Source organism: Mustela erminea, chromosome 13 (genome assembly GCF_009829155.1).
Source record: "Mustela erminea isolate mMusErm1 chromosome 13, mMusErm1.Pri, whole genome shotgun sequence".
In the NCBI taxonomy this organism is placed as follows: Eukaryota; Metazoa; Chordata; class Mammalia; order Carnivora; family Mustelidae; genus Mustela; species Mustela erminea.
The window spans coordinates 82,591,086-82,735,264 of NC_045626.1; the positions used below are offsets into that span (position 1 = coordinate 82,591,086).

General features: G+C 48.3%; 2 protein-coding genes across 6 annotated transcripts in view; both read right to left on the reverse strand.

Moving 5' to 3' along the window:
• Nucleotides 1-1,890, reverse strand: part of OAS1 (2'-5'-oligoadenylate synthetase 1) — a 10,173-nt gene extending 8,283 nt beyond the window's left edge. For 2 of the 3 annotated variants that reach the window (XM_032310403.1, XM_032310404.1), the window contains exon 1: nt 1,612-1,889. In XM_032310403.1, the coding sequence (XP_032166294.1) occupies nt 1,612-1,791 (180 nt within the window). In that variant the 5' untranslated portion in view covers nt 1,792-1,889. Of the gene's footprint in view, nt 1-1,611 lie in introns of all 3 variants that reach the window. The other variant, XM_032310405.1, reaches the window with a different exon arrangement.
• Nucleotides 1,891-7,485: 5,595 nt separating this feature from the next.
• On the reverse strand, nt 7,486-107,693 carry RPH3A (rabphilin 3A). 3 transcript variants are annotated; one of them, XM_032310746.1, is made up of 22 exons: nt 107,571-107,693; nt 106,910-107,031; nt 74,916-75,004; nt 70,584-70,595; nt 61,671-61,817; nt 47,749-47,878; nt 46,398-46,484; nt 45,507-45,672; nt 42,238-42,276; nt 41,978-42,130; nt 36,524-36,610; nt 34,829-34,891; nt 33,509-33,748; nt 32,257-32,336; nt 29,481-29,555; nt 27,910-28,019; nt 21,963-22,089; nt 18,667-18,723; nt 17,827-17,981; nt 13,663-13,744; nt 10,529-10,625; nt 7,486-9,733 (listed from the first exon to the last, which is right to left on the reverse strand). In XM_032310746.1, exons 3-22 carry the CDS (start codon nt 74,984-74,986, stop codon nt 9,603-9,605), a joined length of 2,109 nt encoding a protein of 702 aa, XP_032166637.1. In that variant the 5' UTR covers nt 74,987-75,004; nt 106,910-107,031; nt 107,571-107,693; the 3' UTR covers nt 7,486-9,602. The 3 variants fall into 3 exon arrangements, with proteins under 3 accessions (XP_032166637.1, XP_032166636.1, XP_032166638.1); XM_032310745.1 differs by lacking the exon at nt 107,571-107,693 and adding an exon at nt 107,186-107,551; XM_032310747.1 differs by lacking the exons at nt 70,584-70,595; nt 107,571-107,693 and adding an exon at nt 107,186-107,551.
• Nucleotides 107,694-144,179: the final 36,486 nt, after the last annotated feature.

Here is a 144,179-nt window from a genome sequence, read left to right on the forward strand (position 1 = left end):
AGGGGAGGAGGGTGAAGCACAGAGGGGTGAAATGACTTGCTCAAAGTCTCACAGCCAGCAGGTGCTATCTGCTTTCAAAATTTATACTTTTTTTTTAAAGTTTTCATTTATTTATTTGACAGAGATCACAAGTAGGCAGAGAGGCAAGCAGAGAGTGGGTGGGGAAGCAGGCTCCCCGCTGAGCAAGGAGCCCGAAACGGGGCTTGATCCCAGGACTCTGAGATCATGACCTGAGCTGAAGGCAGAGGTTTAACCCACTGAGCCACCCAGGAACCCTTCAAAATTTATTCTCTTAACCAGACCACGATACCATAGAAAGGTTGGGTCCCTACTGCGGATGGGGGAAAAAAGGGACCCCGCGTACACTGTGGGAGGGAATGGAGATTGGAACAGCCACTGTGGAAGACAGTATGGAGGTTCCTCAAAAAATTAAAAATAGAGCTGCCTTACGATCTAGTAATCCCACTATTGGGTATTTACCCAAAGAAAATGAAAACACTAATTTGAGAAGATACATGCAAAAATGCTTATGGTAAGACTATAATAGCCAAGATATGGAAGCAGCCCAAGTGTCCATCCATAGATGAATGGATAAAGAAGATGTGGTAAGTACACACACACACACACACACACACACACACACACACAGAGGAATATTCTTCAGCCATAAAAAGAATGACACCTTGCCATTCGCCACAACGTGGATGGATCTAGAAGGTATCATGCTAAGTGAAATAAGCCAGACAAATGCTATATGTGGAATCTAAAAAATGAAACAAAACAAGAGACTCATATACAGGGAACAAACAGGTGGTTGCCAGAGGGGAGGTGGGTGGGCGGAGAATGAGCGACATAAATAAAAGGGATTAAGAAGTTCAAACTTCCGGTTATGCAGTAAGTCCCAGACATGAAAAGTACAGCACAGGGAATACAGTCAGTGATACTGTAATAACACTGTGTGGGGACAGGTGGTGACTACATCTATCTTGAAGAGTACTGAGTAACATACAGAATGGTCGAATCGATACATTGTGTATCTGAAGCTAATATCACATGGTATATTAATTACACGTCAGTAAGAAAAGAGAACCCTGGGTCATCAGGGAAGTTGAGAAGCTGAGCTGGTGCCGGACCCCCTTTCAGCAATCCCCAGCTCTGGTTTTGTGGAATAAATACTTTACGGGAGGCAACTCTTACAACTTTCATAGCCACACAAAATCATCGGAATAACAGTTGTTGTTGGCTGAAGCCCCCCGAATATAGTCTTAAACATCTCATGATTCTGCAGAAATTGTGAGTGCCCAGCCTGGCCGTTCATTAACAAATTATTTCTTAGAGCTGGGTCTCAGTTTTCCTGTCTCTGAAATGGGCGTTGCTAAGGATAGCAGTTCATAACCTTCAGGCAGAGTATTTATTTAAAAGTTCCAGATGTAGGTCCTCATCCCAGAATCTATTCTAACAAGTTATGGTTAGATTTTTTTTTTTTTTTTAAAATATGGATATGTCAGAAACGGCCAGCCCCGAAGAACTGCCCTGTTTCTGTCTGTCTGTCTGTACGGGACCTGTTGTCCAACCAGCCACCCCTTCCCCGGGAGGGAGGTTTGGGCTCACCTTGATGACTTTGGTCACCCGCACAGGGTGGGGGGCTCCTTGGAAACACTTCTCCTTCAGGAAGGTGGAGATAATGTGGACGGCGTCCTTGATCTGCCTGCGGAAATTCGTGTCTGGCAGGAGACGGTTTTCAATGAACTTGTCCAGATACTTGGCTGGGGTCTCTTCCAGCTCCCACATGATTTCCAGGTTGGGGACAGGAGTGCCTGTGGCCACAGCTGAAGCCTCCCCCGAACCCTCCTGCTGCCTGAGTCAGTTAGTTTCATTTCCTCGGAAGGGAGGAGCTTAGCTGGGCAAAGGCTGGGGCGGATCCCTGAAGGGCTTCTCCCCTGCCAGCTCCCTTACACTTTATGCAGCAGCCTAGACTATCAGGCTGAACCCTGAAACTGATGCGTTTGGTTTTTTTTTTAAAGATTTTATTTATTTATTTGAGAGAGACAGAGAGAGCGGGAGCGAGCAGGAGCTGGGGGGAGGGGCGGTGGACAAGGGAGGCTCCCCGCTAAGCAGGGAGCCAGGCAGGCTCAGGGATCATGACCTGAGCTGAAGGCAGACACTTGACCGCAGGAGCCACCAGGCAACGCTGAAACTGTTGCTTTTTAACCGCTATGGGCACCTCATCCAGGAGAAATTGTCATTAGAAACTGATTTATGGTCTCCTGCTTCCTCTTTTTCTTCATTGCTGACAAAACTGTTTTATAGTTTCCTATGATCTTTACAGCAATATATGCACATTGTAAAGTGGAAGAGAAGTCAGAAAAGCAAGACCATGCATGATCCTAAAACTTAAAAACCACTATAAACACTTCGGCATAGGTCTTTTCAGATATTTTTCTTTTCTTTTCTTTATTTTTTTTTTTTAAAGATTTTATTTATTTATTTATTTGACAGAGATCACAAGCAGGCAGAGGCAGGCGGGGGGCGGGGGAAGCAGGCTCCCCACTGAGCAGAGAGCCCCATGTGGGGCTCGATCCCATGACCCTGGGATCATGACCTGAGCCGAAGGCAGAAGCTTTAACCCACTGAGCCACCCAGGCGCCCCTCAGATATTTTTCTAGGTTAACACACACATACACTCACACACAGAGTTCTGTCCTTTTTTTTTTTTTTTAATCATCCTGCTATGTATATATTTTCCTTTCGACTAATAGACTTTATTTCCTTTCTTTTCTTTTTTAAAAAGATTTTATTTATTTATTTATTTGACAGAAAGAGAGAGAGAGAGATCACAAGTAGGCAGAGAGACAGTCAGAGGGAGGGGGGAGCAGGCTCCAGGCTCGATCCCAGGACCCTGAGATCATGACCTGAGGTGAAGGCAGAGGCTTAACTTAACCCACTGAGCCACCCAGGTGCCCACAGGCTTTATTTCTTACAGCAGTTTTAGGTTTAGAGAAAAACTGAAGAGAAAGAACAGAGCTCCTGTAACAGCACTCCGACCGGTCTGAAGGGATAACTTTGTCTCAAGCTTCTGCACTCCTTGCTTGCTGACCTAAGTCCCTTGGTCTGTAGCAGGACAGACTGGCCCTGATATTTGCAGACCCCTGGACTCTGGGACAGAAGGACCAAACTTTCCCAGAGCTTAAGGCTTGACCACATCCAAGTACAGCTGCCGTGAGGCCAGCCAGCCTGTCCCGGGTCCTGTCGATGGGAGACTATCCACCTGCTTCTCCTGCCTGCAGCCCCCCCTCCCTTTCCCCATGCCTTCCCCTTCAATGCCCCCCAGCTCCTCCTGGACAGGGAAGATGGTCTTTGAGACATCACTCTGCCATCTTCCTAGATTCCCGGCTCCCCAAATAAAGCAACCCTTCCTTTCCCACCGTCTGTGTCTCTCGAGTACTGATTTTCGAGTGATGAACGGCGGAACCTGAATTGGAACAGGTTCTCTGTCACCTGATACTCTTGCCCATACTTTCCACCCCGACTTCCACACCCACTCACGAATATGGGGCGGAACCTTTGTGACATCTGGTGAATTGGTATTGATTTGTTATGAACTTGGGTCCAAAGGGTTTGCTCTTTGTTTGTGCAGTCCGTGTAATGTCACGTGTCCACCCTCACGAAATGTGCAGAATCATTTCTGAAAAACACCCTTGGCTCATGTATTCTGTGTGGCTCTTCCTTCTTTCGAACTTCTGCATTTGATGCTATAAATTCCCAATGAGCACGTCTTTCATGGCACCCCACACATTTCAACTGCTTGTTTTTTTCATTTTCCTTTTTCCTGTTTTTCATTTCCTGTGCTAAAATAGCACAGATTTATATTTTTTAAAGGATTTTCCTTCTTCCTTCCTTTCTTCCTTCCTTCCTTCCTTCCTTATTTATTTGAGCGGGGAGGGATAGGGGGAGAGGGAGAGAATCTCAAGAAGACTCCTTGCTCACTGTGGAGCCTCACAAGGGGCTCGATCCCAGGACCCTGAGATCCTGACCTGAGCCAAAAGCAGGAGTTGGACGCCCAACCAACTGAGCCACCCAGGCGCCCCCAGCACAGAATATTTTAAAGTTTCTTTTGAGACTTCTTTGACCCATGTGTCAGAAGTGCTGTTGAATCTCTAAAAACTTGGGAATTTTCCAGACATGTTTCTTGTATTGATTTCTCACTTAACTCCACTGTGGTGGAGAGCATACTGTGTATGACATCTATGCTCCGGAATTTGCTAGGGGTGTGTTTTATGGCCTCAGAATGTGGTGTCGCTTTGTGGATGTTCCATGGGATCTTGGGAAGAGTTTGTCTTCTGTTTTGGCTGGACGGTGTAGTCTAGAAATGCCCATTGGCTACCCTTCTTTTATTTATTTATTTATTTGGCAGAGAGAGAGAGAGAGAGAGATCACAAGTAGGCAGAGAGGCAGGCAGGGAGAAAGGGGGAAGCAGGCTTCCTGCTGAGCAGAGAGCCTGACTCAAGGCTCAATCCCAGGACCCTGAGATCGTGACCTGAGTCGAAAGCAGAGGTTTAACCCACTGAGCCACCCAGGCACCCCTTAACCACCCTTCTTTTAACCAGATCAGCAAATCATCTCCACTCCCCACTCCTTCTGTATAACATGTTCACCTATGCAGAGGGGAAACGGTGACCATAGAGGGGGGTCTTCTTTCTAGGGGACATGCACTTTGCTTCCCAGTTGGATTGTGTGAATTTCAAAGATTCTCTCTGCTCTCAAATGCTTTCTGGCAATTGCATTTGTCAATGAAATGTATACTGTGAACCTGTGTAAAACCTCGGAACATGAGAGACTCCCATTTCGGGGACCAACACCTCATCCTGGTTTTTGAAACAGGAGCTGCTGAGCACAGGGCAGCTGCCTTTGCATTCTGGATAAAAACTGGCCATTCTGTGAAGTATCTGTGAAAGATATTTTCCTAGTAACTGACCTAATGTACTCAGAAGACTGATGGATGGTATCATGTAATTGCATCTTCTAATCACGATTTCTGGAAAACTATGTCTGTACATTTCCTAATACTTGCACAGTTTGCTAGTGGAGACTCCTGGCTCTCACTCCCCAAAGGGACACATCCAGACAGTTACCTGGGTCTGTGCTCCCTGCAGTGCAATTCAAAGACCCCAAATAAATTATCGTGTTCTCTTTTACTGCTTCCCCTTCTCTTGGTGGATGATACTAATGATACTGTTGACTGAATACATATAAACAGATCCGACATGAGGACAAAAGAGAATTGTCCTTAGAAAACCAACACTGAAATCTTTGGAAAGATGAAGTCAAGTTTCACAGCACACTGTATCAAACCGGGTAAGAGTACCACAACTATAAAAGATTGAGGAAACAATTGGAAAAATCCAGGATTATGACAGAGCATGTTTTGCAGGTGGCTTTAACTTATTGTTCCTCTTGAAGACACAGCAACAAGAAATTTTTGTGTTTTATGCAATAGAGACAATGCAGGACTCTAGGCAGGGGGCCTGCCCTCAGCAAAAAGGTCTAGGTCTTTACTGAACAATTGGGAGATTAAGGCACATTTGAGGGTCTTGGCAACCAAGCTAATTCTGACACTCTGATGTCCTACCTAAAGAGTTGCAGACCAAGTGATGTGTTCAAGGTCACCCAGCAAGTTTGGGCCAGGGCCAAGTTAGCTATAATTGTCCCACACATGCACGGTGACTTGTGTTTCCAAGGTGCTCAAATGTGTTAGGCCAACACCCCTGGCAAATCTGATTCAGCAGAGGAGGGGCCAGCCCAGTGGATTCCACAGCACAGAGCATTTTAATCCACTTGTACTGATTTCACCAGGCACCCCCAACCCCTCGACCTTCCCCTTTCCCGGGGCCCACCTTCATCAGCCCTGGTGGGAGACCAGACCCCAGCAACTTCATCTCACCTCTTGGAAATATTTCTAGTTGTTCCCATTTTCCAGATGATGAAACTGAGTCTGAGAAGTGAGTTTGCACATCTAGAGTGTGCCAGTCAGGATTTGAATGCTGGACGGAACTGATTACAAAACTGGCATGCCTTTTTTATTGTCAGGTGCTTTGGGCACTGTATTGCCACATGCATTGTGCTTTATTTCAATGAGGGAGAAAAAGATCGTTAGTCAAGTCAGGCGTACTGATAGTTTTGAAAACTTTCCTCATGGAGATTCATCTTAGCTTCTTTGGCAGGTCTACATACCTGGGGAAGGAGCTCAATCATTTTAGAGATGGATATTAGCTTTCTTTTCATCTGTTCATGACTGACTGGTGGTGGTTGCCTAGAATGCTGTGTTGAGAAGGATTCAGAGGCTGCTGGCAGGCTCTGTGGGGAAGATGCCAATTTGATTAGCAATGTCTGCTATGAGCACGGGGAGAGATTAGTAATGTCTGCCCTGAGCACAGGGGAACCAGTGCCTCCTGCTACTCCTTGGGGGCGGGGGGTACTCCACGGCCCTAATTGGTATCTCTCTCCACCTGCTGGCAGCTGGCTAAATCGTAGGAAAAACAGATGGATTAGGACAGTGGTTGGCAAAGTCATGAGGGAGGTGGGAGGCACAAGGCATCAACCAGGAAATATATTCAGATATACATCTCGTCCCCAGTGTACAGTTAGAGTCTGGGTGTTAGGCGGCAGGGAGAGCATGGGTAGTTTGAAAAGAAAATCTCTACAGGCGACTCTAATAGGCCTATTTCTTCCCTAAGATTGAGAACCACCCTTTTGGGGATAAGAAAAAGATCTTGTCTCTAAATTGGCAATCTGGTGGATGAAACTGATGATTCCTTCTGGGAAGTAACCAACATTCCTGATAAATTGCTTAAACACTTTTGGAATAGGTCTTGGCGAGATTAAGAAACCCCCTGGGAAGTTGGTTAGCTCCTTAGCCCACAGGACTAAGCCCTCAGGACTGGTGAGGGCCATCTGTGAAGGCTCCTTGCAGGATAGAAGAACATAAAGGAGACATGGATGATCTGTGATATTATTAACCAGGATGTTAAGGACAGTGCATCAGGAGTCCAGTGAAACAGCTCCTTTCTGGCATTGCTGCCGTGAGCCATTGGCCATGTCGTTCCCTGCCCTGGGCTTTGGGTTATTCCTCTGTCAGGTAAGTGAGTCAATAGAACTTGGCCTTTGTTCAGCTCTTTTTTCTCTTTGCATCTTGACATTGTCTCATTTCATGCCATGCAGGATTTTCCCCAAGGTTGAGGAAGAAGGGAGAAGAGATGCTGGCCCCCTGTTGGGTGGGCATCAGCAAAGAGCATTCTTCTACCTGGGTATGGAGTCAGCCAACAAGGACAGGGACCACATCTGCCTTGTCCATGGCCGAAACCCCAAGGGCTGGTACATAGCAGATGCTCATTAAACACTGACTCTCCAAATAGCATCAAGTATCCTGATGAGGAGGAAGCACTTCCAGAAACCAGAAAGGAAAAACCCAGACCACCAGCTTTTCCTGGATATTCCTACTTTATTTTTGGCTACATCATCACAAAGAAAGGCAGTGGGCGGTTCGGCATGCACTGGAGGGCATGTGTGTATTCTAGGCAGGGAGGGGTTACACTTGTCATGGACAGCAGGCGCCCGGTCCGGGGACACCGTGAGCTTGCTGCATGCTGATTCCAGCGCCAACACCAGCGTCAGGCTTGAGCAGTGCAGCTAGCATGCTTTCTTCTCGGGGTGGACCGTGGGAAGGAGGTGGGCCGAGAGTGGGCGCCACGGGGACTGACAGAGGGACAGGACTGGGGGGCAAGATGGCAGCCTGGAAGCCATTGGCCATCTTGGGGAAGGCGAAGAGCTTGGTGTTTGGAAGATGGTTATTCAAGGCAAGAAATCAGAGTCTTCCGATGAGTTGCGCAGGGAGCTGAGGGCGGGGGCCTTGACTGAGAAAGGTTAAATGGTGCGTTTGGAGAAAGTGAGAGTTTGCGTGTCCATCTGATGATGTCTCTAGACAACGGGCTGTCAGACAGAGGGATGTGATTTTCATGGGGAAGACCAAGGAAACCGGCGAAAAAACAAGCCTTTCTCACGGGGCAGGGAAGACGCCCTGACCCCAGCCTCACATTTCTAACATTCATTCTCATCGCCTTTTCTTCTTTTTTACTATTATTTTTTTTTAATTTGGGGGGAAGAGAGCCCAAATGATTCATGATGGAACTATGGCCGCTGGCATCAGGATCTGTCACTCTCCGAAGCTGCACATTCACGATGGTATCTTATGCTCCCGACAAACTTGGTGAAAGGGTGCAGCAGACAGACAAACTGAGACAGCATCATGGACAGAGACATTCAAGGCGATTCTGCGTGAGAGGCAGGGCTTGGGGATTCAGAGAAGCAGAGAGCGCCAGGGACGGACAGAGCAGAGTGTTTACTTAACTAAGAGCAGAGGGAGGGGGAAGGCTGGGGGCTTTGGAGAGCCCCCGCCCCCACCCAGACCCAGAGCTCTGGTTTCTAACTGCCTTTTGCACCTACTTGGGGAGCCCAGGGGCAGAGGAAAGCCCACTAAGGGGCGTCTACAGAGCTGGCGGGAGGCCACCACGCACCTGGGACAGCACCAGCAGCAGGCCCAGCGGGGGGCGGGGGGCCCCTGGTTCTGCCACCAGGAGACATGGGCAGGGGTTGAGAAGCACACGGGCCTAACTGGAACTCCAAGGGGGGGGCAGTTTGAGTTTGCTGGCCAAGCTGGGGAGGGGGCGAGGCTGGCTTAAGGTATTTTTTGCTGTTGCTATTGAACCCTCTTAGAAAGAGGACAAGGAGACGGAGAGAGACGGACAGGGAGAGAGGAGGGTGAGGAGGAGAGAGTTTGACGCGATGTAGGGTTAGGGAGGAAGGAGGGCAGGATGGGGAGGGGGAGGGCGGGGGGGACACTAAAGGGTGTTGGGTTCTGCTCGGAAGCAAACAGAGGGGGCATCCTGAAAGACGGGGCTACCAAGCCCCTTTGTGTGTTCTGCGTGTCCACGTCTGGATGCATTTGGGGCCAGGAGAGTCTGTTCCTAGTCACCGGGGAGTTTAAGCTCGGTGGTCTGTCTTCCTGGCAATCAGGGCGTGTGGCGTGGAGGGGCAGCAGAGGCCTGGAGGTTCTATCTCTGCCACAGTGCTGGCCCTCGCAGCCTGGTTCCAGTCTGCTGACCAGCTGAGCGTATACGCAGACACGACCCAGGAAACGCAGGGGTGTGTGTGTGTGTGTGTGTGTGTGTGTGTGTGTGTGTGTGTGTGTGTTTTCAAGGCCAGGAGGTTCTAAAAACAGTCCTAAATGATGAAGAACCTTTGCAGTTTCCCCAGACAGAAAGGTGTTAAATTCCAGCCTCCTTGTACAAATCTCCGCCTTCCTCTCCCTCCTGGAGGGACCAGAGAGGGGCTGCAGTCAGGCCCCGCAGCACAGCATCGCAGACGGAGGAGAAAGGTCTTTGGCAGCAGTGCCCAAGGTCAGGGGGCACCTCAAAGGCAGGCTTGGGGAGGGAGGGGGTTGGAGGAGGCAGAGAGGAGAGAGGCCAGAGTGCGAAGGGCGGCAGGGTCAGGCTGGCGAGTGACCTGGCACGGGGTGGGGCACGGAGCTGGGGACCTGGGGGCCCATCCTAATCGCTCGACACGTGGTTCTCGTTCTGTAGCTGGTGCCAGCGCTCAATCTTCTTGTCCTTGTTTTTCAGACACTCGTACCAGTGTTTCAAGCGTTCTCCCTTGGCCGAGATCCCCAGCTGGCAGCCTCCTGGAGGGCCGGATGAGGAGACAGAGGCAGGCGGTCAGCGTGGAGGGGCGCATGGGACTCTCGTTCTGGATCCTAATGTCTAGCTAGGGGAAAGCGGCCGGCAAGCGGTGACCCCTCCGGCAACCTGGGGTCTTTCTCTACGGAGGGCTGTTGTGATGACGTTACCACGGGCCTTCTCTGCCCGCACACCAGCTACTCAGGAGCCCGCCATGGTTCCCTATGGGAGCACCATGTGGTAGCTTCACTATCGCATTTTTTTAAGACCTTCTGTAAGTCACCACCCCACTCACTGAAACTGTCTCCCGCTACTTCTGGGTACCCCTCGTCTATTTCCAAAGGGTCAGCTCGGCCACCCTGCCCAGTCCTGCCCCCACTCCCTGGCTTACGCTGTGTCCCTTGCCTGGAGTACATTCCTGCTCCACCTTTCATGAATGATCTTCCTCATCGTTGGAAGGGGGGCTGGGAAAACTAGAACCTTCTTCCAGGCCTCACAAATTAAGGGGACTTCCTTCGTACCCTATTTTTGGGGGCCACAGACCCCACTCTCCTCTGTGATTTGGTTACCTGTTCAGCAAATAACCCATCATGACCCAGTCACCCAGCTTCGTAAGCCCTTTCCTATAAAAGCATCCCCAAATTGGACCCAGATCGGTACCCTGGGTCCCGAGGTGGTGTTTGGATGAAACGGCCGCCAGAAGATAGGGAGAGCCCAGCACCCTCTAAGAGAAGCCTGGATCCTCAAGGCTCTTCTCTCCAGGGAGGAGGAGCTTGTCTCTGGGAGTCGGGAGCACTCACCGATGTAATCGTTGGACTTGCCGATGTCATAGTCCCAGACCGAGATGTCCAAGGACTTCTTCGCCAGGTCACTATGTTTGATGTCATAGAAAAACTCCTGGATGCAGCAGAGAAAGACAGGTGAGGGGGAGGGTCCTGATCCTTGGGCAAGAGAAGCTAAGGGGATGAGCCCTAGGGATTCAGGGACCAAACACCTGGGAGCAAGGGGGCCCTCCTGCTGGATCCTTTACCCCCAGGACAATCCCCTTTCAACAAACACTCTGTATAACAAAGACTCTCAAAACCCGTGATTCCCATTTCAATAACTCTCTAAAATCAGGACGTGGGGTTTTTCTAAGAGAGCTGCTCCTGGTCAGATTTCCTTGAAGGCAAATAGCCGTGAATTCAGTTCTTCCCTTCTGGTCGCTTCAGAAGTAGGTTTTCCTCTCTCCATCATTTAGAGATTGAGGGTAGTCGAGGGCCCTGAGACTGACATAAAGAACAGAGGCTTGGGTTTCCAGATTTTCTACACCACTTTTCTGCCTAACTGTAAAATGCCTTCATGTTCATTGTTTTTTTTTCTTTTAAGATTTTTAAAAATTTATTTATTTGACAGACAGAGATCACAAGTAGGCAGAGAGGCAGGCAGAGAGAGAGGAGGAAGCAGACTCCCTGCAGAGCAGAGAGCCCGATGTGGGGCTCGATCCCAGGACCCTGAGATCATGACCTGAGCCAAAGGCAGAGGCTTTAGCCCACTGAACCACCCAGGCACCTCCATTCATGTTCATTGTTAAAACAAATGAGGAAGCTAAAATAAAATCAAATAAAACCCAACCCCCAAAGCCTGTTATCTAACTACCCCAGAATAGCCACTGTCAACATTTCCCATGTGCGACCACATTAATGTATGTTTTCAAGTCAACATGAATATTAATTTGAATATTACATGAAACATTTGAATATCATGTAAAGTATAATATGAACATGCTGCATTATGAGAGCCTTATTTTCCCGTTTTATAACACGTCGTAAAAAACCAGTTTAGCGCGTTAGCAAATATCTTTCTGGTTTCCTTTAATGCTTAGGTCACTGTCCCTAACCTCAATATAATGCTCAACAGCGGAGTACTGACGTTGTTTCCAACTTTCCACTACCATTAATAATCAGATGAAAGGCATACTTGCAACTCCGTCATAACTTATTCAGGATAGATTCTGAGTATCGTATCTCTGAGTTCGTAAGGTTCTAAGATAGAGAGCCGCGATGTCCACCACAATGCCATTTGTGGCCAGTAAGAAAGCCGGCCCTATGCGTGTTTGTCCAGTATGTTTATACACCCTGGAAGTGGTTGGTAGAGCTCCTTCAGAAGAAGAGAAGTAGACGAAAGAGGCTGGGAAAGGAGGACTGTTGACTGGACATCCGTTGGTACTTTTGGAATTTTCAGATATGTGACTATATTACCTGTTCCTCAAATAAATGGTATTTAAATTACAAAATGTTAAGGATTTTGGACATTTTGACAACATGACAAACATCCTTTAGGAAGTTGGACCAGTTTGGTCTCTTACGCATGATGCATACATTTCCCCACAGGCTCACCAACACCGGGTACTAACATTTTATAAGATTTTTGTGCCTGTTTGTGATGAGATCTGGTGTCTGGCCTTGTTTCCTATCTTCTCTATTGCTAATGAGGCTTACTGGCTCTTTAGATTTCTTCTTCAATGACTTGTTCAGACTCCAGGAGCAGGTAGACAGGACCGCAGTCATTGGCTCCTTACTCAAAATTCAGGAGTCAGAGTTGGGACATGAGGGGTCCAGCTGAAAGAGGGACCTGGGGATAGGATGCACTGAGCTACTGGCCAGTGATGCTCTGAGCTCTGTTTACAAAGAATATTCTCCATGCACATGGATATGGGCACATGCATTTCAAAAGCAAAATGAGCACAAAGCACACTGTATTGTAGTTTTCTTGGCCCACTTTCCAACATTTGGGTAAAAAACAATGTTGACTCTGATCTGACGTCAGATCGTTACATTCAACAGATAGTTCTGGACCCCTAGGATCTGACCGCTTGCCAACAAATAACAGAAATCCAGGGGGACAGCATGACATGCAGGAACACGTGAACCCTGCAGGGGTTTTAACACACTGACCCTTAAGGGATGACTAAGAGTCTTCCGGAGAGGGAAAGAGAGAGAGATGGAAGCCCAGGAAAAGGGAGCAGCAGGCGCAAAGGCTAAGAGATGTACCAAGGACCCGCGCGAAGTAAGGTTGACTTGAGGCGGGGAGGGTGAGCTGGGGAAGGGGTGGGACGTGACTTTGAAAGGGCTTGACTGTCACACTAAGAAGTTAAGGAGCCACTGCTGGGTTAAGCAATGGGGAAGAAAAATTCAGATTCATTCTTCAGAAAGCTCATGCTTATATGAGGATGGGCCAAACACAAGGAAGTGAGTCAGGAGTCTACTGCAATAGTCCAGATGTGAAATGCCTGACAAGGGACAGTGAGACAACCGGAAGGGGCACAGTACGTAGATAGGGGTCTTAGTAGGGCCTGCTACCCAGGATGGACATGGGGAGTGAGGGACAGAGAGGGGACAGTGCCAACTGGGTGACTGGTAAAAGGCATCACTATCCCTACTTATTTCCTCAAATTTCAGGACCACAGACTACTAGACCCTGGACATGATTTCATTCCGTCTGTCTCCAAATGCAGCTTCTTCCTATGACATGCCTAATCTATAGGCTTTTGTCTTAGGCTTGATTCCCTCTGGTGACAAGGAACTCATTACCTATCCTTTAAATAATTCAAGTGGGTGTATAAGAGAAAGCTTTTTTAAAAAATATTTTATTTTTATTTATTCATTTTTGAGAGAGAGAACATGAATGGGGAGGGGTGGTGGGGCAACAGAGAGGGAGAAAGAATCTGAGGCAGACTCCGCACTGAGCAGGGAGCTGACGCAGGGCTCGATCCCAAAACCATGAGATCGTGACCTGAGCTGAAACCAAGAGTCAGATGCTCAACCGACTACGCGACCCCGGCGCCGCAACAGAAAACTGTTTTGATGTGAATCATGACATTCTAGTACAGAGCTTGTTCCTGCCTCGCACATGGGAAATATCCCAGAGCATGACAGAAGTGGGGTACCCTTACCTCATTAAACTCAGGGTTCAAGGTCTTCTTCTTTATTTGAGTCTTGTGTTTGGCCTTCTTTCCCATGTCCGGTTTCAGCCAGCTGAGGGAGACAGAGATGCTATTGCGAAGGAAGCTTAATGAATAAGATCAGCCTCTTGACCCCAAAGGCTCCCTCCCGTGCCCGGAGAATCACTGCACAAATCAGGACATGAGTTGACATTAACAACATCGATGTGCGTTAGAGCAGAGCTGCCAGGCACGGCACTTAGGACCTGCGGGATAGTTCATTCTCAACAAACCCTTGTGGGTAAGGCTACAACCCCCCATTTCATGTGCAAGTAAATTGAGCATCCAGACAAGTTGAGACATGTGCCCCAGGTCACACAGCTCGTAACCAACCCAGCGCTCGCCTCTTAGCTAGTACTCAGTCCCAAAGGGTCAGATTGAAAGCCTGGATGGTGGTTCCTAGAGTGGCACAATTACCCCTTAGGCTGCCCCTAAGTCCTGGGGAGGCGGTGACTGTATACACAGAAAGGAGAAGATACAAATCTGATTACAATCAGTCCTCCTCAAAACTATTCAGTGGCTTTCCTTGGACCTTAGGGTAAAGTTCAGATTCCTTGATGGGGCTTTTAAAGCTCTAGCCCAGCCTGCTCTTATGCTACGCTCTTCACCTCACCTCACTCCCCATTCACTCTCCTTTCCACCTCAGGGCCTTTGCATATACCATTTCCTCTGCCTAGACAGCTCTTCCCCAGTGTAAGCACAATGCCTGGCACATAGTAGGTGCTCAACCAGTATTTTCTGGGCAAATAAGTAAGATGGGCCAAAAGCTCCTAATTGTTGGGACACTTGGACTCTCATTAAAGCTGTCACTATGGGGTGTCTGGGTGGCTCAGTGGGTAAAGCCTCTGCCTTCCGCTCAGGTCATGATCCCAGGGTCCTGGGATTAAGCCCCGCATGGGGCTCTCTGCTCAGCAGGGAGCCTGCTTCCTCTTCTTTCTCTGCCTGTCTCTCTGCCTATTTGTGATCTCTATGAAATAAATAAATAAAATCTTCAAAAAAAAAAAAAAAAGCTGTCACTAGCTGTGCAACTTTGAACCTAAGTGTAGCTTCAGCATGCCTCAGGTTCCCAATCTGCAAAGAGGGCAAACATTTTTTTCCTTCACTGACAAAACTGCTTTTGAGGATAATTTATTTTATTTATTTATTTTTATTGAAGCATAGTGGACAGTGTTACATTCGTTTCAGGCATACACAACAGTGACTTGACAAGTCTACACGTTTACACTTCTGCTGTGCCCACCACAAGGGTAGTCACCATCTGTCACCAACACTACTGGAAAGCCACTGATGATATTCTCTCTGCTGTGCCTTCACCCCTGTGACTCATTCATTCCACAACTGAAAGCCTATACCTCCTACTGCCCTTGAGGACAATTTTATTATTTTGTTTTATTTTTAATTATTTACTTATTTGAGAGAGAGAGAGAGAGAGAGCACGTGAGCACACAGGCAGGGGAAGCAGCAGAGGGAGAGGGAGAAACAGGCTCCCTGCTGAGCAGGCTGCCCCCCACCCCCATTCCCTCTGTGAGGCTCTGTCCCAGGATCCTGGGATCATGACCTGAGCCAAAGGCAGAGATGCTTAAGGGACTGAGCTACCCAGGCACCCCTTGAGGACAATTTTAAAGAAGGGACACAAAGCGGGGACTGAACAGTATAAAGTGCTGAGCAAAGATAAAGGGCAATTCTGATTTTAAAAATCTTAATTCAGGGGCGCCTGGGTGGCTCAGTGGGTTAAGCCTCTGCCTTTGGCTCAGGTCATGATCTCGGGGTCCTGGGATCGAACCCTGCAGCGGGCTCTCTGCTCAGCAGAGAGCTTCCCTTTCTCTCTCTTCCTGTCTCTCTGCCTATTTGTGACCTCTCTCTCTCTCTCTCTGTCAAATAAGTAAATAAAATCTTTTAAAAAATCTTAATTCAATCTTAGACTGATTAATGGCCTCCTGTTAGCTTTCCCATGATGGTCACCAGGGCAACCGTTTTCTGGGTGACCACAGCAATGTTCCTTCCTCCACAGTGATTGGGCGGATGGAAGAAAGGGGTAGGTAGGGAGAATTATTTAAGAAAAGCAGCTTGCCGGAGGCTGGGATGTAACAGAGTGCAGGACAGCGGCCCATGAGCTAATTTTCTTTATTGGCCCATATGAGAAACAAAACCCAGTTACTCCCAGAAATCAAATTCATCCCCGACTCATGGGTTCTTCTGTTCACTAAACCCTCATTCGAAGAAAATCCAAAGCAGAGTCCACCCTGGCCTAATTCTTTAGCCGTGACCTTAAAGGGAGCACTGCATTCTATTATGAGAGGGAGGCCAGGAGAGGGAACGTCTCCCAGGCTGGAGGGAACATAAACAAATGCTCTCTGCCACGAGGGGGAACAGGAAGGGTAGTGATTTAGAACCAGAATGGCAGATGTTTAATGAGCACCTACTGTGTACCAGACCCCATGACAATGCTCCTCTCAGACCTCCAGCCACAGGGGGGCAAAATGGACTGACAAGGTGGCTGGGCTCTGAATTTACCCCAATGTTCTCGCCGTGGCAGTGCTCGTCCTGGGCTCCCAGCCAGCACCTGGGTCAGCAGGGCCAGCAAGGGCCACCAGGCAGGCCCACTGCCGGGAGATGCAGGGCTCCTGCAATGAGCCATTTTGTGCTCAAGCCTTCCCCATCACCTGGGCTGTAACTTCATCAGAACTGTACTGCGATCTAAGATTCTTCCTGCCTAACCATCCTTCCGGCCCTCTCCTCCACCCCACCTGCTTTCCCTAAGGTCCTCCGCTGGCTCCCTCTCAATTTTTCTTCACGGGCATTTCCCCCCAATAAATCTCCTGCACATCTCATTTAGCCCTGGAGTGTGCTTCTTGGAGGGCAGAACCTAATGACCAATGTTACTATTCCCATTTTACAGGTGAGGACATTGAGGCCCAGAGATGTGAAGGCACTAGCCAAAGGTCATACAGCTAGAGCATATTGAGGACTATGGGCTCTAAGGTTCAAACCCAGGCAGTCTGGATCCAGAGCCCAAGCTTTCAATCATATCCATAGAAACACACCTTTAGCTGCCACAAGGCAATGCAGAAGTCTACTGAGAGTAGGGCAAATATTACTATACCAGGAACATTTAGAATTGCTTTCTACATGAGATCTTATTTGAACCTTTTGCCTTGTGCCCATTCCTGGACACTACTGTCTCCACTGTGCCCAGGAAGAATCCAAGGTTAGGATAACTTGCTTACAGTTATACAGCGGGCAGCTGGCAGAGACAGGAGTGGAACCCACGTCTGATTCAGTGGTGGTTGTGAGGATGTGCTGTGCGGACCTCCAGCTACAGCACTGCTGACCGAGGTCTCAGCTGCTGCCCTTGGAAACCTAGCCATGTTTGTGCCGTGGCCCCACTCTGGGCTGATGGCTAAAGTTGGCAGGAATATTATGGGATTCCTGTTTCTAGGAGACATGGGCCTTGTCTGATGGCTGCTTTGGACCTTGAGGACTCTGATGGCCTTGCTGAACTTGCATCCACGATGCTTCCCCTGGCCCATCTCTCCCCACTGCTCACATGAGTCAGACTCGCATGGTGGTCTAGCAGCTCTCCCGTCTCCCTGCCTCAGGCATTGCCGCTAGCAAAGCCCTGGTCTGTTGAACCCCATCTTGGCATCATTCCAGAGGCTCTGCACTAACAGATAACACGACTCTCTGACTCCCCATGGTGGAGTTTCTGGGAATAACTCAAAGTCTAAGGTCCTTTCTTGAAACATTTCCAGATTTGCACTGGAAAAAGCTGGATTGCTTCTTTGGCGGTGGGGCTCTGGACTACTGGAGGGACATGTTGCTGATTCAAGGGGGCTCCCAATGGGGTCACTGCAACGCTGCCAACTGCCTTTGTCCCAATGGAGGGCAAAGAGCCACAAAACTCCTCATATGGGCATGTGACACACCAATCTGACTGTCTGAGATGCCAGACTCACACTCTAGCCAGTTCTGGGCACCATCTCATGGTGTGACCTTGGACAGGCTTATTTCCTTCTCTGGGCCCAGTGTTCAGTCATCTTGGGGAAGCTCTCTAGTTTTCCCTTTGCAAGGATCTAGGACCCCCTCTGGGGTCGACTCACAGTCCCAGTGACTCACAGCTTGACGAATGGATCTGAGTAGCCGTTGGCGTCCATGGCGGCCAGGTGCACGCAGCGTATGATGCCCACGATGAGGCCTCCCTGCTGAGTGCTGTACATGAGGGACACCAGGATCTTGCCACGTTCCTCTATGTCACCAATACGTTCCACCTGCTGCAGTAGAGGGTATATGAGTCTAGGAAGGGGAGGAGGCTGGGCGACTGGATGGATGGCTAGTGTTAGGGAGGAGTCTGTAGAGAGGAGGAAGAGCTGGCCCTCCCCAGTATGCTCAGCACCACGGACAGCAGACACCCTCTGGTCTCGAGGGCTCACCAACATGGGTGCAAGTCCAAGGCACACTAAAGTCGAAACTTTACTCTGACTTAGACATGGACAGAGCCCTGAGTGACCATAAGTGGGGCTAGACGCTGCTTCCAGTCTGACTCCAAGCTCAGATTTGCCACAGTCAACCAGCTTTCTCACAGTTAGAGTCCCTGGGGTTGCATGAGGGACCTGGGCAAAGAGTACAGAGGTGTGGTCCAACCCCAGCCTCCATGTCCCCATGGACAGAGGGAGAGTGACATCGCTCTGGTCCTGCAGAACTGCCAGCAGAGCTTAACCAACAAACAGGGGAGCTCGAGGGTGTGTCCTGGGGGTGAGAATGTGGGGTGGGGCGCCCACGCAAGGTGGGGGCTCCAGGTCTCATGGGTCTCGTGTTCTAATGCCTCGGGCACAAGGGTACCCCTCTTGTGGTAAACTGACAGGCAAGTGGTTTTAGGAGAAAGAAAGAAGGCGCTAGGCAAGAGAGGAAAGAGATGGTGGACCCCGACTGTGGCTTCGATACCCCCTTAGTGCTCACCTCCTCCTCATAAAGGGCCATGCCTCGGGCTGACCCAGTGGTTCCAGCACGCTTCATCTTAGAGGAAGGAAACAGAAAGGAAAGATAACATGAGTCTGTGAGGCTCATCTCCCCGCACAAGAAGGACCAGAAAACCTTCACCCTTCTGTCAGCATCCAGACCCATGAGGGCAGGACCTCCAAGCTTCTGTGGCCCTCCAGCTCTTCCCCTTTTAGACAAAACTTACATAACATTAACCATTTGACAGACTATGTGAATGCACACCAGTCTATGATATAGGGTATATTACTAACCCATTTTACAGAGGAGGGCACTGAAGATTAGAGTGGTTAAGCCACTTGCCTAAGATCACACTAAGTGGCAGGAACCCCCCCCCCCCCAATACACAAAACAGGTAAGCTTTTATCTGCTCCGGTAGAAGTGGCACAGGGGTCTTGGGGTCTGAGCCACCAGGTACTTCTTCCCCTGTGGCTCCTAAGGTCCTTTTGTGGGATTCTAGCGCTCTGAGGAACACTATGTGAAAACCCCCGGCTGAGTCCAACCTCCTCACTTTAGGGATAAGGAGAACTGGGATCCAGAGGAGACGGGGGGCACTGATGAGGCCCCTGCCCTTGGTGGGGCACATGGGGGTAACTGGAAGAGGGATGGTTAAGGGCAAAGAACAAAAGATCAGGAGGGTCCTGTGGCTACTCCGGGCCTCTGCCTGTCCTGCCACCTTCGTGCCTCTGGGGCTGGTTGATTCCCTCACAGCAAAAAAGGCAAACTCCGGAGCTAAATACCCAGATGGGGGCCTGGCCACAGTCCTGACCAACTGTACTCACTGGGTGAGGGATGGAAGAAGGGGCTGGAAGCAGCAGCTGTCCCAGGAAAAGACCCAGAGGAAACACCTCACTCTTTGGATTGCGCGTAATGATTTATTTGGAGCCTGGCGCTTGGTGTAAATTGCTCCTTGCAATTTTCCTTGTCGTGTCTTGTTCCTTCGCTGGTGCTACACAAAGACGGTGTGGCACACAGATCCTCCATCCTCCGGCCGGCCATCTGGTAGGAGGATGCTGCAGGATTTCCTCTCCTGCCCGCAATAGCGTCCCCACGGGGAAGCTGGCCCGCTGCCCAGGGGAGCAGGCACCCTGGTGACTGCAGGAGGGCTAGGCTCTGGCCGGTGCCTGAGAGCACAGCCACTGATTTGCGGTGGGATCTTGGCTGCCCACTCCCCCTTTAACCTATGGGCCCCTCCCCAAGGGGCCCATAGGTAAAAGGGCCGATTCGATTATCTCTGAAAATAGATGGCTGGGTCCCACTGTACCTCACTAAGTCAGGATCTCCAGGGAGACCCCCACAGATCTGAGTCTGTAAAGCTCTGGTTTAAAAACCTCGAGTTGGGAACTGAGTTTGCCGCCGCCACTGGGCCACCATCTCTCGTTCGCTAACTCCAGTGCCCAGCGCTATGGGCTCTGGCAGCAGCAGCCACGGGGAAAGAGGGGAAATGAGTAGGTCTCCAGGGCCAGGGCTCACACAGCCCACCGGACTGCACCCTCTACCGAAGGGCTGAAAAACCTCATTGTTATAGACCTGGTGCTATGAAATCAGACGTTTTCAGAAATGCACTGAGCATCCAAAGATGCACAAACTTCCTTTGCAGCGTCTGGGGCGAGCAGGTACTCAGGACTGCAAAACTGATCTGTGTGTCCAGAGTGCAGCTCTGGGGGCTTTGCAGGAGGCTAGGGAGGCCTCCCTATGGGGTCTTTATAAAGACGCCAGTATGGGTGGTCTCCATGCCAAACGTGTAACGACTGTGCCAGAGACATCCTGGGAGGATATGGCACACGTGGAAATGTCCTTGAGATTCCACTAGGAGGGAAAATGTTCCATTCTTTAAAAAAAAAAAAAAAAAGTCTTTCTGTTATTGGTAGTTCTGAAAGTTAAGTATTTTTTCTTCCCTGGAGTCAAAAGATACCTAAGTAATGACTGCCAGCAGAAAAAAGGGACAGAAGTCAGGTATTGGCAAGGTTTCTGTCTTCATCTGCATGTGAGTTTTTAACAAATGTGGGGACCTAAGGCATGAATGCAAGTTAGTATGTGTGGACAGTTCTCAGCAGGTTCAACGTTATAACCATGATCAATAAACCGGCTACATTTTTTCTGGACAATGCCAGCATTTGTTTTTTTGTTTGTTTGGTTTTGTTTTTCAAACAAGGAAATTTCCTATCGATGGCAGCTAATTGGAATTTGTGGCATTTTTGTCATACAAAATGTCATACATTCCCAGTGACGGAATGCATCGTCACTACACTCTTCTAATTGAGTTGTCCTGCCTGCAAATACATGTTTTTAATGTTGTCTGTCTCTTGTACTGTTCCTGTAAGTTTGTTATTAAAATACATTAAACTTTAAAAAAGAAAAATAAAAATCTCCAGTTGATTCTGAGGTATGGCCCTACTGGAGAGCCTCAGTGTGGTTCCTGTTCTGTCCGAAAAGGCGAGTGCCACACCGAGGGGTCATAGCTCCTATTGCACACTAACCCTTAAAGGACCTTATGAAGCTGGTACTTACTACAGGATTCCATTTTGCAGATGAGAAAACTAAGGCCTAGAGAGGTTAAGTAATTTGGTTAAAATAAAGTAAAATATAAATAAAATAAATAAAAATAAATAAATAAAATAATAAAATAAGTAATTTGGTTAAAAAAAGAGGTTAAATAAATAATACATGGCAGAGCCTGAGATCCAGACCCAGGGAGTCTGGCTCCAGAGTTCGTGCTCTTAAGCAGTACGTGACCTTGTCTCCTGTCGCTCTGTGCAGTGCTTTATGCACTCATGACCGGCAAGTGGGTCAGCCAGCATTATTTTCCACGATAATACACAGTTAATTTATGAGTGCTTATTAGACACTAGGTTCTTCCCTGATTCTATCTTTCATGCAATCCTCCTCTGGCGCAGGTCCTGTTAGAAAGCCCATTTTGTAGACAAGAAAAACTGAGGCTCAGGAGAGTTCAGACTCTTGACCAAGGCCAGGGAACAGGGAAGTGGCAGAGCTGGGCTTTGAACCCAGGCAGGCCACACTGCTATAGCACACTGCCCTTCCCAGTTTCACCACGGAGGATTCCGAGGTCAGAACTGATGCCAACACAGAGTTGGTAAAAGGCAGAGCTGGGGTGCCAACGCCCACACTCTGATCCGAAATCTCCCTCCTACCTCTACTGTCAGGCACCCCGCAGATCACCCCCTTTGCAGGCCCAGAGGAAGGTCCCCAGCCCCCAAATCCTTCTCTCCCATCGCGCCTCGGGCAAAGGTGCTCACCGGGATCACCCGCTCCAGACAGATATTAAAGTTCTTCTTCTGGTTGGGCTTCAGTTTCTTGAGTGAAAATCTGGTCTCACCGATAAACTCGTTATGGCCAAATTTGTCCTCATCACAGACAGAGATCCTGCGATCGACGTCAGGGGTGGGGAGAGAACACAGAGCCCCAATTGAGCAAATACTATGTATCAAGATTTATGATTGATAACTGGCAGGGAATGGGTAATGAGCATAGGAATACTTCAATTTCCTACTTCTTCTTCTTCTTCTTCTTTTTTTTGACAGAGAGATCACAAGTAGGCAGAAAGGTAGGTAGTGGGGGGTGGGTGTAGCAAGCCTCCTGCTGAGCAGAGAGCCCGATGTGGGGCTCGATCCCAGGACCCTGGGATCATGCCCTGAGCCAAAGGCAGAGGCTTTAACCCACTGAGCCACCCAGGTGCCCCTCCTACTTCTTGAGCACTAGGTCAGCTACTTTACGTTTCTTCTTCATTGCAGTGTAACTTCCAGGCAGTAATGTGCCCACATCTTAAATTTATAGCCCACTGAACTTTTGTATATGCACACACTGACGGAACCACCACCCAGATCAAGATCTAGAACATTCTGGCTCCTGGAAGATCTCCATGCTCCCTCCTAGTCTTGACCTCCCTTAATGAAAACCACCCTCTTGGCTTCTGCAAGATTCCTATCCTCTTGTTTGGGGCCCTCATATACATAAAACCAGATGGCATGTCTTCCTTTATGCTTGGCTTCTTTTGCCCATCACCTGTGTCTACAGTAATGTGTCCTTTTCACGGCTGTATAGTATTCCATTGTATAGCCATCCCAGAATACTTCTGCTACTGAAGGACATTTGGTTTGGGCCAATTTCTAGCTTTAAGCTATGATGAATAAAGCTTCCAGAGAACACTCCTGTCTGAGTCTTTTGTATGCACATGGATGTATTTCTACTGTGTATCTTCCTAGGGGTGGACATGCTGAGTCCCAGCCTACACATACGTTTAGCTTCAGTAGAAACTTCCAGTTTTCCAGAGTGTTTCCACCCATTTTACCCCCACGCAGGCCATGCTGGTTCTGGCTGCTCTTCTTTCTTGCTAACTTTGATTTTTGTCGGTCTTTCAGCAATAGTATCTCACTGCGGTTTTGATTTATAGTTCCCCGGCAGCTAAGGAATGCTTTATGGCCATCTACACATAATCTTCTGCAAAGTTGGGCCAGGAATGTTGTCAGCCTCTCTTGCTTTAATGTGTTCTCTATGCAAACCTGTGAGTTTCTCACTTTAGAGTGGAGACTGGGGGCCAGAGATGTAGAATAATTTTTCCCAGGTAAGAGGCAGAACCAGGATTTGAATCCAGATCTCTGTGAATCCTCAAACACTATATTGTCCCTGGTTATCTGCTCCGAATAGCAGTGAGTAGGAAGAAGTACACACAGAAAGGGCAGGTCACGGAAAGGTCCCTCGGGAGGTGAAAAGGACCGGTCACGGCATGATGATTCATCCTGACAGACACCAAAGGGGAGGAAGGATGCATCCCCCTGAGGCACGGGAGGTAGGGACCAAGGGTATCTTCCCCCTTGGCCATTGACTTGCTTCATCAATTTGCTGAATAATGTTCAAAGCGCTGGAGAGCCAGGGCACCCTCATGGCTGGGCCCCCCACTGGTTAGGACTGGGAAAACAAGCTGTCTCTGCTTGGCTGGTGAGACTGTGACCAACCTCGTCCCTCCGCAGGGCCACGTGTCTCCAAAGACTTAAGGATCATCTTTTTTTTTTTTTAAGATTTTATTCATTTATTTGACAGAGAGAGATCATAAGTAGGCAGAGAGGCAGGCAGAGAGAGAGGAGGAAGCAGGCTCCCCGTTGAGCAGAGAGCCCGATGTGGGACTTGATCCCAGGACCCTGAGATCATGACCTGAGCCGAAAGTAGAGGCTTAACCCACTGAGCCACCCAGGCATCCAAGGATCATCATTTCTGAACCAATAATGCCAGTTCTAGGAATTTATCTCAAAGACATAAGAAGTGCAAAAATCCTTAACTACAAAGGCGTTTATCACTGTTGTTTCAAATAACGTATGTATTCCATAATGGGGGATACTTAAGAGAGATCATGAAACAACCATAAGAATATAACATGGAAAACAGTGTTGTAATTGGTCATCAGGGAAAGGCAAGACCATAACACAACACCACTACACACCCACCAGAACGGCTGGAAGGACAATGTGTTGATGAGGCTGTGAACGAATGGGGACTTTCGTACATTCCCTACGGAAAATTGTCAGTTTCTAAAAAGCCGAGCATACACCTACACTAGGAGTCTCCCATTACACTCCTGAGAAGAAAAGCACGCGTAATACAATGTCAGTAGACTGTTCCTAGCAGTACTACTATAATAGCCCCCAAAGGGAAACCAACCAAATGTCCATTAATAGTAGAACAGGTAAAGGAAACTAGTACAGTCACACAAAGGGATACTAAAGAGTGGAAAATTGGGCACACTGGGTGGCTCAGTGGGCTGAGCCTCCGACTCTTGACTTTGGCTCAGGTCATGATCTTGGGGATGTGGGATTGAGCCCTGCATCAGGCTCTGTGCTCAGCCAGGCATCTGCTTGGGATTCTCTCTCTTCCTCACTCTCTGCCCCTCACCCCCTCACCCCACCGTGTGCTCTCTCTCTCTCTCTCTCTAAAATAAATGAATAAATCTAAAAAAAAAATAGTGACAAGAATCAACAATCTACAACTACACACACAACTTGGGCAAGTATCACAAATACAATATTAAGTGAAAAGACAGGAAAGAGTCACGCTGTATCATTCCCTTCATGTAAAGTACAAAGCCAGACTGAGTTCATTGTCCTTTACGTGTCAGGGTCGTGATTACCCTTGGGGGGGGGGGGGTCCTCACTAGAGGGACAGTACCAGGGACAGGGTGTCTGCGGTCTGGGAATGTTCTGTTCCCAGACCTCAGAGTGCTGACTGCGTAAAAACTCATCAATCTGTACAGTTGTCATGTGTGCATTTTCCTAAGTGGCTGTTACCCTTCAATAAATATGCTTTCTTTTAAAGATTTTATTTATTTGACACAGAGAGAGAGAGATCACAAGTAGGTAGAAAGGCAGGCAGAGAGAGAGAGAGGGAGAAGCAGGCTTCCTGCTGAGCAGAGAGCCCGATGCGGGGCTCGATCCCAGAACCCTGAGATCATGACCCAAGCCAAAGGCAGAGGTTTAACCCACTGAGCCACCCAGGTGCCCCAAAAATGCTTTCTTAAAATAATAGTGTAGCTGCTGGGAATGGACGTGGAACAGCCAATTTGAAAAGCAGTTTGTATGACTTGTAAAAGAACAACAAACAAAAAAACATCCACTATGATCCAACAAACACTCCCTTTTGGCTTCTATCCTAAGGAGACACTGGTATGTACACAAGGAAGCGTAAAGAATGCTCGTTGCAACTTTGTAAAAGAGAGAAGCTGGGAACAACCTAGACGTCCTTCCACAGGATCGTGGCTGAAGAAACTGATACCATTTATGTAAAATTTAAAACAGGCCTGGGGCACCTGGGTGGCTCAGTCAGGTTAAGTGTCTGACTTTTTTTTTTTTTTTTAAGATTTTATTTATTTACTTAACAGAGAGAGATCACAAATAGGCAGAGAGGCAGACAGAGACAGAGAGGAAGCAGGTTTCCCACGGAGCAGAGAGCCTGATGCGGGGCTCGATCCCAGGACCCTGAGATCATGACCTGAGGCGAAGGCAGAGGCTTAACCCACTGAGCCACGCAGGCACCCCAAGAGTCTGATTCTTGATCCTGGGACAGATCGAGCCCCATGTGGGGCTCTGCAGCTCAGTGGGGTGTCCGCTTGAGATTCTCCCTCTCTCTGTGCCCCTCCTGGCTGCTCACTCTCTCTCTCTCTCTCTAATAAATAAATCTTTTAAAAAATTTAAAAACATTCCAGACAATGCCATCATTGTTTCTAGATACATAATCATGTAGTTGACGTTGAAAGCATGCTTGGGAATGATAGCCGTACCATTCAGTGTGCATTTTGCCCTGAGTAGGGGACGAAGAAAAGGAAGGGATGGGCAGGGGGGATATGACGGGAGCTTTGGTCCGCATCTGCAATGCTTTCTTTCTTGAAAATAATATCAGCTTTAAAAGCTGAAGAACATACAGCAAAATATTAAGATTTTCTTAAAGACTAAGAGCTGCTACTGGGTATTTACGCCAAAGACACAGATGTAGTGAAAAGAAGGATCATCTGTACCCCAATGTTCATAGAAGCCATGGCCATAATCACCAAACTGGAAAGAGCCAAGATGCCCTTCAGCAGACGAATGGATAAAGAAAATGCGGTCCGTATATACAATGGAATATTATGCAGCCATCAGAAAGGATGAATACTCAACTTTTGTAGCAACATGGGCGGGACTGGAGGAGATTATGCTGAGTGAAATAAGTCAAGCAGAGAGAGTCAATTAGCATGTGGTTTCACTTACTTGTGGAGCATAAGGAGTAACATGGAAGACGTAAGGAGAAGGAAAGGAAAAGTGAGTTGGGGGAAATCGGAGGGGGAGTCGAACCATGAGAGACTGTGGACTCCAAGAAACAAACGGAGAGTTTTGGAAGGGAGGGGGTGGGGGGATGGGTGAGCCTGGTGGTGGGTATTGAGGAGGGCACGGACTGCATGGAGCACTGGGTGTGGTGCATAAACAGTGAATCTTGGAACACTGAAAAAATTAAATTAAATTAAATTTTAAAAAAAGACTGAGTGCTGAGTTTATGGATGTTTGTTTTATTATGTTTACACTTTTCTGTACGGTTGTAATATTTAATGATAAAACATTTTTAAAAATTTGTGATAAATCGTTCTGTGTAACACACCGAAGCAGTCAAATATTTGGCAGATCTAAATGTCTTCCCACAACTATAACTCTAAGATACAATGTTAAGGGAAAAGGCAAGTTCCAGATCTATACAGCATGGTACTTTCTAGGTTGTAAGCAGTAGTAGGAATAGGCACATATTCACGGAGGGAGGGAGTGGACCCAGGCTGGTGGAGGGGACTGACATTTTTTTTTTTTTTTAAATTTTAAAAAAGGCTGCTTTTATTTATTTGAGAGAGGCAGCGAGCAGGCAGGGGAAAGAGAGAGAGCAGGAGAGAGAGTGAGCAGGGGGGAGGGGAAAAGGGAGAGGGAGAAGCAGACTCCCCATTGAGCAGGGATCAGTCCCACTGATCGGGGGCTCGGGGCTCGATCCGAGGACCCTGGGATTGTGACTTGAGCCAAAGGCAGACGCTTAACTGACTGAATCACCCACACACCCTGGGGTCTAACATTTAAAAGGAGCTTTGCCTTCTCTGTAAGTTTTTATTCACGAGAAACATGTATTTGCTTATTACCTGCATAATTAAAAATGCAATTTAACAGAACACTGGAGAAGAATATAAAGAATATTAAATGGCGGGACGCCTGGGTGGCTCAGTTGGTTAAGCAGCTGCCTTCGGCTTGGCAGGGAGCCTGCTTCTCCCTCTGCCTCTGCCTGCCATTCTGTCTGCCTGTGCTCGCTCTCTTTCCCTCTCTCTGACAAATAAATAAAATCTTTAAAAAAAAAAAAAAGAATATTAAATGGCATCAATATAGTGTTAAAAGAGGCTGATTAATTATTAGAACCATCTGTGTTTAGAACACTTAATTTTATAAGAAACGTTTGCACACATTGTAAATACACACACACACACACACATAAATACACATATGACCTGAACATCCAGACACCATGATGTTAAGAGTTTTATCTGTATTTTCAAAAGTCTCTACCAGAAACATATGTTGTTTTTGTAGAGGTAAAAAAGAAAGAAAGAAACTTTGCAGATATATTTTCAAGAGTGGCCTCTGGCCCCTCTTCTCCATTTCCCCAGCCTCAGTCCCCTCCCCCACCACGCGCAGGTACCTGAGCGTCTTCCTCTGCATGTCATCGTCTGTGATGCCGTGATAGACAAGGGTCTCATTCCAGACAGGGTTCCGGGTGTTCCGCAGAGTTTTCGTACGAAGCTTGTTGGACTAGAGCCCAGAGAGATAGACAGACACCTGCCTTGGTGGGAAGCCAGCCCTGCAGCCCCATCCTTTGGGTTGACTTGGGGTGGGAAGGTGGGTGATGTAGGCGTCTGCTCCCCTTACAAGTGTCTGGGGGCCCAGTTGCTCCCATGTATGCTCTCAGTGAGTGGAGGGCATACCCTATGCTGCTACAGCCTTCATCAGTAATGGGCACTGGGCCACCCCTCTCTCCATGTGCAGGGCCCTCTCTTTGAACTTTCCACTAAGATTAGAAAGCATGAGGGGGAAAAAAAGTGATTTATAGGCCAGAAAGGCAGAAATAAAGAGTCATCCACTTATAGGCAGTGAAAAAACAATTTCTGGGAGGTATTGAAATAGTTTCTTCTGTCTTGCCAAATAACATCCTCCATGCCTAAAAGTCCTTAGGGGACAAGGTTTTCATTTTACTCTAAGAAAGACAACTAACAAGGCACTATATCCAGAAGAGGTGGCCTGGGAGCAAATCTAATTCATACTAACATGTAAATGACTCACTGGACACTTTGGTAAAGCCAGTTTGGATTTGGGTGTGAGCAAAGAAGAGAGTGTTGAGGAGAAGCAAATGTAACTGGCGGGTCAGAAAGAATAGCGGCCAAACACTTCACAGTTTGGTCATGTCCATGAGAGGGCCTCTCCTTTCTTGATCCAAAGAAAGAAAAAGGGAGAGACAGTGTGTATGTGAATGCATACATGCGTGTCCTCTTTGTGTCATGGGGCATTTCCTACTTGCATAGATTTTTAATGGCCATTCTCCCAAGATCATGCAACCAAGTGTACAGTCACCCTTGTTTGGGGGACATGCACGTCAAATTAACACAACAAAGCAGAAAATAAAATTCAAGAAAGCACCCTTTCATTTCTAGCCATGTGCTCTGAGTGGGTCCGTCCAAAAAGAGGAGAATTAACTCCACTGTCCTTCCCCAGAGCAAGGTAGAGATACGGAGGTGAGCGAGCTGGCTGGGGAGAGAGAGGCGGGCGGGGCAGCAGAGCGCCTTTGCTCAGTAACAAACATTTTCTCAGGTGCTTAGCACTAGAGCCTGGAGAGAGTTATTCATTTCTCTTTGGAGAGGAGAAGCATTTGGATGGGACATAAAGTGGGTGGGGGAGGTGAGCCACGGTCAGCACTGGGGAGCCACTGAAGGTATCTGAGCAGGCGGATGGCCTAACTGGGGCTTCTGCTTCTCTCCTGGACTTCGGCAGCTCCCTGCAGCCCCCCATTTCTTGGCTGGAGACATGGGCAGAGCACCTGCCCCTCGAAGGGGAATAATTCATGGTCTACCCCATACCCCTTGCAAGGACTTTGCCACTCAGGAAGGAGGGGCGTTTGGGGCCAGTTAGGGGGGCTATTTTAGGCTCTGATCTGGGAACCTTGGGTGCCTGCCAGGGCCCATGTGCCCAGTCTGCTGAGAGGTCCAGGACATATGGTACCTTGCTGGCTCCCGGCAGGAGATGCAGCTTCACGTAGGGATCTGCCAAGCCATTGGAATCCATGGGCTTCAGTCCCTGCGACAGAAAAGGCAACAGCATGAAGGGCCTTGGGAGGGCCTGACGCTCAGCTGTCACAGGCACAGCCCCTGGCATCTGTCCTGCCCATCAGTCCTCCTGTGTGCTTCCTCTTCCAAAGACAGAGGAGGGAAATGAAGTATGCTGGGAAGAATGGTGGAATCAGGCAAACGGGGTTTGGAGCCTGGCCATGTTACTTCCCAGCTGTGTGACTTTAGGCAAGTTCCTTAACCTCTCTGAGCCTCATTTTCCTCATCTGTCAAAGGCGATAACTACCTGCTTCACAGAGTGGTAAGACTTAAACATGGTTCTACCTGTGAAATGCTGAGCCGAGAGCCTGGTGCACAGTGATTTCTGCATCAAGGCTGGACTGTTGTTCTTAGCATGGAAGGAAATGTTCCAGAACAAGGATGGGAGAGAAAGAGAAGCTGGGGAAAGGGGGCCTGAGTTCTGGCCCTGGCCCCACACTCATTTCAGAGACCTCAGTTTTTCCATCCATAAAATGGGGAACACAGGATCTGTCTGGACCCCCGCCTCCTGGGCTTGAATGAGGCTTGAGTGAGACACCATGCGGGAAGGGAGTTTTCCTGGGGTAGTAATTAAACTGGGCTTGTTAATATGAGCAAGACCCCAAATTCCTGGGGCCCAGACGTACTCTGTCCAATGTCCTATGCTAGGGCTGGGCAGGTGTTCCCACCTCTAGGCTCCTAGTATCCTCTCTCATAGTACTAATCCCAAAGCCATGTATCTTTGTGGCCTCAGTTTCCCCATCTGTTCAGTGGGACTGTTTGCAGTCCCTATTCATGGGGTTTTGGGGGGGATTAACTGAGACCTCACCTGTGAAGGGTGAGTTCTGGGTATAGCACTAGTGGGTGTGGACAATGGGGAGAGGGTGCCACAAAGTAGGAGATAAGGGAGAAAGCTGGCAGAATAGCCTCATGGGTAAGAGCACAGGCTCTTGAGCAGGACTTCCTGGGTTCAAATCCCAGCTCTGCCACTTCCTGGTATGTGATCTGGGCAAGTCACTTAAGCTCTGTGCCTCAGTTTTGTTGTCTGTAAAATGGGAAAGATGATAGAAACTTCCTCCTAAGTTGCTGTGAAGATTAAGCAGAATGAAATCATCGTGGAAAGCCTATGATACTCAGGAAATGCCACAGCCACAGTTTCTTGGCCATTTCCCTGACATGAAGTCGGTGAAGGCAGGGCCCAGTTCTAGCTCATGCTAGGATCCCCAGCTTTTAGGAAGTGCCTGGTACAGAGTAGGCATGTAATGAACATTTCTGGAATGACTGCTGGGGATTGCCAAGGCTGCAAACTGGCAGACACCACGCTTTTAAAATCTGACCTTGAACATCTCTGTTCGAGGCGGCTCATGCCAGTTTACCAAAGCTAATCCCACAGCCGAACACCTCACACACTGCTCGTATCTGTCACCCGCACAGCCCGAGAGCAGGTGGGTTCTCTGTACCCCGTCTTGAGGGGTGGTGATGGTGTGGCTTTCCCCCATGGCTGGAGCTGAAGGAGAGGACGGAATGAATGGGCCGAAAGCAAAACCATTACATCTGGGTGCAAATCAGCTCTACCCCTACCAGCTGTGTGACCTCAGGCTTTACTTTGCTGAGACTCAGTTTCCCCATTTGTACAACGGGGCTAATAATGGTCCCTACCTTCCAAGGTTTCCAGGAGGATGGCCAGAGCCAATGAATGTGCTGATCTCACTGTGCTCTTGGGGTATGTAAGCGCTCGCTACAGGCACTGATACAGAACAGGTGCTCAGCAAAACCTGCTGAAGATGTGCCCTGGGCATGTTGATCCAGGAGTTGTGCTAAGCTTTAGCCTCATTTATCATCCAAACCGGGACATATTATGAGCAAAAAGGGGAGCTTTTCATTATTCCGGCAGGGTCACAGGGATTGGCTAAGGACTGTCTTAGGCAAACAGGAATGTGTGACCGCCTTACACTTAATACTCTTATGGGAGAGGCACATTATTGTACCGGATTTACAAACGGCACACTGGGGCTCAGAGAGATTGAGTAACTTTCCCCAAATCACACAGCTGAGAGCAATGGAGCTAGTGTTTGAACCCAGGAAGTCTGCTTCCTGAGCCCTGCTTCTGCTTCTGCATGTGCCAGGCTTGCAGCAGGGGGGTAGTGGGGTGAAGTGGGGGGGGGGGACTCCAGTCAGTACTGGGTGCTGGCATCATCCAGCTCTCCTCGGGGTCCGGAGTTGAGTCGGATCGCTCCCCCCTGGAGCCCACAGCATGGAGATGGCCCAGTATCGGCAACAATGGGTGCCCCCTCCCCCACCCCGCCTCTGGCTGCTGCTCCAGCCCGACAGTCATAGGAGCACAAGGAGCCACTGGGTAGGCCTGTTAGCTACCAAGTCCGGCTGGCATCACTGCCAGGCAGCCCCTCTGCTTCAGTCCCTCCAGAGGCTGCGGACATAGCCTGGCCCATTTCAGCTCTGCCCTTGACTGGCGGCTGCCTCCACTCCCAGGAGGCAGTGACAGCCCGGTGAAACCCCCCCTGCACCCACCCCCCAAAGGAAGTCCTCCAAAGGAAGCATCCGTGGCTAATTCCTGCCCCTTTCTCATCACTGTCACTGTCACACATAGACAGGCCCGGTCACCCATGCCATCCCCAAGTCCCCAAGACATGCCTGAGCATTCCGAGAGGTCCCCAGCTTGGCCTCTCACTTACTTTGGCTTTTATGATGGTGCAGTGCAGGGAGCTATTGTCCTGGTCGTAGAGAAGGCTGAACTCCAGGGCACCCAGGGTGGCTGAAGGAGGCAGAGGCAGGAACCAAGAGAATATTCGTTCAGTCACTCGGCAAACATTTCCTAAGCACTTACTATGTGCCCAGTCTGGTGGAGGCACTGAGCCTACAGAGGGGAAGACTCGGTCCCTGCTCTGGATACCCCATCCTGGTAGACCCTCCTTTCCTTCGGAGCCCTCAGCACACCTGTGATCACTGACTCTCACTTAATCGTGTGTGCAACTGCCCAATTACTGATTTCCCATCCTGCTAGACCGAGAGCCCCCTGACGGCAAGGGCTGTGACTGTCTCGTTCATTGCTGTGTCCCCACTGGGCACAGTACAGAGGACACAGTCGGTGCTCACATAGTCACAACAGGAAGAAATGAGTCTGAGCATTTGCTTTTGCCTCTGCCTGGAATATTCTGCCATTTTCCATCAAGGAGAGGCGACAAGACGGGTCAAAGCCAGGCCACTGAAAATGACCATGGGTCACTTCTTCCATCTGTGTCCTGTCTGTCCCCCTGACTAGGAGCTCTTGCAATGCTCCCAACCCCACAATACATATTAGATCCAGACACTCGTCCATCTATGTCTCCCTCCAGCACACAAAGGCCATCGCAGCTCTCCCTTGTTGCTCCGACACACCCAGGATGACTGTCACTGGGGTGTGTGTGTGCATGTGTGTCCCTAGGACTCTGGGTCCGAATGGGCAAGGCCCAGAACAGGCACTTTACAAGTCATTGAAGGGATGGATGTAGGAGGAAATGTCTAGGAATTTTTAAATTATGGTTAAGATATTACTTCTAGAAGATATACGTTAAAGAGTTTTAGAGGCTATCAAAGTACATACATCTAGCTAGAAAGAAAGACATGAAATGCTGGGCCATGTGATATTTCCGTCTGACTCGCTGAGGAACCACCAAACTGAGCATCGCAAATACAGTCAAACCATATTCTTTAAAATGATGCAGACGGTAACTCTGATATTCCGTGTTTATCACAATAAAAATACACATAGCATCTATTCTTTAGAAAGCTGATGTTGCTTTGTGAAGTTAGTAACACCAACCTGTATCTTTATAACTTGGTTGGTATGTTTATTAGGCTTGGCATACAGGGGCCTGTTCCTCTGCCCCCGGGGACGACACCCCAAAGTGACTCTCCCCAGACACTCCTCCCGGAAGTGCCACCTACTTGCTTCATCCGAATCGTAGCTGTTGGCTTCTTCCTCCTCCTCCTCCGGGGGTGGGGGCTGGCGGGCAGGGGCCACGGCAGGCTGGGGGGCAGCAGCAGAGGCTTGGGAATAGGGGCCCGGTGGGGGGCCCGCTCGGTCGTCCCTGGCGCCAACTGCTGAGTAGCCCCCAACTCCCCCTGTTCTCTCCTCCCGGGGTGGGGCAGTGGCCCCGGCATAGCCAGAGTCACCGGGAGCCACCTCTGCAGGGGAGATGGGGAGAGGGCGGGAAAGAGTCAGCTGAGTCTCTGTGCGGTGACATCAGCAACTGCTGCAGTGTTACCGCTAGTGATAAGCACCTACTGTATACCATGTGTTTGGCAAGGTACCAGAACCATGCAGCCCAGCCGTGGAGGATTGCCAGATCCAGCTGACAGGAAGCCAGGGGACCAGAACCACCCAGACCAACCATGGAGGATCGCCACAACCAGCTGACGGGGGACGGGAGTACTGCATCATGTTATTCACGGGTCCTCTGAATGTTGCCTTTATCAAAACCACCTAGGGAAGCTTGCAAAAATGGGTTCCCGGGCCCCACCCAGACTCAGTAGGCAGTGCCATGGGCCTTGGAGTCTGGGTCTTAGAACAAGTCCCAGGAGCTGATTCAGATGCAGGCAAAACAGATCTTATGGGGGTACTGATCAGTAGTATAGGCTCTGCAGCCAGACGGCTTGGGTTTGAATCTCTGCTGTGTGACCCAGGGCAAGTTACTTAATGTCTCTGAGCCTCAGTTTCCTCACATGTAAAATGGGAATTGTAATACCTAGAGGTGCTCAAAACTAGTAGCTATTCTTTTAAAAAATTACTACATGGACGGCACTTAAAACAGTACCTGGTGAGCTAGAAAGCAATGAGTAAGCCGTAGCTCTAGTAACTGATGATGAGTCATACTGCTCATATGAAAAATCACCATCATTTAGCATGATCCTAATCCGCTCCAGGCCATGGGCTAAGGTTTTATATGTCTTGGTTTGCTTAATCCTCCCATCGACTCTGTGAGGTTATGCCCATTTTAGAGATAAGGAAACAGAGGCTCAGGGAAGTTAAGTGACTTGACAGCTGGAGAGGAAAGGAGCCTGGATTTGAATCCAGGCAGTCTGTGTTCTTAACCACTGTATGTGCTGTCCTTTTCTAGCTATGTCATCTTAGTGAGGACCATCTAGAGTTTTGGAATTAGGGAGACCCCTCAGAGCTCATCAGATGGGTCTCTGGGCGCAGAGGGAGTGAAGGTCTGGCAGCCCCTGCTCTCCCACTGGGCAGATATGGGAAGAAAGAACACTTGCCTGGTCTCTGATCTGGAAAGCGTCCTGCAGGTCCAGGGCCGGGTTTGCTGCCTCCTGGAGGCCCTGAATGGGGAAAGAGAGAGGGACAGGGCAGACAAGGTGGTATCATTTAGGTGTTCTTCCCTATAGCCCTTCATTTAAGGACTGTGGACAGAGGCCTGGAGGCAGCAGGTGATGGCCACAGGCACCCAGGGATGCAAAAATGGTCCCACTGGGGGTCTCTGAGGTCAGAAAGATCTGGGTTCAAGCCCCAGTGCTTCCTTCCCGGGCCTCAGCTTCCTCCTCTGTGAAATGGCTCTTTGTGTCTCACCGACTGCTACAAAGTTGATAAATGAAATGGAATTGGAATTGTTGTGAGGTGATATGCAGGTTTATGCTTTGACTCCACCGTCCACTACTATGTATCATTCCTGGTCCAGTGGATTCTTTACAACTACATTTCCCATAGCATAGGATGCAAGGGAGAGCCACAGAAGGGGGCTTGGAGTAATGTTGAAACAAGAAACAGCAAGAAAGTCATTTCAGTTCCCACTGCCTGTCAATACCAACTCCATCATGGAAACGTCTCATTTAGGTGCTACTTCGTCTCTAACACCTCTCTAACTTTTGTGAATTTCCCTTTTGAGCAAAAAAGAACAGGCCTTGGGTTCAGACCCTTCAGCAGGCCGGCATACAGACAGTCTCACTGCGTGGTTCTATTTTCATCGCATTAATTTTTGTAATTACCCCCTGCAATGGGTTCAACTGAACTCCCCAAAGGATGCTGAAGTTCTAACCCTCAGTCCTTCTGAATGCAGCCTTATTTGGAAAGAGGGTCTCTGCAGACGATCAAGTTGACATGAGGTCATCAGGGTGGGCCCTAACACCAGACGACTATGTCCCTTAAAAAAGGAGAGATTTGGACACAGAGATGTACGTAGAAGGAAGACGGTGTGAAGACACAGAGAGAAGGCCACCAACCAGCCAAGGAAGCTGTGGGCCAACGGGAGCTAGGAGAGAGGGTTCTCCCTGAAGCCTCCAGGAGGAGCCACCTCTGCCAGCATCTTGATTTCAGACTTCTGGCCTTCAGTACTGTGAGACTATGAATATCAGTACTTTTAGGCCACTCTGTGCATGATACTTTGTTAGGATAACCCTAGCAAACTGCTCCATGTCTTTAGGACATGGGATACTGGGTTCTCACATTATTACAGGTTCCTCTTAAAATAACACAATGTTAACTGCACCAGTCAGGCATTATTGCTACTGCTTTATGCAATCCATATTCGTATGGATTTTTCCATATTACTCATCTCTTTGGTCACCATGTCCTCCTGACTCTCACACTTCTGGGAGCATCGGTCCCCAGCACTTCCTTGAGAGAGTCTGCGATACCAAGTTCTCTCCATTGCGTTTTTCAAGTGAATCGATTTCAAGAAAGATGTGAAGTAAGAGGGCAGGTGGCAGGTGCATGAGTTAAGGACTGTGAAAGGGAGTGATGGAGCCTGAAGAAGCCCGTCAACGCGGGTCCACTGGTGCCCTCTCACTGTGCCCATCTTCCCCACCTGGAGGATTACTCATGGTCAGGATCTTTGCAGAGCTGAGGGTTTGGTGGTGGCTGTGGCTTTGCAGAAAGCCGGGCGGGCTCTGGAAGCAAGGACAGGAGATACCGGGGTCCCAGCTGAGTGAAAGTCTGGGTGGGCAGGCGGCAGGTACCTGGCTGTGCGGCCTGGGGCGGCACGGGGCTCTGCATGGTGGCGGGGGCGGGTCTGGAGGCCTGCACGGAGTTGGCCCGTCGCAAACCTGCAGGGGAAAAGAAAGAACCTGTCTTGTTCTGCGCGTGCGCGCGCACATACCTGCACATGCGGACACAGAGTGGAAGCAGGAGGAAGCCTGGAACTGGCCTGCTGGCACGAGGCAATGCCTTCTGGGTTTGAACTGAGTGCAGACCCCCTCCTCCTCTCCGTGCCTTCTCTCTGTGCAACACTCAGACCCCCTGTGCAAGTCACAGCAGTGACACGGGGGGCAAAAAGCCAAGGTTTCATGATGCTGTCTCCACCTGTGTGACCTTCTTCAAGTGTCTTGCCCTCTCTGGGCCTCTGGCTCCTGATCTGCAAAATGGGGATAATAGTACCTCCCTACTAGGGTTGCACAGAGATGCTATGGTACAGTACAAGCAAAGGGCCCAGAATAGCACCTAGCATGGAGTAAACTCTAAATATTATTATTGGGTTTTTTTTTTTTTAAAGATTTTGTTTATTTGACACAGAGAGAAAGAGAGAGAGACCATAAATAGGCAGAGAGGCAGGCAGAAAGAGAGAGAGAAGCAGACTCCCTGCTGAGCAGAGAGCCTGATTCGGGGCTCAATTCCAGGACCCTGAGATCATGGCCTGAGTTGAAGACAGCGGCTTAACCCACTGAGCCACACAGATGCCCTAAATATTATTATTGTTGACTCTGGTCTCCCTTTTCACACAGACCTAGCTCTGCCTCCAGCTTCTCATATAAACTGTGTGACTTGGGCTGGTCATCACCTTTTCTGAACCTCAAATGTCTCATGGAGGCAACAGCTCTGTCTATAGGATAATAATGACTTAACATTTATTTAATGCTTACCATGTTCCATGTTTCAGGGACTTTAAATATTACCTATTTAATCTCTATACCTCATGAAGTGGGTGCTTTATTATCTCCATTTTACAAATGGGGAAGCTGGACACAGAGGACTAAGGAGCTCACTAATGTCTCCTTATTGGTGTGGCAGAGCCAGGGTTTGAATTCAAGCATTTGGTCTCCAGATTCTGCCTGAGACCATCAGATGCTACTGTCTCCTGTGCAGCTACTGGGGGATCAAAGGGGATAATGTACATAGCAGTGCCTGTGTACATACATCCAGAAGGTATGACATTTCTGGAAGAAAGCTCTGTCCTCGTGCATTTCACTGGTCTGGATCCCACCTTTCCTGAATTCAGCTCTTTGTTGCTGGAGGGGTGCTTGAATGCTAATGACAGCAGGTGATTTGCCACCTCTGGCTGGGGTCCTGCAGTAGCACCGTGGTTTGTTCATTTGGGTCCTTGTTCATTCATTTGTTCATTCATTCATTCACTCACTCACTTGCTCATTCAATGTCTACAAAGAGTCAATCCCTAGAAAAGATGGACAAAACCCATCTTAATTCCTCTAAGAGTGCATGGTCCGGAGGAAGGAGACAGACCCTGAGATAATGAGCTTATAAAACAGCAGTAATAGCCCACATTCACTGAGTGGTTCAGATGTGCCAGGCCATAAGCATCACTTTCTGGAACCCTCAGAACTCAAAGTCATGTGTGGTCCCCATTTTGCAGTAGAGAAAATGGCAGTTCAAGTGTGCCCAAGGTCACTTAGCTTGGAAGCAACTAGGACCTTCAACCACGTTTGTCTGACTCCAAAAATAACCTGGGGCAGGTTATGTTATACCTGCCCCAGGAGGTAGAAAGTGAATAATCATGCACCCTGGGGTCCCACAGCATGCCGGGCTGTGTTCCGAGAAATTTACAAGGCCCACTGTGAGGTTTCAGTTCACTTAACCCTTTACAACCCCAGAAGATAAGACTGATTACTGCCATTCTTTTCATTTTATAATAATTGAAAGCTTGCTGTCTTGATCTGTAAAATGGGAACATGCAGCTGGCAGGTGGTAGAGCTGAGTGTTTGTGCTCTGTTCTGGTGTTTGTGCCCTTGACACCGAACTGACATGGCCATAGAGGTAAATAAGGAGCATTTCAGAGGATGGAGGCAAGAGGCAACCTTTGGCTAGGGGGACGGGAAGAGCTTCCTGGTGTAGGTGGAGTTTGGACTTGGAGTTTGGGCATACCAACATGAAAGGGCTATTGATGCCCAGACAAAACTCTGCAGCCTAAAGAAAAGTCGGGATGATTTTGGTTTATTCCAGGGCACTAACTCCATGGCCCAGATCTGCAAAGAAGGGGACACTGGGAGGTGTCAGGATTACTGAATGGGACATGCAGGGCTGACTTGATTCTTGTTGAGGATCTGGGACCTGAGTTGCAAGTCACCCTCAGAACTCCTGACGGAATTCCCTCTGGGGCTTAGTCTGGCTCATCACCGAGGGCTGCCGGCATGACTGCGCCTTTTACTACACAGCAAGGGCATCCGGGCCGCAGGAGATCGGGAAGGGTTGCAATCCTCCCTTCTGCAGATGGTACAAAGAGGTTAGGTAGCACGAGGTGGCTAGAGCAACAGGCCCCTCTGAGTAACCCCAGTGCCCCCAGCTAGGACTTGAGTCGCCATACTGTGGGATGTGTGAATGATATAAAAATACAAGATGCTGGCCCTTTGCTCAATATCCTTCTGTGGCTCCCTAGCTCCTTCAAGAAAACATCCAAACTCATATATCTAACTTTTCAGGCTCTTGAGCAATGGTTCTCAAACTTCGGCCTTCACGGAAATCACTGGAAGAGTTTCCTTAAGAAGTGCAGAGTCTGGTTCCTGACCCCAAAAGTTCTGATTTAGTAGGTCTGGAGTGGGGCAGAGGAACGAGTGCTTTTAACACACACCTAAGGTACATGGATACACTGATCCCGTCTTCTACTGCTCTCTGGGAGAGAGATTCTGGCTTTACTATGTTTTAGATGGTGACAAGCACTAATTAGAGCTGAGTGTCTGTCCTCTGGGAACTCAAAGGCGGGAGCAATGAACTCAGCACAAGATGGGGCAGGTGGATGCTAAAGCTTCCTAGATGGCGGTAGCATTTACTCTGACTCTTGAGGGACAGGGGTTCAAATCTGGCTCAGGAGTGTTGTGTGACTGTCTTTTCCCTCAAGAGGCAAAATAATACAGAGGCTAAAAGCACAGGCTTCATATACAAAAGTTCACTAAAAATGGATCAAAGAGGGGGCGCCTGGGTGGCTCAGTTGGTGGAGCATCTGACTCTTGGCTCAGGTCATGATCTCAGGGTCATGAGACTGAGATTCTCTCTCTCCCTCTGCCTCTCCCCACTGCACGCTCTTTCTCTCTCAAATAAATAAATAAATATTTGGAGTAACTGAATATGACTCCCAAAACACAGAAAACAAAAGAAAAATGGGACTCATCAAAATTTAAAACTTTGGTGCATTAAAGGACACTATCAATGGGGTGATAGGGCAACCCACAGAATAGGAGAAAATATTGACAAATCATAGATCTGCAAAGGGATTAATATCCACAATATATGAAGAACTCCCAAAACTCAACAATAATAACAAACGTCCCAATGAAAAAATGGGCGAAGGGCTTGAACAGACATTTCTCCAAAGGAAATATACAAATGGCCAATGAACACACGAAAAGATGCTCAACATCACTAATCATCAAGGAAATGGAAATAAAAAATATGAGATACCCATTCACATGCATTAGGATGGGTACACACATACACACACTACACAAATGTTGGTGAAAATGTGCAGAAACTGGAAGCCTGTGTATTTCTGGTGAGAATGTAAACTGGTAAAGCTGCTCTAGAACCAGAATGGATGGTTCCTAAAAAATTAAGCATACAATTACCATATGGTACAGGTATCTCACTTCTAGGCATAGACCTACCCCCCCAATTAAGAGCAGAGACTCAAATGGATATTTGCACATCAATGTTCATTATTCACAACAGCCAAAATGTGAAAACAACCCAAAGATCAATCAACAGATGAATGGATAAACAAAATGTCTCTCCATGCACGGGGATCTTATTTAGCCTTAAAAAGGAATTCCGGGTTGTGATACATACCACAACATGAATGAACCCTGGACACAGGATGCTCAATGAAAGAAGCCAGTCACAAAAGGTCACATACTATGTGATTCTATTTATATGAGATGCCAAGAATAAGCTAATCCATAGTGGTTAGTGGTTACCAGGGGCTGGGGGAAAACGGAATGTAGAATTATTGTTTAATGGGTAAAAGATTCAGTTGGGGATGAAATGGCTCTGCAGCTGGTTAGTGGTGATGGCTGCAGGACAGTGTGCACGCACTTAATGCTACTATTAAAAGTAATTAAAATGGTAAATTTAATATTAAGTGTATTTTACCACCATTTAAAAAGATGCTTTCTTTAAAAAGCACTGTTAATAAAAACTTCACCTCCAGAAGAGAAAAACAAGCACAAGCTTTGATGTTGGACAGACATGGGTTTAATTTCCATTGGAACCAATGATCGGCTGTTTGACCTTGGCCCAGTAGCAGCACTTCTCTGAGCTCAGTGTCTCCACTGAGACACTGAAGTCTTCATAACAGGGTTTGGGGCTGTGACAAGGATTAAAGGAGATGTATGAGAAGAGCTTGGGCCAACATCTGGCCCATAGTAAGTAGACAACAAATATTCCGTGATATTGCAGAGCTGAGAAATCCTCCTTTCTCTATGAATCTGAATCACAGGTTCATTAGGGGGTGTGCACAGTGGATTAAACAGAGGGTACGTGCCCAGCTCTCTTGCCAAGAAGAAGAAGAGGGACTATGGGTCTATGCTGCAGACCCACTATTGAGGAAGAGAAGCCAGAGGTCAATATGGGACCTGAATATTCAGCCCACCCAAGTTTGGACACAGTCTCATGTCCTCGCTTAAAAAGGAAATGAAGTGGCTCTAAGGGATCCCACAGGAGGCAGGGAGCTTTGATCTCTCTCATCCAGCAGACATTTTTCCTAAAGTCCATGAATCAAGGACTCCCACCAGTGGGCACTCTTGGCAAATAAATCTCCCGCGAGTACAGCCAGAGGTACTGGGCACCAGTGAGCCGAGAGCAGTATGAGCGACATCCTGGCCATGCTGACCGACCCTGTCTCATGGACAGCAGAGGCCACTGGCCAAGAAAAATAAAGAACTTGAGTGGGTCTGTGAGAGGGAAGTGTCTCAACTCTGCTCAGAGACACATTGCATTTTCCTCAGGGCTTCCAGGGAGGAGGGCAAATCCCCCTACCTTTTCCTGAAAGTTGGCATTAGAGCAGGAAACAGATATTACTAAACATATCTGTTTAGAGTCAGAATTGTTTCTCAGTTGTCTTTCCAGCATCTAATGTGGTACGTAGCAGATGCTCAATAAATACAGAATACATGGACTAAAACACTGTAACCGCCATTCCTTTGGATTCTCCTCATCCAGGAAGCCTGTCTGGATTTGCCCATGTCTCCTACCTGCTGGGTTCCGGCTGGAGTCGCCGGCAGCCCCACCGTGGCCGTGGTCCCAGCTCTCTGAGTCCCGGCTGGTTGAGCTCATGCGTGCCTCGGAGGCCCTGCGCACAGGAGGCCCATAGCTTCCTCGCCCGGGTGCGGAGGCTGGTTCAGGACCTGGAGGGGAAATCACACGTTAAATGGAGAAAGGGCAACAGAGGGATGGGATAGAAGGATAGAAGGGCTCCTGTCCCAAAATACAAGACAGAGTCAGCAGGACCCACCTGTTTTCTGACCTGGGCCCCTCCTGTCTTCAGTGTCACCTGGAGAGAGAGAGAGAGAGAGAGAGAGAGATGATGGGGGAGCCCTTGTTTTACGGGTTTGGGTGAGCCCTCGTTTAAGGAGCGCACAAAGTTCCTGCCACTCTCAGGAACTTTTATAAAATGAGCTGGAAGTCCCCTCGCCCAACTTCCCCTGGGATGTAGCTCCCATTCACTATTTCACATGATTTCCTTTGCATGCATGAGCCCGTGTGAGCACACACAAGTTTTAAAAAGAACAAACTGGGATCATTAGCCAATGATCATACAAACTGTTCTAGAATGTTCTCTGTTCGCTTGAGTTTCCCCAGGACTCACCAGGCATGCTCCAACCTCAGGTCCTCTTGCACGTGACATTCCCAAATGTTCCATAAGCCCTCTCTACCAGCTCCTCAGACAGCCCTTCTGTGACCTTTCCATCCAACACAGAGCCTCCTGCCACACCTGTCCCCTGCACCTGCTTCATCTGTCCTCCGGACCCCATCACTATCTGGTATTACGTGGTATTTGGCCATGATGTTTGTCGAGTATCTGTTTTCCCCAGGACAATTTTAGCCACTTGAGGGCAAGGATCTTGTCTGTTCCACTTAACACTGTAGTCCTGGGGCACAGAACAGAGTCTGGAACTCCCTGGGTGTTCAATAAGGGTTTGTTAAAAGAGTATCGAAAGCTTCTATCGTGGGCATCATTCCAAATCTATAATACACATTTCCATCATTCAATTTTAAAAGAGGCCTAATATGGCATGGTGTGGTTGTACCATCATCCATTAAACAATCCCATTAATGGACAGTTAGGGTTTTCCAGGGGTTTTGCTACCATAAATAATGATACAGTGAATACACTTACACAAATATCTGTTTATATTGGCCCTTTGATTGTTGCTAGATATATTCCCAGAGAGGGACTGCCTGATCATATGGGATGTACACTTTGAATTTTAATAAATTCTGCCATAACACTTTCCAAAAGCCTGGAGATGATTTATAGTCTTACCAACAGTTTGTAAAGTACCAATGTCCCCCACCTCCACCAGCACTGGATGTTACCACCAATAATTTTTCATGTGTCACTGTGCAATGCTGGTGATGTTTTCTTTCTAGTGATATGAATGGTTTGGGAGTTATTTGCTTTGTCCAGAGTTTATCTGATAAGCTAATTCATACTATCGATGTGTGTGTTTGTGTCTTTAACATTATACGATATTGGTTAATATTTACTAAGCACTACATTCTGCAAAGCACCTACCATCTAGTATCTCATTTAATCTTCACAGTAACCCAGTGAGTTATTAACCCCATTTCACAGACGAGGAGAGTCTCAGAAGGCTAGGTGACTCGTAGAGCTAGAACTGAGATTCGGGTCATCCTGGTCTCAGATGTCCCAGATCTTGATGGTGAGGCTGTGCAGTCTTCCCAGTCTACAGAGGGGAAAGCTTAACCAGGAAGAAGGCTGTTCCGGAGGTTAGACTGGGGGCTCCTTGGGGACGTGGTGTATGTTGAGAATTCGGTAATTCTCTGCAAGGAATAGACCTGGCTTGGGCCACATCGGGAAGAAAGCGTCTGGAGGATGTGTTTTGAGTGCCAAGCACTGTACAGGACCCCTTGAGAAGTCATCTTATGGGAGACCCAGTAGGACATTTCAACTCGGAGACCTTCGACTACAACCTACCTTTCAGAAGCATTGCCGGCACTGACCTCCAGAACTGACATTCAGACCAGATTTTATCACTTAGTGTTCACTGAGCTCATTACAAGGGCCTCGTCTGGTCAAGCCTACTGGTCTCAGGCAATTAAAACATGTTCGTATTAGAGTTGCTTTTTTCCTTCTTTTTTATTTTTTTGCCTCTCCCTTTTATCATTCATTTTACTAATTAATAATATTACTTGGATAAGGATGATAATATCTATAGCCATGGTCATTTCCTTTTAGCAATTTCCCTTTTACTCATCTTTCACTTTTAATTAGTACAATTTCAGATACTCTACTGATGGTTGATAGGAGTCGCAGGGACAAGGAGGTCCTTCCCAGCAAGTCCCACTCAGGCTCCAGTGTGTACCACGATGATGGGAGTCTCTCAGTTTCTAATTTTAATTTCCACCTCTGTGATACCTCTAAATACTCCATCAGAGATGACAACAAAAGGTGTTGGCTGCCTGGCGTTGCTGGAGAGTTCTAGGGGCACCTGGGTGGCTCAGTGGGTTAAAGCCTCTGCCTTCAGCTCAGGTCATGATCCCGGGGTCCTGGGATCGAGCCCCACATGGGGACCTCTGCTCAGCAGGAAGACTGAGTCCTTTCCTCTCTCTGCCTGCCTCTCTGCCTATCTCTATCTGTCAAATAAATAAATAAAAGATTATTTTTAAATAATCTTTAAAAAAAAGTTATTTTAATTTCACCATTGGACAAGAGTGTTACCATATTGCACTATACGATACGATAGTGCCACTGTATCACACTTCACTATGCAGTGTTACATTCATCCCAGATGTACAATATAGTGACTCAACACTTAGACACAAGACCCTGTGCTCATCATCACAAGTGCCCTTTTCCATCCCCGTCACTTCCTTCACCCATCCCCCACCGCTCCCCTCCGGTAGCCATCAGTGTGTTCTCTACAGTTAAGGGACTATATCTTGGTTTCTCTCCCTCCCTTTGCTCACTTGTGGCCTCTGGAATTCCACATATGGGTGAAATCATATGGTGCTCATCTTTCTCTGCCTGACTTAGCATTATACTCTCTAGCTCCATCCATGTTGTTGTAAACGGCATGATGTCATTCTTTTTCATGGCTGAGTAATATTCCATTGTGTATATCTCTATATTTATGGCTACCATGTCTTCTTTATTCATTCATCAGTTGGTGGACACAGGCTGCTTCCCTATCTTGGCTACTGTAAACAATGCCACTATAAACATTGGGATGCTTGTACCCCTCTGAATTCGTGTTTTGTATTCTTTGGGTAAATACCCAGTAGTGCGACTGCTAGATTGTAGCGTAGCCCTATCTTTGACTTTTTGAGGAAGCTCCAACTGGTTTCCTGGGCTGCTTTCTTGAAAAGGGTTCTTCCTCTGAGCTGCGCAGAGGAAAAAGGGGTCCTAAACCCAAGCCCTGAGGCTGGCTGTCCACCAGCTAGGTGGAAACACAAGACATGATGTCAGGACATGCTCCAGGTAAACCAGTTAGCCAAGATGTGTCCTTGGTCTTAAAAGGAGAAGTTGTTTTGTCTTACCTCGGCTCGGAGCCCGGGCCGCATGTTTGGGCTCAGGTGTGACCTGCTCAGGAACAGCAGGTTCAGTGACAGGTTGCTGGGGCTTGTTCTTCTTTATGGGCATAGGCTGTGGGAGGACCTGTTTGGGGAAGCCCTTGAAGAACCATGCTCCGGATCGCTTCCACACCTAGGGGAAGACAGGATGAAGACATGGCGGCCAAGCACTAAGAGTCCTGTTTCCACAAGCACCAATTTTTAACATTGCTCCCTGCAGGGGGCACCTGGGTGGCTCAGTGGGTTAAAGCCTCTGCCTTCGGCTCAGGTCATGATCTCAGGGTCCTTGTATGGAGCCCCACGTTGGGCTCTCTGCTCGGCAGGGAGCCTGCTTCCCCCTCTCTCTCTGCCTGCCTCTCTGCCTACTCGTGATCTCTGTTTGTCAAATAAATAAATGCAATCGTTTTTAAAAAATACATTGTTCCCTGCCCACAGTACAGAGCCTGTCACAATTCCTATGTGACTCACACACTATCCCCCAAACACTCAGTAGCCAGGTCTAAGTATACCCATTTTCTTGATGGAGAAAGCTGAATGTCAGAAAGGTGAGGAACTGCCATAAGGTTACCCCACAAGAGAGTGGAAGGACCGTAAGCGGACTCCAAGCCTTCCACCTCTTAAATGTGTACATTCCCTACTTCTAGGAAGAGAAAAGTCAACGGAAGGGGGAGTAGAGAAATTCACTCAAACATCACTCTTCCGCCAGCGTTCACCGCTGAGCTGGCACCTCTGTACCAATCCCTTACCCGGTTCCCCAGCCCGCGGCTGCCACCCTGTTCCCCTGGTTACAGTGAGGAAGGGGGAGCTGGACTAACACGGAAGGGTGTCCCCAAAGCCAGACGGGACTAACGCACTCACCTCTCTCTGCTCCAAGCAGATTTTGCATAACCACACGGGATGTGGGCGGTTATTGGAGGTCTCCACTCCGCACTTGGTGCAGACATTCTGGGGACAAAATATAGGCCAGAGCACACTCAGACATGCCAGGCTCTGTCTGAGCTGCCAGCGATCGGGGCGAAGGGACTGGGAAGGGTGGCCGTTAAGCCCCATTCTCTCTTGATGGATGTCAAGAGCTTGAGCTCTCTCTTTCTCACCTCCCTCCCATGGCCAAGGCCAATTAGGATTCAAGTTCCAGTCTGAGTCTTGCTTTCCAACAACAAGAACTAGAGTCACTCTCCAGCCCTGGATGAGTAAATTCTCTTGAGTTCTCTAAGAGTCCCTGTGGGGTCCGAGTTTTCAGTGTCCACACAGGGGAGATCATGGACCTGGTTTTCCCAGTGGAGAGGCCCATATATTTGTTTGTTTATTAAACTGGTTCTTCTTTCTTTCCCCATGAATTGGACCTAACCTGGCCTGTGGTTGCAGGTTCAGCTCTCTGAGGAGAACAAAGTTATCCTTATAAAAGCTATGACTGTGTGATGGTTTGAACGTTATATTTTGGCTGAGTTGCCTGGCAGTCAAGACAAAAAGGAAAACCCAATAGGTCATGAAGCTTTTGCTATCTCATGGACTACAGCCGGTAAGTGTTTTAGCTTAGATAAACTTTCCCCAGTATTGCATTCTAAATGCTAAGGGGAACCCCAAGCAGGAGATGCCAAGTGACATTATGGATGTCCCCAGCTCAGGTGCTCCCCCGCATCCCTCTCCTGGGAATCGGACAGAACCAAGGGTAGTTGTATCGTGTCCTGGAACTCACGGGCCGACTCAAGGGCTGACAGCTTGAGGGGAAGGTGCAGGAGGAGGGAGCACAGAAGACTCCCCTTCAAGAAAAAATGCTCAAGAAGCCCAATCAATGGCTCTAACTTGGCCGGAGAGGGGCTTTCTAAGCCAGGGTAAGAGGAGGCTGGGCCAACCTTCCATGTACACATAGTGTAGACACCTGCCCGACACGCTTTTGAGCCTGATACATAACTCGCTCGGCCACAACCAGGACACTTGGAGGCTTAACCATAGCTCAAGTCCTAGTTCACCCTGGATGGAGCTGAGGTCCAAGGGGACAGAAGAGTCAGAGCATCTTCTCGGACAGGAACCAGAATCAGGGCTGCCTAGAAGATAGTCAGGCATGGGAGCACCTCCAAAGGAGTATATATGTTGGCAACTACCCTTCAGGATCCAAGTTCCATCCCCAAGACCCAGGGCTTGGCTGGAGCCCAGGTCTGGCCCCGTGCACGAGATGGGCGGGGAAGCAGGGAGAGGAGGGTGGCGGTACCTTCTTACAGTCCTCACACACCACACAGGCGGAGCCCAGCATCCCCAGCTGTTCTCCACACAGGATGCAGCGGTTCACCCCATCCCCGGCCACATTCTTCCTCATGTTCTCCAGACGGTCCACCAGGCGCCTGGAAGCAGATGCAGAGTCAGGAGGGCTCTACAGGACCAGGGACCACTGGCATCTCCCACGGTATCAAGCTGAGGTCTCCCTTCTCTGAGTCCTGGGTTCCTGAGTATCTGATGGTGACTGCTGGACCCTTCCCCAAAATAAGGCACACGTAGGTGAAATTCTGATACGTGTTCAGACCACGGCAGACCCAGGTCCCAAATCGCCCATCTCTTCTATTGACCTCAGGCTAAGCACCTGATCTAGACTTTCTCTGTCTCCTGTCACCTCCTCCAGGGAAGCTGCCTTCTGAGCTCCAGCTCTGTTTATCTAATTGTCTCCCTGACGTCTTCACTTGGATGTCTTCATTGGCACCTCCAAGTTTACTTGCAGCTGCTCGTCATCGTGGGACACCTGCTCCCCTTCCCGGGATGCAGCTGGACCCTGCCCCCACTCCCCCCATGGGCCGAATCCCACCCGTGGGCACCATGGGCATGAGAACTGCTGGGAGACAATTTGGGAATCACAGGCTCTAGAAGATCTCCAGCCGCCCTGCCTGGCAGCCACCTGCTGCAGACTCTCCCCACAGGCCCTCTTTGTTCCTGCCTTCCCCTCCGAGTGCTCTGACTCCCAGTGTTATAAATAGCAGCTTCTCCCTTTGTGCTTCATTCATCAGAGAGCCGCTCCGCCCCGGGAGGGGCCAAGAGCAGCCTGTAGGCCCCCAGAGCCTCCACTGTGACCCACATCGGACAGAGCTGCTTCGGGAGGCTGGATGCGCAGAGCCAGAGCGACCCTCTCCTTCTCCTTCTCCTCTTCCCTCTCTCGCCCTCCCTGTGCTCTCCCTAGAAACTGTTTCTATAGGATGACAGGCGGGGCAGTCACCAGGCGCCAGCCCCAGCCTGAGGTCGCAGCACCTCCATCTAGAATGCCATTTGCTGGTGTTTACTGAGCACTTACTATGTGCCAGGTGCAGAGCTAAGCCCTTCCCCTGGATCTTCTTAACGAGTCCCTCCAGCAGCACACTACGCTGAGCACTATTCTTGTCCCTATTTTCCAAGTGGGAAACCTGAGGGGTTAAGGGATTTACACCAGTCTCACAGTGGGAGGTGGAGAAAGCTGGGATCCAGACCCAGGCACAGTCTGTCTGGAGTCCCTGTTCTTAACTGCAATTCCACCCAGCCACTCTGTTCCAGGCAGAGCCACAGGCATCTTCTTCAGCGGTCTGACCTCCACTCTGCTCAACACCCCTTGTAGCCCCCGCACTAAGGGAGACCCTCAGTCATTGGTAAGCACCAAGTTACACACACGCAGTTACCCCGGCTGGTTCCGTCCCTCTGCCTCTCACTTGCCCGAGCTTGGGACGAGACACCCCACAGCTGCCCCCAACATTTTGTTTCCCTGAAAAGCCCTCAATGTAGGGTTGAGAAATCTGAAGTTTGGCCCTGGATTTTGCCTCTCTGGACTTGTTTCCTCATCTGTAAAAGAGAAGGTGTCGGGCTGAATCAGCGGTGGTCAAACTGTGCTTTATGGCACCCCAGGGTTCCTTGGTGAATTCATAATGACACTTTCCTCATACACATTTTCCTCTTTTACTATTTCTTCCTTTATCCACTGCCCTAGCCAGGAAATGGTGAGATTTTGTTTGTTCTTCTTACTCTGGCAGGGCAGGGCCCCCAGCACAGAGAGGGTGAGAGACTGGCCTGGGGCTGCTCAGCGAGGGTGAACATCTAGTTCTCTGGGTCAGGAAATCATTGCCGCTTTCCATGAAATCCTTCTGGCTTCCCGCCTCAGGTCAAGCCTCAGGAAGACAGCCCAGACCAGATGACCCAATTCTAAACCACAGTGCGTTCTACTCAGGAGTCTCAGAGGCTTTCCTGCCTCTCTTGGAAAATCAAGGCCACAGACTCACTCACCATTTAAACCCACATTCTTAAGACTCTACCCAGATGCTTGTTTCTTGCACCGTTCACTCCTAAATGCCAAAAGGCCCCATGAACAGGCCTTATATGGGGAGAGTCTCATTAGCTCCTATCAGTACAGCAAATGGCATGGAAAAACAACAGATTTAAGATCATTATTCAGAGGTCTCAGCTCAGGAACCCTTGTTACTCATGAATTCGGCAGAGACCAATAAGGACAGAAACGCACGTGGGCTGGGACGAGCACACCTTCCTTCTCTGCTCCAAGATCTTTCCTGCAGCCCACTCGTGTGGATACCCTCCCTGCAGCCCCCGGTGCTAGGACCTCAGCATGGACAGTTGCCACTGCCAAAGGTCATAAACTTAGCACGGAAACGTTGCAGGAACCTAAATCGAAATTACATCACGGAAGACCGCGGGTCACCGATGGGTCTTTATCCTGGTGATGAAACATTTTGGCTTCTTTATCCCAGAAGGAATGTGTGTTCTTACCAGTCTTGGCAGGAGCACCCTGTGTGCACCCCAAGGGATGCCGGCAACCCTCCGTGCGTTCAAAAAGGATACGGAGGCATCGAGCCCCGCCTCCGACCTTGTCAGCTATGGGTCTGCAGATGCCCCCTGAGCAGCCCTTCGGGGAGCCATGCATGGGGGTGTGGAGGGGTGGGGGGGTGCTCTCAAAATTGGATCTGCCTGGGGATCACATGGGGAGAGCGCGCAGCTTGGAGACAGTGATGCGTGGGGTGGAGGCGGGGTCTGGGAATCTGAGTCTCAAGGCAGCTCTGTCTGTGATTCCTAGGCACACCGGGGAAGCACTGAAGGAAGAAAGGAAGCAGGAGGGCAAACCGCATGGGAGAATGTCCTCCTTATTATGCCAAAGGAGGAAAAAGACCCCCACCCCAAAACCCAGGATGTAGAACTGTAGTCAGGGTGCAAACTGGGGTTTGGAACACGTACAACGAATTTCATGACAAAAAATAAAATAAATAAATAAAGGGAAATCAGAAAGGAAACACACCCAAATATTCACAGTGAGAATCACTGGGTGGTGGGATTATAAGTAACGTTTATTTCCTTTTTTTTTTTTTTTTTTAATTTGCTTCTTTAATGCCTCTGTCTCCCTCCGTCCTCCAGCGCCTGATTAGCTGGCCTCCCCATATGCTTCCTTAACCTCCCACCACGAACATGTGTTGCCTTTATTTTAGAAGAGAAAATGCATTTTTGAAGCTAGAGAGCCGGGAAGGCAGGGTTAAAAGACGTGGTTTGAATCCTACCTTCTCTCTCTCTCTCTCTCTCTCCAGTCAAAGACCTTAAAAAGCCTCTGTTCTCTGGGAGCCCTTTTCCCAGACTTTACTGTGAGGGGGTTAGACGAGGTGAAGCTCAAGTTTCCTCCCACGGGCACCAGTCAGGGAGTCTCAGATCCTGGAGGCTGAAACGCCACGACTTCCCATGGCGTCTTGAAACAGAAGGTCCCTCCATGTCGAAGACAAGGCCCTCTCTGCATCGGCGGCCTGTTCTGTTTGCCTGTCTAATGCCTCCACATTAAGAGCCCAATTAGCTGGACACCGTACGTGCCTGTCACTCTCTAGTTACGTCTTTACATGCCCGATTAACTTTACGACTACCACTCATGCCCTGCGTCCAGGAAACCCATCCATCACCAGGCTGGGTGCTTAAGGGGAGCTGCTGCTTACTCTGTGATGTTTCCCATTTCCCAGGACGCTTCCAGAAGCACTTCCAGAAAGTCTACGTCTCCTCTTCTGGGTCCCGGCAGACCAGCCCTGGAGGTGGCGGGAAGTGGATTCCCAACTTGGTCTGAACTTGCTATCCAAATGGAAGCAGATGGGCTACTCATTCATTCCGATATTTATGGAGTGCTTGCCATGTGCCAAGCAGACAATGAGGACCCATGAGGGAGCAAAACAGGTGAGTCCCTGCTTGAGTGGAGCTGGCATTATAGAGAGGGCTTGGGCCTTACTGAATTCATCACAGAGATCATCATAATCACACTCATAGTAAGCTCTCTGTAGGACAAGTATCAGTGGTCAGGAGAAGGCAGAAGAGAGGGACAGGAACCATCAAGAAGGGACCTCGGAGGAAGCGACCATTGAGTTGAGATCTGAGCATAAAGAGGAGCTGACCCAGTAAAGAGGGCAAGAAAAAGCACTTGGAAGAAGAGGAAACAGCATGTGCAAAGGCCCTGTGACACACTCAGCATGGCTCATGGGCTGGATGGAAGAAGATGAGGCTGGAGGGGTGGGCAGTGCCTGCTCCATGCTGGGTCTTGATGGGATAGCATCAAGAAGCTTTAGGTAGAGGAGACTCAACATCCCCATTTTGAGACAACAAATGGACATAAGAATGGAGCCCTTGAGACACTCAGAGCCATGAGAGTTTCAGATGCTGCAGTGGGTCCAGGCAGAAAGAGGCAGGTAAGTCCCCACTTTGTCTACAGGTGGAGCTGGACCGGGTCTCTGGAAACCACAGGATTATCCTCTGTGGGTCTAACTCAGTACTGCTAAGATTACAGTAGCAGGAGGGCCGTGAAATCCCGTTGCCCAATAGCAGGCTCTGGGAAGCTGCCCAGTGTGTTAATTTCCTATTGCTGATGTAACAAGTCAATGCAATCTTAATGGCTTAAAAGAACACGTATTTATCACCATCACGGTTCTGGAGACCAGATGTCTGACAGGGGTTTCACTGGGCTCAAGTCAAGGTGCTGGGAGGGCTGTATTCTTTCTCGAGGCTCGGAGCAAATCCATTCCTTTGCCTTTCCCAGTTTCTAGCAGCTTCCTGTAGTCCTTGGGTCATGACCCTTCCTCTATCTTCAAAGCCAGCAAGTGTAGCATTTTCCAATCTTGCTATGACTCTGACTCTCCTGCCTCCCTTTTATAGGGACCCATGTGATTACACTGGGTCCACCGGATAATCATCCCATCCGAAGAGTCTTAATCCCATCGGCAAAGTCTCTTTTGCCATGGAAGGTAACAGATCTGTAGGTTTCCAGGGATTAAGGTGTGGACATCTAGGGTGTGGGGCAGAGGGCCGTTATTCTGCCTACCACACCCACATTCCTGCCCCATCTGCCACCCAGGTCCCATGTCCACCTGACTCACGTCTGAATCAAGACTTCTGCCCTCCTCTCCAGAGCAAGGTTTGGGCAAAATATCCCTATGCCTCACTGTGGATGTCAGACAAGCCAAACTTTGGGCTCTCAGGATCCTGAACACTTTCTCCAGGCACTCAGAGTCCCTACACACAGGTACACACACACACAGGCATGCACACACTTCCAGAATTTAGAAATAGGCAGTGATGCAAGGCTTGGGGTGCCAATTCCAGGGTGAGCTTGCCTGGGTCCCTATTTGGCTTTGCTATTTCCCCGCTCTGGGATCCCCCAAGAAAGTTACTTAACCTTTCTGAGCCTCTCTTTTTCATCTGTAAACCAGGGAAAACAAAGGTCTGACCTCCTAGGGTTGTAGCCAAAATAAAGTAAGAGTGTTTTTGTAAAATGACTGGAACATGATAACTACTCAGTAATGGTTGCTACTAATTATTTCTTCTGGAAATCTGTGGCTTTTACAACTCTCTATACCCCAGGAAATCTGTCTTTTGAAAAAGCCTTTGAAGGAGCAGCGATGACTAGAAACAGACATGGATGGTCCGTATCCACACAGGTGAACACATTCATCCACGGGCACACCCCTAGAGGCACAGGTCCGCGTGCATCTGTGAGTACACCCATGCACACTCACAGACCTGTGAGCGATCATACCTACACACAGAATGCGCCTTCTCATGCACAGGTCGCAGAAAGCCTAGCCCCGTTTGGCTGCCTTGTGTAGACAAGGACAGAAACCACATCGTGGGCTGACCCTTCCTGTTCCTAAAGCCCGGGTTCCCTCAACAGGTGCAAACTGGCCTCAGAAACATTCAGGCAGTTGCTTCTGCACTGGAGTGTCTCGATGAATGTTGAGAGAAGGCTAGTGGAGCTACGATTACGTGGGGAAATAGGCTTAATGTGGTGTGCTATGGAGACAAGGTACCCTGCCCATGAGGCATGATGGCTTTGCAGGCAAGTCCTCAGTCGGGGAAATGGCTGGGGCTGTGCCACTGCTGGGATGTGGCTGGAGCGGCTGCCTTTAGAGCAGCGGTGGGCTGTGATCACATGCGATTTGTAAAAATTGCACAAAGTGGGAGAGTGGATGTCATGTTGTCTCTCTCTCTCTCTCTGGCTCTCCCTCTGTTTTTTCTCTCTCTCTCTCACACACCATCAATTCCAGATCGTGCAGCTTTTCCCCTCCCCCTAATTGCCCAGCGGGGGAGGATATTACCATTAAGTTTATTAAACTTGGCGTTTTCTCAAGTCAGTATCAGATCCTCTGCTGTGAACGAGGATATGGCTGCTCCGAGGAGGGCTGGCCTGAGTCTCCATGGCCAAAGTCTCTCAGGAGCCTGTCCTTAAATGACTGAGCTGCTCTATCATGAAACCGTTTGGCCGGCATGCGGGACGTGAGCATTTCAGACTCATTAATCCTCACTGTTGTTTATTGCTGTTGACACCTGGGGAGCTGTAGATCCTCATTTCTCTCCTTGATGGATTGGGGAATGGGATTCCTGCTCAGGCCTCAGCTCTTTGGGAAGAGGGTCACCTCAGCTCAGAGCTGGAGACAAGGAAGCCAAGACAGAAAGACTTCTGGAGGATTCAGCAGAGCTAAGGTAAGTCTGTCAATGCCAAGCAAGGAGCTGAGTCATTATAAACCCAGCGATAGTCACGGTTACCAGGTGCTGTGCTAAGTATTCTGTATGCACTGTTTCTTTCTTTCTTTGAAGATTTTTTTGTTTATTTGAGGGGGTGGAAGGGTAGAGGGAGAGAAAGTCCCAAGCAGACTCCTCACCAGGTGCAGAGCCCGACGCCGGGCTCCATCCCATGACCCCCAAATCACGACTCAAGCCGAAACCAAGAGTCAGAAACCCAACCGACCGCGCCACCCAGGAGCCCTCCATGTGTTGTTTTCCTTAGGCCATCTACAACCTGTGAAAACAGCTCCATAATTCATCCCCATTTTACAGATGGGAAACCGAGGCACATAGGGTGTGCGAGGGGCAGAGATGGCGCTGGAGGCTAGGTCTGGCTGCCCAGATGTTGTTGCCCCCTGTAGAAGAATGAAGTCTTTGTTTCTCTGTAGTGTTTAGGGGTAGAGCTCCTTCTAATCCCTCCCCAAGCCTGGCCTGGAGCCGGGGGTAGGAGGAAGAGGACCAGGGTCACTGCCATGGAGAGACAGGAACTGTCCCGCTGAAGGAAGAAGTGTGTGAGACAGAACCGGTTAGCCTGGGTGAAGATCCAAGACACCCTGTAAATTCTTGATGTCCCTAAATCCCTTAACCCACTTGTCAATTTGCCTTCCCTCCATGCACTCCAGAAGGCAACAGGATAAAGTAGAGAGACAGATTCAAGTTCAAAACCCTGGTTTGGTCCTGTAAAAGCTGTGTGCCCCTGGGCAAGTGTCTGAACCTCACTGAGCTTCAGGTTTTTTCAGCCATATGGCAAGGACAACAATCTGTCTCTCAATGAGGACATTAAGGAGGTAAAAGGACGTGTAACATATTTGGAAGGCCCTAGCACAGCGCTTGGCAAATAAATACTTGCTTTTCCACAGAACAGCAGAGTTAAGACTCTAGCCCTAGAGCCAGCCTGCCTGGGGTTATAATTCTCAGTTCTATTGCTTTTTAACTGTGTGACCCTGGGCAAGTTGCTTAACCTCTCTGTGCCTCAATTTCCTCATCTGTAAAATGGGAATGATGATAACATGGCCCCATGCATAGGATTGTTACAGAAATTACATAAAGGAATCTATATAAAGCTTCGAGCACAGGGCTGGCACGTGGAGCTTTGTAAGAGTGAGCTACTGTTTTATTTCCCTAGACGTGGAGCATGGTACCAGGAAAATTCTCAAGTCTGTTTTCTTCTCCCTTTAGTGAACCACTGACAAGAGGGCTAGAGCAGCAGTTCTCAGCAGGGAGTGTGTGGTGATGGATGGAGACACCTGGGGTTGTCCTAGCTGGGTGGAAGGTTACTAGAGGCATCTAGTGGGCGGAGGCCAGGAACTCTGCTAAAAAAAAAAAAATCACCTACAATGTCCAGAACAGTATACACCACAAAGAATGATCTGTCCTCAAATGCACATAGTATGATGGCTGAAAAACCCCAGGTTGGAAGGACTCGGAGACCCCATGGTCCAACTCCCCATTTTACAGATAAGGTCCAGAAAGCGATGAGGTCGAAGTGATTCAGTGAGAGGCTTAGGGTTTAAGATTCATTCAGCACGAACTATCCCTCCAACACATATTCATTTGTTCTCCGTTTTATGCCAGACACTGGGCTACTTAAGGAATTGGGAAGACTTGCGTGTTCATCTCATAAAAACAGGCTGCATAAAGTATTGATGTGAGAGGACCCTTGAAACCATTGATCCAATGCCTGGGGACACTGAGGTTCTATCCCTCAGTGATTCTTAACATAGGAGGGTTCAGAGCCCCCACAACCCCCGCCAAGTCTGGTGAAATCTATTATATTTCTTCTCAAAAAATATATACAGACACATGCACAAATGCTTACGAACCCCTGAATCCTATTTACACTGAGGACTCCAGGTCAAAAAAAAAAAAAGGCCAGAGTGTGTGTGTGTGGGGGTCTTCCTTTTGAAAGAGGAGAGCATGGTCTGGCTTACTGTCAGCATATCAACCTAAATCAATGTACCAAGGTTACACATCTTATTACTCACTTCTCCCTCTGTCCACATTTTGGAAAAATTCTGTGCCAAAAACATAGGAGATGATGGAACGGAGATGGGGAAGTGACAGAATCCCACAGAGTCCGTCAACCACAGGTCTCCCCGTGTCTCTCTGCCTTCCTCCTCCATCACAGCGTCTGGACACCAAGGTTAATGACAAATCCTAATTACTTTGGGGGGTCCATCTGTTGAGGGAAAATGACCTCAGATGGAAGCCACCCGGCTACCCGTCCCTTGGCACAGGCAGGTTATGTGAGCCAATGCCTTTGAGAGGCTCTGGACAGAAAGAAATGTAAGGACGCAGAGGGGCCTGCCAGTTGGTAAAAACAAAACAAAAACCACGAACAGATTTTCCTAGGCAAATGTTTAACTGCAGAGTCAATACACTGAAAAGTCCGGTGGACACCCTATGGGTGTCTGTCCAACTCACAAACATCTTTCTCACCCTTGGCAGCCACGCCGATGTGACCTGGCACCCCTGGTATGAGAGATGGGTGACCCGATTGGACTTCCTTCCCTAGGTATGGGGAGTGAGGCTATAAAAACCAAGCGGGGAGAAAAGAAACTTTCCTGAGGCTAGGCTGTGCTCCTGCCCCTTGGTCCCCTGAGATAGCTCCCAATCCTTATATGAAACTCGCCTTTTTGCTTAAGGTGGTAGAGTCTCCAAAGATGGCCACCATTAACGCCATCCTTCCCTGGGGGCCTAAGTCATTCTTCCAGAAGGAGGAAGGACCTATTTCCCCTCTCAAGGAGAACGTGGAGGGGTGACGCCCCACCGGTTCCAGACCCAGCTGCTAAGAATCCTAGCAACTTCCATCTTTGCTCTCTTGGGGTCCTGCTCTCATGTAAAGCTCAGGCCAGATTACGGAAAGGGCAGAGATCCCACGGAAAGGCTGGGCCACAAAGAGAGCACCAAAGCACAGACATAGGAGCTGAGCTTTTGTGGCCTTCCTAGTGCAGCCCGGCCACCAGCTGAATGCAGCTGAGTGACCCCAGCCCACGCCACATGGAGCAGAAAACCCACCCAGCAGAGCCCTGTCCAAGTGCTTAACCCACAGGATCATGAGACATCACAACTGCTGTTGCTTCGAGACCCTAAGTTCCAGGTGACTGTTATAGAACAGTTATAGAACAAGAGATGACTCAAGCAATCTCCCTGGAATTCATTTCCTTTCCTGCAAAGAGCATTCAGGGTGTGAAAAATAAACTCTGCTATCCCACTCAGCACCTCAATAAGGAATGTGGGGGCAAAAGGAGGCTGTTTAATGAGTTTCCCTGCTGGCCATCATCTCTCCCTGCAGGGATGCTGAAGAGAGCAGAGCTGGGTTGTAGGCTGAGCGGTGAAGCAAGGTTTGGACACCCCTCCCCTGCTTCCCACCATCCCCCTCCCCCACCCCACCCCCCAATCCCCACAGGACAGAAGCAAAGAGGCTTCCAGGAGAGATGTAGCTCTTGCCTGATGCTTGCCTGGGATTCCCTGGGGTGGCCAGCTCTAGCCAAAGCGCCCCAGGGAGGGAGGGCCTCCTGGGAGGCCTGATGGCAATTCTTCCCCAGGTCTCTGAGAGCCACGGGAATATGCAGTACCGGCAGATCTAGAGGTTCAAACCAGTGAACAAGAACTCGAAGAAACCACTAGGCCAGCCCACAAAGGGCTCCCACTTCTAGTTGCACAGTGTCCCCCTCACACCTGAGCTTATAAAATTTCCATGTTCCTCAGAGTCTAAGAACTTGGGGCCAGGATTTTAGGAAAGACACCTAAGAATTAAAAGCAAAATGCTGGAGGTCATCCAGACAGGACTGTATACCTTGGCTCTATGTGACCTCGGGCAAGCGACCTTGGGCCAATCACCTCTCTGACCCTGTTTCCTCACCTGAAAAAGGAGGACAGTAGTAGCACCTACTCAACAAGGTTGAGAGGAGCAGTTAAAGAGTTAATCCATAGGGAGTTTTAGATTCAGTGTTCGGCACATAGTAAATGCTCAGTAAATGGAACCTAGTATGATGATGATCATTTACGTGTTGGCTTTCCCTCAGTTAATAGGAAAGAAACTTCCACATCACAGAGCTGGTGTGAACCCAAAAAGATTCTCAGATACATCTGCAATTTTAACAGTTAGAAGGAGCTCATTAGCTTTGAGAAGGCCAGCCAATGCATGGTCCTCCATCAGACACACCCAGCTATTCTCAGGATCCTCAGAATCAGCCTGACTTGCCTTATTAGATGGAGGGGAGCAGGTCTGAGGTCCCAAAGGGTCATTGACTGATAGCCCCAGGTTCGGAAGTGGGAGCCCCGATTGCACCCCGTTTGAGCCTTGTTCTGTGTCTGATGTGTCATCTTGCTTTTATCTGACTCTGCTCTGATCTCTTCCCAGGGAAGCATGGAGGGAACAGGAATGAGGGCAGGTTTGAGATCGCAAGACTCAAATCACATTGGGCTTGCCTCTGGCAATGCTACCAGCAGGCACCGGCTGCTGGAACAGAACAGGAGGAGAGCCACAGCCAGAATCCCGCAGCACTGTCCTCCCCCACTCTGGCAGAAAGCATACCATCTCAGCAAAGGAACACTCTGTCATCAAAGGGCTTGGCCCCGGCCTCCCTGGAAGCCTCTCAAATTCCCCTTAGGGAAGCCAGGGCTGCTGGAATTCCAGGGCTTGCCAAACAGGAGTCTCGGGGCATAATTCTAGAACGGAGGCCTTGGTCAGGGTCAAAAACTGAGCTTCCTTAACAAATTCGTCTTTAAAGGACCACCTCCCTTTATGGAATGTGGGGTTATGCCAGGCACTACGATAACCCTTTGCACCCTAATTAAACACTCACTAAGAGTTAGGTGCTAATGCTGTCCCCATTTTACAGATGAGGAAACTGAGGCACAGAGAGGTTAAAGTGGCTTACCTAAGGTCACATAGAGGGGATGTGGGGAGAGCTGGAATTTGAACCTAGGTATCTCTGACTCAGGGGCCCCAGGAATCAACCACTGTGCTAGAATATTCTACCACAACCTCAAGCTAATTGGGAGGTATGATAAGACACAGAGGACAAGGTAGGGAACCCATCTATCCTGTTCTAGAAGGCTCAAGCTCTGCCCAGAGGGACTGCCATAACTTTTCCCCCAGAGGAAGCACACGTGCCTTGTTTGTACAACACGGCTGTACCCCCAGCCACAGTTGATTGGATGAGAGACAGCCCCTGACACAAGCCAGCCAATCAGAGCACCTTCTCTGGAAACTGGCACCCGCTAGGTCACAGGGCACATTATGCCTAAAGTAATTGGGGGCAGCACAGTCTGCCATGTTCACTCTCACTCGTTGAACAAATTATTTTTCAGCACCCCTACTATGTTGTAGGCTCTGAGAATTCACTAGTGAACCAAACAGGCAAAAATAAATAAATAAATAATAAATAAACCCTCTACCCTCCGTCATCTTACAATCTGACAGGGAGATATACAATAGTCAAACTAATTATGCAAAATAGGGATGATGTATTCTGGTGGTAATTGCTATGGCAGAAAAGCGCTAAGAGGAGTTCTGCTTTTAAGCTTTTACCCTTATTACCCATATCCCTCACTTCAAAGGTTGAGGTCCATTATTGGGTGAAGTGAACACACACACACACACACACACACACACACTCACACACTCACTCACTCACACTCACAGACCTCCTGCCTGCAGAACTCCCCACTCTTGGCCTATCTTTTAAAAAGCAAAATAAGAATGCAAGCCCACAAGCACGCCCTTCAGCAGCCTCGGGCGTAAGCAGACGGAGGGTGGAGGGTGATGCTGACACCGGCCGGAGCAGGCGTCTGTCATCTGTCAGCAGCAGTCCTCATCCCACCCTGGGTAAAATGATCTGCAGAGGCTCAGACCAAAGGCACCAACTTCCACTTTCTGCCCAAGATCCTCATTCACCCCAGCTGAGAGTGTGTGTGGAGAGCTAAAGGGGCACCTCAGTGCCCACACCAGTTGTAAGGCACTGGCAAAGGCCACCCCAGGAAGATGGGGCCTGGGGAGGGGGCTGCGGAGGAGGGGGTCCATTTGAGATCCTGGTCGGGGAGGACCCTCCAGGGGCCTGGCATCCACTATGCCAAGAGCCCCCCATATACACATATCCTCCTTTCATCCCCTCTCCCCACCCCCATGGTCACCCCCATCCCCCCATTCCTCCCTTTGTAAGAGCACCCACATACTGCTCCCTCCCTAACCCTGGCCTTCCTCGATGATGCTGTCACTCTCTGACACACACGTCACATGGCCCCCTTATACCCCTTGCTTCTCTCTCATATGCATTTTGAAAAGCTCTGTCCTCCAAACTCTACTTCTTCCCTTCTTCTTTCCATTTATGAAAATGAAGTGTCCCTGGGGTCTGGGACGTGTACGTGCATCATCGCACCTACTGTTTACAACAGCCCTGTGAGATTGACTGGCGTGTCCCCCACTGGCCCAGCACGTGAACAGGGGCTCAGAGAGGTGAGGCATCGTGCTGGGGAACCACAGCGGGCAAGCAGGGAGCTGGGATGAACCCCGCCTCCCCACCCCGGGCCGCCATTCTTGGAGTCCAGACCCACCAGGTTAACCTCTGCCGCCTCCCTCTCATGCTGTCTCCCCGTTTCAGGATCCGTTTCTGTTGTTCTCTTATATAAATTCATTGCGCATGCGCTGTTTGACATACCATCCCTAGACAGACACTCCGCTCCGTACCTCTCCCTTGGCTGTACATTCTGGGCTACCATGCTTCTAGAACATATTTCTATGTAGCTGGGATCGGTCCAGACGCCGTGTGCTCACAACCACAGACCCCCAAGCTCCAATGACAAGCTCCCAACACCCTTTCAGAGCTCCCCCTCTGTAAGGCACCCCCAGCCACGAAGCCCCCTCCCTAGCCAGTCCCCAGCTCATCCTCTCTCCTCCTTCCTGAGCTCTCCCACCTCGTGCCACAAGGATTCCAGTCCTGCCAGACGCCGGGCAGGGGGCAATGGTGGGGGGGGAGGGGCAACATCCCGGGGCAGTCCGCCCCACCCCAGCGCACCCCTCAGCCGCACACTCTGCTGGCCCTCAGGCCTCTGGGGCGGCTCTCCACGTGGATGGGACGTGTCGGGCCTCACCCAATTCGCTCCTGCTCCATCTCTTCCATTTTCTCAGCTCGAGCGATGACTCTGTTGATGATTTCCTTCTCCTCATCTGTCAGCTCTTCCTGCTTCCTCTGTCTGTCGGGCTGACCGCTGGGATGGACGGACCAGCCTGCCTGGAGCCTGAAAGGTTAAATACAGGGAGGCGTGAGACCGCAGAGGTGCCCAGCAGGAAGCAGGCAGCGGTGGTTAGGCTCTGCTCCCGGGGGTCTGGAAAACCTCAATTCAAATCCCCACAGGGAAACTCACTGGCTGGGAGACGAGCCTCAGTTTGCTCATCTATACAATGGGACACACTTTCCTCCCTCACAGGGTTCTTAGGAGTTTATTTCTACTAAGCACTTAGCACGTGGTAGACACTCTGTGAGCAGCGTCTGCAGGATGCTCCTAAGAACCAAGAGAGTAAGGGTGTTCTCAGGCGAAGAATCCAGAATAGGATACTCTACAGCTGGAGCAGAAACAATTCTGGGAGGGTGTCAGAGGCCCGGGGTCCCAGGTTGAGCCAGCTCCTGCCTGGCACAGATGTTCTGCTTTGGCTACAATTTATTTCTTCTATAAATTGGAACTAATTGCCAACTGGATTTACAAAAAGCTCTTCATTTCACATCAACATCCAGATTTCCAGCCTCAAAATCTCCTGTAGCATTTTGCGTTCCAAAATGTACTTTTCTTGGCCCTTTTAAAATTTTTTTTAAAGCCAACACCGACACAGCATCCATTGGGTGCCCACATGACCTCATGTCATCTTCACATGATCTCTACAGGGCAGGGGTTGTTCCTGTCTGCTTACTGGTGAGGAGACCCGAATATGGAGAAAAGAGACCACTTGCCCACAGTCACATGGCTGGAAAGTGGCAGAGTGGAATTCTGAGCTAGGCAGGCTGCTCACTTAACCTCCACAGTATGGAGGGAACCCAAAGTCCTCCTCACACAGCCCCGGTGGGGGCACAGTGGATCAAAGGCTGCCAGGTGGCGGGCTGATGCTGTGGTCTATGGCAAATTATAATCATCTCTGCTAATAAGATGGTCCCTGCCCCATGGCACTGAGGCACACCCCCTGAGTGGAGTGCAAGGTTAAATACCACTAGAAATGCTTGTCCCTGCAAGGGAAAAAAAAACCAGTAAGCAGGAATCCTCTGAAGCCAGCACCCCATTAGCTGTCAGCCTCTATTATTTCCACTGCTCTAATCACATCAGCAGGCATGAAATTGCCTTTTGACACTCAAAGTTGGAAATTAAAAGCCCCATCTTCCTCCCTCTCTTTGGCTTCTCTTCCACTCTCCCACCCTCAGCTGATTGGTTCTGAAGAGCGGAGGAACCCCAAAGCAAAGAGAGACAGATGTCTAGGGGCAGACCTTACTCTGAGAAAGGGAAGGAAGGTGTGGCCTGTGGAAATCCCTCATGGAAATACACCTTGTGTTGCAGCAAGGGCCTCTGGGGATGAGCAATCGTGAAATTGCTCAGACCACGCCGCTCAAACCCTCCCAGGGCTTCTCACTGATTTAGAACAACACCCAGAACTTCATGGCTATAGTGGGAACATGACATCGTGTATATGATAAACGTCACTGAATGGTGTAATTTAAATGGTTAATGTTATGTTACTGTGTGAATTCTACCTTAATGTTCTAAAAGATTTTGCCCATCTGCTAAATCCTACCCGATCTGTCCTTAACCTGCCTCTCTGTCCTTATGGCCACTTGCTTTCCCTTATCCCTACAGTCAGCTGCACTGGCCTCTCTGCTCACTTCTGAACACTGAACCCTTGTTCTCGCCTCAGGGCCTTTGCACTTGCTCTTCGCCCTGCCGGGAAAACTTATTCCCATGGACCTTTCCAGGGCCGGCTCCTTCTCATTACTGAGGCCTCAGCTCAAACAGCACCTTCTCAGAGAGGCCTTCCTTGGTCTCCCTCCGCCCAGATTTACTTTCCTCATGGCACCCATCATTAACTGAAATTACTTTTGGAAAAATTTTTGTTGTTTACCTGTTTAGTAGATCTCTCCACACACCACCACCCTCCCCCACCCCGCCCAGCCCAACAATGTTGCTTCCAGGAGGGCAGGGGCCTTGTCTGGCTCTGGACCAGTTGTATTTAGAATTGTGTCTGAAAGCCCAGAAGAATTTTGAATAAGACATGGTCCCTTGTGGCCCAAAGAGGTGTTAAATGTCTAATCAAAAGTGTGACCCACTGGGAGACCCAAGCAGTGGAACCTGGTCTGTCTAGGGGACCAAGGACAGCTCCCTAGGGAGTGACAGCCACGTGAGGACCTCGCGATGGGTCTACTGTGATGTCGGCGAAGCTTATATTTGAGACCATTTGGTTGCACAGCCAGCTTCTCAGACCCCAAGAAGGGCATTAGCGATGGCTGAGTGGTTGAAAAATTTGCAAAAGCAAGGTATTTTTGTCTTTGTTATCTTAAAGAGGGCCCCTTCACTGATATAAACTTCAGACCCCGCAGCAGAGCTAGGGCTCCTGCGGAGACCCCAGAGCTCAGCTGAAATCCACAAGGGCATGGCAGAGGAAGAGACCAGGCCTGGCAGAGGGAACAAATGGTCTTTGCAAAGACCTGGAGTTGAGAAGGCAGGAGGAATGCCGGAGGAGGTGAAGAGCCATGTGGTAGTCTGCCTGCAAGATGGTCCCCTAGGACCACTGCCTCCTGGTATTTACACTGACTCCCGGCTGGTCCTGTGTGGCCAGCAAAATACAGTGGACGTGGCAGTGTGTGATTTCCAAGGCTGGGTCATAAGAGACACTGCGGCCTCTGCCTTGCTGTCTTGGGTCATTTGCTCAGAGAGAAGCCAGGTGTCATGTCACGAGGATGTGTAAACATCCTGGTGGAGAAGCCCACATGCAAGGGATCGGAGGCCCCCCAGTCACAGCCAGTGCCAACTCGACGGCTACATAATGCTCCAGCCCCTGGTGAGCCCTGGGATGCCTGCAGCCCAGCGGGCATGTGACTACAGCTGCACGAAGAGCCCTGTGCCAGAAGCACTCTGAGGCCACCCTCAAAGGCCCACCAACAGAAACTGTGAGATGTGACAAGTGGTTTCTGTTGTCTTGAGCCACTACGTTGGAGGTGATTTGGTGTGTAGCATTAAATAACTGGAAAAACCCAGCTGGAGGACAGAGACAGAGGGGTATAAAGACCCATCTACAGTGTCAGTATACAATTTCCATTGCTGCATTGCTGAGTTGTTACAAACTCAGGGGCTTAAAAAACACACATGTACTATCTCATGATTTCCGTGTCTGTCCAGGCATGGCTCAGCTGGGTCCTCTGCTTGGCGTCTCATGAGGCTGCAGTGTGGTGTTGGCTGCGCTGTGTTCTCATCTGGAGGCTTGACTGGGGAAGAATCTGCTTCCAGGCACATTCAGGTTGTTGGCAGCTTCCTTCCAGCTCCCTAGACTGAGGGCCTAGCTTTTTGTTAGCTACAGTCAAGAGGCCACCCCTGGGTCCTGGAGGCAATCTGCAATTCCTAACCTGGTTGGATTCTCCAGCTTCATCCTGTGGGCTGCTTGCTTCAAAAATGCCCAGTGAATCTAGCTTCTATCAACTGAGAGTCTTATATAACGTAACATAATCATGAGAGGGACATTGGGTCTCTTTGCTGTATTCTGTAGGTTAGAAACAGGTCCCAGGTCCCCAGACTCAAGGTGAGGGATTACACAAAGTCATGAATACCAGAGGTGGGGACCATTGGCTGTCTGCCTTACTTGAATGCTCCCCACAACAGAGACCTCACTCTCTTATAAGGAGTCTCTGATGTTGTGTTAGAAAGATCTCCTTACGGCGTGCTAACATCCCTTCATCTGCTGCTTCTTCCCATTATTTTTAAAGGACACACTGGACTGCCACATAAGAAAGACCAGTCATCCTTCCCAAAGAGCCTTAGTCACAACCTGATTCAGCCACCTCCCCATATCCCTCTGGCCTCCCACGGAAATGGGTGTCTCAATTGTCCCTATTCTTCCCTCCTTTGTCCCCATTTTTTTCCTTCCTCCTCTTCTGATCCCTTTCTGTTTACTTCCTGCCTTTACAAAGCATCTCAGTGACCAAAACAGAGCATAGGTGAGATGCTGGGCTGTGTACCCAGTGAAAACCCCTGTGAAGACATGTTGCTGCAGCTCACGGTCTGGTCATAGACAGGGACTTGATGTGAGACCGATTCCTCTCACCCCAGCCCACAGCTTGCTGGGGTCCATGGGCACAGGAAACGGGTGCTGCTGGACATACATGGCTCCAGAAACATAAGCAGGGATGGGGGTCCCTGACAGGGCCCACCTGAGACTTTTTTGCCTCCATCTGCAGACAAGCAGAAGGTCTGCTGGAGGCTGCCAGCATCTCTCCAAACCCTTCTCCCATTCTCGGCTCCAAAACACGCAGTTGACAAACAGCTCATTCAGTGTTTGAAAATGTCACCAACTGGTCTCCGTGGGGGACTCACAAGCCTCCTGTGGATTTTCATGTTTTAATTCCAAAAGCAAAAGAGGGAAACGAGATGGTGTTTCAAACCAAAGCCTTTGCTCTCAAGGGAGACACTGGGTCTGTCTGGGTCTCCCCATGATATGCTGGGGAGCACTGTGAACATGGGACCTTTGAGAATGCTCCCATGACAGGACAGTGGCTCCCTTGCCAAGGGCCTCTGGGCAGGGGATTGTAGCTCCACATCCTGAAGGCCAGAGTCTAGTGTTAGGAACTTATCCAAGGCCAAAGCTAGAGACCCAAGTGCTGCTTCTTTGAACAAGTTACTCACAGCCTTGTATCCAAGCCAGAAAATATCCAAAGGGCCACTGCCAGCCAACATGAACCCTTGCTGACTGGGTGGAGTTCAAGGTCGCAATCCTGGGTCAGCTGCATATAAGCAGGCTATACATGGGGGCTCTGCACTGCTCTGAATATCAGTTTCTGGATCTATTAAAATGGGAATGATATAATTTCTGTTTCCTGTAGGGACCCTAAGAGGTTCCTCTGGACCCTTAAAGGCCATATGAGGGGAGACCTGGCTCACTGGCTGAGACAGGGAAGAGAAGAGCCCAGCCTGTCTCCGCTCTGATCCACATATTTAAGACCATCTTTCCTGGAGAAATGAATGATTGCTGCCTCCTGGTGCTCCCCAACTGTCCTCAGCAGTTCCCTGGAGAGATCTCAAGGGCTACAGAGGAGTGGGGGAGAGAGGGCCAGAGTAGGCAGTTAACCTGGCCCTCCCTCCTTACTCAGCTGGGCTCTCGAAGCAGAATCCCATGGAAGAAAAAGAAGAAGGAGGAGGAGGAGGAGGAGGAAGAGAAGGGGGGAGGGGGAGAGGGAGGGGGAGGAGGAGGGGGGAGGGGGAGAGAGAGGGGGAGGAGGAGGGGGGAGGGGGAGAGGGAGGGGGAGGAGGAGGGAAAGGAAGAAGAGAGGAGAAGAAGAAAGAAGAAAAAGAAAAAAAATTTTTTAAAGAACTTAATATTTAATAAAGCATGAAATAGGGTTTGTTGCATTGATGACCTCAATACTTCACCCTCCCAAACATCCATGCTCTTTGCCATGTGAATTTCAACTCACTCTCATCAAACAGTTCGTCTATTTCCCTGCCAGTGAATCCTTCCCAGACTTACAACTTGTTGCAGCCAATTAAATGCAGGGGAGTGATGTTGTGCCCCTCTGCTGAAGCTGAGCCTGTGCGAGACTCCTGCGTTTCTGCTTCCTCCCTTACACCTCTGCCGTGAGCACGGCAAGCCCGGGACAGAGTGCTGGAGGATGAGAAGCATGTGGCACAGAGCTGAGCCATGGCAGCCAGGGCTGTCCTAGATCAGCCAACCCTCTGATGCATAAGCAGGCCGAGACAAGACCAGCAGGGCCACCAGCCAAGCCCAGAACCCTGGGAATAAATAACTATGGTTCTATGCTTCTCAGTTTGAAGATGGCTTGTCACAACAGCAAAAGCTAACGGATACACTCTCCACTATGGCGACCGCACACTAAAGCAAAGCCTGTTAGAGCCACTCTATTTATTTTATGGTCTGGTTTTATTTGAAATGACCAGTTGCATGAATGTCACTCTCCGGTGTTGAGTGCTTTCAGCCACTAAAGGCGCTCCTCTCATCTGTCTTATATATTTAGCTTCTGAATGACGTTTATTCAAAGAAAGAGTTTCACGGCTAACAGAAAGTTTGAAGATCACTGCAGCTGACCGGCTCATTTTCCCGCTGACTGATGCTCCAAGGAGACCAGGGACTTGCTGAGTAGCACGTGCGACACAGAAACTCAAGAAACTGGCATCCTGGCATGCCTCATTGGCCACCTGAATGCACCTGCCCAGGTGAGTCTGGAGAAGGTCCGAAGGAGCTCTCGCCCCACAGTCAATACCCACGGCCCCCAAGGCAAGGAAGGAAACCTGTCCTGACTCTTGGTGGCAGCCCCTGAGTGACACCTGTCACTCCCTAAAATCCTGCCAAGACCAAACTCCCTCCTCCCTTCGGCCTCCCCTCCATTCTTCATTTCACACACACAATAGTCACATAATAAATACCCACCAGATGTCTCTATTAATAAATTATAATTCCCCAAAAGAGTGGGATGATGGAAGGGCTGTCGGGGCACAAAGGCTCTGAAGCATTAAATAGCAGCGGTGTGTAGAAAATTAATCCTTTTTCTTTCCTTTCTTCTTCTCCACCCCGCTTCCCCCCAGGATGCCAATAGAGGCAGGTGTCAGCAGGAAGTCACTTTCCAGCTCAGTGAATGAGGTTTTAATGAATCCGGGAGGAAAGGATGGGGAAGGAGAGGATGCTTCACCACAGAACAGTTTACATACGCCCTGCTGGCATAAAGGCCCTATTGGATGAAATTTACCCCTAGCAGACTAAAGGGGGTGCGGAAGGGATGCTGTGGCTCCCCCACCCCCTTTAGAATGCTAAAGGGGATCTCAGGGCTCCTGCTAATCTTTTAAGTCAGACTGAGATCTATTCACTGCCTCTAAATTTCCACACTACCTCTCTTATTTGGACTTTGCACGTGCTGTTCCCCTACCTGGAACTCTTCTATCTCTTCTTCATCTTGCTCCCCTGCCGCCTGGTCTCAGTTTACATGTCACTTCTTCTAGGAACTCTCCCATCATGACTGCCAAGTCTGGGCTGGGTGCCTCTCCTTGTGTTCCCATGGCCCACGGTGATTCTGCTATTGTATCTCCTTGCACGCTTGTGTATTTGTTGCCGACTGGCCATTTATTTGTTGGTAGAACCCACAAGATGCATACTCTGGCTATCGCTGTATCCCTGGGGCTTAGCACAGTGTCTGGTACTTGGTAGGCACTTGGTGAGTATTTGTTAATGAAGGGAGGGAGGGAAAGAGGATGAACATACACCCCTACCTTTCGACTTTCAGCCCTCAGGGAGCCTCCAAGAGCCTTGGCACCCTCTGGAGTCCAGAATTTCTCTCTCTGGGGATGTCCGTATTTATGAACTGACAATAATATCTCAGCATCTCTCCCTGGATGTCTGAATAATATACTCACGACATTCATAAAAAGCTGATCTCATCTGGCCAGGGTCTTACCAGCCAACGACAGAAACTGCAGAACATTCAAATGGTCTTTAGTGATCAGCTTGTCCAAAGCCCGCAATGGACAGATAGGGAGGAGGGTCGGAGTTCGGGAAAGAATTTCCCTGGTTCACCTAGTTAAATGTTTATCAGCATTAAGAAAACCTTTAAGGATTCTGGGCCTGATGATGTGGTCACTTGGGTCCAAAAAAGCTGAAATTATGCCAGTGCTAGATATATACATGTATATGTGTATATATATACTATCCAGATGTATGGTATCTACAGGTATAAATATAATATATATATTACAATGCAAGGTATATATACAACATGTGTGTGTGTGTGTGTGTGCATGGGTTTGCATATGTGTAAACACACCATGTATATATAGACAAAGGTCAGGAAAGGTTGTAGTTCATACATCTCTCTGACTTTGCTTGGTGGTTTCCAGTTTACAAAGCTTTCCTGTACAGCTCATTTGATCCGACCCGCAGAGGGAAGAGGAGCAGGGTAATCAGACCCACTTTACAAAGGAGGGAGCCGGGAAGCAAGGAGCTGAAGGGCATGGCTCAAGGCCACGCTGAAACTGAGTACCAGAGCAGGACTCAGGCCTGGGTTTTCTGATGCCAGGCCGGGTCCTCTGCCGCTGGCTCTGTGACAACTTCCCCATCTTAGGGAGGGTAAAAACAGCTTTCCAGAGCTTCTCAATGTGCACACACAGCCAAAGCCTGGTCTGCTTTGCAGCCCGACTGTTCATTTATTGGGCCCAGCATTCAATCTGTCATGCATATTGAGGAAATTAATCCAATTTAAAACGCAAACGTTGCAAGCAAAGACAGGACCTCTGCGTCAAAAGCACTTCGCTGGGAAACAGGCTGACCTCCCTTGAGGTGACAGGGGCCATATGTGTGGCATGTAACTGCCCACAGGCTCTGTTCTGTTCCTCATCACCTTTTATTAATGATAGCAGTTATGTGAGCCAACACTGTCTTTATCTGAGAACACTGTTCCCAGGCAAATGCCGCAGAGGGGGCACAGAGTGGTCAATAAATTTGCTGGAATCCTACAGATGACTAACAAGGAGAAAACCGAGAGCTCCTAAGGAACAAACTCCCAAGGAATTTGTTCTATCCTTTTACCAAGATCATTTTTTTTTTGAAACTTCACAATTTTTTTTCCCCTCAAGAAACTTGGTTTTTGTTTTTTGTTTGTTTGTTTTTGTTTTTTTTTTTTTTTTTTTTTTTTAGTTATGTAAAATTTGCTAGTTCTTCTTTTTTTTTAATCAGCTCTCTTTAGGGGCAAAGTTAATTTGATCAGAAAAAAAGATAAAACTCAATTTGTAGAAAAATTAAAGTATCAAAATACTCACTGTTCTTTATCACTGAAGGAAGGCAAAGAAAGGAGAGAGAGAGAGAAAATAAATAAAGTTAGGAAATCTCCTAACCATGCCAACACGGTCTGGATGCAACAACCACAGAGTGTAAATTGCAGTGACCTACTTCTGGTTTGGTCCGCCCCCACCCCAGTCATTATCTTCTCATTTTGGCGCATCCAAAAACGGCTGCTGCAATGTTGGGCTGTAAAATGCTCAGCTTCGATTAAAATGACCAATCAGTTCAGCTTATTAATTAGCTGAGCTCCTCACTGATGTTCCGAATAATGGATTTTGGTACCAAAAAGAACTCACCTAACGGCAGCATGGCCAGCATCACCCTGGGGGACAAGGAGTACATTGAGGGAGGCCCATGAGCCCTGAACAGTCAGCGGATCATTCCTTTGCAGTACCCCGCTTTGGGAAAGCAAGTGCTTCCATAAAGGAGACCGGCATCTCCACGTACCAGGTGAGCCATTACAGACACGTCCTGGACTCCCTTTGTGCTTGTTTCCACCCCGGACCTCTGGTACTCTCTGACTCACAGCCTCGAAAGCCATAGAGAAATGCCAACCTCCAGTAGCCCATGCATTCCCAACACAGAGGGCTGGGCCACCGCCCGCCCAAGCATGAAGCAGGTGTGTTCCCGGATTTCAAACACAATGACAACGACGGTGTTTCAAACACCCTCATTAGATTCGAGGGGGCTGAGAGAGGAAGGTATTTGAAAATCACAAAGGCAACTAAAAAGTCACAAAAATAGTAAAGGTCTCTGGCTAGCCAGCAGTTAATTAAGAGGCGATTTCTTAATTTACTGGAGAAAGGCATCGGAAGGGGCTACATTGGGCTACAGCAGACGAGCTTGCCTGTGTGATGACTGTAATTCACCCATTAGCATTTATTTGAAAAATAATGTTAATATCTGGAGGAGACGCAGGCCCAAGGCAGCCCGATGCACGCAGAATGCAAGATGTCTCACAGGAGCCCAGGAGCACTTTAATGAAACTGTGTCCAGACTGCTGGAATAATTCTAATTTAATTGTAGAGCAGATTGTTGGCTTCCTATTGACTAAAGTAAACTCTGATGGATGGTATTTTAATTAACTGACATTTCTTAAATAAAATAAATATTTAACCCCCCTCCACCCTTCGGGTAACTGTTTATCTTACAGAGACACAATTTTTGGCTGATGGAATATTCTCTGCAAAGTAAGTTTGGCTCCAAGAGGACACCATAGGAGGGGCTTGGCGGACTAGAAGTTTCCTATTGACGAGGAAGCCAACAGAATTCCCTGGTGTCTTCAAAATTATAAAGCTTGTAGAACTGGAGGTTTTAGATAGAAGGAAGTGGACAGGGGCTTTTGCTTCAAAGAATATGGGCTGACTAAAATATTCAGAAAGGCCCTTTGCCAATATATAATTAGGTCCTAGATAAATTAGAGCAGAACCTCTTTTTAAAAAGATTTATGTGTGTATTTGAGAGAGAGAAAGCTCATAAGCAGAAGGGGAAGAGGAAGAGGGACAGAGATTTCCCAGCAGACCGCGGGCTGAGCACGGAGCCAGATGCAGGGCTCGATCTCACGACCCGAAGATAGTGACATGAGCTGAAACCAAGAGTTGGACACCCAACTGACTGAGCGACCCCAGCACCCCAGAGCAGACACTTTTTTTTTTAAAAGATTTTATTTATTTATATGACAGATAGAGAGATCTCAAGTAGGCAGAGAGGCAGGCAGAGAGAAAGGGGCAAGCAGGCTCCCAGCTCTATCCCAGGACCCTGAGATCAGAAGCTCAACCCATTGAGCCACCCCAGCACCCCAGAGCAGACCCTTTTTAAATGCATTTCTGGGATTGCTAGAAAGCAAGGGAATGTTCCAACACTGCCTCCTCTGGCAAAACAAATAAACAAAATAGACTTTGTCAAAATAAAAACATTTCCTCTTCAAAAGATTCTGTTATGAGAAAGAAAATGCACATTGCAGACTGAGAGAAAATATGTGCAAAATGTGGTTCCAAAAAGAAGGATGTTTATCCGTAACATATGAAAAAAAGAACCTATAAAATTCAACAGGAAGGTAAATGACCTGATCTTAAAAATGGGCAAAAGATTTAAACAGACATTTCAACAGAGGTTCGAGGGATGGGGAACATTACCTAAGACGTTCAGCATCATTAGTCAATAGGGAAATGCAAGTGAAAACCACAGAGAAAGGCCAGTATACACACACACTTGAAGGGTTAACACTGGAAAGACTGGTCATCTCCAGAGCTGGGGAGGCGGCAGAGAAGCCTAGAACTCTCTCCCACGCCTGATGGTGGGAACATAAAATGGTACAACCAACTTGGAATACGGTCTGGCTGCTTAGTGACAAATCCAGTAAGTAGGGACAGTCTGCTCCCAAGTAATTACCCAAGAGAGAGGACAGCATCTCTATAGGAGTTTTTTTTAAAGATTTAATTTATTTATTTGAGAGAGAAAAGGAGAGAGCATGAGAGTAGGGAAGGGCAGAGGGAGAAGCAGGCTCCCTGTTGAGCAGGGAGCCGGATGTGGGACTCCACCCCAGGACCCTGGGATCATGACCTGAGCTGAAGGCAGACACCTAACCAACTGAGCCATCCAGGCATCCCTCTATAAGACATTTTATTTGCACCTGACGCAGACTAGAAACAGCCCAGCTTTCCTCAGTAGACGGACAGATAAACAAATTGTGGTATACCTACAGAACAAAATGCAATTCAGTTGTACAAAGGAACAGACTATGGCTACGCAGAACAGTCTGGATGTTCTGGAACAATAGGATGGCTCATGAAATAAACTGTGCTGAGAGAAAGAAGAGAGACATCTCTTCCCAGACAAAGAGCTCACGCTCTACGATGCCATTTGCAGGACATTCTGGAAAAGGCAAACTAACGTGCAGTTATTATAATGTATATAGTTATAGATGAGCAATTACCTAGAGATGGGTTGGGAGGAGATGGAGGAAGAGGCACAAGGAGGCTTCTGGGATGGATGGATTTGTTCATTAGCTTGACTACTGTGACTGCTTCATGAGTATATGTTTTTACAATGACCAAATTGTACTTTCACTGTGTACTGTCAAAGGTATGCATGTATACCTTTATAAAGGCAATTTTTTGAAAAAGAAAAAGAAGACCAAGCAAACGGAATCCAGGACAGGGAGCTGTGAGCAGGAAGCCGAGGCAAACACCAGCAGTGCTGTTCCAAAGTCTGACCTCATCCCCTCATGGGCAGAGACGCTCAATCTGAGACCCTGACATGGAGCCAGGACCCTCTGGGGGTTCCTGGGCGGGGCGGGGGAGGGTAACATCATTGTTCATCAGCGTTGGGGACCAGTACCCTTGACTCCCGGCAGGAGCAAGAGCGCCAATCCCTCTGAAGAAAAACATCCCCAAAGGAGATTCCCCAGGATTCTCGCAGATTGAGCGCACAATAAAAAATTAACCAGCATTCAAAGAAACAAGCCATTTTGAGAGAAACTCTGCAGGAACGATCAACCACAGCTTTAGATTGTCCAACAGTCAGTGGCGTGCTGGTGAACTTTTTGCCACGGACGATTTAACAGGGGGGACCAAACCCCACTGGATGCAAAACTGGGAAGAAAGGCACAGCAGCATATCATTATATACACGGTATATAACATAACACAGAGAATAACACAATGTCGTAACATAATTAAGGGATTAATTTTGAGTCTTTGCATCCTTTGTGTTGAACATTGTTTAACTGCAGAATTACAAACTCAGTTTTTCAGAATGGCTGTGTTTAATAATCACCTTGCAAAATGCCTGCAAATTGACCAGCCCTCATGAGCCAGGGTGGTACAGATCGGAGGCATCACTGATTTGGGTATAATAATCCTTGGATACAGAATGTGACATCACCTTTGTGTCACATTTCCCGACTTTTAAATCATTAGGCCAAAAACAAATAGCACAAAAACACTTCTGCGAGTCAGAGTCAGCCGGCGGCCTGCCAGTCTGCACCCTGTGACCTGATCCAACTTTCTTATGTGACTCATAAGAAAACTGATCACACAGGAAAAAAGCTCGGGTCTAAACGCATAACAGAGCCTGGTTCTAAGCCCCGGGTCCATGCTCTTCTCGCCGCCTCTACTCTGGGGCATGCAGCTCGGAATTTGTTTATTATTCCAAACTTGCAAAGCAGTAAATGTGAAGTTTCTGTAACAATACCCTCACTGGATTCATTTCTTCCCACCGCAGGGAAGGAAATTCTATTTATTTCTTTGGGACTCTTTTCTCCCTCGCTGACCCCACACAAGCCATGCCCCGGAAGACGTGGCGACTTACTTTGACTGCAGAGGTCGGTCGCTGGGACACATCCAACGGCTAGAGCTGTTGCTGAATACGGTGTCAGTCATGGCGGGAGTTTGGTGCTCCTGGAAAATAGGAACAGAGAGAGGACATCACCCAGTTATGCAGCTGCTCTACATTTCTCAAGTCCTTACACTATGCCAAGTACTCTGCAGGATGCAGAAAAGAAAGGGAACTTTGCCCAGCTTCTCCATTTCCCAGATGGGGAAAACTGAGGCCCCAAGGGGGAGACTTCCTGCTGGATGCCAGGGGCATCCTTCCCTAGTGGCAGAAACGATGAGGGAGAGCCTTCTTCCTTAAATGCACATTCTTCTTCTTGACTAACTCAGCGAAAAAGGGGGGGTCATTGGAGTTTTTAATTCCAATCCACATGCCCATGCATGTGGCTTGGTCAGCTTTGTGATCCGAAATCCTGGAGTCAATCCTGGCTTTTTTTTTTTTTTAATATTTTATTTTTAATTTTTTAATTTTTTATTTAAATATTTTAACACCAAGCCATGAGAAAATCATGTCAGCTCGGACTTCATAATAACACCCAGAATCTGCCCACTGCTCTCTGCCTGGCCGGTTACCGTGCTGGTCCGCACCACGGCTATCTGCACCTGGCTTACTGCAGTAGCCACTTCATTGGTCCCCTGCTTCTACCCTTGGCCTGCTTCAGTCCACGCTCCATGCAGAAGCTTGTCGGATGTCCACACACATAAGTCACAGCTTGTAAAAACGGCATAGCCATGCTGAAACGCAGAGCTACCATACGACCCAGCAACTCCACGCCTAAATATCTTACCCACTCAAGAGAAATGAAAAGACACGCCCACGCGAAACCCTGGAGGCAAATGCTCATCATAGCATTATTCACAATAGCCAAAAGGTAGGAACTCAGTATTCACCAGCTGCTGAATGGACAAACAAGAGGCGGCCTGTCCATGCTACAGAATGTCGTCCAGCCCTAGAGAGGAAGGAAGCGTTCACACCTGCCGCGTGGAGGAAACTCCAAACCATGATGCCGAGAGAAAGAAGCCAGTCACAAGAGGCCACATGGTGTATGGTTTCCTCTATAAGAAATGTCCAGAACAGGTGAATCCGTAGAGACAGAAAATAGCTTCTGATTGCCAGAGGTTGGGGGAGGGCAGAAGGGCTGAAGATGAAGGCTATGTGGTACAGAGATTCTTTGGAAAACCAGAATGGTCTAAAATTCACTATTATCATGGTTGTACAACGCTGTGTATATACTAAAACCCACTAAATTGTCTATTTTTTTCCAAGCTTTTATTTATTTATTTGTTAGAGAGGGAGAGAGAGAGCACAAGCCCGGGGAGTGGCAGGCAGAGGGAGAAGCAGGCTCCCCGCAGAGCATGGAGCCAGATGCGGGACTTGGTCCCAGGACCCTGGGGTCATGACCTGAGCTGAAGGCAGACGCTTAACCGAGTGAGCCACCCCAGGCGTCTCCTAAATTGTCTACTTTAAATGGGTGAATCGTACTGTATGTGAATGTTAAGTGAAGTCAGGATAGGGCGATGACACTCTGGAAAACTGGCAGGCTCGTTAGAGCTATAAACATTCACCGACTCTACAGCTCACGAATTCTACTCTCAGGCATAAACCCAAGGGGAAAATGCTCATGTTCTAAAACACGCACAAGAATGTTCATAACCTCTTTATCCGTAACAGCTAACTAGAAATGCCCATCAGCAGGAGAGCAGGTAGATAAAGGTGGTCTGCTCACACAGTAAAATACTGGCCCACAAGAAAAGACAAACTCCTAATGTACGTGACGATGGGGGACAAATCTCACAGACACGATGTCTTATGGAAGAAGCCAGCAGCAAACAAGGACACGCTATTTGATCATGTCTACATGAAGGTTAAGGACAGACAAAGCTATTCGATGTTGTAGAAATCAGCAAATCCATGGCTAACTCTGGGGGACCGAGGGTACTGGCTGGGAAGGGGCAGAAGGGGAACTCTGCAGGGTAGAAATGTTCTGTATCTTCAACGGGGTGTTGTGTACATCGGCAAAAGCCAGGTGTGTACTTCATGGCCCCTTCTTCACCCCAAATAAAGTAAATCAGCCCATGTCACTCTTCTGCTCAAATGTCTTCAATGGCTCCCTATTGCTCCCAGAACAAGGTCTCAACTCCTTAGCATGATTTTGGGTCCTCATGACCTCCTTCTCTAACCCTATCTGCCACTCTCCTCTTGTTCCCTACTCAGCCCCACAGGCCTCCCTGTGCTTCCTCCAATACCCCACCTCCCTGCTCTCCCATCTGCCTGGAAATCACCTGCAGATGTTTGCTTGGTTCATTCTCCTCCTTCGTTTAGGTCTATTCTCAAACATCACTTCCTCAAAGGGCCCTCCCTGATTGCTCCAATTAAAACATCTCCTCCTCCAGCTCCTCTGCTCTGGCTTCTTTCTCTCTGATTTCCTTTTCTTCAGAGCTCATATCCCTTCCCAAATGTGTCATAGGTCTTGTTGATTTGCTTAGAGTTTGTATCTCTTATCTCTAAAATATAAGCCCCTCGCAGGACCTACTCTGTCCTATTCCTTCTTAATCTCTAACACCTCACATAATGCCTGGCACACAGAAGGTGTTTATTAAATATTTGTTGAATGCATGCATGAGTCTCCTTGAACACGAAGGCAGTCCGGCTGAACTCAGCCAGGCTTCTGTCCTCTGCGGAGCTCCCCACCTTGCCCCGGCCACAGGGTCTAGCCGAAGAGCAAAGGGGGAGAGACCACAGAGATTACATTCAATTTAAAAAAACAAAAAACGAAAAACAACTTTAGAAAGCGGATCACTGTGTCCGGTGGGTCCTGATGTCCCTGAAGGTCTTGGTACAACATGGCCTTGTTTCCTGGGACTGATTAGTTGAGAAGCCGGCGGGGTGAACTCTCTCTCCTCTCCTGTAGCTGGTGGGATAATTAAATCTGCCAGTGGGTTGAAGGCTGGACACGGAGGAGGGAGGCCTCTTACAGAAAAGCCATTTCATCGGCTCCCCTGTGGTTGACATAATCTCCCCAGACTCATAGGACCATTTCACTGCTTCCACTTGGGAAACAGAAAGAAAGGAGGGATGGCTCCTGGTGCAGAGGAAATGTGCTGAGAAGAAACTTAACGTCTCATTTTTGCCTGTGCCGGGAGCTGAGAGAGGCCACCCTGGGCCCCGGGGACCCCTGGGCCCTGCTGGCTGCTCAGAACCTTGGATCCAGGTAATGGGTCCAGTTTGCTGCCTCTGGACTGGACTTGGAATGCTTACTTGAATACCCTGCTTTCTGCTTTGCAGCAGAGATGAAGCACTGCCCTGGGGGTGGGGGGGGGGGGGTGGGGGGTCCCAGGAAGCAGGTAGGGCTGGGGCAAGGCTTATACAGTCCCCGCCTCCCCATGAACTCTGATCTCCAAATTCTGTTGCCCTAAAGGTGGAACCTGGCTTCACCCCCACCCCAGCATTCAGTCATGCGCACCAGGAGTTCATTTCCTATTAAAATTCTGCCCGCAAAGTGCGAGAGCCCTGGCTGACAGCCCCGTGGAAACTACCCAGCTCCATCCTCCAGGCCAGAAGCCAGCCCGGACAGAACCATGGTTTCAACTTTGCCATCCAGGGCTCTCAAAGCACTTCACGTCTCAGGACTGGACTCCTTGTCCAGTGCGTGCCCTGGGCAGCTGGGCCTGGGCCAGGAGAGGGGATGCCTGAGGCATCGAGGCATTGAACAGCCAAGGGTCGAGCCTGGAGAAAAGAGGTCATGTGTCTGCAGGCAGGCCCTCACTGGGGGGGCCGGGAGGGGAGGGGGATGGCAGGCACTGCCGATGTCCTTTACAGGACGGGTGTCCACCCCCACCCCCGCCATACACACACACACACACACACACACACACCACACACACACCTCTAGGAGTGTTAGCAGCCAAGAGCTCAGGGCAGCACCATTTTCCAGAGAACTGTCCTCAGCCAACAAAAGCAACTGCCTTGCCCAGAGATACAGGAGGCTACGCTTGCCTGACGTGCAGCCCAAAGCCAGTGAATAACGGACAAGGTGGAGATATAAACATACAGCCTCCTTACGGACAAGGTGGGGATATAAACGCACAGCCTCCTTGGGTCCAGGTGGGACAGCTCTGTGTGCCCACAGCTCCAGACCTCCCCGTGGGATCGGGCAGAGGCCAGACTCCCGATGAAGCCACCTCCCCCACTGCCCTCCACTGTGTCCCTGAGTCATCACTAGTCCTAGAAATCCCATCGCTGGTTCTGCTTTCAGAGAACTCAACCTCATGTGGGAGTAGAAGGGACAATTTTAGGACAGCAGGGCTCGGATCCCTGAATTCATCACCCCGGGCGAGCCGCTCCACCACCTTCCAACCTGAGAGGAAGCGACCCTAGACATTCCCAGCTGCCTGCAGACGATGCTCCGTGAAGTGCGGCCGTAATGTCAGGTTTGACGGGGAGTTAATGGACATGGTGAGCCTCTGACATTTTCCAATGCGCCCCTGCCGCTCCTACTGTGTGCTACAGAGAAGCCGTCAACACAGTGGGCAGGAACCCGGCAGCCCTGGGGCAGGAGCAGCAGAGGGAAACCAACCACTGGAAACCAGGAGCAAAAGGAGAGATGCACGTGTCCGATAAATTATATAGGATTCTGCCCTAGGACCCGCCAAACCTTGGTGTCACTGATCTGGTGAGTTTAAGCACCAGGGACAGTCCCTGCCGCCCTGTAGGCTCTTGCAGAATGGTAACCCCCCCTTCCTGCTTCCCCTAGACTATATAGTTTCTCCAGCAATGATGACTAACATTTCTTGAGCATCTACTATGTGCAAAATCCCATGCCTTCACCATTTGCTTGAATCTTTACAATCCTACTCCCAGGTGAGTGAGAGCATCCTCATTTTACAGGTAAAAAAGTGAGGCTCAGAGTAGTTAAGCCACTGGCTTAAAATCACAGAGCTACCAAGAAGCAGAGCCAGGATTTGAACCTCTGCCAAGCCCATGTGCCAATCACTACTCTGCTCACACCTACAGATCGCTCCTCCTTGGTTTTAGATTGTTCGATCCTGGTGAGTGTTTGGTGACCATCCGTCCCTGACTGTATTCCCACCCCTCAGCCTCAGAAACAAGCAGAGACACGCCCAGCCAGCCCCCTCCCTGGAGGTGCTGAAAGAGAACACGTTTCCGCTTGGTCAGGGCCAAAGCCATGGCTTAGATCCAGTCGTGCAGCTGCAAGTTCAGAAAGCATAAAATCACTGCCTCCCCGGAAGGCAGAGGCTCTAGCTCTTTCTCCTGGACACAGGTTGCCCCCAGGCCTAGAGCAAGCTCCAAGACCCAGTCTGCTTTGGATCATAAAAGCAACAATACCAACAACTGACAGTTCCCGCATCGAGGGCTTACTACCTGCTAGGTAATTGCCTTTCACGTTTTATCTCGCTCAGTCCTCACGATAGTCTCCAACAGGGATGTTCCTCTATCCATTTTACAGATGAGTCACTGAGTCATGGAGCGTTTAAATGGGCTTCCCAAGTTCCTGCTTAAAGGGTGTCTAGGAAGCAGTCTAAATGCTTAATACTAAGCCCGGGCTAGCTGGTGGTTGGTGGCCCATCTGGGCGGTGGCATGCGACACAGCTAGGAGAAATAGAGAGAGGATTTATGGCGGATACGGCTGCCTCACTACGATGCACTGCCTGCCGCGCAGACCAAGATGGAAGACGATGTTCCAGAACAACACCGCTCGTGCACGCAAGGGAAGGCAGGATACACGCGTGTGGCTTTTGGTTTTACATGCATAAAGGATCACTAAAGAGCAAGCATGAAGCAGGTAACGCCGCTCGCTCACCTCCGGGGAGAGGGACTGAGGAGCTGAAGCTGAGCTGGAAGGGAGAATTTTCACGTTTCCCTTTTGGATTTGCAACCTTCGAGCTATGTGAGTTATCTCGAAATAAATGAACACTTGGGGTTTTTTTTAATGTAATCTAAAATAATAAAGTGCTGCGGTGGCTGCCCATTGTAAGACTTAAGGCCTCCTCCTTGACCTCAAAGAACGGCCTGGCTCTTCTGCCAGCTACCCTCCCTGTCTGTCTGACCGTTACTGGCTTTTCCGGCTACCAGGCCTTTGCCTCTCCTGTTCTCTCTGACTTGACAGCTGCTTCCAAGCACTCTCATGAAGCTGATTCCCTCTCATCCTCTGCTGGTCTCTGCTCAAGTGTCCCCTCCTCCAGGAAGCCTTCCCTGACTACACTCTCTAAGTCACCTCCTCGAACCCCATGGCTTATTCTCCCTGTTTGCTTCCTTTACAATACCGTGATTTGCAATCATTATTATTTTTTCTTAATTTCCTGTTTGTCTCTCCGCCTGTTCTGTGAGATCCACAACAGCAGGGCTGGGCCCAGGTTTGTTCAACAATTGTAGGTCTGGTGCATGCTGGGCCAGCTTCATGGGCCCACAACCTAGGCAGCCACCCAGGGCTCCATGAGCAGAAGGGCCCCGAGTTTGCCTTAATGCTCTGCTGTTACCGGCTTGAGATTCTTAATAATATCGAGCAGGGAGGCCCCGCATTTTCACTCTGCAGCCCGTCCTGAGTACGGTATACAGTAGATGCTCAGTAAATCCTCACCCAAACTCGGTGAGCACAGCAGGCACTCAACAAATCCGCATGTATGGGTCAGAGCCAGGCCCATTCCAGACCTGCCCCCCGCACAGCTTGGTATTAAGCCATAAGCCACTTGCAGCTGAGACCACTGTCAAGACTCTGTCCTTAGCCCAGAAAAGCCAGATTCCAGAACCCTGCCTTTCTCCCTCTTTGCATTTTGTTCTGCCTACTTCTCCTTGGCACTGTCTGCTCAGAAACCACGCCTCCAACCACCGGAATCTCCAGGTCTTCTGTCACTTTCCGAGGAGCTGAAAAACCAACTCTGAAAGCCCTTTTAGCTTCAGAGCTGCAGCAGGTTTCCGGGACACTGCAGGGCACTTTGGTGGTGGGGGGGGGCCTATGGGGCACTGCAGGGCACTCTGTGGGGGAGGGCGGTCTATGGGGCACTGCAGGGCACTATGGGGCGGGGAGGGTACTCTATGGGGACACTGCAGGGCACCGCAGGGAACTGGCGTGAGCTGCCGCTGTTGGTGCAGAATTCAACGCCACAGTCAGCCTCCCAGCCCCACAGTCTTGGAATTCACCCAGAAGCTTCGCAGCAGAACCTGCAGCTACCAGGGTTGGCACCCAGTCACTCCTATCTCTGTGTGTCTCTTTCCCGTCCCTCTGCTCTTCCCCTGAGTCCAGCCTATCGCTGCTCAATTAGGAATCTGGAAAAACTCACTCACACCATCTGATGGTGTGGGAAATGCAATTTGCACCAAGGACCTCAAATGGTGGGGGGGGGAGGGGGAGACTGGGGGTGGGTGGGATATTCCAGAAACAGCGTCCAGGCTGAAAATATGTTTTGTTTGGCCCATGCAGTGTTTTTTAAAAGTAAAATCAAGCCAATATTCTAAAAAGCATGGGATTTAATTAAAAATACGGATTGCCAGCTTCTGTTGAGAAATAGGAAGAATCAGAAAGTATTTATAGAACATCTATTGCTATGTGCCAGACACAGTTTTAGGCATTGGGGATACAACATCCAAGCAAACAAACAGGGAAGAAAATCATTGTCCTTGCCGAGCTTATCTTTTAGTGGGCAGGACAGATAATAACCGAACAGTAAGGCATTAAGACTAAGGGGGATTGAGAGGGAAGTTTGAGTTCGCATAGGTATTCAGAGGAGGGCTCATTAAGAGGTAATATCTGAGCAAAGACTTGAAGGGGGTAATGGACTGAGCCACACGGCTCTCTGAGGCAGAGCATTCCAAGCAGAGGAGAAAGTAAGTGCAAAGGCCCTATTCGTCTTATTTTCTGCGTGACTCTGGCAAGTCACTTAGTCATTCTGGGCCTTAGTTTCTGCATCTGTAAAATGAGGACATAAAAGATCCCATCTTTGTTCTATTTACCTTGCAGGGTTGCTGGGAAGAGCTGATGAGTTCACACATGTGCAGGGACTTTGTAATCCAAACTCCTTTTCAAATACTAGACAAGGAGGTCATTGCTAATGTTATCTAAGGGTCTGGCTAGGGAGGAAAACAAAGGTCTAATTTCCAGTGATTGTTTAGGCTTGAAAGAGACATTTCAGTGGATTATCGGGGGTAGAGATTTCTTGGTTTACCTGTTTGGCATTTCTCTCTCTTTTTGCGAGTAATGACACCCCAATTTTCCTTCAGGAAACCTTCTCTCTTTCAGTATCAATCTGTGTCTCTGAGAAGGAGCTCATCCATTCTGGTCCCTAGAAGTGGACCAACTTCCCTTGCCAGGCCAGTTGGAGCATTATGGCCCATGGGCTACAGCAGCTGGTCCAGGGATAAGCACATGACCTAATCTGGACAGATGAAGGTCTGTCCTCTGGGATTGCTTAGCTGGTAGAACAGAAGCTTGGAGCTGCTATTATCCCTTCTGCCACCACATGGGAAATGCCTGCCAAAGGATAAAAGTAGAACTGAAAGATGGAAAGAGACTGAGTTCTGATGATGCACTGGAATGCTAGATCCAGCCATACCTGAATCCATCCTGGCCTTTTTGGCAACCATGATCCAATATGTTCCTCCATTTTTTTTTTCTTCTTGAGTCAATCTGAATTGAATTTTTGCCATTGCAACCCTCCTGAGCTCTATGTGTCTTCACAGAACAGCCACCTTGGAGCAAACAGGGATGTCAAAGGCAGCACGAATTGGCTGAGGCCTGGGAAGAAACATGCCAGCCTTCGACAACCCCCTGGAATACCCCCCTGCACCAGAGGCACTGCCACCCAAGCTCAGGCCTTGCAAGAGGACAGGAAACATTTGTAAAGCTTCCTTGCCAAGGCCTGCTGAGACCCTGCACTGACAATTAAAATTCAGTGACAATAAACAGCACTAATTAAAAGCAAAACTAAGTACTTAATAAGACAAATGAGGTGACGGTATTAAAAGTCAGGATGAGAGAGTTGGCATTAATTAAAAACAAAGACTAATCTCTTTCCTCCTCTGAAAAGGCTGTGTCTGTGTGTGTCTAGAAAATGCTAAGATTCATTAATGTACTAAATGCCACAGGAACAGAAAGATTCTGGTATTGGTTCTGCCTGGGGGTTGGGGCGGTGAGGGTCTTCCCAGCAAGGGGGACATTTGGGCCGGGCCTTGAAGGATAAACAGGACCATGCAAGACTGAAAAGATGAAGATGCAGACGTGCGTGACCAAAGACTCAGAGGTTTCAGGGGACATGGCAATGTTTGAGGACTGGAGAAATTCACAGGAATGGAGCCTGGGGTGACTGGAGGGCAGAGAGCAGTGGGGAAACAGGACAGAAAAGAGAGAGCCGGCCATGATTGACCCCATGGCCTAAAGCAATCTCCACTCTGCCAACCCTGCTTGGAACCCTTCTGGATCCTAAAGGATCCAGAAACAAAGACCCCATGCTCTCTAAGAGAGTTCGCCAGGGTGACCTAGGGCATGGGTGTGGCAGCCAAGCCCATCTCACCATCTACCAGCCTCACAAGTGTATTCGCCTCGCCGAGCCTCAGTTTCCCCATCCACAGAATTGGATCTCAAATTGTAACTATCATGAGGATTAAATGAGATGGTGTATGGGAAGGCCCCAGTTCGGGGCCGGCACAAAACACCTGCTTGTCACGCGGGAGCTATCATGAATTTGCATTGCTATTAATAATAATGATCTCAGTTGCCTTTTCCTAAAGAGATGGAAGCCCAGTTCTGGCTCTAGAAGGCAATGTCGCAGGGTTTTTGAAGCCAGAATAAGGACATGAAGCATGATAATGATGGATAAGGGAAATAACAATATGTGATTTTATCCTATGAGGGAAACAGTGCGATTGTACTAAAACGAGGGTAGTCTATTGAGTGCGGTAGTGGTCGTGAGCGCTGCTGACCAACCCTGGGATGGGGCTGCCCTTCTCTCTCCCTGGGAAGCTGGGAGTGGCCGCATGAGCCGCTTTGGCTAGCAAACGTTCCCAGGTGGAAACAGAAGCCAGTGCATTTTTGTTTTTTTAGTAAAGTTCAATTAGCCAGCATACAGTACATCATTAGATTTTGATGTAGCAGCCAATGATTCATTAGTTGCGTATAACACCCATAGTGCGCGTAACACTCATCCCATCACGTGCCTCGGGCACTCTTCACCGCATCCCCTTTCCCTGTCTTGACAATCGTGGATGTGTGAGGATGGAGCCCCGGTCAGCCTGGGCCCCTGGGGGAGGATACACGCAGAGCAGACACCCCCTACTAGCCCCCTGCACCCAGTTAGCATGAGTGAGAGACAAATCTGGTGCTCCAGCCCCTGAAACTGTGGGGATGACATGTTCCTGCAGCGACCACCTAACCCAGCCTGTCTGTGCTTCCCGACGGCCAGGACTGCACTATTTCATGTGCACCATCTCATTTGAACTAGAACACACGATCTTTTATTACCCAGTTTTATAGATCAGGAAACGGAAGCCCAGAGAAGTCCAGCGCTTTGCCCAAAGACACACAGCCAGGAAGTCTCACCAGGGTGTACCTTCACACACCGAAGGCAGGGGAAAGCATGCAGAATGGATCTTCCTGGGAACAATGTCTCCTGCTGGACAGGGGTACCCCAAACCTTTCCTTCCTCCGCGGGGTTATGAATCGCTCTGCACCCTGAGTCTACGAAGCCAAACACTGAGCTACAAAGTGCGCGCACTGTCACAGAACTCTGTCCAGGGCTCCCTACGCAGACCAGCCGATTACCTGGTTCCTTGATAAAGTGGAAGCTGGCCTTTGTTGTGTTGTTAACCAAGTTTATTTCTGCTCCAGCTAGGCTGTGGTGGGCAGGGAAGAGGAAATGCTCAGGATTGATTTTTGTGTTGTCGCAAGCAGGGCCAGACACAAGGGACCCCAAACAGGAAAATGGGATGAGCCAGGTCTGTGTATTAAAACAAGCCATTTAGCTTAATGGCCCCTGGCTGACCCTTGGGCCCAAGTTACAATGAAACTTGTTCTGATTAAAACCCAGCTGGAACGGACTTATCTGCAGCCCTAAAGCTCATCACACCCCACAGACCACAAGCGCCATCCTGACCCCTCCTCAGTGTCAAGGTCACATTGGACTATCCAAGGACGCAGACCTGGGTCTTTTATAAATGAGCCTTCTCACCACCCTGATGACTGATACACCACCCATTGATGACTGATACAAGTAATATACTATCTGGCTAAGAAGATATTCGTTGATAGGATTTGTATTTATATTTTTATATAATTTGCTATTTTCATATGGCAAATATGGTGGCATAGTGGCAGCATTGTATGGTCCAACCCGATAATAAAAATAGTAATAAAAATAGCTTTGCTGGATATCTTCTAGCCACTCGTCCAGATGCATTCACCCGCTACCCAGCTCTGCATCCTGGGAGAATGTCCTGTGTGGGTGCGTTCAGAGGCTCTCCTGCCCTCCAGCTCCTGGTCGGGTCTGTCTAATGGGAGGCAGCAATAGGAGACCCGAAGCGGGGAGAGAGAGGCTAGGGCACATATTCTCTGGGCCCCGCCTGCTGGTTACCATGAGCTGGCTGCTGGGGATCACAGCTCCTGTCCGGAGGACTCCTCCATACAATCCTTTCTCTTCTGGGTCCACAGGTGTTCCCTTCTGGTCCCTCCAGGCCTAGACAGGCTGACAGCTCCCTCCATCAGGTGCTGGGCCATGGAACACCCAGGACCTGCTGGATTGTTTGTGTGACTATAAATGCCTGTCCATGAAACTCGCCTCTCCTATCCGTCTGGGCGTGCATCCAGTTTTCAAGGGTCTGCAACGTGCCAGGCCCTGTTCGAGGTTACGTAGCTCATCTAATCCTCACCATGAGCCAATGAACGATGAGTTTTCCTCTTCACAAATGAGGCACCTGGGGCACAGAGAGGTTCAGGAACTTTTCCCAGGTCACCCAGCTAGGAAATGATGGGGACACGTGGAGAATCCCAGCAGTGTGATTCTAGAGCCAGTGCAACAGGTGACAGGTACAGTGAGGGAGACGGGCCCAGGTCAGGGTTGGCTTTCTCACCGTTGGAGCTATCAAAAGGAGGGCCTGTGACTGTGAGAGGTGAGGAGCTCCCATCACTGCAAGTAATCCAACACAAACAGCAGAACTACTTGTCAGGGCTGCTGTAAAGAGGGTGACGTGCATTTCCAAAGAAAGGAACGGTTCAAGTTCACGGACTCCTCCCAGTCCGTTGCACTAACTCCCTGACTTGGCCGGACTCTCTTAGCAAGCAGGTAGAGCCAGTGTCTTAAGACAGAAGGATAAAGTACTCTGGCCTCAGATGCTCCCTGCCCTGGGAAAATTGAATATTTTCACTTCATTCTTGTGAAGCAGAAGCAGTCAGGGCCCCAGGAGGGGCTCCTAGTTGTTTTCTCACCTTGGCACAACACACACACACATACACACACACACGTCACCCTCATTTTCATCCATGGTACAAATTCCATGACAGAATTTTCCATGGAGAGCTCAGGCTTTGGAGTCACCTGGACCTGGGTTCAACTGCTAGCTAAACTCAATCTGGGTGAGTCTGGGCAAACTATTTAACTTCTTAGTGCCTCAGTCTCCCCATCTGTACAATGGGGGCTACTTCCTAGAGCTCGTGAGAGGTGGAAGCAGAAGACAGAGTAGTCAAGGCTGCCTTGCCCAGTGCTGCCACAGATGTTACCCAAGTGTTCTTCCAGAACCTCCGCCACCCAAAAAATAACACAGGTTCCAGAGTCTCTGGCCAGGAAGGATACTTCCTGCCTTGCACTGTGGCCATGGCCACTTCCCCTGGGGTGTGGATGTGAAGAAATCTGAGACCACTTCGAAAAGAACAGAAAGCTTCTCTTCATTGCCATGAACACTAAACCTTGAAGATCTGCCCTGCCCAGACCCTCCTGGCGCCAGGTGGGAGAAAGTAACAGAAACAGGAGTTCTGGTCGGTGTTGGCTGGTTCATTCAAACGAATGAACCACAAAGTTCCTGTCTCTCTCTCCCGTCCCCATGGAAACAGCCATCAGAGCATCAAATATGGACAGAGCACTCTGCAATTTACAAAGCCCTTGGTCGTCACGATCTCTGGGGCAGGTGGGCATGAGAGGAGTGCAGGAGGTCGAGGAGCCCAGAGCGGCCAGGGTTCAAATCCCAGCTCTGTGTGTTCGGACAGTCACTTAACCTCTCTGTGCCTCATTTCCCTCATATGAAAACCAGAGATGACAATAACGGTGAGAACAGCACCTCCCTCCGGGTGGGGGACCCTGAGAGGTTAAATGGTTCAAGCACTCACAACAGCAGCTGGCACATGGTGGGTACTAAATAAAGAGGAACAAGCCACCCTGGTCACATTTCTGGGGAATAAAGGCTGATAGTAACACCTGTAATGCCATTCGTCATCTATCAGGTGCTGGGGCCACGCTGCGTGATCTACTTATACGGGCTCCGGTCGTGCTTGGCAAGAGATGCCACTGAGTCCCTCTCACAGAAGGAAAAACTGGGGTTTTAAGGGTTAACTGGCTTTCCCCAGGATGGAATCAGAGCCAGTGAGTAGTAGGGCTGGGAGTCGAGCACAATTCGACTCTCAATACTCACCTGTCATCTTCTTCCTCCCGCCCCTCCCCCATCACGGAGCCCTCATGTCAGCCAAGAACATTCATTCTGTTCCAGGCTGAGCTTTCTACACATGTGGGGACTTAGCACAACTGTCTCGGTCCTCAGTTCAGTCTTTATACCAGGAAACGGAGGCAAGGAGAGAGGAGGTATTGGCCCAAAGCCTCCAGCTCAGCAGATGACAGAGCCTGTGTCCAAACCCCAGATGTCACAGTCCATTTTTATATCACACACACACACACACACACACACACAAAGGCATGCACACAAAATTCCTTCTTGGTGCAGCCAACAAGTCACCGTCCATCCTTTGACTTGAAGACCTTCTGAAGAGACATTATATTACAGTGACATCTGGGAGCACCTGGGTGGCTCAGTCGGTTAAGTCTCTGCCTTAACCTGGGATTGAGCCCCACGTCAGGAGCCTGCTTCTCCCTCACCGCCAGCCACTCGCTCTGCTCATTCTCTCTCTCTGTCTCAAATAAATAAATAAAATCTTAAAAAAAAAAAACTACATCTGAGGTTGATTTAGTTTCTCTTCTTTTCAGAGCTACTCACTCTAGTAGGTGACGCGTTTTATTGCATGAGGGGCCTCTCGGCATCCAGATTTCCAGGGACTTACATGAGCTCTTGAAGGAAATGAAGCCAGCAGCAAAAATGTGGGACACAGGCTATGGGCCAGTTTGTCCTGGTGCAGCAGAGAGACTGTTAAATTGATGTCCCTCAACAAACTTGCCTTCCACCTTAAGTAACCCCTTCCCACACTGACTCTGAACTTCAGCTGAAGTCAGGAAATATGACCCGAGCAGAGCTGAGGTCCCCATCAGGGAGCCATGCACTGAGACATGGAAAGGGTAGCTCCCTAAAAGAACACTGGAGTGTTGGTTCTCAGTCTTGTGGACAATGATTTCTGTGAACTCTGTGAAGCTAAGCTCTGAGTTTCTGGGTTCTAAGTATGTGGCGAGGGTTCTCCCAGGTAGAGAAAGCTCACCTGAGAGGCCAGCTGGCCCGGAAGAAAGCAGAGCTAGAGAATCGGAACTCTGTCCCAGTGCTATTAATCCTAATGCTATTTTTGAGCCACTGGATAGAGTCAAGCCTCAGCTGTGTTGTGGCCTCTTCTAGTACATTAACCAATAAATGTCCCTTTGTGTCGCTTAAACTTGCCTGAGTGAGGATTACGATCAATGGAATCCTGATTGATAAACACACACTCACTCACTCACACTCCGAATCATTCCTGTAATTTGCAAATTCTGTACCTGTGAATTTGCCTACTGACCCCTAGCCCCCAAAACAATACCTGTAGCACCTTCACGGTCATTTGGCATGCAGACACACACACGCACATACACACAGACACAGAACAGCAAAAAAAAAAAAGGGGGGGGAGAGGGGGGTTGGGAGAAGGGGGGTGGGGTTATGGACATTGGGGAGGGTATGTGCTTTGCTGAGTGCTGTGAAGTGTGTAAACATGGCGATTCACAGACCTGTACCCCTGGGGATAAAAATATATGTTTATTAAAAATAAAAAAATTAAAAAAAAAAACAAAAAAAACCCGAGTGGCCCAACATGCATATTACCCGCTCGGGTCCAACAGCTCTCACATCACACACAGGTCTCTTTTTCAAGGTCTTGTTTAATGCCACGTTGTTTACATTTTTATTGCAAACAATAAAATGATGATGATAAAATGGTGATTTCGCTGTTGAAAATGGCCCCTGAACCCAGCGCTGAGGTGCTGCCTGGTGTTCCTCAGTGCGAGAAGGCTGCAGTGCGCCTTACAGAGAACCTACATTTGCCTGATAAGTTCATGGGCCATAAGTTACAGCGCCGTTGGCCATGAGTTCAATGTTAATGACTCAACAATACTATCTACTGCTACGGACTGAATGTTCGTGTCCCCTCAGAATTCATGTGTTGAGACTCTACCCCCACATGGGATGGTATTAGCTGGGCGGGGTGTGGGGTGTGGGAGGTGATCCGGGTTAACTTAAGTCATGGGACTAGGACCCTCGTGATGGGACTGGTGCCCATCTAAGAGTCTCGAGAGAGTTCTCTTGTCTCTCGGCCCTCTGCCACATAAAGACACAACAAGAAATCAGCAGTCTGCAGGCCAGAGAGAATCCTCACCAGAACCCGACCCTGTTGACACCCTGACCTCAGGCTTCCAGCCTCTAGAACGGTGAGAAAGAAATTTCTTTTAATTTTTTATTTATTTACTTATTTTTTAAAATTTACTTGACAGAGAGGTAGGCAGAGAGGCAGGCAGAGAGAGAGATAGGATTCGAAGCAGGCTCCCTGCCAAGCAGAGAGTCTGACTCGAGGCTCGATCCCAGGACTCCGCGATCATGACCTGAGCCGAAGGCAGAGGCTTTAACCCACTGAGCCACCCAGGTGCCCCAAGAAAGAAATTTCTGTTGCTTATAAACCACCCAGTCTTAGGCAGTTTGTTACTGTAGCCTGAACAGACTGAGACATGTGTTGAATAAGATGTCTGTAAGCAGAAACGCACACGAAACAAAGGATATGAATGGATCGGTTAAGGAAGTGTGAGTAGAAGCTTGCAGGGACCTAACCCGTTATTTCCCTCAGGAGTGATGATTCAAGTATGTGCTAATTCAGCGATCATGGTGACTTTGCAGAATAAAACTACTCCAAATGATGAGCGTCAACTCTCTCTCATACGTACACATGTATGTATATAAAGTAGACAGTATATCGTCTGCATAATGCGTAATGATATGTTATATATCTTATGTACATGCAAATGTTTATATATATAATATCCTAGTCAGCAAGTGCTCCTACCTTTCCACTTTCCCTTTTACAAGGAGGACTACTAAGTGGGGCAAACGCTTAGGAGTTTGGTCTGTTTTCTCTTTTATTTTTTCAGAGTCTGGTGGAGGCAAGGGGCAGATAATGAGATAATTGATGTAAAGAGGCAATTTGGGAGGAAAAGTGCCAAGGACCTACAAAGTACTGTCATTATGGCTTGTTTTCTGGCCAACTTCTCCCACGAGATGCCCACCAAGGTGCATTTCGAACCCCGTCCCGCCAACCATTCACCTTTCTGGAGCAGAACGAGGTGAGCTGGAAAGATGGAAACCAGCCAGGAGTGAACACATTGGTTTGGGGATTTGCCAGAGATGGAAAACTTACAGGAATTGTCTAGCATGCGGCTTTTCTGGAGTCTGATCGGATAATGAAGCAGGGCTGGGAGCAAAGCGCCCACGGCGTGGGATCCGAGGGGAACGAATTTTGCAGCGAGCTGGGGGCGGGGGGCAGCTGCGGGTGGTTCCTCTCACATCAGCCTGCAGCTTAGTTTCTGCCATAAACCAGGTCACTGATGAGGGCTGATGTGAGGGAGTCGAAAGGTCCTCATCTTTCAAAGCGGAGGACAAGTGAAGTGTGACTCCCCTTGGCCCTGAGTCTTAGTTAGCTCTTTTTGAGAAAAGAAACTTGAGGAAAGAAAAGGAAAGGACAAAGGCCATTTTTCTCTGAAAGCTAAGTGGAGACTTGGCAGTTATCTGCGAGTTTTTGGACTGGTTTGAATGGCCAAGCTGCCATCGGAAAATCAAGAAAGGAGACAAAAGGGTCCCTCACAAGCCTTCATGGGACCTGGGGATGCAGAAGCCTTGAGTGAAAAACCAAGCTCCCAGAAAGGCAAGTTCCTCTGGCAGAACAGAAACCAGGGTCTGAATCTAGAGGCACGAGAGGGAGGAAGTGACGCAAGACTCCACCTCTCCAACAGACACTTCACCTGGTGTTTCTGGAGACATCCTCAGGACCTCTCCTCAATAATCACCCTTCCTAGGAAGCCAACCTGTGTTCAGCTTAGGGACCCGTGAGACAGGAAGTGGCTAAATCCAGACACTTCACGGCTGCGTCCTGGCTCAGTCCCTCGCTAGCCTGGGACCTTGGGCACGTTCCCTGGCCTCTCTGTACCCCTTGTCTGGAAAATGGGGGCTACAAATGCTCCTTCTTCTCAGGGCTGGTGGATGAAATGAGGCATACAGAGTTCCCAGCACGGTGCTGGCCCATACTAAATGCTCAGTTAAGTGGGAGCTCTTATTACAGGAAAGAAAAAAAAAAAAAAAAAAAAGACAATTCTAGCACAAAGTCCTGGTTGCCAACCACAACCTGTAAGGTCTGAACTTACTACCCTCCTCTCTGCTTCCTCCCCCTTCCGTGCCTCATGTCCATCTCTCCTCCCCCAGGGGCAGTCACCTCCAAACTGATGAGCACTGGTGCTCTTTAAAATCTTAGGTGGCGAGCCTTAGCATGGCGGATTGGGGGGGAGCAGTAAAAAGGGCTAATTCCAGCATACTGGAATTAAAATGAAATAGAATATGCAAAATATCTAAAAACTAAAAACAAACAAAAATGCCAATTTCAGGATCCCAACCAAACCACCTAAAGAAGAAACTCGTGGTGAGTGTCCCCATCATACTTTTTGGAAATCTGTCCAGTGATTATAATGTGCAGCCTGGACAGAGACCCACCTGCGGAGAACCACAGGCCCGGCTCCACACGTTCTTCGGGTCCCTGTCCCTCCTGCGCAGGCATCTCGAACTTGGCCATGCATCAGTGCCCTGGAGGGCTCGTGAAAACAGACGGATGTCCCCCATGCCTGTCCTGATGTTTTTGTTTCAGGAGGTCTGGGACCCAGCCTGAGAGTTTGCATTTCTATTAATAGAAGCGATGCTGCTGGTCTAGGGACCACACTCTGAAAGCCACCACTTTATGCCAGTGCTAGAAAAAGGGGACCCACGAGACCAAGCTTCCCAGATCCCAGGCTCCTTTGTGGGTAACACTCTCTTGCCTCGAATCAGAGCAAATAACTCAGGGGTGCACCAGTCAATGTCATCATAGATCTGGGAAGGCCAGCAGGGAGGCTAAGGGCTTCGGGGCCTCACCTTCTCTTGTTTCTCTCCTTTTTTTAAAAACAATCCACCACTTCAGAGTCAGTCCTGGAGCGTTTGCTGCCCATTCTCCCACACACCGCCCAAACCCTTCGCCTGCAATGCAGGTCTTCTTAAATATTGAATAATGAATAAGTCTGCTTCCTACCAGCCGCCGTGATCGGGCTGAGGGAACGTGCAAATGGACTAAGTCTTAATGTGATTAATCAGGTTAAAAAGATCAGGCTGCTGAGCTGGTTTTGGAAAAGACCTTCACTTCTTCCCCATCACTGAAATCTCTGGTGCCTCAACACCTCCCCTGCCCATCCCTTACCCCTTCCTGGGGTTTTTTTTTGCCGGGGGTGGGGGGGTGCCGCTGCTGCTTTTGCTGTTCGATGAACCATTAAGTGAGCTAGAGTGGCCTGGGGAGTGGGTCAGGTTGTGAACGAGAGCACGAACGTCAGAAGGGCATAGTCAGCATTTTTTTTTTTAATCTGACAAATACTTCCCGAGCACCTACTGGGTGCCAGAGGCTGTGGGGTAAGGCACACTGAGTGCAGAGTGCTAAATAAAAGAGTCTAATGATCCTGTGGGAGGAGCTGGCATTCCAGCGGGGAGAGACGACGAACAAAATAAATACTATAGTAAGATCGTGTGTCACACGGTGCTAAGTGCCAGGGAAAAACGGGCAGGCAAGGAAGACACAGGATTCTGGCACAGGGGTGTAATTTCTAAATAAGATGATCTAGAAAAGGCCTCTCTGAGAAGGTGATATTTGGGGAAAGGCCCACAGAAAGCGAGGCAGTGGACAGGGGGCGGGAAGGATTAGGACGACCCCTTCTAGAAGGCTGAGCTCTGAGATTTCATCGTCATGACCGTGATCATTCGTTGATGAAGCCTCTCTCACGTCCCATGCCTGTTCCAAGCAAAGACGATATATACCGACTCGTTATGGCCCCAAGAAAATCCGGGGAAGTTGATGCTATTGCTAGCCCTTTTCCAGATGAGGAAACTGAGACACAGGGAGATTTAGTAACTTGGTCGGAATCACACAGCAGCAGAGCTGGTGGACTGGCAACTTTCCCAATCCCCTCTCCAGATTTCCAGGGAAGAGCCCCACACCGCAGTTCACCGCAGAACAAAATCTCTCCCTGGTTGGGGTCACACTGCCCTTCCCCCTTCCAGGGGATTGGGTCTGTAAAAAGGGTGGGGTACAGAGGGCTGGGCCAATATACAAAGTCCTTTGTGCATCACTCAGTTCCAGAGTATTTGTCAAATCGCTCGGCGCCCTCCCCTGGAGGTGAATCCCACCACAGCTAAAGAGCCCTTTACAAAACAGATCAGATCAGGTCATCTGCTTATAAAAACAGAGTTTCTCTGAGAACTGCTCTCAGAAGAAAGGCAAGCTGTCATACCATGGTCTTGCAGGTACCACCAACCTCATCTCGCACTGGGCTCTGCCCAACCTTGTGCTCCCATCATGCTGGCTTTCATTCAGAGCCTTGAATGCCACCTCAGGGCCTTTCCACATGCTGTTCCCACTGCTGTAACTGTTCTCTTTGCTTTACTCAGTTAACTCCTATCCATCCTTCAGCTCTCAGGTCCAATGTCACTTCCTCAAGGAAGCCCTCCCAGATTTCCTGGCGATGCTCTCTCATAGACCTTTCCTGAACCCTCAGGTTTTATATATATATATATACATACATACATACATATATATACATATATATCCACACGCATGATTACTGATTTATGTCTACCTCGTTGAGAGAAAGGTTCAAATTGAAATCATTTTCTATTTTATTCCAGCCCTGAGTGCAATGCCTGGCTCTAAGTGACCAAATAGAAGGTAAGGATCTTCCCAAACAAATACTCCTCAGAAAGCACCTTCTATCCAAGATGTTTCTCACAACGTTGAGCACCTCTCATTCCCTCTCAAATTTGCTTTATTTTGCGTAACAAGATAGTTCAAGTAAATTCTTTCTCAACTTTCCAACCAGCAGACAACTCCAAATGGTGTGTCTTCCTTTTCCTATTCTCCAACCAAAAGCATCTGTAGGAGGTGAGTTTTGTTACAGTTATAAAACCTTCCTTACTTTTCTGGTTCACTGATTATTATCTAAATACGTGTCCGCAGCAGAAAGAAACCAATTAATTGATTCTTTTATTTAATATGTGATCTTAAGTATGTGTGTGTCATACAACTAATGAAGCAAATATTATAAACGGACCCTCGATCATTTCATCTGCTCCCCTAACAGGGTTTTGTTTTCTTGCTTCTAGTTCCCAATAGATTATTACCTACATCTGGCAAAACATTTTGTGTGGGCCACTAAGTGCTGGGGCTACGGTGGGACTAGCTGCTGGCGCCCATCAGGAAGGATCCCGAGGCCACCGAATTCACCATCTGCTTTTCTCCAGCCTCTGTGACTGTCATTTTGCCACTTTATGTCACATTAACGCTTTGTCATTGGCCTGGTGGACCTGCTATGATTTGAAGCTCTGTGACTTGGCCACTGTCATCCCCAGGGACTGAACCTTTCATTGGGAAATCAGCTGCCCTCCAAGGGGCTTCCTTCCTTCATCTGTAAATGGAATTCACATTATGGAATAATGGAATAACTTCTTAAAAAAGTTCTAGGTCTTCATAAGCAGCTGAGGTTTATACCGTCAATGTACCATATCCTGGGTGCTGCTCTGGGAGATTCCTGTATGTGTTACTTCACAGAGTCCTGACAGCACCCCCTGTGAGGGAGGAACCATTATTATTCCCATCTCACAGGGGATTAAACTGAGGTCAGAGAGCCCAAATAACTTGCCCAAATTCACAGGCTGGCAAGTCGTACAACTCGAATTGCAAGGAGCTCTGGGAGCAGCCGCTGTGCCTCTAATCACTGAGCTGTTGCCCCTTACCGATCCGAATGAGTAACATTCATGCTTCAAATCCTAGATTCAAGCTGGGAGGATTGGAAGACCATAGAGACCATTTCTACAGAGCTTCGTATTAACGAAAGAAATTCTAAGCTGCTCGATCGTCACAACAACTCCAAAAAATAAGTGGTGATTATCTCATTCTACAGAGCAGGAGTCCCTGGAAGGTGCATTTTCTCACTATGAAAGTTCTATCTTTGACTTTGGTGTCCAAAAGATCTGGATTGGGATCCCTGAATCTCCCCTTGACCGGCAGTGTGAATTTGGGCAACTGAGACCTCTCTGTCCTCTATAGCCTCAGAGTTCTGGTCTGCAAAATGGGCATGAGAACAGTGCCTCCTCCTTTACAAGCCCTGAGAGGGTTAGAGATCACTTAGGTGAGTGCAAAGCCCAAGGTCAAGCCCATCGTCACTGCTCTGTGACTTGGTGGACAGGGTCTAATTCATTTGCTTCCTGTATCCAAGTGCAGCTCATGGGTCTTTTCAGCAAGATGATGATGAAATGCTATGAACAGGTGGGGAGCCCCCCCGCCCCACCCCAGGGCATCGGAGACCACCCTGCAGTAGAGACCTGAGGTCACCCCACAGTTTGTGTCAACCTAAAATCTCAGCCCTGTGGTGCCCCATGGGGATAAAGGCTTCCATCCTATGCCCGCTGCCATGACAACCAGAGGGAGAATTTTCCAGAGCTGGAGTCTGTTCAGTCCCAGAGCCTGGTGGGGGACGGGGTTCTTGGGGGGCCTCTCTGGCCACTTGAAGACTCCCCCTACCAGCTTCTGTGGTGTTTTACCCTCTGAGTGTATTCCGAACCAAAACGAGCCTTTCTGCCACCACCGGTCCTTCTCCGGAGGCCATACCAGTGTCAGAGTCAAAACCCTGGTCCTGGGGACCACACAGAGATGGCTCGTGTGGCTGACTCTGGATGGGACCAGGGGCTGTCCACATAGACGGGGAAAGAACTATTCAACAGGGTGGCCACTGTCTCAGCCTCAGCTAAGAAACCGTTACCAACACACACACACACACACACACACACACACACACACACACACAGTAGATCCAGCAGAACATGGAGGAGATACAGACAACTACTTATCCAACCCACCTCACAGGGGGCCAAATAAAGAAGTTTTATTACACAAAGTGATGACACGCAGCCTCTTACTTCACTCTCAACAACCTTATCGAATGAATACTACCATTCCCCCCATTCTACAGAAGAAGAAACTGAGGCTGAGAAGGACAAAGGCCACTTGGCCAAAGGTCACACAGCTGGTGGGTATCACAGTCTGATTCAAACCCACATCTGCTAGGCTCCAAACCCCACCGACGTGACCACTGCCTCCCTCTCTGTACCCATGGGGCATCACGACTGATGAGCGCTCTGTGTTTTCTGAGCAAACAAACCAAACCTAAACCATGAAGGGTCTCTCCACAACCTCCCCAGTGACTACTGAATCTCTATTAAATAGAGATTAAGTCTCTGTGTCCTGAGTCCCCGCTGGTTCGTGCAGGAAAGTCCCGGATATATTCCAGGTAACTAGAAGGAAGCTAACGTAAAATAAGAGAACGGGGGACATGTGGGGGTATTTATGGCTGGGAGTGTATCAACAATTAGGAGCAAACGATTAGATGCACATTTTGTAATGTGGAAGGATCTTAAAAACAGGTGCTAAGTGGGAAAAAAAAAAGTGAGCAACAAGGAGCTTTATGGACCCATACCACTTATATAAGTTAAAAGTCCCTATTTTGAAGGTACGTATACAAACAGAAGAGATGTCCACAAAATGGGATAGGAGGGCCACCTGTGAGGGGACAGGAATGGCCTACGAGGATAAAGGGAATAAATAACAAAAGACTGAGAAAGAAACCTTTAGGGATCCATGGTGGTCTTGTCCTAGGAAATGAGAAAAAGAACCCCACTGTCTGCGCCCCGGCCAGAAGACGAATTCCACGCTCATCTACAAAGCAGATGAGTTCTGGGTGGAAACCTGAGAGGCTCCAAAGGAGGCCAGCTCTCCCCGCACTAATCAGAAGCAAAGCCCCCTCCTGGGCACCAGCATGGGAGCACTATTCATTTCTCCCCGGGGACTGCTCTCCAAAGAGGCACGCGCTGTTCAGAAGACACGTGCCCGGACCCCTCTGCAGATAAGACAGAGAACACGTAGGCCTGTCCCAGCCAGATAAACCCTCCCAAGAGGGGAAAAAACAACAAGAAGAAACAACTCTACAGAAACGGCGGCCAGTCCCTTTGTGAGAGGCACGGGAGGTGAGTGCTGGGTCCATGCCTTGCATGGCCCCTCTCGGGCTGGGTCGTCTTGCTTTGGGCTTCTGGGATGTGCCAGTGCTGATGACCCCCTCTGCCTGGGGCTGGTCAGCTCTGATGACCAGCACGAAGGTCTGTAAGGATCAGAGGGAATGCTGCAAATGCCAGGAGCATGCATCTTCCCTCCTGCCTAGCAGCCCTTCCCACAAGCCCCCCATCTGCAGACCTCTGGGAGAGTTACTTGGCCACATCCCCGCCTGACATGGCAGCAGCAGGACCCCCTCCAGTAGGTTGCTTAGCACTGGCAGGCTATTCCAGCTCCTGCTCATGAGAGAAAAATCCCTGAGCTGTTGCCGTTTCCTCCGGGGAGAGAGAGAGGGTGCATTTTAGCATGGAAGGAGCACTGGCAATCTCCTTGAAAGGCACCCCCTCACTTGGCACAAGCTGTTCCTCTTGCTGCTTAAGCCACAGGCCCCTGGTTGCAGCCAAGGCCCCTCCTGTGATCTCCAGAATCACAACTGCTGCACCAATGCCAAGAACAGGTCCTGTCTCCCTAGGAGTGGAACCTGGTTCCTCTTGCACCCCCACATCTGATCCCTCCGTAAGACCTGTCTGTGATCCTGCAGAATACCCCCAAATCTGACCACCTTCTTCCCGGGTCCATGGCCTCGTCCCTGGTCCCCGTGTCTGGTCTCCCGGACCACCCCAGCCTCCTGCAGTCCTTTGTCCACTAACAGACCAAAGTGATGAGGACCAAGACTGGGAATTAGATCACGTTGCGCTCCTGATGAGAACCGTCCCCCAAAATAAAGTAAAATCCAGACTCCAGGGTCCTGCATGGCCCAGCCCCCACCCCCATCCCAGCCCTGGCCCACCTCGCCCCCCTCACTCTCCCCGGCCACCTCTTACACTGGTCTTCTTGCTGTTCCTTCGAGACATCATCGCTGTCTCTGCCTCTGCATTTCTGTTCCCCCAGCCTGGATTGTTCTGGCTCTTTCTGGAAACTCCGCTTTCAATCCAAACATTGTCATCTCTGAAAGTCTTCCCCTGGCCACACTTTTTATAACTAAATTAGCTCTCCCTCCCTGACCTACCCCTTGTCTTCCTCCATCGTGTCATATCGTTTCCTGAAATCACCTTGTGGATGTGTTTCCTTGTTTAGTGCCTTTGTCCCCCACTAGACTGTCAGCTCTAGGAAGGAGAGAGAATCCCCAGGGCCTACAGCAGTGCCCGGCATGTGGTCGTGAAAAATAAATATTTGGGAATAAATTGGTCAAAAGCAGCGGTTCTTGAAGTGAGGCTCCTGGAGGGGCAGCAACCACATCACTGCGAATGATGTGCCAGACACTCAAGTTTCTGGGCCCCAGCCTAGTCCCACTAGAATCAGAAACTCTGCCTTAACCATCCTTCCGGGGATTCTGACACAGGTTCATGTGTGAGAACATCTGGCATAGAACCATCTGCCATCTCTCACTGGGTCCCCTCTTGTGACAAATGAGCAAATGACCAGCAGGGTGGTCAGTCTTGCCAGTGGAGGGGGCAGGGAGTAAGGAGGGCGTCAGGTTGCCCTTGACTGACCACTGGCCCCCGTAGATCCAGGCGGTCTTTACCTTCCCAGCATCATGCAGAGAACGCCAAGGCCGGCTAGGGCTCCAGAGACCACTGCGTCCCTCCCCCCTGAGTAGGAAAGCAGGCAACTCCCCCAGAAAGCCACATCTCTGATCTTTGGGGAGCTCCTCAATATTCCAAGCATTTGACATAGAGGTAAGACGACCGACTCGTCCTGATTTGCCCACACCTTTTCTCGTTTGAACACACGGAGAGCCTGGCATGCCAAGAGTCCCTTGTGGGACAGCTGGGACAGCTGGTCACCCTACTCAGGGGCTCACGAGTGCTTTCTTTCCCTTCGCAAGCCGTTCAGTATATCTGCGCAGACGAGAGAAAGATGGGATGGGGCAGGGCAGGAGTGAGGGAGAGGAAGGTAGCGAGAGAGCAAGAGGAGAAGAAAGGAGGCACCAGGACAGGCAGGGACACAAGAGAGAGGGGACAGGGGACTTTAGAAGGGTGGGGTAGTTGGGCAAGGGGACAGGGACAGTGAAAAGGGGAGAGAGACCTAGAAAGAGAGACTTGGGGACACAGCAGCACTAGCGTGACAAAGGAAAACGCTGACAGGTAAAGGGGGACAGGGATAAGCGGCAGGCTGAGGGCCCACATGGACCTCGCAGATGCTTTTTTGGCAGCATCTCGTGTGGAAGGCCTCCCGATAAACTTCGAGAAATGATTTCTCTGCTCAGCAGCCGCGGCACGCCGCCCCTCCATCAACAGCTGGCACCAGAACCCGCTTACATAATCTGTTCTCTACTGAGAGCTGTTTCCATTCACAAGTCGCTGCTTGTCATTGTGTAGGTGCATTAAAGAGGAAAAAATGGGAAGAAAGGAGGAAAAAAGAAAGAAAAAGGCAACTGAATGAACTCACTCAGGCTATACTGAGAGATGAGGGGACTTCCCCCCTGGCTCTCTAAATAAACCTTCACAAACCACACATCATTATGATGCTGTCAGCTGCCTCTTGTTGATGAATGGCAGAAGGGTGGGCAAAAAACCCAGCTTCCTGAGGCCCGTTACCTTGCTCACCAACTGGATTACTAAGCCAGAGTCTGACCCTGCTCTATTACAATGAGATTTAAGCAAGCGTTGTGTCGTTAAAACGAATGACAGCAAGACAATTACTTCGAGGAAACCACGGTGGCATTGCATTCAGCCGCATGGTTCCTTGGTGCAGCCACAGCCCACGTGGAAAGCAAGTTGGGGTAAGAACCAGCTGAGTTCTCTCAAACCCCGAAGGCCCAGCCAGGCTAGAGAGCTGGCTGATACCTGCTTCCTCGCCCCCGAGCCATCTGATAACCTAAGTCCCTAGGTTCTGCCTGAGAAAGAAGCCTCCTACCCACGCTCCGCCCCCCACAGAGGGGTGCTCAGAAGTTAGCAAGGAATGGGGTCACCACTGCTAGATCAACCTTGTGCTTCTTGTGAGAAAACAGGGATTCGGGGGCAGAAAGTAAGGGGTGGGCGCTGGGGAGGCAACAGGCCTGAATCTTACCTGGCTCAGCCCCTTGGGAAATGGTGAGTAGTGGGGGAGCAAACCTTGGGAGAAAGCCTGAGGCTTGCAGCACAGCTAGAACGTTATAAATAACACCTATAAAAGTGTTGCACATTTTTTTCCTTTACCTATAGCAGTGGATGTTACCTATAACATTTCTTTACCTATAGCAGTGGAGGCTTGTGGAAACACAGGTCTTAAGGCCCCGCACTCAGAGTGTCTGATGGAGGGGGTCTAGGCACACCCCAAGAATCTGCCTCGGACTCTGATCTCAGACATCAAGCACTTTCTGCCTCCAACAGAAGGTGATTCCAGCAACACATGCCTTTCCTGCCTTTTGTCCCTTCTTTTACCTGCTAGCTCAGTGTGCGTAGACTCCACTCCCCACTCCTGAAAAGCCCCCCCCTCATTTCTTGGAAGGGATTTTCCAACTCCTCCTCAGTAAAGTGTAAATGACTAATAAGGCCAGATGTGTTATCCTATCCCAAGCATTTGCTCTTTGTCAAAGAGCAAGGGCTTAAGACAGAGAACAAAGCTTTAATAATGGACTTTGAGATGTCATTGAGCTGAGTGAAAACACCCCCAAAAGGGTGACTAAGGAAGCCCTCTCTCTGTACCACCCCCCAAAAGCTTACATGTTGTAGGCAGCCCCTAACTTAATCTAAGTCCCAAAAGAGATGGTGCCTTGGTTACCATTTTATTCCCAATACCCACCATGCCTGGTGCCAGGCATACCATAAGTACTCAATAAATGCGTGGTACATGAGTAAGTGTCAAAGATGCTCTGGCAGGAGGCAAGAGAGGATGAGCCCTGCCTGTAACAGACCCGAAATAAAAGCCAAGTCCTTCTAAACTCGGCATCAGTGACTCATCATAACCAATAAACACTAAGTGTCTACTGTATGCAGACCTTGGACTGGACCATAGGCCAAACGTGCCTCCTCAAATTGACCTGTCCACTAGTCAACCCACTGAGATTTCATTCATTTATTCCTGTGTGTCCATGCAGGTCGCCACTGAACAACTGCTGTGTGCTAACCTTGACTTAAAAATTGAGATGCACAGCTTTGGCCGTAGGATCTTGCCTATAGCACTTCTGGTGCCCTGGGCAGTAGCCCCACGGCAGGGAAAGCACCATGGCTGGGAAGCAAGGGAAAGCTCAGGTCTCCTAGGAGAAACTCATGGGCTCTAAGCTGGTGAGTTGGAATGATTCAGCAAAAACCTCCCAAGGATTTAGAGGAACAAAAGACAGAGGAGTGAGTAGGGCTTCTCCTCCCAGACCGCTTCCTCCAGGGCCTGACCACCGCACAAATGAGGGCCTGCTTCCAAGGGGCTTCACGGGCTTTGAGGAAAGGAGGCCATGATGCCCATTTCACAGATGAAGAAACTGAGGTCCCGGCGACCACCAGCAACTGCACAAACACCACAAAGACAATAAGTGGGAACAGAAGTCTCCCATCTCCAAGCCCTGTCTTCTCTCTCCTGGGCCCCAAAACTGCACAGTTGGCCCGCAGGATTCACCTTCCTCTACCTCTCCCAATCTTGGTTCAGTCCGGGGTGACTTCACCATTACCCATCATCCCCATGGCTAACATATGTTGCTTACTTACTCCTCCCAGGCTTAGTACTAAGTACTTTGCAAGCATTAACTCCAAATTTTCCTAATTCCTTTAGTATCTTCACTTTACAAAGGGAAAAAAATTAAGCCTCAGAGAAGTGAAGTGACCCAACTGGAAGGATCTAAACCCAAGATCTGTTTCTATGCCGTAATATCTTATTATACTTAACCGAGGAAATTAAGGCTCAGAGAGGTTAAGAGTCTTCCCTGAAGTCACACAGCAAGGAAGCGCTGGAGTCAAACTTGAACTCCGGTCTGGCTTCTCCCAGAGGCCCACACTGCAGCCCCTCAGATGGCTGGTTAAGGAGGCAGATGGGGGTGCGGAATAGGAAAGAGAGGGGCCCATTTCTGTGGTGCCTCCTTCATAGTCCCAGCACAAAGGGATCTCCATCCTGGGTGGTAGCTGAATGATTCAAGCTTATTGGCTCCAGCCTACCACGACTGGGTCCCGGATTTCTTTCTCTCCCAGGTTACAGCCTCAGTGTTGAACAGGAATCTACCACACTGTTTCCTTCTCATGGTATTCACATCAATCCTGATTCATCTGCCTTTACCACCAGCTCACCACTCCAAGGGGATAAGAAGCAGAAGACAGGACCGAATGTCATGGTGGTTTTTAGAAGAAAGTTACAAACTCTCTGCGACCCACATGGGGTGCAATAAATAAAGAATAAATACCACAGCCTACAAATAAATGCCCCGAGCAGCCACACTGACAAGAACTCATAGCCTTGGGCAGGTGGCCAGGATGCATATGAGCTGTAGGAAAGGGAGAGAGGGACAGCCAGCTGGGGAAAAGTCTTCCCAGGCCACCTTTTAGACTTGCCGAGCCCTGGCTGCTGCGTCTCTCCCACCAGTGAGAAAGGAAATGCCCACACTTATCTCCATAGCTATGCTTCCCAATCCCCAGCGCAGGCTAGAGGAGACACCGCAGAATGTCTTTATCCAGCTGGCTTCGGGGGGTGGGGGCTGCCCAAGCCAGGAGGAAAGGGATGATGCCTGTCTTCATGACAACAGAGGGGTAGGTTGCTCGGCTGTGATTTACTGTGTGGTCTTAGACAAGCTGCTTTCCCTCTCTGGGCCCCCCTCAAGGGGTCAGACTAGATCAGAGGCTCTGAACTTGAGGTCCTCAGATGAGCATTAGGGAGGGTCCACGAGTCCCCAAGTGTTGTGTGTTTGTATGAATAAGCATCTTTTCAGAGTGGGGTTTCTCGAAGGGGTCCTTGCTGCCAGCCCTGGGATAAGTTTCTACAGAGCCTTCAAATGCTACAATATCTGTATGTCTACGTATCTGAGGCCACAAATAAAGCAGACCCCTTTGCAGCTGAGCACAAAGTTCTAGGAACCTAGCAAAGTTCTCACAAGAGACCCCCAATCCTGAATCACCCCAAACAGACCTCCTCGGCACTCATGATAAATTTCCAAACACAGTATACCCCTTTCCTAGAAGCACGCCTGCATACACACTCCTATCACACAGTCACAGAACCTCAGGCAGAAGGGGCCCTGGACTCACCTAGACCATGTGCCCCATTGCACATACATGGAAACTGAAGCCCAGAAAGGGGAGGCAGAGCTGGGCCTGGAACCCAGGTCTCCTGGTCCAAGCCCAAGCCTCTTTCCAGAAGCTTCTGTTTCCCTCTCCCTGGTGCACCACAATGCACCATTTCAAATGTGATGGGGGAGGAGGAAGGGCAGCCTTCTGGATCTCAGCCACCCCCGAGGAAGTAAGGCTAAGAGGCAGCAAGGAAATGTGTTCAAAGCACCCACATGTTAACAACCCAGTCCCAGCTCCCTCAGCTGGGCTAGCAGGCACGCTCTGATGGCTGAACCAGTTGTTAAAACACTGACATACTCCCGTACCAGATGGTGACGTTGCACTGAGGCCCCTAGGACTCCCCTGATACTTTCCTAGTTCCCCCAAACCTCCCCACAATCCAGCAATTAAATGGTTAACACTTAGCACAATAGGGAACTCCTAACAGGCCCCACTGCAGGGCCCCAGTGAATGCCAAAGTTCAATATCTTAAATTTCACCCACAGCCAGTTCTTGTGGCTCCTTAACGGAGCTAAATTTCTTCACGTCAGTCATTCCTACTTGAGGTTTTCCAGCGAGGAAACTAAGGCAACTTCCTCCTCAAGGTCACCCAGTGAGAAAAGCATGGGATTTTGAGGACCACGTCTTTAACACTAACCACCAAGCAGCCCACCCCTCCGCTTCACATGCTCTCCCTGAGCAGGCACATGCCCCGGGATTTCGGCGTCCCCGCTTGGCTCCGGGACTGGAGAAAATGACTGAGTGGGCCCTGCCTACATTTCAGGCTTGCCAGTCTCTGGGGCTGATGTTTTATTCCTCCCACCTCCAAGAACAAGAACCTACAGAGAAATCCTTGGGGATGCAGAAGACTAAAGTGGCCCCTGAGATAATGAGAAGATGCTAAAAATAAGGACATTCATTTCCAAAAAGGTAGATGTAATCAAAGCAGAAAGCAAAGAGAAATCTCCTTTTGATGGGTCACAGATTAACAGCAAAGGCGTTTTCAAATTAAATGTGAGTTTTTGGACTCGGTGACAAGAAACCTCGACTTCCCACTCACTAACAGGTTGGTTCAGGCTTATCCCATCAGGATCTCAGATAAAGAAACTAGAGCGGGGTTTGGTCTGTCCTGGAACAGATCTGAAGCCAGAAACTGGGGTCCTTCTCCAGATCGGAAGAAACCCTGTTCCCCTCTTTGCCTACTCTCAGACAGGCTCAGGACGGAGTCCCCCAGGCTGGTGCCAGGATGCACCCACATACAATCACTTACAGGTTACACCACCTGTGAAAATAGAACATCGTCTGCTCAGCAGGCTGCTGGCTGCTCCCCTCTGGGCTGCCTGACCACTCATTCCAAGCAAAATGTGGTCCTTTCATGGCTCCCAGATCTCCCATCTCAGGAAGCTTAGAACAGCCAAGCTTGCAAAAATCGTTACAATTGAATCACTCAGCCGTACCTGGAAGGTGGTACAGTCTGAGCCCTGCCCTACGCAAGCCTCACCTGGTGTGCCTAGGTGGCCCTCAGCAAGGGTTAACCTTTCAGCCTCAGGCGACCCTCTCCCATTCAGGCCAAAGTGCCCACCCACAGAGCAGAGCATCCAGAGACCCTCCATGCAGGCTGGCCAACCCACGAAGGGTTAATCCACTCAGAGAACTGCTGGCTACTTTCAACAGCTTCTGCTGCAAGGGAGAGGGTAAATTGGGCAGAAGCCACAATTTTGATCGCATTGCCTAAAACAGGAGCATATTTTACCCCCCTCCCTGGGCACTGAGCCGAAATCTCATTTAGCTTTGGGGTGCTGCTTAGGCGATCAAACACTGCGGAATGTGGGCAAATAAATGTGGTCATTCCTCAACACTCCTCTCCCCAAACCCCCCACCTTCCCTCTATCCCACCAGCTCATGTACAAACCTCATCCCAGCTGGGATCCCAATACCCCTAGCCCATTTACACAATTAAGAAGAATAGCACTTACCTCCACACCAGAGGATTGCAGAGGGAATGGGTGAGCCAAATTCTTGCCAACTCTTCCCTTCCCTGCCGGGGTGGTAAGATACTAACTCCCGATGACTTGGTTTGAAAGCTCACTGGAGGTGCCTGAAAGAAAATTGTTCATTTGGTTCCCTTACTCTTCCCAAAATAAAATCGAAGCGCCAGCATGCACACACGCACGCTCACTCGTGCGCGCTCACGCGCACACACACACAGCAACTACCCCTAAATCATGCAGGACCAAGATGAAAAGAAATACCACTGCCAGAAGAAAAGAAAACTCAGACCAGTCAGTGGACAAGGCAAAGGCAGTGGCTCCCTCAGACTGCCCTCCACAGGGATGATGGTTTTCGTTCGGAGCCCTCTCCCCCCACCCCCTCTTCCTCTTTCTTTCTCTTTCTCTCTGTCGTCTGTCTGCGTCCGCGTAGGCAACTCCGGGGCTGCTGGCAGTAGACGAATCAATTGCTTCCCCAGTGCCCGAATCAGTGGCAGCTGCCACCACTGCTGCAAAACCCCGTGTGAGCAAGGGAGGGGGCAGCCGCTTCCCCGTGCAGGGGGAACCAAGCCGGCCTCCCACCCGTGATTTATGTGCGGGGTGCCTGGAGAAAGAGAGGTGGGGGGCCAGGAGGAGAGGTTGGGCGCACCAGAGATCCCCGCTGGTCGAAACGGCAATCAGGAGATTGGCGATCAGCACCGCGGACAGCGCTAAACTGCGGCGGCGGCGGCGGAGGGATGGGCGGGAAGCGAACCTTGAGGCAGCGAAGTTAAGTTATTGGATGGTTGGAGCAGAGAAGGGGGAGTAGTGGGGGGACGGGACTTCTCGACATCATACAGTGAAGTCAGTGACAGCCTACCTACCACATACTTGTTCTAATATTGTCGCTCACAGAGCCAGGAGCTGTAAGTTCACAGTCCCATTTTTTTCCCCACACACGCCCCCAGACCTTCATTCACTGTTCCTCTCTGCTGGGAAAAGTCTGACCCCGGTGTGGGAGCTTCCAAATGGCTTTTACCCCCCAAAACTCAACCCCGCTGACTTGGCCTCACCCATATCGCTTCAGATTTCTGACCTGTGTCTTGAGTGCCTCAGAATTCAGAGCATGAAAGGCTTAACGAACGAAAAATTCTAAGGGGCTTATTTGAATAAGCATCTGACAGATTTCTGGGAACCGGTTCTGGCCCCCATACAACCTTGGAAAAGTCACTTAATGTCTCCGAGTCCCAAATGTAAAATGAGGATATGACTATCCAATTTTCCTAAACATAAAAAGCAACAATAAGAACACCAAAGCTGTGGGCTGCTAGGATACCACAGCCTCCTACAATTCAAATGTTTTGACAGAGGGAGAAAGTAATTGACAGCCAACCCAGGATGGCATGCACCAAGCCTCACCTTTCAGCATGTGGTGTAAGAGGGATGAAGTTGGGAGATTATAGGAGGTCTAAATCAGACAAATGAGCCTTGGCCAAAGACCCATCCCCAAAAGATCTGAAATCACTGTATGAACAAGGAAATCAAACTACTGAAAGGAGAAATATACAAAGAGAAATTGACTCCCATTGACATCCCAGTGTTCCAGATCTCAAGGGTCCTCTTCTTGCTTACTATGGGAAAAGGAAAGGAAATTTTAAGCAGACCAAGATGTAAAAAGTGAAGGAGAACTCTCTCTACTGGGGATGCTTTTCTAAAGTGTCCCACTCACATGGCCCAGGGCGAGCTCCTACATTCGTCAATTAATTCTCCCTTGAAAGGAGGACTTAAAATGTTAGAGTCTTAGCAATCACTTAGAGGTTCACTTTATAGTTGCTCACGATCATCGTGATCATGATGATGGTGATGATGGCGACAATTACGGTGGTGACAGTGGTGATGGCAGCTATCATTTATTGGGAACTGACTATGCACCAGCCATTCTCCTACAAACTTTACATGTATCAGCTCCTTCAATCTTTGCCATGACCCTTTGACAAGACTATCATTACTTCCATTTTACAGATGAGGACACTGAGCCTCAAGAAATTAAGTGCCTTGCATAAGGTTACACAGCAAGTAGCAGACATAGAATTCAAACCCAGGGTTGTATGATTCCGAAGCCCTTGCTTCAGAATGACTCCGAGAGTCAAGTTCAAATGTGTTCTATAATTTTTTTTTGGAAGATCTTTTTCAATTGTTTCTGGGAAGACCCTACAACAGAAGTTCAATCCCCTCACTTTACACATGCAGAAAGTGAGGACCAGAGAGGGGCAGTGACTTGCTCCTACCCGAAGAGCTAGGAGGTGGCAGAGTTGAGTCTGGAACTTAGGCCTTTTAAGTGCCAGAACCTATGCTCCAGCTCCTAGGACAGTGCCTGGCACATAGTAGGCCCTCAACAAACATCTAAAGAGTGATTCAAGAAGAGAGAAATTAAAGTCACACAGGATACTGATTGTAGAATCAGGACCCAATATTTCCCAAGTCTTTTGGTTCCTAGTCCCAAGGAAAATCTACCCCACTTCACAGCTTCCAGGATTAGACACATGTTCTGGAAGGGTGTCTCTAATTGAGGTCTCCCTTAGGAAATCAAAATAGCTACCACCTGCTAAATGCCTAGACACCTACTGTGCGCTATGCAAGGCACTTGACACTATCTTTGGTTTACACAAGTGCATGAGGTGCATGCTATTTGTTGTCCCATTTTCAGATGAGAAGACTGAGGCTCGAGCATGTGAAATGAAACCCCAAAGATCACAGCAGGGATGCAATCCCAGATCTGTCTGATTCCAAGGCCTGTGTTTTTGCCACCCTGTTAGTCTTCTTCTTCAAACTGGGCCCCCTAGAGGCCCCTGGTAGAATGAAAAGGAGGCCTGAGTTGCCCCCCACACACATCCTGATTTTAACCAGAGCAGCTGTGCTTCTAAGTCTTTTGCATACTGGACATCTGCCCAAGCCTTCATTGAAACAGGACCTTGCGCAAAATCTAAAAACAATAATATGGTTGAAACCACAGCTCTACACCATCCCCTATGACCACACCATCTAGGAATTAGCCCCACCTTCCTGGGGATTTTGCCAGACTATCTGCACCGCCCTCGTCACCATCTCTAAACCCTGGTTCTGTCCTGTGAGCTCCTGTCCTGAGCTCTTAGTTTAAAGCACCAGACACCTCAAGCCTCAGCCCAGCCAGGCTCTGATCCTCTCAAGAATGGAGCAAGGCTGTGGGATTTCTCAGGGCCCCAGATTCAGCAAGCTGCCCCATCCTGTCCTTACTCTGTTGAAGCCAGAGGCAGCCCTCTAAGTCTCTCCATCACCCCCAGGGAGGATGGGCAAGGCTGGTGATGGTTATAACTACAACCACAAAAGCCACCCACTATGTTCTGGGCGACTCATGGGCACACTATTATTTCATCCTCACAACAATCCTATGTGTTCAGATGGAAATAGTTTTGCCATTTTACAAATGAGAACACTGAGACTTAAATACCTAAAGCATACTAACCCAAGGCCATTTCATTCATAAGTGGCAGAACTAGGATTTGAACTGAGGCCTTCTAAGTCTGTAACTATTATGCTATCTGGCATCCCTAATTATAACTGTCGCTCCTATTTATTTTTGGTGTTTATTATTTGCCCAGTGATGTCCTTTATCACTCCAATGATATTCTCGACTTAACTTAGCACAATGAAGCTTTACCCATCTTAAAGATGAGGACATTAGTTAGGCACAGAGAGGTCAGGTGACTTGCCCGAGGAACACAGCTACAAAGAGGGGGAAGCTCAGGGGGTGAATCCAAACAGTTTCAGGCCCCAACGTGATGTGCTGTCTCTCAGGGAGATGGGTACAGAGGTAGCGCAGAAAGAATGCTCTCATTTGACTTGGCAAATGGGGCAGAATAATGGCCCCCAAAGCTGTCCATGTCCTAATCTTCAGAGATGGGCACTCTGTTGCCTTGTATGGCAAACAAGACATTATAGACACGATGAAGTTAAGGATCCTGAGACTGGAGAGATTATCCTGGGTTATCTGGGTGGGCACAATGTAATCACAAGAATCTTCCCAAGGGGAGAAGGGAGCAGGAGGGTGAGGGGGGTGGTGAGGTCAGAGTGTAGGACTGAGAGACAGAGATGAAGACAGCAGGGGGCTGGCCCTGACGGAAGGTGTTCCCTGAAGGAAGGGGCTACTAGCCAAGGAATGAGGGCGGCTTCTCCAAGCTGGGAAAGCCAAAGAAACAGATCTTCCCCTAGAGCCTCCAAAAGGAGCATTGCCTGGCCAACACTTTGATTTTAGGACCTCCAGAGCTATAAGATAATAAATCTGTGTTGTGTTAAGCCACTCCTATTGCTGTTCAGTGTTGTAGTAGCCACGGGAAACCAATAAGGCACGTTTGCCGGTGAACCCATAACGAGAAGCCCAGAGCAAATCCTCCTTAGCAATCTTAACTGAGCTAAGGGGCCAGAGGACCGGGTACTTCCACCATATCACAGTTGTTCTAAACCACAGTATGTGTGTGTGTGTACACACACACATGTGCCTCTGCAGGCAGGCGCACACAGACAGAGGCCCTACAACAGAAAGGACTCAAGCTCAAAGCTCTAGCCGGACCAGGCTCTGGGCCCGATGGCACTGCTGAAGCACAGGATGCTTCCTCCGTCCCCTCCTTCTCTTTGACAGCCTCCGGGGAAATGCTATCAATAGGAACACAAAAGGGAAGAAATGTCACAGGGCAGCTTTCCAGGATCAGTCAAAGATAAAACAAGTAAATGAAGCAGAAAGACAGGAGAGTAAAAAAAAGAATTGCTGGGTCCCTGAGACCCGCCCAAGTTCCCCCACAGATCCCTTCCTGCTGAGAGGCATTTAGGGGGCTCCGTCGATGAAGGGTCTACCTTTGGTTCTAGTCATGGTCTTAGGGTCCTGGGATCAAGGCCTACATGGGGCTCCCTGCGCAACAAGGAGTCTGCTGCTCCCTCTCCCTCTTCCCCACCGCCCCCTCCCCGCTTGAGCGCTCTCCCTCAAATAAATAAATAAAATCTTTAAAAAAAAAAAAAAAACCCTTCCCACTGAGAAAGAGGCAAGTCTTAGGGAAGCCTGTCAGTCCCCTTAAGAGAAAATAGGGTAATTACAGAGAAGACACTGCGGAACTTGGTGAGACAAGCTTTTAATGACAACTCAACAAGCATTATTTATTAATCAGTCAGTTCGGTGTTACCAGGCAAGGCACTGTCAGAGCAAATAAGCCTGGGCTCGCCTTCCGGTGCCCTGGGCTTGATTCCTGGCTCTCCCATTCACTAGCTGTGTGACCTTGGGCATGTTATCTGCATGCCCTGTGCCTCAGTTTCCTTGACTCTAAAATGGAACTATGATAACTTCCCCACCCCAGGTAGGCCTTGATCCCAGGACCCTAAGACCGTACCTGTGTGGCCAGGACGTTTCATTGAGCTAACCTATGTGAACAAGTGTCCCTTTCCTCCTTGCAGAGTCTAGGTAAGTGTCCAGCCCAAAACGACCAGAGCTGCTGGGGAAAGGGCATTGGCAGAGTGATGAAATGGTCAAAAGGCCAGGTTTTAGGGTAAGGCTGCCTAGGTTCAGATCTGGCTCTGCTCCATACACACTGTGGCCCGGAGTAAGTTGCTAAACCTCTCTGTGCCTCAGTGTCCCCATTTGCAAAGTGGGGGATAATAGCCATACCTCGTCACATGGTTGTCATTAGGATCACAGGAGCAAAAATATATAAAAGCATTTAGAACGGTGCCTGGGATATAGGAAGCCCTATGTGTGTCATCTTTATTTATTACTTTCACTGTTGTGATGATGATTGTTATTGACAAGATGTGTTTTCCACAGGGCAATACATGGTGGGCTGAAATACAAAAGATGACGTGAGGGGGTCTGTGGAGACGTATTTTCTTAAGGTCTGAATGTTGCATATTTATTTTAAAATACATCAGAAAAATATTGTCCCATAGCGACAAAACGTTTGCCTGTATACGAATGTGCGTAAGTTGATAGAATGTAGGGCAAAACTAAGTCTGCTTTCCTCTTTTATTTCCGGCACCTCAATGGGTTTATCTGCTCTGAAGTAAGCCCTCTGGGTGTGCTTGGCTCACCTAACTCCCCTCCCCAGAGTAACTGCATCTCTCAGTTATTCCAGTAAATCCAGAAGCAAAGTCTTACGCCAAGAAAATGAAGGAAGAATGCAGGATCTTCCCTCCCAGGTCCCTTCCAGAATCTGTTCCTGGTCTATAAAGAATAAATAACTAGCAGTGATTGAAGAGTGACATTTGTGTGTCCCTCATCTGAGCTCCTACAATACAGCTAACCCTCTCCTAAATCTAGCCCCCATGACCAGCTCTCCCGTCGCACCAAATATTCCAAGAACACAGCTCAGTCTTGTCCATCTCTGAATTCTCAGAGCCCAGAACAAACCTGACATCTGGTCAATGTTGAATAAGTGAATTATTCTTAGAACCTTTGATGCCTGTATCTTTTATCTTACTGTAATCTCAGACAGGGGGAACCTGACCACCCGAAATTGCACGGTTACTTACAAACGGCATACGTCAGCGGTTCATGGGATCCTCCAAGGAGCCCCCACAGCTTCAAAATGAACAATTCTAGGAAGACCTGGGCCAGGTCATTATCCCAGATGATCAACCCCAGAGTTGGCAGCCATAGGGAAAGTGCTGAGCAAGCTGGGAGAAGCCAGGAAACCTGCCTGAGGAGTAAGATTTGAGCTGGTTGGATTTGAGTGAGTGAGAAAAAAGTGTAGACTGAAAGAGCCGCTTCAGAGAACAGCTCTGCAGATGGGACTCCCATCAAGGCATCAGGGATGGAGGGAACTGACATTTCCAAAAGTAGCAACGTTTATAGCAGCAATGGCCACGGTCGCCAAACTGTGGAAAGAACCAAGATGCCCTTCAACGGACGAATGGATAAGGAAGATGTGGTCCATATACACTATGGAGTATGATGCCTCCATCAGAAAGGATGAATACCCAACTTACCCAACTTTTGTAGCAACATGGACGGGACTGGAAGAGATTATGCTGAGTGAAATAAGTCAAGCAGAGAGAGTCAATTATCATATGGTTTCACTTATTTGTGGAGCATAACAAATAGCATGGAGGACAAGGGGTGTTAGAGAGGAGAAGGGAGTTGGGGGAAATTGGAAGGGGAGGTGAACCATGAGAGACTATGGACTCTGAAAAACAATCTGAGGGGTCTGAAGTGGCAGGGGGGGTGGGAGGTTGGGGCACCAGGTGGTGGGTATTGAAGAGGGCACGGATTGCATGGAGCACTGGGTGTGGTGCAAAAATAATGAATACTGTTATGCTGAAAATAATTTTTTTTTTAAAAAGTAGCTTTAAGCTGTGATGGAAAAGGAATGAATCCAGGATAAAGGAATGGCAGGCACGTGACTTTAGGAAGGAAGGTCAGGAGAGGCAGAGGTATTTCCTATCCCGTCTTTCAAAGCACTCTTCCAAAAAGACCCTCTGGCTTTTCTCTGAAATGAACAAACCAGATTCTTCCATTCTTCCAGGCCTCTGTCAACAAGTCCTAGTCATTAGCTAGTGTTGGGGAGGGAGCAGAGGGAGAGCTGGCTCCTCATTTAGTGGCTTAGCTACTCTCCGAGCTCGTAGCAGAATAGTTGAAAGGGAGTTAGCTTTGAGTCTCACCTTGTCTACACATTGTGACCTTGGGGAAGTCACTTCACCTCTCTGACTCTTAGCATCCTTGTCTGTAAAATGGGATACGAGTAACACCTACATCATTAGTTTATGGGACCATTCGAAGAGACAAAATACGTGAAGGGCTTGGTATAGTCCGTAAAGTGCTGGCACACAGTAAGTGCTTAATACGTGAGTGGATGTTGTTACTATTACTATTACGATTATTGTCGTTACACTCTACCCGATGCTGGGGATACTGTGACATGAGGACGATTCCACCCCTTCATGCTCTAGGTGAGCAGGAGAGTTAGAAAAGAGACCTCCAAATGCCAAACCAGAGTGGCAACTGCTAGGAGACAGCCATGGACAGGGTACTGGAGGGAAGACATGGGTTTCTGTGATGCATGGCGGCGGAGAGAGGAGGAACAAGGTTATCTGTGCGGGAGACCTGGGAAAGGCGTGGGGCGGCGGAGGTGGGGCAGGGGGCACGTCCCAAGCGTTTCCCCCTCCTTTCTCCTGTCTTTGCTCCAACATCTGGGGGACATCTTTCCTCCAAGGAGATTTCTCCACAATGTGCTTAAGTAATCCTTATGTGACCCCACAGATATCCAGCAGGCTTCGAAAAGGAGAGGCTAGCTCTGCCCACAAATCCCATTGGGCTAAGCAGGCAAGGCAGAGCAGAGTGGCGCAGAGATGGAAGGAACCAGCATGCAGAGAAGCAGAGTAGCAGTCAGGTTAGCTGGCAGCAGGGAGTAAACTGTCACAGCCTTCCTGGGGACGGGGGTTGATCCAGTACTATGTGTCCAGACGGTAACAATGACACACATTTACCATCTGACCCATTAGCCTCTCTTCTGGAATTGAATCTAAGGACATAATTAGATGTATACACAGAGATGAGCATCACAGCGCTCCTTATCATAATGACAGACTGGAGAAATGACCTGCCAGTCCAGCAATGGGAGGGTCATTTGAATAAACTGTGGTACAGTCCATACCAGTGGCCAGGAAGCAGCCCCACACTGGGAGAGTCTTGATGGAACTTTGAAGAGATGTAACCTCCGTACTTAAAAAAAAAAACCCTACAAGATCATAAACATAGTTTGATCCCATTAATAAATAGGGTCCTTGAGAAGACAGAAATGCAGGGACGGTCCTTCTACATGCACACTCTATCTCTCCTTCAAGGTCCTGGCCGGTCACTCATTTATTCAGTCAACAAACGTAGGCTGAGGTCAGACTTACGTGCCAGATGCTCAGGATACAGAAGGATGCAAAAGTGACACCCTTCCTTCTCTTGCCAAGCTTTGAGATTCGAAATTCACCTCTTTCTCTGATTACACCAGTCCAGACTGAGGTTTCTCTTTTCTGGTCCCTAGTAGTCCCCCCAGAACTTACAAAAGATGATAATAGCAATTTCCCAAGACCTCAGCTAACTCCCTTACGTTTAGGATATCGCATCTCCGGAGAGTAAATCCTAGGATTGATCTCCAGGTCCCAGATGAGAAGACTGAGGCTCAGACCAAATAAGATATTTGTTCGGGTTCATACATTACCACAGAACGGAGCAGAGACTCAGTCTAGCCTGTCCTATGTCAGACCCCCGCCCTCCATCACTGCGTTTGTGCCAAACAAAAACTTAAGGACTTGCTTGGGCCCAGCACAGGGCATAGGCGCACTCCCAAGAGTCTTTCCTGACTCCTCCCGGCACCGCTGGACCCTCCTCTTCTCTGCCCCCAGTGCGCACAATTCAGGCACCCTGTTGCCTTCTACTGGGATCCCCAGTGTGGGGGGAAGGAGACCTCTGACCACCCTAAATTGCAGGGTTAGTTATAAATGGCTTGTGTTAGTAGTGAATGGGTTTCTCTAAGGAGCCCCATGACTTCCAGAGGCTGCTGTCCATGAACAAGGTTAGAAGGATCTAGACTAGACCGTCATCCCAGAAGATGAGTGGCAGACCTGCTGGGTATATCCAGGTATCAGTTCCTGGGGAAAGGAGACCACATATGTCTCTTATGTCCTGGACACAGGGTGTGCCATAGGATAAATACCAAATAAATAGTTCATGAATGAATGACTGAAAAAAATGAATGGAAAGGAGCATCATTTTTGCCAGCCATTTATTTCCTGGATCAAATGTTTTCTTCCTCGCGACCAGACGCCTATGGTTCACGGAGCCTTGCACCATCATCACCACACCCAGGAAACTGCAAAGAAATGGAGCAGAAGGAAATTCAGGCCACTCACTCACCCACGGCCCCTCGCATGGCCCCGACCACATGGTAGGGGAGGCTTGGAGAAAAGATGAGGACTGATCGCTGCAGGGGGGGTCAGCTGCATAGCCCCTGCCCCAGCTGCTGCTCCTAAAGGTGCAGCCACATGGAACATTCCTGCTCGCTCAGACAGCAAAGCCAGGAAGTTCACACCAGCCCTTTCTAGAACAGGAAGCAAAGAGAGAAAAAGCCCCAGGGGACATGAGTCTGGCTGCATTGAAAATGCCTACTGGTTTTTCAGGGAAACCAGATAAGTTCCAGAGCGTGCTTTTCACAAGCATTTTTATGTCATTCTCAAGCCTTGAGGGGCATCAAAACAAGATATCACCTCTCATGGACCAATCCTGATATTCCCATAATTCGTTGCAGGGAAAGGGAACAGAGATTCTGAGCCTCTCCATCCTCATCTGTAAAGTGGGAGTGAGGGGGTCTACATTCCTAGATGTTTGTAAGAATCAAAGGGGACTGAAACACACCAAAGGACCCAGCACAGAGCTCAGTGAATGAAAACTGTTCAGCAAATGCCTGCTTGATCTGAAGGCAACAAAAATCACCAAAAAAAAATGCCAGTGTTTTCTGGAAGAAATACCCCTTTCCAGTCTAGAAGATTATGTCTATCACCCCAGCCTCTCAAAAGAATAGATGCAGGACAGGTAAGTTTTGAAGGAAGAAGGGGAAAACTAGGGATCGTGAGGTGTTTTGTCAGATGTCAGGCCAAGGTGGGCTCCGAGAAGAGAGATATTATGAGGGTGTTGGACACACAGAAGGGAGAAAAGTGGGTACAGACAAGGAATAAAAGAAGTAAGATGTACTAAAGGAAGGTTCTGCTCATTTCCCTGATGACCTCAGAGCACACTGGGGAAACTGAGGTGCGGCATCAGGAGTCCTGGGTCATCTTCAGCACGTATTTGGCTGCAAGGAACAGAAACTCCCTCAGAAATGGATCGCATGGAATCCAAGGACTGGCTTCCTTGCCACCATCATCTCTTGCCTGGACAATAGCAGTTGTCTGCCTACAATGCATTCGCAGCACATGGTCAGTGTATAGCCTCAAAGTCAAACCAGGACATGCTATTCCTTTTCTTGAAACCCCCTCTGGTACCTCCCCATTGCACTTAAAAAAAAAAAAAAGATTTTACCTGGCCCACCTCTACCACCCCATGCCTCTTTCCCATGCCTCTGTTGTTACATTCCAGCCTCAGGCCTTTGCTCTGTTTATCAAGCACCTAAACTTATTCTCACCTCAGGACCTTTGCACCAGCCATTCCTTCTGTCTAGACTTACTTCCTCCTGTTCTTTGTATAGTGGGATCCTTTGTTGTCATTCATGTCCTAGTTTAGGTCACCTCCTCGGAGAGGTCTTCTCTGATCACCTCCCCTTCATTGTCCATTTTAGTTTTCTGCATAACACTTATCACCACCTGATGGTTTATTATTAAGTCACATAGATTATCTGGATAGAGTATTTCTCTTATTACAATATAAGTTCCATGAGAGCAGACACCTAATGGTCACAGGTATATGCCAGCACCTAGAAGAGTGTCTAATATACAATAGATGCTCAAGAAAAATTTGTTGGATGAATGGCTGGATGGATGGGTATATGTGTGGGTAGGTGGATGGATGGATGGATGGATGGATGGATGGATGGGTACATGGGTGGATAGATGGACAGATTTATCCAAAAATAAGATATGAAATTTAGCCAGATCTCATATGATGTAGAAGAGGTCCATCATAAACCAAGTGTTCTCCCTGTCTCTGAGTGTCCCTGGGTATTTCTTTGCTCTGCTTGACTATCTCTTGTCTCTCTCTCTCTTTTTAAATGAACTTTTTACTTTGTAATGATTTCAGATTTATAGAAAAGCTGTGAGTCCTCATATACCCTTTGTTCATCTTTCTCCCTAAAGTTAACATTGTACATTATCATGATACCTTTGTCAAACCAAGAAATTAGCTTTGGTACAATACTGCTAACTGACTTCAGTTGAATTTCACTAACATCTTTTTTGGTTGTTCTGGGCTCTGACATTGCCTTTAGCCATCGTGTCTCTTGGTGTCCTTCAACCTGTGACAGTTTCTTAGTCTTGCCTCGGTCCACATGACCTTGACACTTGTGAGGAGTACTGGTCAGGTATTTTGTGGCATGTCCCTCCATGTGGGTTTGTCTGATGATTCTCAGGATTGGACTGGAGTCAAGGATTTGGAGGAAGACTCCCACAGAGGGGAAAGCCCTTCTTATCACCTCCTATCAGGGGGTCCAGATGTCAACATGACTATGTCTCTTTTCCAGCCACTTTCCTTGGACTTGCATATGATCCAAGTCTTCTTGGTCAGCATTTCTGGGCCTCTGCTATCTGAACACAAGCTCTGTAGCTTTGGATTAATTGGCTCAGTGGTGCCCCATGGGGCTGGGGCTGGGGGTAGGGTCACACAAGACAAACAGAGAGAACCAGAGGGATGACTGGTTCTTTTAGGACAGTGTATCCATTTCCTGGGTATACTATGATTACCTCCAAATGGATGGCTAGAACAATGGCTTGATTTATTCCCTCACAGTTCTGGAGACTAGAAGTCGGAAATCAAGGTGTCACAAGAGGGTCACACTCTCTCGAAGGCTGTAGGGAAGAAGCTGTCCCATGCCTTGCTCCTAGCTTCTGATGGTTGCCAACAGACCTCGGCACCCCTTGGGTCATGGCTGCACCACCCCAGTCTCTGCCCCATCATCACTTGGCTTCATCCCCCTATCTCTTCTGTGTCCATGTCTTCACCTCTAAGGACAACTGGATTTAGGGCCCGCCCTAATCCAGTATGACTTCATCTTAACCTAACTAATTCTATCTGCAAAGACCCTATTTCTAAATACAGTTACATTCTGAGGTTCCAGGTGGACATGAACTCTGGGGGATGCTAGCCAAGTCAGTGCAGAGGGCAGATGATAGATAGGGAGGCAGTGGTCATGCTCTGAGTCCAAGCTCTTCACTGACTCGTGGAGCAACCGAGCACAAATCGTTACCCCTCCTGCCAGGCCTTCCCCATCCATAGAATGGGAGAAGGTGTTGACAATATTGTTTGCATAAGAGGGATCAACTAAGCTGGCAACTGTTACAGCATCTTTTAATCTGTGATGTACTTCGTAACTGTAAGTTTATTATCTGTGGCAGCCATGAGAACGCCTTGCAGACCTCCAGCTACAGGAAGCTTAATTAACCAAGGGCCCCAGCTGCTATACTCTCAAATCCATCGGTGCAAACGAGGCCACACTTCCCATGGGCTGCTCCCAGCCAATGACTGAGTGCAGCAGGGATACTAAAACAGGCCTGATCCAGGGGACAGGCCCTCCTCTGGCAGTGGCTGGAGGACTCCTGACACTTTGTGGAAGATTCTTCAGATGGCAGGAGACTTCACTTTCAGACTTCACCCATCCTTCTCTCCCTCTCTCCCTCACTCTGTGTCTGATGGCTCTCCATGGCTTCCTGGCACTCTTCCTATTTTTCTTCCACAGGTGTTTCTCCTAATTAAATCCTTGCACATTTAGCCCCATCTTGGTGTCTGCCTATTGTGATAACCCAGACCAACACATCAAAGTCCCTTACCTTTGACCAATCAGCAAACATGTCCCTGCTCCTGATTACCCCTTAAGTTAATCACACCCTCCCACCCATACTTGGTCCATGAGGTCCAGAGAAAGCTGATCTCTCCCTCTACTCCAGGGGCTGGCACATGCCCTAGTGTGGCCAATCCTTCTACTGATTGGCCACAATCGAATGCTTGGTATAGAGAAAGGCATGTAACCTGACGCAAACCAATTGCTACTACTTTTAGGAAAGAAACATATCTTTTACAGTGGGGCTGCTACATTGGTAGAATGCAAGCCTGTAACTGCCAAGGAGCACCTTTGCCACCCTCCATCCACCCTGACACTGAAATCTATGCAAAAGACAGTGGGATGTGAGAAACTGATTCCTGATACCATTATTTCAGCACCTGGATCTAGCCATGCCTGAAGCTCCTCTACTTGTTGATAACATATGTCAATATAGTCCTTTTTTAAATTTTTAAATTTTTTTTTTTTTGCTTTTTTGCTTCACCCTCTTTGAGTTGAGTGTTCCAACTAAAAAAAATTAAACCCATAATTTTCCCGACACGATTCTTCAAAGTAAGGACCAGGGATTTTGGCTTCTGGAGAAGAACTACAAAGTCAAGTAAACATCAAGGATGGACAAAATGGATTCTTTTAATTCAATGTGTGAACTACTTTCAGAGTGTCAGAAGGATTAAAGAGAAAAAAGAAACAACCAAAGAAGCATCAGTGGGAGCCAGTTTGGCTTTAGGCTGCTTTTTAAAGAAAGCCTCTCCACAATTAGGATTTCCAAATATAATCCCTCTCTCGTTCGACAGAACCCAGTACCTAGACAGCTACTTCTAAAAATAAGAGAAATAAAATCTGTTTTCTGATGAATCATAAACACATTTCATCTCTAGTTCTTCTCCTGTTTTGGTATGAAACTCAGAAGAAAGTGTTTCCCTTCTTTTAAAAAATTAAAATTTGTGGAGATTTCTATCAGTAAACTCGTTCTGCTCTTCTCCCTAAATGGATTATTTTTACAAACACTCCCATTTGGATGGGGAGGCTGATATCAGACCCATAATATCAATCACCATTGAGGTTGATCCTACATAGTGAAAAACATCTTGGTCACTCTTTTCTTCGCAATAGATAAGAACCCCAACAAAGCTGAGACTCTGTAATCCCTTTTCTCTTAGCCTAACAATAAGAGCACCCAGCCTGCTGAGGCACTGTGAACAGGACTACAGAATTTAGCAAAACTGTGGCCTGTGAGGTATTTCTAACTCAAGGCTCAATCTCTCTCCTTTGGAAATAAAATACGAAATAAACCATTAATGTTTAACTGGAGGCATCACTAATTAAGACCAATTAACATAAGGAGCCCTAACTTCACTACGCAATTCCTTCACCTTTCCTGAGTAAATGCAGATGGCAAATGGAAAGTCTGTCTCCTATGAGGACCCTTCTGCCCCTCTTTCAGATGTGTCTCCCTCCCTGGCACGGTTTTGATGGCAAAAAGCAAAGGCACCTACATGTTCTTTAAATAGATCTCTGCCCTGACTGCCTTGACAGCTAATGGCCAAAGGATGCTAACACACAGTGGCATCTGTGTTCGCAAAATCAAGGAAGTTTTCCATCAACCAACTTGCTCCTTTATTAAGGGGAAAAGCAATCAGGCATACAGGAACAAAGCTGACTAGGGGATTTGAACCTCTGAACTTCACTGAACAGATGCCCAGGGATGAGGTGAACTCAAATCTGTAACAGTAATAACCACCTTAATGATCCCAGCAACAGCAACGGCGGTAATGGTTACCATTTCCTGAGCACCTTCTGCAAGCTTGGCTCAAAATCACTGCTTTATACGCATGATCTCCCTGAATTCTCACAATTAACTCTAAGAAATAAGTGCTAATATTATCTCTGCATAACAACATGATGGTGGTAGTTGGTTGCAAAAGTGGCCCTAATTCTTCCTTCTCCTATATCCATAGCCTTTGTGATGTAACCCACATGGCAGTGTGACCTTGCAGCTCTGTCCTTAGAGATGAAGTAGATCTCTCTGTCCCTCGAATCAGGCTGGCCTCTGCCTCACTTTGGCCAACATAATGCCAAGATTCTGGACTTCAAGGGGACCTTTCAACTTCTACCTCCTGAAATCCTGCCCAACACTAAGTCCAAATTAGCCTGTTGGGAGACGAGAGGCCTCATGAGACAGAACTGAGCCCAGACAAGGCTATCCCTGACCAGCCAGCTCCCAGATACCCACAGCCCATAAGCAAGCTCAGAAAGATTAGCCAAACTCTGTCCAGTTTGTCATTTCTACCCAAGCAAGCTACATACTAGTGAGCAGTTATAAATGTTTACTGTTATGTGTCACTGAGGTTTTGTGGTTGTTTCTTACATATCATTACTGTCCAAACAGACTGATACAATGAGAAACCTAATTCATGGAGAGATGAAAGTGACTTCCTAGCAAGTTTCTTAGCTCATAGCAGGGATTCAGCAAATACCAGATAAATGAGTAAATGAATGAATAAATGAGTTGGAAAAAAAATCTAGGTCTGTCTGACATGACAGTCTGAGCATCTGACTAATAAGCTACACCAGAATGTATATATCTATCCTAAGTGACTTTATTCTTTGAGAATTACCCAGCACAGTACCTGGATCAATAAATGCCCCTTCAGGGGCACCTGGGGTGGCTCAGCTGGTTAAGCGGCCGACTCTTGATTCTGGCTCAGGTCATGATCTCAGGGTTATGGGATCGAGCCCCATGTCAGGCTCTGTACTCAGCCCCTTGTCAGGCTCTGCACTCTGTACTCAGGCTCTCCACTCAGTGGAGTCTGCTTGTCCATCTCCTTCTGCTCCTCCCCCACTAATCTCTCAAATAAATAAATAAATAAAATCTTTGAAAATAATTTTTTTTAAAGATTTTATTTATTTATTTGACAGAGAGAGATCACAAGTAGGCAGAGAGGCAGGCAGAGAGAGAGAGAGAGAGGAGGAAGCAGGCTCCCTGCTGAGCAGAAAGCCCGACGCGGGACTCGATCCCAAGACCCTGAGATCATGACCTGAGCCGAAGGCAGCGGCTTAACCCACTGAGCCACCCAGGCGCCCGAAAATAATTTTTTAAAAATGCCCCTCTCATTTCTTTTTTTTGACACCCTTGATTTCTTCCCAACCTGTTTAACTCAATCCCTGCCCTATTATAAAATCCATAGAGAAAAGAGGAAATACAAGAAGTGAAAAAAGATGGGTTTGACACCATTATATCTGCCCCTGGTGGGAAAAAATGGGTTTCAATTCAACTTTTCTCTGTTTTTATGTGTTCAGTATAGCTAGGTTCTGCCCATACCCCACCTTTGATCTCTACCTTTTAATTCGCAAGTTTAGACCATTTGCATTTATTATGATTACTGATCTATTTGAATTTCCCTCTATCATCTTATTTTGTGCTCTTTATTTGCCCTGCTTGTTGCATAGTATTCGCTGGTATTCTACCTCCCCCACTGCTAGTAGGGAGGTTTGTTAGAAGGTGGGGGGAAAGACAGAAAATTATCCTCCAAACTGAGAAGGCACTTTGAGACCAGAAAATGAAAGAGGTGACTCCACACCATCTACAAAAGTTTCATTCAAGGTAACTTACTGACATGGTGGGGAGAGGGTGGAAAATGATCCACAGAAGCTGCATAGCTACTCTCTGCAAAGTCCAGACCTTAGCCCACAGTTTTTATAGAGTGAGGGGGCATGCAGAAGGCACTGTAGTGAGATCAAAGTGTTTGCATTCACCTCAAAGGGCTTGTATGCACGTAACTGACAGCTAACCCTAAATCAGATCTTGTGGTACCACCTGTGCTTCAGGAGGAAAGGCTGTTACCTCCAATAGATTCATGGGAGGCCAAAACAAGTCTCCTCCAAACCCAGCCTTGGAGGGCATTTCTAATGTGTGTATATTAATCTTCAAGACCCCAGAACACACAGCCCCAAGAGCAGTTATAGAACAAACTTGAACAAGATAGAGGGCCAACGATGGGAGTCAAAATTGCCAGCTCTTCTCCAAGGTTGTATTTTCTTCCTATTATTTCGGTAGTTACCTTCTGTTTTTTAACACGTGTATGTGAACTCATCTAAAATGAATCTACTTCTCTACCCTCCTCCAAGACAATGTCTTAGAATAGTTTGAGTCTAACTCTTCCCTACTGTCCTACACATCTCGGTCTGTTTTTTTCTCTACCCCTCAAAGCAATCACCCTGGCACACTATTCAACTAGATACTTACCATTTACTTATTATTACATCTTAAACATATACTATGTTCCTTACACAACTCTATATTCCTCAAAGGATTTTCACTCTCACAAACCCAAACCTTGCAAAGTAAGCAGTGGATATATTATGATCAGGATAGGAGACTGAGAAGCTCCAGGTCTTGGAAGGGTAACAAACCAAGACAGGGAGCCCTGGATGGAGAAGCCAGTTCTCTAGACTCTCAACTCAGTGCTCTCAGAAGTCTCCAGGACACTGCCAGCTGAATCAGATATAGTGTCCCCTTTTCATAAATAACGCTCGCATTTCATCATAACACTTTGCACGCCAGTGACAGTCTGAGAACTTGTCTCTCATGCTTGAGAGAATTCTCTGTTTATTCCAAACTCTGGCCAGATTAGAAATTTTTAACACAAAGTATCTATTTATCACCATCTATATATCTAGCTCTACATTTACCTATCCACATATCTATCTATCTCTCTATCCATCAAGGGATAGATATTTTTTCACAGCATGTCATCTTCCTTTGTCAAGCATGCTTTGTTCATCTCAGCATCTTTTCCCTCCCCAGGACCTTTCAAAGCAGACTTACTCCTTGATTTTCCTTTCTAGCAGCCTCAGCCATTCCGCACCTCACCTCTCCTTTCACTGTGACCTGGTGGTGATGTGGACAACAAAATCAACATCTGTCCACTGATGCCAGGAAATGAAGGAAGGTTCTGTGGAATGCTGAATACCAACTTCAATTTAAAAAAAAATACACCCCTACTACCTCCTGTAAAGAGCTTTAATCTTTCTCTTCAGGGGATTAAAACATTTCAAAGTAGTGAATGAAAACTCATTTAATATCTCTGTTCAAATGTGTTCCATCAGCCTATAGATTATTAAAAAAAAAAAAAAGATGAGAGTGCTAAATGTGAGAAAAAAATAAATAAACTCAATTTGTGTTAGCAATCAAAATTTCAAAGCTGGGGTCAGGTCCCATAATGGAAAAGAAGAAGGAGATCTTTTTCACACCAGGGAACCAATTCCACTATCATTATATTTCACTTCCCTTTGCTTCTGCAAAGCCCCATCTCTCAAGAAAAGGTCTTACTCATTTTCTCCTCCCCTTTAAATTTCTGAACAAGCCTGGGAGAACAATGTTTTAAATGACAGTAAGAGCTAACAATGATTGAGCACTTACCATGTGTCACCCACTAATCTAAGTATTTGACTTATTATTTAACACATTCAGGACCCACATAAGACTATGGAGGGGGCACCACTAGTATTCCCACTTCACAGCTAAGGAATTTGAGGCACAGAGAGGTGACATACCTACTAGGTGAAGAGGCAGGATTTAAACCCAAGGAATCTGGCTCTGGCATCCACGCTCCTAATTACTCCGCTCCATGGCCTCTCAAGGCCATAGCATTCCCATCCCTTGAGATCAATCACTGTCCCAGCCATCTTCTGTCACTCTTCCTTGCCCTCCCCGGCACACAGGAGCTGACCTATACACACTGCATCACTGGACTCCTTTGCCCATTGGGTTTATCAGTGGGAGGCTCTGACAGGAGATCAGAGTGTGAGGGGAAAGAGAAATTGGGGTCTTTATTCCCATGCCCCCTCCTGCAGGGTCACCACGGGCTGGCCAACTGCCTTGGTGAAATGCCACATAGCCCCTGTCAGGTGGCTGTCTCCACAGCTTTCTCCCTCCAGATGTGGGTAACTTCTCTCTCTCCTTGCCCGCCCCTTAATACCTAGAGGTGGTAACATTCTCCTGCTGGTTCAGATCCCTGGCCCAATACCCAATCTGTCAGATTCCTCAAACCACGCCTACATCCTTGTAAATAGCCCTTTGATAGTCTGCAGATTTTCTGCGTCGAGTGTTGCTCTGTCCCTGCCAGGCGCCTGGCTGATCTGCCCATCTAAGACAATTCATCAGAATTTCCTCAGACTATCATTTCACAGATGGCAAAGAGCCTGTCACTACAGGGAGAAGGATTATTTAGTACCCTCAGAAAATGGTCACTGGTCCATTAGTACCTCTTCTGAGACTAAATGAAAACATATATAAATCATCCTTTCTAGAACTATCTATGGAGTGCCTTCTAGATATTAGATACTACCCTGGGGACACACCAGCGGATGAGACAACCTGGGTCCCTCCTGGGGGAAGTATAAACATTAGAGGGAGATTCAGGTCACATACAGAGAATCCATGAGAACCGGAATAGCACTGTGGTTGTGGATAGCAATATGAGGGCAGGGATTCCAATTGGAGATCTCCCCAGACGTGCCATACTGGGACCTGAAGGATGAAAGGACATGGCCATGCACTGGGGGGAGGGCAGATATAGGGAGTGATTGTGACATAGTGTTCCAGAGGAAATCGTGCTCTGGAAGACCCAGAGGCGGGAAGGATAGCAAAGGTGGTGGACATAGTAGGGATGTGGGGATTGGGGGTAGCAGGGACGTTGGGGGGCACTCAGGAAAGCGGGAAAGGGGCATTTTCTCATGAATTTCTACCAGGTTATGTCTGACAGGAGATGGGGCGGGACTGGGAACTGGGAAGAAGGGCTGAAGGGGGTTTTTGCCTCACACTTTCCTCAAAGGACAGCACCAGAGATGAAAGGGGTAAGAGGACAGCCAGTCAGAGGAATCGAAGGGGGACTTTCTTTTTTTAATTTTAGAGTCAGAGCAGATCATTCTAGAAAGTAGCTTCCATCACTGTAGGGCAGTGTTTTTCAGACTTTAAGCCAAGACCCACAAGTTAGAACTACATTTTACATCACAGCCCAGCTCATACACATGCACACAGAAGGGGGACTGAAGCCAAAGTTTCATAAAACAAAGTTTCATAAAACAACACTTGCGCCTACCACCAGTAACATTCTCCAGTAGGTACTATTCTATGCCGATTTCTACCCATTAAACTGACTTGATAACTCACTCATAGAGCTCCCTTCTTGCTGTGAACACCAATCCTGAAGACACAAGTAGAAGAGAGTATTGCTTTTTACCATTATTATTTGCTTTTACCCTTTTTCTTTACTTTTGCAGAAGTACAGTTGACACACACAAGGTTACATTAGTCTCACGTGTGCAACACAGTGATTCAATAACTCTGTATGTCACACTATGCTCACCAAGTGTAGCCACCATCTGTCGCCATGCAACACTGTTACAATACCATTGACATATTCCCTGTGCTGTACCTTTCATCCCCGTGACTTTCTCATTCCATCACTGGAAGCCTGTACCTCCCATTCCCCTTCACCCATCTTGCCCATTCCACTAGCCCCTGCCCTCTGGAAACCACCAGTTTGTTCTCTGTGATTATGAGAGTATTTTAAAGATTTTTTAAAATGTGATAATACGTTATGTTGATGAGCATGTGGGGAAATGAGCACTCTCATATACTATTAGTGGAAGCAAGAATTAATGCAATTCCATTAGTGGGCCATTTGGCCGTCTTTATCAATATTTTAAATGCATATGCCTCTGACTCAGCAATTCCACTGCCAGGAATTTCTTACATATTTATTCACACATGTGCCCAAAGATGGATGTGAGAGAATTCACTATGTCATTGTTTGTCGCGACCTCAGGCTGCAAAAAATACAAATGTCCGGTAGGACGCTGATAAAATGAATTATGGGAGGGGCGCCTGGGTGGTTCAGTGGGTTAAAGCCTCTGCCTTTGGCTCAGAGTCATGATCCCAGGGTCCTGGGATCAAGCCCTGCATCGAGCTCTCTGCTCAGCAGGGAGCCTCTTCCCTCTCAGAGAGCCTTGCCTCTCTGCCCGCTTGTGATCTCTGCCTGTCAAATAAATAAATAAAATCTTAAAAAAAAAAAAAAAAAACGAATTATGGGACACTCTTACAGAAGTCTAAGCAACCATGACAATAAATGAGGCAAGTTTTTATGAATTAAAATGGAAGAAAGTGGGGCGCCTGGGTGGCTCAGTGGGTTAAGCCACTGCCTTCGGCTCGGGTCATGATATCAGGGTCCTGGGACCGAGCCCCGTATCGGGCTCTCTGCTCAGCGGGGAGCCTGCTTCCTCCTCTCTCTCTGCCTGCTTCTCTGCCTGCTTGTGATCTCTCTCTGTCAAATAAATAAATAAAATCTTTAAAAAAAATAAAATGGAAGAAAGTCCAAGATGTATCATATAGTTGAAAAAGCAAGGGCAAGAGGCTCTCTCCCATGTGAAGACACCGAGAGAAGCCAGAAAGAGGCCTTTATCCAGGACGAAATTACTCAGCACTTGAAGAGTAAAATATAAATGCCTGTTGTTTAAGCAGCAACCCCAACCCAGGCCAATGGTATTTTGTTATAGCAGCTCAAGCCAACTCATAGAAATAGCAAAAAGTATTTAAAAGTATAAGAAACAGGGCGCCTGGGGGGCTCAGTCAGTTAAGCTTCTGCCTTCGGCTCAGGTCACGATCTCAGGGTCCTGGGATCAAGTTCGGCATCGGGCTCCCTGCTCTGCAGTGAGTCTGGTTCTCCCTCTGCCTCTCCCCATTACCCCCAACCCCTGGCTCATACTTATTCTCTCTCTCTCTCTCAAATAAATAAAATCTTTTTAAAAATATAGAAGAAACATGTATGTACTGACATGGAAAGAACTCATATACATTTCTGGATGGAAAAAGCAAGTTGCTGTTATACTGTTATAGTATCATACATTTATGTAAAATTCACATTCATGTAACAATATACATATTCATACACAAATGCACAGAAAATTTTCTGGAAATATAAACATCTAACAAATGACAAGATACTCAGGGGCAAAGAAGGGTCACAGTCAAAGGGGATATTAGCTTTGTTTGTAAATTTTTATTCTTTATAAAAAGCTATTTCTGTATCACTTATGTAACTAAAACTATTTCAGGATATATCCCCTCCACGTGCCCAGAGAAAACAGCCTAACCCCAAGCTACATAAACTGTCAACCTCAGGCCTACTTCTAGAATCTGAGTTCTAAAATCTGCCTTGCAACTCAAGAATTCTTCCCACTACCATTCAGTTCTCCATCTTAATTCTGGAACCAGCAAAAATTACATTCTACTCAGGAGAGACTAGGGCAGGACTTGCATCCCAATAGACACCAATAAGGAGATAATGTTTTTGTGCAGTAAACATAACATGGTTAGATCTCAACAAGGTTAGCTAAGACAATTAATTTCAAAGCTTTACAGCTGACAGCAATACACAAATTAGTTTCCGCATCAGCTTGAGGAAACTAACTTCATTACAATGAGGAATTCAGAAGGGAGCTCTGATGCCTTTTTATAAAGTGAGATGAAACTTCAAAGTGAGATGCAACTATTTTCTAGAGCAACTCCATAACGATACCACAAAGACGATATTTATCTCAAAACCCAACACCCAGTAGGGATAAGATGGAAAGAAGAAAGAAGCCTCAAAGAAATGTCAGGTTGAGATCTGCAAGAGACATTCATGAGAGGAAAATAAAAAAGATTAAAGGTCTCAAAAAGTTTATTATAAATTATGGCAAGAGCTAACATTAATTTATTCAGTCAAAAAAATAAATAGAGAGTATTGACTGTGCCAGGCACTGGGGATAGAAGAGTGAATAATAAGACACACCCAAATCCTGCCTTTGGTGGAGCAGATATCCTGCCAATAAACATAAGTGCTCAAACAGTCTGGGGAGGTGGACCAGGAGTATCGGGTTAGGAGACTTTGATGCAAAACACACCGAGTGGTCAGGGAAGGTCTCACTGAGAAAGTGACATTTGAGCAAACACCTGAAGGAGGCAAAAGAGTAAGCCTTAGATATCTAAGGGAAGTCTGTTCCAGGCAGAGGGAGTGGCAAGTGCAAAGGTCCTGAGGTAGGGACATACCTGGTATATATTTAAGGAGCAGCAAAAGGCTAATATGGCTGAAGCAGAGAGAACAAAGGGAAAATCCCAGGAGATGAAATGAGAGAGGAAGCCAGGAGCCAGACAGGATAGGGCACTCCAGGCCATTGTAATTACCTGGGCTTTTATTAAGACAGATGGGAGTCATAGAAGAGTTTAGAGAGCAGGAGTGACGTGAACTCACACAGCATGGGATACTCTGGTGGGGAGCAAGAGGAGAGGTCACTGTGAAAGGTCACTGTAATAATCCAGGGGAAAGAGGGTTCACTGAGTATTTACTGTGAGCTGCGGACTTTACATAGCATAGTTGCTGGTTTTATTTGTCTTAATTGAGATATAAACTACATACCACAAAATTCACCATTTTCAAGTGTACAATTCAGTTGTTTTTAACATTTTCACAGGGTTGTGCAACCATCAACACTCTCTAATTCCAGAGCATTTTCATCCCCCCCCACAAAAGAATCCCTGTGCCCATCAGTAGTCATTCCCTCTCCCCCATCTCTGGAGAACACTGATCTACATTCTGTCCCTCCAGATTTGCTTATTTTGAACATTTCATATTAATGGGATCACACAAGACCTGGGCTTTCATCTCCGGCTTCTTTCACTGAGCATCATGTTTTCAATGCTCCTCCACACTTTCTTTTTTTAAGACTGAAGAATATTACACTATCTTATTAAATGCCCACAAAAACCCTATGAGGAAGAAACTATCACTATCATGCCCAGTTTTCAGACAGGGAAACTGCAGCCCAGAGAGGTCAAGTACATTGCCCAAGGACAGCCAGGAGAAGGGAAGACTTGAGACTGAACCCAGAAGTCTGGCTCCCAGGCTTGCCCACTGGATTATGTTCACTGCCTTAATGAATGAATGGTGAACCTTCATCAGGCCCCTCGTTGGACTGGGCAAAACAGAGGCCCTGATTTCACAGAGTTTGAGCAAAGCCATGACCAAGACTCGGATGTCACAACCTCCTATTCGGCTGGGGTCCACTTTCGATGTTCTTGTGGCACCAGAGGGACCTTCTCATTCTGGGTGGAGTCAGATAAGACAGGGACAGTGGACCTGGCAAAAGTGAGACCCTGGAGGTGGGGATGGACGGAGGGAGGGGATACCAACAGTGCTGCCTTCCCCCACCGCCGAATTCATAAATGTCAGTGCAGCTCAAGAAGCATTTACCAGGCACAGACCATGTGCAAGAATCCGTGTGATCAGTGGCATCAATGTCAACAAGATAGGATCCCTGACCTTCAAAAATTCCCAGGGCAGTTGCGGAAAGGGCTATCGCAGTGTTACCTCATGGTAACACTGATGGTGTTCCTGTCTCTGCCATCTTTGCATGCTACTAGGAAGCTGGCACGGTGCTGGGTACACAGCTTTCCTCCAACGGACATTCGCTGAGAAGCATCTATATATCTGAGATGCCACCAATTCCCTTGGCTCTTTCTTATTAACCCTGCCCCACCTACAGTCTTCCCTGTTGCCCCAGGAACACTTCCTGATACAGCCTTTCACAGGAATCCTTATGTCAGGTCTGCTTCTGGTCACCACTCAAGCCAGGAGGTAAGCTCGCTTGTCATAATCACTATCATGTCACAATCACTACCATGTCATGTCATAATGCCATAACCACTATCATGTCACAATCACTGTCACTAAAGCTTACTGAGCACTTACTAGGTGCCAGGCTTATGTAACATAGTAAGTACCTGCTTGTAAGCAGTTCACCTGTATTTACTCATATATTCTACATCACCGCTATGAGCAGGTGCTATTATTACACCGTTTGCAGATGAGGAAAGTGAGTTGCAGGGACCCGTGGCTGCATAGTCAGTAGTAGCACAGCTAAGATCTGAACCCAGGCAATCTTTCCAAGCCTGGGCTTTTAACCATCTATGTCTGCTGTCTTTGGGGTAGGCTTGGGGAACACAGCTGGTATTGGGGAGGCCAGGTGCCAGATGCGAGGTAGCATCTATGTACAATGAGAAAAAGGAAACAGAAAAAGCACTGAGGGAAGGGCAAGAGGCATATTGCATGGGAAGGTGTCCAAGAAGACATCAGAAGTCTTCTGTTGTAATAAAGCCCAGCCATAGTTCTTGCCAATGAGTTCCAAAAGATTTCCCTGATTCCATACAACCCCCTTCATTTTGACCTGAGATTCCTTGAATGAATTTTTGTTCCTTGGAACTGAACTAATTCCTATATGTGCCAGGCGCTGTGTGTAGTAAGACAAGGTATGGTTCCTACCTATGATCAGCATCAGTGTGAAGATCTTGGTTTGGGGTTTGTTTTAGTTTTGAGACCATATTCATAGGCTTCTATGGTAGGTTACCTCAAGCATTACACTGAGCTCTTTACATGCATTCTAGGGGGCAATCACTGTAATCAGCTCCATTTTACAGACAAGGAAATGAAGACTTTCAGATGTTAAGTCCTTTACACAAGGTGATGGTGTTAAGTGGCAAACCCAGATTCGGCTTGGGTGTGACAGGCTCTATCGGCCACAGTCTGAAGCACTAAGCTTCCCAGCACTGTGTGTCCGTACTCTGCTCCATGAGGCACAGCAGGAAGTGGCAGGGTCTTCACTTGCACTGGCGCTGAGCAGAAATAATCTCGCAAGCCATGCATAGCTTCTTAGAGCTAACACTGGGGGAAGCTGGCCTTTCTTCCAAAAACACTGTAATTGGGGCATCAAAGAGTCATAACACACAGTTACAACATCACATCCTCTACCCTACCACTTCCATGCTGAATCATCTGTTGACTTCCCACAGATAAGCTCCTCCCTGACTGGCTGGGACCATGCAGACAAGCAGCAGGGATATTTGATGAGTGGAGAATTTTCAGTGAATACAGAGTCTTCAGAGGGACCTGCCTTGTCCCTCTCAAAGCAGCAGCTGAAAAATTCCTCTCAGAGCAAACTGAAGTCCCTTGTGCATCAGATAATTCCATAGAGCAAGTGTGCTCCTGATGGCTTCAAGGTTCCAAATGAAACCTCTAACAGGTTGGTATCAGTCAGGCACCAACCAGGAAAACAGACACCCCATTTCATATGAAACAAAATGCAGGAAATTGGTTCTATGGAGGATGGAGAAGGTCAGAAGCCAAGAGGGCATGGCAAGACCACCCAGAGATTGCTATAGCAAAAAGTCATGATTGTCCCTAGGTCTAGAGAGACAGAAGGAGGAAGAGGTATCAAGGAAGAGGTAGCACCAGAGCCCAGACACCAGGGTCACAAGTCAAAAGCCGGAACTGTAGGGAAGATGCAGCCATTTGTGGGGTGGGGAACCTCTCAAGGTAGAGGGAGGTAGGGAAGAAATGCCCAAGTCCTCTCTTTCTCCCACCCTCCCCCAATAGCCAAAGCCTCCCATAGGCTGCCCCCAGGCAGGAGCCAGGGACCCCAAGAAACGCAGCCCAATGTCTCCGCACTCCCCGTCATGTTAACAGAACAAGGAGAGGAGAGCAAAGTATCTGAGGGAAGACGGCCCCAGCCTACAACACTCTGGCTTCATCAATTCATTCACTCACTTATTCAGTGAACATTTCTTAAACGTCCACTAAGCCAGGTGTCCAAAACCTACTACCCTAATAATACCCAGCCTGTCCCTTGACAGAGTTATTTTTTTAAGATTTTTATTTATTTGACAGAGAGAGAGAAGGGGGGGGTGGAACATAAGCAGGAGAGTGGGAGAGGGAGAAGCAGGCTCCCCACTGAGTGGGGAGCCCGATGCTGGGGTTAATCCCAGGACCCTGGAATCATGACCTGAGCTGAAGGCAGCTGCTTAACCAACCCAGCCACCCAGGCACCCCGACAGCGTTATTTATAATTGTATTAATTGTGGACTTAGAGTGTAGATGACATATGACTCAACATGGAAGTTTAGCCATAGATCTGGAGTCGCTTCACTGAGATGACATTCACACTTCATCTGGAAGGATGAGAAGGGTCTGTCATGCGGGGGAGACATCTGTTGTTTTTATCTGCTTCCTAGCCAACATTCCTTGGGGGATGACCTTTTTTTTTCTTTTTTTTTTTTTTTAAGATTTTATTTATTTATTTGACAGAGAGAGATCACAGTAGACAGGCAGGCAGAGAGAGAGAGAGGGAAGCAGGCTCCCTGCTGAGCAGAGAGCCCGATGCGGGACCTGATCCCAGGACCCTGAGATCATGACCCGAGCTGAAGGCAGCGGCTTAACGCACTGAGCCATCCAGGTGCCCCGGGGGATGACCTTTAATCCACTCTCAGTCCCGCTTGTTTCCCACGGGAGGAGCACATGACCCAAATCTGGCCAATCAGCATGGGAGCACGGGCACATGACCAGACTGAGCCAATGAGAAACAATCCTGCGCCCACCCAGGACCCTTCGTGAGAAAGAGTTCTCTATCTCTTGGTCTTGTTACCATGCGTGGGGATGAGCCTGGACTGCGGGTGGACGTCTTGTCACTAGCCAGAATGAATATACTGAAGAATGAAGCCAACACCAAGGGAAGGTGATCTGAGAAAAAGAGAAAGCCCTGATGGTATCGTTTGAGTTCCAGGATCCAGCCATTCCTGAGGCCAAAAACTATTCAGTTATTTGAACAAATAAGAAGTGTTATTTTCACTTCAGCCTTTCTGTGTTGGGTTTCTGTCACTTGCAATTATAAAGGCCTTGACTGATAAGATGCAGAAAGAGGAAGTAGGGCTTGCAAAGAGAAGCAGGAGAGCTGGATGTGCCTAGAGGGTAGAAATTTGTAAAAAGAACAGGGAAGAAAGTGAATCTGGAAAGGTGAATGTGGACCTAAAGAGCCTTGAACCCTCAGTAGAGGGTTCCTGTGAACTTCCTTCACAGAGTCCAGAAAGTCTACAACTTTCTACTCTTAAATAATCAGCAAGAGTTCTACGCACCTCAGTATTGTGCGCAGTCTTGTGGCAAGTACAGAAGAGACCATTCCTTCCCTTAGGGGGCTTCCCGCCCAGCCGGGGGAAGAGGAGGCCACGGGTAAAACTGTAACTGCTAATGTAATAATAGTGAATATTTATTGAGTATTTACAATGTGGCATGTATGGCACTGTGTTTACCTAGACTTTTTTTCATGGAATTCACACACCACTCTATGAAGATGGCGCTATGAATGTCCCACTGATGATGAAACTAAGGCTCTAAGAGGTTGAGTCACTTGCCTAAAGCCACACAGTTTGGAAGTGGCAGAGGTAGAACTTGAACGCCAGCAGCATAACTGCTGAGACCACATACTTGAACCATTCTGAGTTACAGTTACAGGTAAGATGAGAAAAGTAAACAGGAAAGGAAGTCAGAAGGTCAAGAAAGAGTCTATAACCAAGCTATAAATGGCTCTGCCCCAGGTCTCATTTTGGAAGATGGCCCTATGGAGGGGCCTGGCTGTGGGTCATGGTCTGCATGTCAACCAGCCATTCTACCCACCAGTGGAGGTCCCCGTGGGCTCTGGGGCTACTGAGCTCTGCTGAGAACACAAGACACATGGAACCCTTCTCAAAGGCCATGGAACTTAAAATGCAAGGAGAAGGTGCAGCACACTGCCACGGACCCTACCTCTCACACGAGCCCCTGTCTCCCCCCCATGACACCACTTTTTCCATGATTTTATGACTGCCTCCTGGAAGGCATGAGAACTTGATGTCCCACCTCAGGAGACCACAGAGGGTATATCTGCTTTTTATTCTGAAGAAGGTAGACGGGCATAGATTCTAAAGCCCACCCATTGCCTACCCACCACATTCCCTCATACTCGGAATGTGCCGTACATGCTAGCACACGCACGTGTGCACACACACACACATTAACCCTCTGTTGATGCAAATTATGCCCACTCTTGAAAGCCCCCAGAAATCCTGTCTCTTGTGGTAAGCCTTTCTCAAACACCCACGCTGGAACCTCCTCTCTTGTCTTAGAGCTCCAAGTACCAGAGCCACTTGGAGAAAACCAGGTTCAGAGAGATCACATGGCACATAAGTGTCAAAGCCACAACCAGATTCCCAACTGGCTCATCCCTCTCCCCAGATAAGCTCTCTTCCATGAGACCGGAGCCCTAATTTTCTGGATCCCATGGCTAGACACCTTTTGGTGTCCCCAAATACCCTGTAACTGGTGGATGGCAGGTGGCATCTATATCTGTATTGACTGACTGACTGCTAATGGCTGTCGAGAGCACTATGTTGAGAAGGATCCAGAGGGTCCACTCTGTGCTCAGGGCCAAGACTGATGACTGACGGCTACCGTGGGATGAAGAGTGAAGTCATACAGGCCAGGCATGTGCCATCTTCTCCTATCAGAAGCCTCTCCTATGGGGGCACCTGGATGGCTCAGCCAGTAAAGCATCTGTTTTCAGCTCAGGTCATGATCCTGGGGACCTGCATCAGGCTCCCTGTTCCACGGGGAGCCCTGCTTCTCCCTCTCTCTCTGCTTGCTTCTCCATCTGCTTGTGTGCTCGCTCGCTCTCTTTCTCTCTCTCGTCAAATAAAAAAATAAAATCTTTAAAAATATTTAAAAAAAAGAAACCTTTCCCACGTGTTCCCGGCAGAATCAGCTGCTCCTTGACATGGATTCCCACGTCACTTTAAACATATTCGAGAAATTTTCCCATTATGATGTAACTATACATCTGCATGTCATTCCAGTCAGATGGTGAGTTGCTTGAGGTCATAGACATTGGTGCATCCCCAGACCCTCAGTCAGGGCCTTGCCTGAACCAGAGTCTCGGTAACTATATGAATGTCGCAAAGTTCAGACCAGTTTATGTAATTATAGCTTCACTAGTTTATATCTTTAAACAACTTTCATGACATCCAGCGTCATATTGCATTGTGCGACACCCAGCCTAGCACGGTGCTTGAGTTAATATTTTATGGACTTTCATGCAATCTAATTTAATCTAATTTAATTTGGTATCGGTTGTTGAATGCTTACTACATGCTAGGTGCTATGATATCAGATTCCTACCTATTGCTGTATTTATCTCTCCCCTCTGCCCTGCAAGATAGCTGTTAATCTCATTTCATAAAGGATGACACTGAGGCTCAGAGAGGCTATTCAGCTTACCCAAGGTTACACAGCTAGTAAGCAGCAGAGCAAAGATGTAAATCTGGGTCTCTGTGACAGCCATTTTGGCTGACTGATCATCGTTATAATAGAGCCATGGTCAGCAGGGAAGCAATGAGAATAACCTGTCTTTAAAATCTAGAAACTGACAGGGATGCTCAAGATGCCACGTTTCATCTCATTAAATGCGGCCTTTTGGCTCAGCCTCCATGCAGAGGCTGTCCGAGTCCGAGCCAGGCTGCAGTGGCTGCTGTGCCATGAGCTTCCATGCTGCCTGGACTTGAACCTGCTGGTCCAGCCTAACGTGACTCAGCACCTGGAAACGTGCTTCTTTAAATAGATCCTGCTCTCAGCTGGCTCTCAGGGCTGATCAATGACTTACCTGTCATGGGAGGGAGGTATCCTGGGGCTTGCTGAGCTACTGTGATGGTGCGGAGCAGAGAGACATAAGGGGCACTGAGGAAGGTCACTGGTGACTGTGAGCCTGCTAGTGAGTTGAGAGAATGGCCAGGTGAGACAACACCCAGAAGCAGGGGGGTGGCGTGCACCCATCCTCTCCCCACAACTGGTCTGGAGAGCTCCTTTCCCAAAGCCCTGCAACATTACGGAGGAACCATGAACAAGGTGGACCAGGATCAGGAGACCTATCTACATTCAGATCTCAGCTTTGCCACCAAAAGCTGCCTGACCTTGGACAAGTCCTTCACTTTCCCATCTTCTCATCCATCATGCCATACTCTCTAATTACAAATGCACAACAGGAGGCAGACAACAAGCCAACTGCTCTCAGTGGAGGATTGTGGTAGACTTAGGGTCCACCCACACTGTGCAACAAGCCCTACTCAAACGAGAGAGGCAGCGGACATAGACTGAGCCGAAACCATCTCCAAGCAGGGCGTGGCACAGGGAGCTGACATCTAAGTGCTTTATATGGTGTCCTGTATAGACAGGCACACTAGGATAGTCATAGAATAACTCTAAAAGGGCACACGCGCACACACACACACACACACACACACACACACACACTCTGGAGAATGGAAAAGACATACATTTTGTATTTAAAAAAAAGAAAAAGAAAAAGAAAGAAGGCAAAAATAAGTCTTTATCTTTTACTCTTTCGCTTTAAAAAAAAAAAATTCGCTATTACATGTTTCTGAAACAATTTCCAAGCCAGCAGCAAGAATCTCATATCCATGCTCGATGGGAGGCAAGGTAAGCTCTAGATCAATGGGGTCACCAAACACTCAAGCCTTTTTCCAGTGGCCACAAGCAGAGTGGTTTTTGACAAGCCTCCAGCCTCTCTGGGCTTCGGTTCCTGCTGTTCATCAGTGGTATTTGCCCATGACTGGTAGGGAAGATCAAATATGGAAGAACTTGGCAAGCAGAGAGTGGTGCCCATCTGTGACGTATGTATTGTTGGGGCGCCTTGGTGGTTCAGTCGGTTAAGAATTGGCCCTCGGCTCAGGTCATGATCCCAGAATCCCGGGATCGAGTCCCACGTTGCTCCCTGCTCAGTGGAGGTCTGCTTCTCCCTCTATCCTTCCCCTTGCCCTGCGTGTGATCTCCCTCTCTCTCAAATAAATAAGCTCTTTAAAAAAATAAACTATGTATTGTTGTTAATAACTTCTTACTTCCATGAGACAGAAGAGTGAGTCTATAAAGAGTCAGCTAGATACATTTATGGGACTTCCTCTATTAAGGCATTTTTTTCAAATGCATTTCAACATGCTGTGTGACTTGAATCCCATAAGTACTGGTTTGGGGAGGAGCAAGCAGAATGCTGTTAAGACCCCGCTCTGTCGAGACGCCTGGGTGGCTCAGTTGGTTAAGCGACTACCTTCGGCTCAGGTCATGATGCTGGGATCGAGTCCCACATTGGGCTCCCTGCTCAGCAAGGAGCATGCTTCTCCCTCTGCCTCTGCCTGCCACTCTGTCTGCCTGTGCTCACTCTCTCTGACAAATAAATAAATAAAATCTTAAAAAAAAGAGAGAGAGAGAGAGAGAGAGAGAGCCGGCTCCATCACCCACTAATGTAAACATCCAAAGTCTCAGTTCCTATTGGCAAAATGGCAGCCATGATAGTTCATGGATATAGTAGAAATTAGATATAGTAGATATAGGGATATAGTAGAAATTATGTGACAGAACACAGGTGAAACTTTGAGCAGAGTTAGCACCTACTATGAGCTCAATGACTAGTAGAATTTTTCTTTTAAACTTTCCAGGCAGTTGTACCACAAGCCGTTTTGCTTTTAGGATCCAGGTATTCCAAATGACCCCTGGGTGGAAATGACTGTGTTTCCTGTCTTAGCTGGAGTTCCCCAGAAAGCAGAGCAGTCTGCTGGGCTTCTGAGCTATACTTCACAATGCCTCATGCCTCAGTGGGCGTAAGAAATATAACGGACCAGAGCAGCTGCCAGGAGTAGTAGCACGAATGACAATAGCAAGGCTGGTGGCAAGAGCCAGTGTCTCCCAGGCCATGGGAACATCCCGAACTGCTGCTAAGCCCACTCTGGCCAGAAAGCAAAGCAAGGGTGCTGGTCCTGGAAGGCATGTCCACTGGGTCTGCTACACCTTCCATCCAGATTTGCCTCCATACAGAGTGACGCCAGGATGGCCCGTGCCACCTGCTTGTCTCATGTCTAAAGCCAAGATCCACTCCCAACCACCTGTCTCAGAGAACGAGTAAGGTCTTCTGGGTCCCAGGAAGCATACGATCCCACCCTGGTCCACTCCCACTGGTTGTCCTGCTAAAGGCTGCCACAGCCCTCTGGATATTCTCAGCTCTTGGCTCCAGAAGGCTGCTTCCTTCAACCTCGACCTCGCTACCTCAGCCTCTTGCCGAGCTGTCCATCAGGAGTGGCATTTAAATGTGAGATCCTGGGCTTTTTATCAAAGGACACACTGAACCATCTCTACCATGCCAAGTCTATTCTTGCTTCTGCTGGGTTTCATTTGGGATGTGGAGCCATGGTATCCAGTCCTCCCTATTTAAATTCCTCTTATTTTATTCATTCATTTATTCAGCAAATATGTATTGAGGGAATCAGTATGAAAAAAAGACAATCTAACAGAAAAATGGTTAAAAGGTAATGAATACACAGTTCATAGAAAATAAAACACAAATGACTCTAAAGCATTTGAAAAGACACTCAATTTCACTCAAAAAAAAAAAAGAGAGAGAAAGAGAAATGCTTATTAAAGCTATACTGAGAAATAATTTTCCCCATCAGATTGGCAAAAATCCAAAAGGTTAATAACACATTTTGTTGGCAAGGTTGTGGAGAAATAGGTATTCTCAAGCATTTCTGGTAGGAGTGTTCCTATGGTGCATAATTGGACGATATCTATCAAAATTATGAAAGCGGATATTCTTTGACACAGCAATTTCCCCTCTGGGAATTTATCCTACAGAGATGTTTGGACTGTGCAAAATGATGTATATACAATGTTATTCCCTGCAAAATTTTAAGAGCAAAATATTGGGAACAATCTAGATGCTTTAACTAAATAAGAATACATCTAAGCAATGGCATGCTATTTGGATTTTTTTTCTTTAAAGAATGCGGCATCTCTCTAATCACTGATGTAAAAAGATCTCCATGATAGAGTGGCAAATAATAAAGCATAGAGGACTTGGATATGGTATGCCAACACTAATGCTGTCTGGCAAGCCACCCCAAAAGTTTAAAGAGGAATCATTCGCTCTCTTGCTCTCAGATTTGCAGTTCTGTTGATCTCGACTGGGCTCAGCAGGGTGGCTCTGCTCCCAGCTGCAAGCTTCAGGTCTTGTGGACTCTGTTCCTCATTCCTCATTTGAGGGTCAGGCTGAAGGGGACAAGAGCCCTGGCATGTTCCTCTCACAGTGGTTCACAGAGCATGAGGGAGGAAGAGTAATGCCACAAAACCTTTTCAAGATTCTCCTGTCTTGTCAGCTAATATCTCACTGGACGAAACAAGTCACATGGCCAAGTTCAAAGTCAAGGGGTGAAGAAGAACGGTCTATCCACCATGAGGTCATGGCAGGGATGTGGATGTATAATACCACTAGAGAACTGTAGAGAATGGGAACAACAATTCAACTAACATTACATAAATACACACACACACACACACACACACACACACACTCTCAGTTTTACATATTTTTGCCTAAAGGTATCCTGGAAAAATAGTCTAACAATGATAATCTCTACTGGGGGACTAGGGAAAAGTGAAAACTTAGAGACAGAGGCTAGGTAAGGAAGAAGACATTCCAAGTATATATATATATTTTTTTAAGATTTTATTTATTTATTTGACAAACAGGGATCACAAGTAGGCAGAGAGGCAGGCAGAGAGACAGGAGAAAGCAGGCTCCCCACTGAGCAGAAAGCCTGATGCGGGGTATAATCATAAGGGAGGTAGGAAGGTCGGAGTTGGTGGTAGATCTGACAGTGGAAGCAGAGGCAGGAGAGATGGGAAGTCCTGAGCCCAAGAAGGCAGGCAGCCTCTAGAAGCTGGGAGAGGGTGCTCCCTTAGGGCCTTCAGAATAAATGCAACCCGATCACCCATTTGGATACCTGACCTTCAGAACTGTAAGATAAATCTGTATTGTCTTAAGTCGCTAAACTTGTGGTAACCTGTTAGCAGCGGTAGGAAAATAATGCACCAGCCTTGCTACTTATTGCTGTGTGACTCCAGATGAGCCATTAATCTGAGTCTCAGTTTATCATCTGTAAAATGAGCTTAATGATACCTCTCCAGTGGGTTGTTTTTTTTTTTAATGGCTGGAGAGAAAACATTATAAATGCCTGTCTTAGTGCTTGGAGCATAGTAAAGAGCCAAGGAAATAAACAGAAAACGTTATATTATTGCTGTTGTTGTTATTATTGGTAGTTTAGATCCTCCACATTGTAAAAGATTCAAACCACCCACTAAGAACACAAACCATGAACCAATGACAAAATAGAAGTGGAGATTCAAAGTCACCAAAAAAATAAGGGCGGGCAGAAAGTCAGTTCAGAGAAAGGACGACCCATGTGTAGGCACTCTGACGTTAGGGACTTAATCCAGTTCAGCTTCAAATTTGGCCGAGCTTCCCGGCTGCCAAAATGAAAAGGAGGATACAGTGACTCTTATGCTTCTTAGTAGGAGAGAATTAGTCTCCTACTAAAGAGAATTACTAAGTTCAGTTACTAAGAAAAGCTTTGCCTTCCTATATATAGAAAATATAAGAAATCTATGTATTTTTCCTGTGGTGTGCTTAGCGCAGCCAACTAGTATTTGATTATTTAATTTATTTTTTTAAAAGATTTTATTTATTTATTTATTTGACAGAGAGAGAGAGAGCACAAGCTGGGGGAGCAGAGCAGGAGAGAGAGAGAAGCAGACTCTCTGCTACACAGAGAGTCCAGTGCAGGACTCGATCCCAGGACACTGGGATCGTGACCTGAGCTGAAGGCAGATGCTGATTATTTTAATCTGTTCCCACTTACTAGACCAGTTATTTTTAGCCCTGGCGTCACACCAAAATCCCCTGGGACCTTTTAGAAGTAGTATACCTCTTTCCACACTGAGGTAATTATAGTCGGAGTCTCTGGGAGTGGGAGCTGGACACGAGTATTTTTTAAAAGCTTCCCAGGCTTCTCTGGTGGCAGCCAGAGTAGGGACCACTGCCCCCCAAGTATTGCTACCTGGAGGCAGAAATCAGGCCTGTCTTATTTAAAGCTCTGTCCCCAGCACTACACTCAGTGCTGGCACGTAGTAGGTGCTCCATGTGCCTTTTGACTCTTTTATTTATTTATTTATTTATTTTGCACAGATAAGTCATTCACCTGATTTTTTAAAAATGTCAAAACAGGGTGCCTAGGTGGCTCAGTGGGGTAAGCTTCTGCTTTCAGCTCAGGTCATGATCTCCGGGTCCTGGCATTGAGCCCCGCATCTAACCCCTGATTCACGTGCTCTGTCCACAATACTTTGCTGCATCCCCAAAATCTAGGCTTTATTTCTGTGAAATCACTAATCCCAGGGCCTCTGTGGGTCTTTCAAGAGAGAGGAACATACTCCTCCACAGATTGGACAAGACACGGAAAAAATATACACTACCAAAGAGAAATCTCCCTACTCCAATTAGAGCTGTATGGCTATTCATAAGGTAGAGCACAGAAGGATCGAAGGATGGGTCCCCTGCTCTTCCCTGCTGCTAGCCAAGTGAGGCTTCAAGATGTAGTGAAAAGTGGCTTTTCTGCATTCTTCATGTGTTACCTTTGTTGTCTCCTCCACTAGAATGTCAGCCTCATCACACCCACCAATAGTCTCCGGAGCCCAAAGAGCACTGTATAGAGTTAGCAATCCACTGAAATATACAAACCCCAAAGTTGCCCTGATTCGGTGGGCAGGATTTCACCTGGATACAAAACCTGAAGATGGGGGAGGAAACTGAGGGGCTCTGTACCCAAGTCCTCATCTTTGGGAGGGGTTCATGTGAAAGCTGGGGTCCCTGCTCAGGACCATAAATAGGAGGAAACAAGAGCAAGATGTTTGCCTAGCTGTGCCCTTCTGAGAACA

Bases quoted from the DNA above. Each gene is read 5' to 3' on its own strand.
- RPH3A (XM_032310746.1), bottom strand. From the start codon at position 74,986: ATGACTGACACCGTATTCAGCAACAGCTCTAGCCGTTGGATGTGTCCC. The intron at 42,277-45,506 runs GTAAGACAAAAC...CTCTCTCTCCAG, and splicing joins GGCCCGGGCTCCGAGCCGAG to GTGACACTGAAGACAGGAGG. The intron at 34,892-36,523 runs GTACCTGCCGCC...TTCCCCATTCAG, and splicing joins GCCCCAGGCCGCACAGCCAG to GGCCTCCAGGAGGCAGCAAA.